The 144,179-nt window shown below is 49.1% G+C and overlaps 1 protein-coding gene across 1 annotated transcript; it reads right to left on the bottom strand.

The window, feature by feature from the left end:
• Nucleotides 1-38,233: 38,233 nt before the first annotated feature.
• Nucleotides 38,234-124,235, bottom strand: BMP7 (bone morphogenetic protein 7). The gene is made up of 7 exons (XM_061126948.1): nucleotides 123,797-124,235; nucleotides 89,885-90,077; nucleotides 65,878-66,026; nucleotides 48,840-49,037; nucleotides 43,888-43,964; nucleotides 41,940-42,050; nucleotides 38,234-40,211 (listed from the first exon to the last, which is right to left on the bottom strand). The coding sequence occupies exons 1-7, from the start codon at nucleotides 124,212-124,214 to the stop codon at nucleotides 40,062-40,064; spliced, it is 1,296 nt and encodes a 431-aa protein (XP_060982931.1). The 5' UTR covers nucleotides 124,215-124,235; the 3' UTR covers nucleotides 38,234-40,061.
• Between the last annotated feature and the right edge of the window lie 19,944 nt (nucleotides 124,236-144,179).

The following is a 144,179-nucleotide window of genomic DNA, read 5'->3' as shown; positions in this document are numbered from 1 at the left end:
CTCCCCTCCTTGCTCCCTGGAGCCCCATTCCAAGGGAGTCAGGAATTCACTTTTGGTCTGTCAGGCCAGGAGCTCCCCATTCACTCCGGGTGCTTCTGTCAGTGGTGGAGCCTACTTTTCTGGAGGCCCCCATGGGCTGCCGTGTTGTAGGTGTGAGCACACGGGTTGCCGGTCACCATCTCTGCAGGCCAGTATCTGCTTATCTCACAGGACCCTAGTTGCCTCAGAATAAGAAACAAGAGGCTACATCATACCTAAAGGCCCTCTCAGTGCAGAACTGGGAACAATCCTAAGAAAAGAACTGCTTTTTTTCTGAGATTCAGAGATAATTCCAGTGCCTATCACCTGTCCAGGAATCCTGCTTCCCAGCAAAGGTGCCTGTAATTTCAGCCTCTAAAAAATGTCTCCTGGTAAGCAGGAGACAAAAACAGTGACTGAGAAACACCTGAAACAGTGACTACAACAAAGAGCTAAAATGTTCACTACCAGACCATCCCGTATGTCTACCAACTGGAAGATGATTCTCTCAGAACTTGTTTCTGAAATGATTGTTTCCCATGTACTACAGAGGTCTACTGAAAGCTACCTTAAAACAGCAACAGCGTCTCCTTTCAAAGGGATGCTGGAATGTGGCTGGCATTTGGGAGATTTTTTTGGTTTGTTTTTAGTTTTTGTTGTGTTGTTTGTTTGGGGTTTTGTGGTGCTGTGTAGCTCACGAGAGATAGAAAAATGGGGTACATTAAAAGCTTAACAGACACTGCAGAAGAATCTCTTGCAAACTCGTCATCCCAGGCTTTCTTTGTTGTTGTTGCTTGTTTTGTTTGTTTCTTAAAGAGGCATAGAATGGGGTGGACTTTAGGGTTCAGTATGCCTGGACTTCAATACAGATATTCTGTACACATCAGGGATTTTACAAGAGGACTAAATGGCCTGACACATAGTATTTGCTCAATAAACGGTAGGATTTTTTTTTTTTAAAAATCATCTTTGTGGTGAGAGTAAGATTTACCGATGTGGAAGTGTTTCTGCTTCTGCTGCACCCTGACATCTCCAAATTAATTCAAAATGATGTATTTGCCAGATGTTTGGGAATGAAAATTTGAAGAATGGGGCAAGCGAAGGGACCAAAACCTGGGACCAAAGTGGCTATCACCTACCCAGAAAAGCCATCAATCCAAATAATGAAGAGCCACAAAAAAGGAGGAATGGGGAGATGTAAGCGTTTGACACAGATGGTAAAGAATTCATCTGCATTGCGGAGACCTGGGTTCGATCCCTGGGTTGGGAAGATACCCTGGAGGAGGAAATGGCAAACCACTCCAGTATTCTTGCCTGGAGAATTCCCATGGACAGAGGAGCCTGGCGGGCTACAGCCCATGGGGTTGCAAAGAGTCAGACACGACTGAGCAACTAATCAGAGCCAGGGTTTGACATGTTCTGGAAGCAGGTGAGAGGCTCCAGAGCAGTAGAAGGGGCCGGGAGGTTGGGAGGGAAGAAGTGAGAATCTGAGAAATGAGGCTGTGGGTTGTAACCTGGACCCTTTTTTACGTTCTTTTTTAGATGCCGATGAATATCAGTTCCTTTTTAATAACTTTTGGTCCCTGGACTGTGCTTCTTCCTATGAGACTTTGTTCTGAGACGGGGCCATCGGGGGCGCCCAGCTGTTAGGGCTATAATGCTGAGTCCTTTTAGCGTACAGAGGTCACTCCAGATGATGGGTCTGTTTCAGGATATTCTTGGAAGTGAGAAAGGGAGAAAACAGTTTTAAGCGCTGTTTTACAGACTGAGAAGCTTGTTCAGGATTCCAGATGACTCTAGGGTCCTGGTTACAGGAGTTCCCACATAGAAATGGGCTTCTCATATCCCTCTCCTAAGGGGTCACCACTGTGAGTTGGCCACAGACTCCTCCTCTTTTAAAGCCGCCTTTTTTTCAACTCCCTGAAATGATCTGGTTGCTTGGTTGTCACCAACAGTTCTGTGTGTCCCTGATGGGCATAGCTGTCTCAGGCAGAGGGACACCAGGATCCTGGTGGCCAGGCCACCAACGGCCTCTGCTGAGATCATTGTCTAGGCCTGTAGGGAATATCATTGTGTGCCACTGAGAGTCTCCTCTTAGGGCTGTTGAGGTGCTGATGACTGATCATTCTTAGCTGAGCCCCTCTCCAGGAACTGCTTTCAGCCCCTGACAAACACAACCCCCAAGGTCAGGCCCCTTCTTCGGTCGCCTGCATCCAATGACTGGCCGAAGACAAAGAGTAAATGTCCAGACCCATTGTCCATGTCCGTGGCCATTCTACAGGACATCCAACTCCAGAGCTCCCTGGGAGGTCAGTGGGGACTTTGTTGTGACTGCATCACAACCCAACATCTCCCAGATACGTGTTCATCCCCAAAACTCTCCCAGCAAACCTCCCACACAGGGATGCTGTTTCAGGGTCTGCTCCTAGGATCCTGATCTGTAACCATCCTTACTCCAGCTTTTGACCTGTGGTGTTGAAGACTCTTGAGAGTCCCTTGGACTGCAAGGACATCAAACAAGTCAATCTTAAAGGAAATCAACCCTGAATATTCATTGGAAGGACTGATGCTGAAGCTCTAATACTTTGGCTACCTGATGCTAAGAGCCGACTTATTAGAAAAGACCCTGATTCTGGGAAAGATTGATGGCAGGAGGAGAAGGGGACAACAGAGGATGAGAGGGTTGGATGGCATCACCAGCTCAACGGACGTGAGTTTGAGCAAGCTCTGGGAGATGGTGAAGGACAGGGAAGCCTGATGTTGCAAAGAGTCAGACATGACTGAGCGACTGAACAACAACCAGCTACCAAGATGGGGTGGGTTCTAGGGTTGTCAGATTTAGTAAATAAAAATGCAGGAATCCCAGTTAAAAGTGAATTTTAGATCAACAGTGAATAATGTTTTAGTACAAATATGTCTCATGTGACTTAGCAGCTGAACAACAACAACGACATGTGACATTTGGAACATATTCATACTGTAACATTATTTGTTGTTGATCTAAAGTTCAAATCTGAGAATTCTTTATTTTATCTGGCAAACCTAGTAGGATCATGAAGTATAGAATATGGGGTCTAGGTCTAAATGGGTCAGGGACTATGGCACATTCAGAGCAATACACACTCGTATCCGGCATGCAGATCAGCTTGGGTTTCTCTTGTGAAAGATGTAGCACCTGCATGTGACCCTATTTTTCCTTGAAAGAATAATGCGAATAGTAACTACCATATATTGAATACTAACTTTGTCCTAGACCATGTACTAAGCTTTTAAAGCTGTTCACACAACTCTTAACCCATTTAATCTCCACAATAAGCTTTTGAGGTAAATGTATCCATGAGGGCCAAATCCAATATAAGTGAGAGAAAATTCAAACTACCAGTGGTTTCGAGAAAATTTAAAAATTCAGAAGTAAGCAAGGCTAAGCTGGGATTGGTAGACTCCTCACTCCTTCCTTCTTGTTCTACCATGTGTGACCTCCATTGCTAAGGTCACCCTGATGGTCCAGGATGGCTGCTGGTGATCCAGCCATTACATAAAATTCCAGCCAACAAGGAGGAGGAAGCAACAAAGAAGGGCACACTCCCTCCCTAAGCACACTTTCTGGAAGTTGCACAACATATCAGTTTATGTCCCTTTTAGCCTAATTCAGTCATGTGACTTTGGTGTAAGAAAAGCTGCAATAGATAGTGTTTATTCCAGCTGGTTGTAGGACCAGGTAATAATTAGGGTTTTTCTTGCTAAGTGAGAAGGGGAGAAGCATAGTGAGAGATAATTAGCAGATTTTGTGAAAAATAGATACTATTATTATCCTCATTTTTGGATGAAATTGAGGCTCAGGTAGATTAAGTAACTTACCCAAGGTCACTCAGCTGACAGCCTTCCCCTAGCACCTCTGCCTGTAATAAACCACAATTATGTAATTTGACTTAATTAACTTCTTAAATGCCAATTATGTAAGTAGGATTTGATGATTGTCAGATCCTGTTTTTTAAAAATATAACATTCAAACAAATCAGACGTTCAAATATCAGCACTTCATAAAACACTCTGACGATTACAGCAAATGCAGAAAAACTTGGGCAAAAAATGTTTACATGACACACAGGTAGAGATGAAAGAGAAAAGACCAGTTTTCAGAGATCAGTAGTCCTGCTGGGGAAGAGAAGCCCATCCCATGTCCCAGGAGTCCATTTAACTGGGATCATCAAAAGGAAGAGGTGAGGGACTTCCTTGGTGGTCCAGTGGTTGAAAATTCTTCCAATGCAGGTAGTACAGGTTCCATCCTGGAGAGCGAAGATCCCACATGGCTCATGGCCAAAAAAAAAAAAAAGAAACATAAAACAGAAGCAATATTGTAACAAATTCAATAAAGACTTTTAAAATGGTCTACATTAAAAAAAAAAAAATCTCAAAAAAAAAAAAAAAAACCACAGAGAAATGAATGTATAAAGAGGTAAAGTGGCTGTGAGGGAGGAGAGGGAAGGTTTGAAATAAGTGAGAACACAAATATGAGCCCATGGATGTGAATGAATATTCAGTGGGCTCTGTGGGTTTAAGAAATACAGCTGAACAATACCCTGTGATGTCTGTGAACTCCTGGAACCCAGCAAAATGGCCTTGGGAATGAGAAAATTCTCCAAGAGAAATATTATTTGTATTCCACAGTTCTAAAGTGAATAGCCCTTTTCCTACTCCAAAGCAAAGGAAGGGAAAATTGAAACATGTTAATTGAGAAACTGGGCTACAAGAGGTTGTGGGGATGGGCTGCCTCCCAGGTAAAGATGCCTGGGGCTTTCTTTAGGTGGGTCTAGAGGCTGAGTCACTGTAACCGTTGGAAGAAACATTCTGAGATTTCACAGTTTGGTTCCACTCTATCCTGCTAAGATTATATTGTCCACATAATCAGAGATTCATAGAATGCAAAAAATAAAATAGAGCTTCAAGGCTGTCTAGGCTTCCGAATTCAGCTGGGTCTCATCTTGGGGCTGACCCTTTCAATGGCAGTGGCTTCCTGGAGTGCTGCAATGAGCAAGTGTTTGAGCTGAACTGAATTAAATGAGAGGGAGTGCTCTGCTGTGATTGATTGGTTATGTCTCTGGTGGGCACAGAATGGTCCGGGGGAAGCCTGAGTGCTGTGTTTTCTGACTCTGAACCTAGGGAAGCCCTTTATTTTATAGAGGATGTAAATGAGGCTCTTTGAGGGAAAGCAAATTGCTCTGAGCCTTTTGGTAGCTGAACTTCTCTGGAGGCTCAGACAGTAAAGTGTCTGTCTACAATGCGGGAGACCCGTGTTCGATCCCAGGGTTGGGAAGATCCCCTGGAGAAGGAAATGGCAACCAACTCCAGTACTATTGCCTGGAAAATCCCATGGAGGGAGGAGCCTGGGAGGCTACAGTCCATGGGGTCACAAAGAGTCGGACATGACTGAGCGACTTCACTTTCTTTCTTTTGGTAGCTGAGTAGGAATAGGTGGTTATTTCCCCTGAATTTTAGTCCTATCTCCTTTTACCATTAGCATCAGGTGTTGGCAACTGGAATTTTCTACAGAGCAACTCCTAGTGGACATCCTCATTCCACTCAGAGAAGAATCTCTGGGGCTTCCCTGGTGGCTCAGGGGTCAAGAATCTGCCTGCCAATGCAGGAGACAATGGATTTGATCCCTGGTCAGGGAAGATCCCACGTGCCTTGGAGCAATGAAGCTCATGCACCACAACTACTGAGCCTGTGCTCTAGAGCCTGAGAACTGCAACTACTAAAGCCTGGGTGCTCTAGAGCCCGTGCTCTGCAAAAAGAGAAGCCACGGCAACAAGAAGCCCATTCACAGCAATTAGAAAGCAGCTCCCACTCACCACAATGAGAGGAAAGCCCGCATAGCAACAAAGACCCAATACAGCCAAAAATCAATCAATCAATAAAACTATCTAAAGTGGAAAGGAAGTTTATTTCACTTTTCTTTGATTCGTGTTCAGGTCTGAGCATGGCATAATAGAAGATGAAGATGTTCAATACTGGTAGTCAACTTTATACCCCAGGGCAATAGTAAGAGTAATCCCTGTGTGTGTGATGCTGTAACAAATAATCCCCGGTCCTCAGTGGCTTAACTTAGGGTAGTAGGCTGAATGAAGGCCCCTCAAAGATCACCGTGTCCTAATTCCTAGAACCTGTGAGTAATAATACACAGCAAAAGGAATCTTACAGATGTGATTAAGGACCTTGAGATGGATTAGCCTGGATCATCTGGGTGGGTCCAAGTTTCCTTATAAGAGGGAGGCATGTGGATCAGAGTCAAGAGGATGTGACTCAGAAAGAAATGAGAGGGACGTGAAGATGCTACATCCCTGGTTTTGCAGGTGAAGGCAAAAGTCACAAACACAGGCATCTCTAGAAGCTGGAAAGACAGCAGATTCTTCTTTAGAGCCTCCAGGAGGCAATCAACACCATGATATTCAAACCTATGATCCCCAGGACTAGAAAATCATACATTTGTGCTGTCTGGGGCCCTTGCGTTTTGGGTAGTTCACAATAGCAGCCACTGGAAATATACACACAGGAAAAGTCTACTTCTTGCTCATCTCGCAATCCAAGTCGTGATCAGGCCTTTCCTACTGTGGGCTTCCATGATCTCCCGGGGCTCCAGCCAGCCATGCACCATCCAAGAGAGAGGGTGCAGGCAGGCATCCTATGGGAGGTCTAGGCTTCCCATATTCTTTATTTTACTTATTCATTTATTGTGATGTGGACCACTTTTAGGCTTTGGGCTTCCCGGGTAGCTCAGCTGGTAAAGAATCCACCTGCAATGCAGGAGACCCCAGTTCGATTCCTGGGTCTGGAGGTTCCCCTGGAGAAGGGGTAGGCTGCCCACTGCAGTAGTGTTGGGATTCCCTGGTGGCTCAGATGGTAAAGAATCTGCCTGCAGTGTGGGAGACTTGGGTTTGATCCCTGGGTTGGGAAGATCCCCTGGAGAAGGGAATGACTACCCACTCCAGTATTCTTGCCTGGAGAATTCCATGGACAGAGGAGCCTGGTGGGCTGCAGTCCATGAGATCACAAAGAGTTGGACACGACTGAGCGACTAAGCACAGCACACAGCACATTTTTGGTCTTTATTGAATTTGTTAAAATATTGCTTCTGTGTTATGTTTTGGTATTTTGGCTCTAGGCATATGGGATCTTAGCTCCCCAAACAGGGATGAAGTCTTAACCACTGGTTGTTGTTATTGTTCAGTTGCTAAGTCCTGTCTGGTTCTTTGTAGGCCATGGACTGCATCACACCAGGCTTCCCTGTCCCTCACTGTCTCCTGGAGTTTGCTCAGATTCATGTCCATTAAGTCTGTGATGCTGTCTAACCATCTCACCCTCTGCTGCTCCCTTCTCCTTTTGCCTTCAATCTTTCCCAAGCATCAGACTCTTTTTCAGTGAGTTGGCTGTTTTAATCAGGTGGCTGATTGGAGCTTCAGCTTCAGCACCAGTCCTTCCAATGAATATTCAGGGTTGATTTCTTTTAGGATTGATTGGTTTGATCTCCTTGCAGTCACAGGGATTCTCAAGAGTCTTCTCCAGCAGCCCAGTTCAAAGGCATCAATTCTTTGGTGCTCAGACTTCTTTACAGTCCACTGGACTGCCAGGAAAGTCCCTAGGTTTCCCATTTTCATGGGTTCCTCACCCGTAGTTCAAGACTTCCCATCACCTGTCTTTTGCCCACTGGTTGGCCTCATGTCATTTTTCTTTCCGCCCAAAATCTCACAGCCTTACTGGTCTTCTCGGTCCTCAGATATGCCGAATGCACCCAGCGCCTGAAGGGTTGTGGTTTCCCCAGCTCCTCGAAGGAAGCTTCCTTCCCCAACTGACCATCCCCCTCCTGGTTACTCCTTCTCTCAATGCTCTATTTACCTGCTGCATGGCCCTTAGTACCCTGTAGAGTTTCCTTCTTTACCTGTTTGCTTATTTTGTTTGTTCTCTCTCTCATTTTCTGGGGAGTCACCACTGTGATTCAGAGCTTGTCTCTGCTTCACTCTGAGCCCCCAGCTTGCCAGAGGTTAGCACACAGCAGATACTCCATCAGTAATAGTCTGTGGGACTTCCCTGGTGGTTCAGTGGCTAAAACTCCATGCCTTCAATGAAGGGGGCCTGGATTCAAATCCTGATCAGGAAACTAGATCCCACATGCTGCAACTAAGACCTATTGTGAACAAACAAATAAAATATTTAAGAAAACCATAGTCTGTGGATTGAATGAATATAAGTGCCAGCAGAACACCTTCTACCCTGGACTTGGAATGCCCAGGACCGCCAGTGAATCTGACATCACAGAAGTTCAAGACTAGTGGAAGGAAGGCAGGCTCAGTCTGCTAGGCGCCCATTAGTAACAAGAGCTCATGCAGATGAACTTCTGGGGAGCTCAGTCTACTAATCCTCTGGAGCAATACAGGGAGCCAGCTCCTCCGAGCTATACAGAGGGGTGGAAAGAGGGAGGGCAGGAAGAGAGAGGGACAACCAGACCAAGACTTTGCACAGGAAGGTTCAAGATGGAGCACATACAGAATGTATTTTTGCATACATCCTGTATGTAAAAGAGAGTCAGCTTCATCACCCCCAACTTCTCCCATACCCCCCATCCCTGGGTCAAAGGCCTCTTGATTCTACTGCCAAGAACAATGCTCCTGCTGGCCTGTGACTCCAAAGGTGTCTGCACTTCCCTCAAACACTCTTTTGCTCATCCCCCAAGGGTCACAGTTCTTATAAGACCTGAGTTTTATGGGGTGAGTTTTATGGTGTCCATTTTACTCCCACCAGAAAAAAAAAATGCATGATGTTGTGCTTTGGGAAATCTACTTAAGCTTCTTGTAGACATGCCACCCCCATGCCTGGAGCTCCTGTAGCCCCATGAGTGTTCAGCTGCCACTTCCTGCCAGAGCAGAGGTATCCACTCCCACCTGCAGGAGCTTCGCTGCTTCTCATCCGGATTCAGTCGGGAGCCAGAAGAAGTGGGGCAGGGTGTGTGTGCCCGCACCCTCAACCACATGCATGGGGTTGGGTAGGGAGAAAACATTGCTTTTTGAACCGATGAGTAATTTTCAGAAACCTGTAAGGCATGGCCCTCCAAAATGCTATTATTTCAAATCTTTTTATCACAGAGAGAAAATGGAGTCAGTCAAATGTTAAGTGGCATGGGATTGCAGACTTTCTGAGGCCGTACTCTGCAGTCATGAAAATGATGTTAACTATATTCATTTACCTGGAAGGTCATCTGTTTTCTGTCCAAAAAGAGGTGATGGAGGGATGAATGGTGACTATGGCAACTGCTGCCATGGCCTCACCCACATGTTCCTGGCCGTCACGCCTCCTGAGCACGTGACCCCAAAGGTCCTGATACAGCACCTGCAGGTATTGCTCAGATGTGCCGGGTGACCCCTGGGAGCGATTCTCAGGCAATGATGGACGGGGACAGGTGAGTAAGGAACTGGTCTTTCTCTCCAGATAACCCTAAGGCATGTCTAACACTGTCACCTGGGGTGGGGGCCCCAGCAGGATGGACCCACATGCACCCACCTCAGGACCCTGCTCACTTCTGTCTCCCAGCTAACCTGTGCTGGGATAAACTCCCAAGTGAGTCACTTGCTGGGCCAGGCCAAGCAGCTGGAGAAAGTAGGGTTTGCAGTTGAAAGTTGTGGGGTCCCCTGGCATAGGGACAGAGAGGGGTACATGCCTGTCTGCTGAGGCACACCTGTCAGAAGGCAGGGCCTTGCCCCAGGGGGATTCGGCTCAGCTGGGATGGAGACCCCGCCAACACTGCCTGACTCAGGGCTCAAGTAGAGTCTGGGGAACTGGAGGCTGGCACCTGGCCCCAACCTGAGAGTCAGACTGGCGGTGTGTGGTGGGCCCAGGAATGAGCACAACACCGTCATCCCAGGCGGTTCTGAGTTAGGGGGGTGGAGATCACATCCTATAAAACGCTGGGCCATAGAGTAGACAGAACCACTGGACTGAGGTCACTCACTAGAGAATGTGCTCTGTGTCCTCCTCATGGAGGCCAAGGGTCACTTCTGGACCGTCCGCTTGGCCGCCCTGGATGTGGGATGGAGAAACGCCATTTGTGTATTTTCTCTATTGTTCCCCAAACAAATTCACACCAGTTGAATGATGACAACAACATCAGTTCCTGCTGACAAGCTGCTGTTTTTTGGCAGGTCAGGTGTCAGGCAGGCGTTGGTCCTCCACTCAGGTCTCAAAGGCCGAAATCCAGGTGTTGGCTGGGCGGGGCTGAGCGTTGTCCTGGAGGCTCCGGGGGAGAATCTGTTTCCGGCTCATCAGGTTGTTGCCTGGATTCAGCTCCTGGTAGCCGTCAGGCTGCAGTCCCCACTCCCGCATGGCTGACAGTAGGGGGCAGGGCTTTGCTCCTCAAGGCTGCCCACGTTCCTTCTCGTGCTTTGTATGTGGCCCCTCCAGCGGCAGTGGGTCAAGTTCCTCTCCTGTTTCAGATCTTTGGTTTCCCACCTGCCACACTTCTGACTCTGGCCAGGGAAAGTTCTTTGCTTTTAAGGGCTCATGGGATTAGAGTGAGCCTCCCAGAGAAGCCAGCATAATCCTTTTGTCTTAACATTCATAACCTTAATCAGGTCTGCAAAGTGCACTTGTCATGCAGCACACCACCCTCACAGGTTCTGGGGCATTGGCATCTCTGGGGCATTGGCATCCACAAACAAATGCTGATATAATTGTATCAGCAAACATCCACAAACAAATATCACAAACAAATGCTGATACAATTCCTGGTCTCCTGTCTCATCTCAAATGGCTCTTTACTCACAGACTTTGTAACTGAAAACCTGAGACAAAGGGCCTCAGGGGACAGGGGTGTCAGGGCTACATGGAACTGAGAGCAAAGGTGAAATTTCCTGATAAGAGCAAGGTGTGTGGGAAAAGAGCTTGCCTTATTCTCCTGCTCAGAATGCCATCATGCCAGGATGCTTGACTTGGAAGCTCAGCAGCCATTTTGCCACCATGAGACAGTACCAAGCATGGGGACTGCAGGCCAGATGGAGGCCAGGCTGAGGCCATTGCTGAAGAAAAGGCATCAAACCAATCTTGGAAGCTTCTACCTCCACACAATTGGTGGGGTTACGAAATCTCTTATTTAAGCTACATTGAGGTGTGTTCTATTCCTTGCTGATAAAAACATTTCTAACAGATATGGGTGACGGTTGCAATCATTTGGATTATTGTTCAGCATTCATCACTCCTCTCTCCTGCACTCTATGGACAGAGTATCCCTCCTGACTTGGTTGACCATGGACCTGGCCATGTCATTTGCTTGGGCCAGTGAACATGTGTGGATGTGATACAAGCAGTGGCCTTCAAAGTGTGTGCAGGCTTTGACTAGCACGTGTGCCCCAGTGACCCACCTGGAGAAGACTAACCTCAGGATCGGCTGCTCCCCCTTTAGTCTGAGCCTCAGAGCAAATGCACAAGGAGTTGAGTGAGCCCAGTCTGAGATCTGCAACCTGGCCCAGCAGACCCTCAGACTGAAGCGGACCCCAACAGAGCCCAGCCAAGGTCAGCTGAGCTATATTCCACCCATCTTTGTGCTGAAAGTCACTGAGTTTAGGGATTGTGTGTTACACAGCATTGTTGCATCAATAGCTAACACAAAGAGGGCTGTGCCCGCCCCTTCCCTATGACTCCCAATATTAGGTAGAGGTGAGTAATAGAACCTCCTGTTACTTTGAGGATCTGAGAACACAGGAAAACCTATGCCAATCATTTGTAGAAGAGGATTCGGGGAACAGCCTGTTCCTGGCATCCTGAGACACACAAGGGGAAGCTGCCTCAGCAACCTCTCTCTGGTGTGTGTGGGAGCTTCACAGAGTTCCTTTAGCTTCAAACCCCACAGCATCCAAAGAAAGCTTGCTGTGCGCCCTCAGGCTGCTCTGCCGATGTGGCCCAGGGACCCAGGACCCTGGAGAGGCTTTGCTCTCAAGATGCAGACTGCACAGGTATGGCCCTTGAGGGCTGAGCCCAGGGCGGAGGGGAAGGGGGCAGGCTCAGCAAGTGCCCAGGACAACCAGGATCAGATTCTACTCACTCACTTGGGGCTAGATGGGCCCCCTCAGCTCTGCTCCAGGGAACGGAGGAGCCCAAGCCCCTCAAGTTAGGTTTCTGCTCCCTGGAACAGGGAGCTTGAAAGAGAAACTAACTTCAACCAGAGTTACCATCCTTGCACACCACAGACAGTAGACTCAAATTCACATTCACTATAGACAGAAAGGGGCTCCAAAATCACTGTAGATGGTGATTGCAGCCATGAAATTAAAAGACACTTGCTCCTTGGGAGAAAAGCTGTAACAACCTAGACAGCATATTAAAAAGCAGAGACATTACTTTGCCAACAAAGGTCCGTCTAGTCAAAGCTATGGTTTTTCCAGTAGTCATGTATGGATGTGAGAGTTGGACTATAAAGAAAGCTGAGCACCGAAGAATTGATGCTTTTGAGCTGTGGTGTTGGAGATGGCTCTTGAGAGTCCCTTAGACTGCAAGAAGATCCAACCAGTCAATCCTAAAGGCAATCAACCCTGAATATTAATTGGAAGGACCGATGCTAAAGCTGAAACTCCAATAGTTTGGCCACCTGATGCAGAGAATTGACTCATTAGAAAAGATCCTGATGCTGGGAAAGATTGAAGACAGGAGAAGGGGATTACAGAGGATGAGATGGTTGGATGGCATCACCAACTCAATGGACATGAGTTTGAGCAAGCTCTGGGAGTTGGTGATAGACAGGGAAGCCTGGTGTGCTGCAGTCCATGGGGTTGCAAAGAGTTAGACGCTACTGAGCGACTGAAATGAACTGACTGATAGAGAATTTACTTAGTCCCTGGGTGAAGTGGTCAGCTTGCTTCAATTTGTGCATCTCAGTTCCTGTTGGGCTAAACCAGGCTTGGCAAACTAGGGCTTGTGGGCCAACTCCACTTCACCACCCGCTTTTGTAAATGAAGTTTTATTGGAATAGCCTTACCCATTTGTTTACATATTTTCCAGGGCTGCAAAAGCAGGTTGAGTAAAGGCAAGATGGTCTGGCCTGCAAAGCTGGAAATGCTTATTATCTGGTACTTTGCAGAAAAAGCTTGTCCACCCCTGAACCAAACTGTCCCTGACTGTCTTGCCAGCTCCAAATTCTAAATCCTCACCAACTGAACTTTGCTTCCATTAAAGTAATTCAACAGTGCACACAGCATTAACAGGAATAAAACTGGCTTTATGAAAGGAAACCAAACCCTTGAGTGGGCCAGGGAGCTATTTCCCACATACCACAAAATTCTGCAGACTTCCCCCTCCAATTAGCCAACGGGATGTGTCAGGGGCCTGCCTGGATCGCACGGCAGTGGGACCCCACTCCTATCCAAGAAAAATGACTTTTCCTCTTACAGTTCACAACCCCTCCCGTCCAGCACTTCTTTGATCCTCCCTCGGCCCCGGGTTCTGCAGGAGAGGCCAAAAGAAGAGGAGAAGTCTCTTTCTTGAGTTCTACATGGAAGGCTGCTCTGGCCAGACCCCACCCAGCGCTGCAGAGGCCAGCAGAAATCCGATGTTTGTGTCTATTAATCACAGGCAGAATCTGCAACTCGAGCCCGTGTACCAGAAATGAATGGAAAAAGTGCAACCTGACCACAAAAGTATTATTTTATAAATAAGGCCCTTCAGTAGTGGTTAATTGGACACACGTTTTGCAAGATTTGGGGAACGTTAAAACTATCATACTCACATTGACAGGCTGGGTTCATGTTACAGCGGTGGCCATTTTCTGGGCCCTGGCAGGCCCCAGGTTGCAAATTCCAGCTCCAAGACTTATTTTCCCTGAAGGATGTCATTTCTCCACCCCCACTGTTAAGCAAAAAAAAAAAAAAATCAAGATGGACTGAGTGTATGTTTAATAGTTCTGTAAATCACTCAACATCCTTGAATCTCATCAAAATTCTGCCAGAAATGATTTTCACGAAAGCAGATGGCCTGATTCGGAAACTCATTTGGTATGCTTTATTTTCCACCAGATTTCGATGAGTTCCTACTGTGTGTCAGCCCACGCCATGCACTGGGAGTAACTGAGGGAGTTGTGTCTAATACCTGGATCTACAGCCAAGAGAAAGAGAAAACTGCAGGGGTGGGAAATAGGAGAGAATGTCCAGGAATACAGAAAACCAGCTGCGAAGATCACGAGATGCAGGTCAGGCCCCTGTTTGTTCTGGGGTCATTTAAAATTCACAAAATTCTCATGGAGACAGAAGATCAAATCCAAGACAAGTTCTGAGTACTGTCTCCCACTTTCCTCATGCTCTGTGGCTGATGAGGGAATAGCGCAGGGACTTGGGCACACCAGAGGGACAGTTAGAAGGTAGGATGACAGGTTGAGTGGCCAGAAACTTCATACATTTTATTGTTGACTCCTCAAAGTGACTCCAAAAGGCAAGATCAATTATTTTACCCAGTCGTCAGATGAGCAAACCTAGTCTCCTGAGTTTCTCAGTGCTGCCATCAAAATGTTCCTGGGTGTAGAAGAAAATTGGAGAAGAAAATGGCAACCCACTCCAGTACTCTTGTCTGGAAAATTCCATGGATGGAGGAGCCTGGTAGGCTACAGTCCATGGGGTTGCAAAGAGTCGGACACAACTGAGCAACTTCACTAGTTCACTGGTAGAAGAAAAGAGCACGTAAGCTGGGGACTTGGAAGGTCTTCTCATATCCACCTGCTGCAAAAGCAAAATTTCTTTGAAGTCTGAGGTTTTTTTACAAAATAATTTTATTTATTTATTTTTAGCTGTGCTGGGTCTTCGTTGCTCTGCTCAGACTTTTTCTAATTGCAGTGGGTGAGGGCTGCTCTCTAGCTGTGATGCGAGGGTTTCTCTTGTTGCAGAGCATAGGCTCTAGGGCATGCGGGCTTCAGTAGTTGTTGTACATGAGTTCAGTAGTTATAGTTCCTGGGCTCTAGAGCACAGTAGTTGTGCTCAGTTAGTTGTAGTACACAGGCTTAAGTGCTCCTTGGCATGTGGGATCTTCCAGGGCCAGGAATCGAACCCACTGTCTCCTGCATTGGCAGGCAGATTCTTTACCACTGAGCCACCAGGGAAGCTCTGAAGTCTGATTTTTAGTGACTTGTTTTTTTATATTCTTCTCTAACATTTCTCAGTCTGTTTTTGCATAAAAACAATGTTTTTAATGGTCTATTGGTAATTCCAGAAATTTCCCCTGAAGCAAAATTTTAATAAAATTAACTTTCCCAGAGGACGTGCCTCATTTCTTCAGTGGCCTTTCCAAATCCTTCACCGCTGCCTTTATCTGGAGAGCAAACATGCTCCCACCTAAGAAGCTTTTTTAGAGAGCAGGACTTGTAAACCGATGGCCACTGGCCCTCTGGTTTTGTTTGGCTTGTGTGGTAGTTTTAAGTTTTCACACACATATACATGTACATGCAGATTTCCAGGGGCTCTTGAAAAATAGTCCTTATGTGTCTCTGAGCAGTGGCAGCCCCTTCGGGCTGGGCTTGGGTTCTGCAGTTTACCCCAGTCCCCACCACTCCCTAGTGTCTTATACCCAGACAATGTCACTGACTTATATACTCGTTTGGACTCTGGAGACATTGGATACGGGTTCTTCTCTTGGAACTATTGGCATTTGGGGTTCAAAGAGCTAAAAAGCTACTGGGTCCTCCTTGGAAGGAAGAAAGAAAAGTCTATCACAAAAGAGCCCCGTAGGGCCATGCCAGGCAACATGGAGGGAGGAAAATAGCCTCCGTGATGCTCAAAGAAGCCGTTTTATTTTCCACTCTACCTCTGATGCTGCTTGGGGTGATGGATTAGAGAAGTTCGTTTCCTTTGGTTGGGGAAAAAAAAAAAAACAGAATGCAAAAGAAAAAGCCAGTGTTCAATAAAACATGGAGGCATGACGCAACAGTGCTTGGAACCCGTGGAGTGGAGCTGTTAATTGCTTCCTTCCCAGGGACGGGATGCTGGTTCTCCCCCTCTTGTGGACTGGGATGTGTTTGTCAAAGAAAGTATCAGCCTCCCATAACTCTCTGAAATGATACAATACATCACTTGAAAGTAAGCTAGGATCAACACGTTGTTAACCGTTTGATCTCGCAAGTCAGAATTAATGATAGGTATTTTGCACAAAGAGAATAAAATGAATGTTAAAAGCCTATTTACGTTAAGTAAAGACATTCCTGCTGCATCAGAGTTGAGTTGGAGGCGATTTCCTGCGGCACAGCTGTTCCACGTTTGTTAGTCTGCGGGTGGGTGGCAGCAACCAGTAATCAGAGACAGACTCAGGGTGCGGGAGCTGTCTGATGAGGGGACAGGAATCTTCCAGTAGAAGATCCCAGGGACCGCCTGGAAAAGGGGGGCCCCCAGTCAATGCAGAGCAAACTCCTTCAGAGCTTTGGGAAGAGTCGGGGATCAGTTTCTTCATCTGCAAAATGGACTTCATTCCTTCATTCTGAAAATACTCAGAGAGCCTGTGCTGGGCATGCAGGTTCCAGTGGGGAACAGAACCAGGTTCCTACCTTTATGGATCTTACATTCTGAGCAAGTCTATTTTAACAGATAGAGAAGCAAGAAGATTTAGATATAATAATAATTTTAAAGCTGCTAGGGGCAGGAGGGATAAATTGGGAGACTGGGATTGACATATATGCACTTTTGTGTTTTAGTCGCTCAGTCGTGTCTGACTCTTTGCAACCCCATGGACTGTAGCCCTCCAGGCTCCTCTGTCCATAGAATTTCACAGGCAAGAATACTGGAATGGATTGCGATTTCCTTCTCCAGAGGATCTTCCTGACCCAGGGATTGAACCCATGTCTCCTGTATTGACAGGCAGACTCTGTACCAATAAGCAACCAGGAAAGCCCATATATAAAACAGATAACTAGTAAGAACCTATTGTACAAAAGGAACTCGACTCAATACTCTGTAATGACCTATATGAGAATAGAATCTAAAAGAGAGTGGAGATATATCTATATCTATATCTATATCTATATAGATATAGATATATATGTTTATGTGTAACTAATTCATTTTGCTGTACTGCAGAAACTAACACAATATAAATCGACCATACTCCAATAAAAATTAATTTTTAAAAACCCTCTATGTCATGATGATGCTAGTAAGAGAACAAACGGAATGAGATATGCCCTAAAAGGATCAAGACTGGTGGTCAGGGAGGTCATTCTGAGGAGGTGATGCTGGAGTTGAGCCCTGAATGCATGTAGGTGGAGTAGCCAGGCAAACACTCAGGGGCAGAATGTTCCATCCGCGACTGAAGCCCATGCAAAGGTCCTGAGGCAGGACAGGGCTTGGGGATGTTCGAGCTACAGCAAGATGCTGGAAGGTGCTGGAAGCAAGGAAGGGAACAGAGTGGAGGGAGAAGATGTGCAGAAACAGGGACCGTAATGTGGAAGGCTCTGGACTCCAAGAGCCTGGCTTGCTGTGTGTGGTGTGGTGGAGGCTCCGCTAGAAGAATTTCAATGGGAGCATAATGAGGTTTGATTTTCATTTTAAAAAGTTCTCTGACTCTGGTTGGAGACAGTGGGGGCAGTGGAATCAGGGGAGCAGGTTCAGGCCATTGGCAGGGACGCTCCACACAACTATTGTTTTGTTTTGTTTTTGCAACAGCATTCCTTGCTTCTGGGGAGTTAGAGGTTAGGATTTAGAAAATGTTTAGAAAAATCCCATAGCATGGGGGCGAAGGGGCACACAGGAGAGGCTCAGTACACACAGAGTTGACTTTCTGCACAAGCAAGCCTGCTTCTTGAGTTCCTTTCTCCCTCTGACCAAGACAGGCCTTGCATGGAGACCCTTTAATTTCTCGGATTCATCAATTTGCTGTGACTGTCCAAATGAGAGGTTTTCTGGAGAAGATCAGGGACCATCAGAGAGGGCTTCAAAGCTGACTCAGCTCCCCTGCGTGGAGTGAGTTTCTTGTCCACCAGACAGCTCCTGGGGTGCGAAGTCTGGGGAAGGGCAGTCACCGAGGTCCCAGACAGACACCCCATCAGAGACTCACCCCCTAGTGGGAGCAAGGAACCAAGCAGAAAAGAAAGCAACTAGTCTCATTTCAAAAGTTCCAAGTTAGTTTTTTCATCAAATATTGGTTTGAATTAAGTTCTATCTTCCATTCAAAATAAGCTCTTCATATTGCGAAGAATTTTCACCTGTTCAAGTTTATTTCCATGTTTCACAAATGCTGTTCTGAACACCCCAGCTGGTGAGATGGTTTTAGGTAGAACTTTAAGATTTTTTGTGTTGACTTTTAACTGTATTGGAGAAAATATAACAAGCATATCAATAACGTGACTTAGAATTGCTGTGTGTGTGTTAAGTCACTTCAGTTGTGTCCAAATCTTTGCGACCATATGGACTGTAGCCCATGAGGCTCCTCTGTCCATGGGATTCTTCAGGCAAGAATACTGGAGTGGATTGCCATCCCCTCCTCCAGGGGATCTTCCTAACCCAGGGATCAAAACTGAGTCTCCTGCATTGGCAGGCAGGTTCTTTACCACTAGTGCAACCTGAGAAGCCCTGGAATTGCTTAAATCAAGGCTAAAGTGGGTATTTAAGTGGGAAAAAGAAAGCAGGGCTACAGTTTATTTATATAAAATGCCAAATAATCATTTGGTTATTTTATGGGTACAGGTAAAAATGATGGAGTGACTAAGTCTGGAGAACTCTTGCTCAGCAGATGGCTGCAAATCTAGAAAACACACTTGACATGTGCTATTGTCTCCAGATGACTGGTGAGAAAATACGGGGAGGGCAGTAATAAATACATATCTCAAGTCACATATCCGATTACATGTCAGGGACCAGATGCTAGATTTTTTTTTTAACCCTTGGTTCAAGGGTTAAGCCTCTACCGGGCTAAGAAGTCACCTATTATAACATGTGATTTTTGCAAATTCACCTCGATATAGCATTTCTCAAGGCTTCTCTAGAAGCAGAGAAAAACATGATAAAATGTGATAAATATCACTTCATTCTTATTTTGCCTTCAATAGCAGTGACTCTCAACCAAGGGTGACTTAGGGGACGTGGCAATGTCTGGAGACATTTCGGGGTCACAAATGGGGGTGAGGGTGCAGTGGGTGGAGGCCAGCAGTGATGTTTACCATCCTGCCAGGCCCAACTCAGCCCCCACGACAAGGAAGGAGTCACTCCAAATGTCAGTCATGTTCAGGCTGAGAAACCCTCTAGGTCCTAATGAGGACCCATCATACTTATTTCATGAAATCAAATCTTAGGCTTAAGGACTAGAAATTCATCTCTCTATTGCATTACTAAAGATTACCCAGAAATTAACATTTTGTTGGCCAAAACGAGGGGACTGTTTTCTCATGAATAGCTCTCATATTAGTCTCATACGACTAATAAGAGCAAATGTTTACAGAGTCTTCATATCATACCAGACATGGGCCTGAGGACTTTGCATGTAATCCTCACCACCATCCAATCAGGTAGGGATAGAAGAGGACTCTGAGGCAAGAGAGGTCAAGCCACTTGTCTGAGGCTCCATAGCCTCTGCCTCAAAGGCAGGATTTGACCTCAGTCATTCTGGTTCCCAAAGTGGCTTGACTATGCTGTTGTTCAAAACAGTATTGAATGTATAGCCTAGCGTGTCAGAGTATTTTCTATGGGACACACTTTAAAAATGTTCCATCATTAGATGGGGGGAAGTGCCACACGGAAGACTTCTGTTTCTCCCGGGTTGGTCTTCATGAAGAAGGATGCACCGCTGTTCCAAGTTATTCCCTTCTATTACAGTTGCTGTTGTTCAGTCCTTAAGTTGTGTACAACTTATTGTGACCCCTTGGACTGCAGCTCACCAGGCTTCCCTGTCCTTCACCATCTCCCGGAGCTTGCTCAAACTCATATTCGTTGATTTGGTGATGCCATCCAATCATCTTGTCTTCTGTCGCCCACTTCTCCTCCTGCCTTCAATCTTTCCCAGCATCAGGGTGTTGCCCTGCAATTGCCCTGCATGGCCTTCATTCCTTTGGGTCCTCAGGTGCCATGTAAACTGAATGGGAGTGGTTCATGGAGAGGGCTTTTGTTCAGCTTCCCAGATCCAGGACAGATCATCAGCTTGCTTGAGTGGGATGGATGGTGAGAATAGAAGATTCTGGAACTGTGCAAGTCTTATCATTTCCTTCCAGGAAGCTAAGTTCAGCTAGTTCTGGTTCTATGCCAGGCACTATGCAAATGCTTCCTAGCTGCTATTTCATCCCAGTCCCAGCTCTTTGGAGGTAAATATTGTTCATTTTGGGTTTTTATTGGGTAGACTTCACTTAACAAAATTCAGAGCTTTAACCATTTTAAAGCATGCAGTTCAGTGGCTTTTCATGCATTCACAGTTTTGTGCAGCCATCACCACTGTCTAAGGCCAGACATCATCTCTCCAAAAAGAGACCTCATACTCATAAAGAAGTCATTCCTTATTCCCCATCCCCCAGTCTTGACAACCACTAGTCTGCTTTCTGCCTGTGTGGATTTGCCCATTTCGGACAATTTCTATAAATGGAGTCATACAATATGTAACTTTTTGTGTCTAGGTTCTTTCAATTGGCGTCTTGGCTCCAAGATTCATCCATGTTGTAGCAGGTGTCAATGCTTCCCTCATTTTCATCACTGAATAATATTCCATTGTATGGATATGGCATATTTTGTTCATCCATTCATCAGTTGATGAATGTTTGGGTAGTTTCCCCTTTTTGGCTATTGTGAATAATGCTGCTATGAATACTCAAGTACAAGTTTTTGTTTGAACACCTGCTTACAATTCTCTTGGGTATGAAATTTAGGAGTGAAACTTCTGGGTCATGTGCTAATACTATGCTAGATAAAGTCTTAAGCCCACTTGACAAATGGAAAATCTCATGGTGTAAACTTGCCCAAGATCACACAGTAGTAAGCGTTAAGGTTGGGATTTGAAAGCAGGCCATGGGGCCATAACCACTGGGCTCCCCTGCCTGTCATAAAGGAGGTTTGGGAAAAATTGCACACAGATCAAATGAGACAAATGCTCATTTATTTCTGTTAACTTTTATATCCTTTTGGTTTAATTTCATTTCATTATAAAAGTAATCTTTGCTCTTTCTGGCATGCCAAATGATTTTTAAAAGCAAGTATATTTTTTAAAAAGTCCACACGATTAATGGTCCACATGCTTTAACCCTTCAAGGTTATTTTTAACATAAGTAAATGCAATGATGGCATGATACCCTAACAGAGTGGCACTCAGCTTTAATCAATTTAACCCTGGGAGGGAAGGTTAAGCCTCGGTGGCCCTGGGCTGTGCCGTCCCAGGAACCTGAGTGATGGGGACCCTGTGGGCCTCAACTGAGCTATCCCAGGAAGCTGAGGACTGATGGACAGTGACCCTGAACCAATAGCATCAGTGAGCAGATTAGTGCAGCACCGTCTGACTTGTTTATTCTCAGATAAAACACTATCTTCTCTCACATTTTTTTTTTTTTTCTTTTCTTCTCCCAAATGCCTATTTGGAAACTGCTGGAGAATGTCCTCTCCCAAAAAATGAGGTAGAGGACATTTGAATCAAATGAATACATACAGGGGGTCCAAGATTCAGAAGATTCAACACAAGATGGAATCAGAAAGAATCCTGAAGACACAGGGGACCCAGGCCAAGAGAACCCATCTTGTTAGAGAAGTCTTCAGGAGTGATTTCTTCAAGAAGACAAGCTTAACGAAACACCCAATGTCTGAAGATCTTGAAAAGAGACTTAAATAAATAAGTGTTTGGATTCGAATTACTATGACGTATATAGAAAATTCAACCAACATAAAACACCGAAAAATCATTTCACTCCAGGAAAAACAGGATACACTGGAAAAGACAAAGTAATCGTAATATACTACATGGTTTACCTTTGAATGGACAGCACACCGTTGTTTAGTCGATAAGTCGTGTCTGACTCTTTACAATCCCACGGACTATAGCCTACCAAGCTGCTCTGTCTGTGGGATTTTTCCAGGCAAGAATGCTGGAGTGGGTTGCCATTTCCTTCTCCATCCTTTACATTTTTTTTTTCATTTATTTTTATTAGTTGAAGGCTAATTACTTTACAATATTGTAGTGGTTTTTGCCGTACATTGACATGAATCAGCCATGGATTTACATGTGTTCCCCATCCCAATCCCCCCTCCTGCCTCCCTTTCCCTTCACATTTTTTTAGATGAGGAAACTGAGGCTCAGACAGGTGGGCTAACTTGGTGTAGGGAATTGGCTGGTCTGGGAGCCAGTCCAGCTCTTTCTGACTGTAAAGCCAGAGAGGTTTATTTATTATTTACTCTCTGCCTTTATATTCATCATTGCACTTGATTCATAACAAACCTGTGAGTAGGTACTTTCATCATTCATGGTCAGGGAGCTAAGATCTCACATGCCTCATGGCAAATATATACGTATATATATATAAAGCAGAAGTAGTCTTGTAACAAATTGAATAAGGACTAAAAAATGGTCCACATCAAAACAAAACAAAAAAATCTAAAACCACAACAAAAAAGGAGGTCACACATCAGTACAGATACCCCTGTTTATTTTAAATCTGTATGCAACACTATGGTTTTTGAGTGCTGACTCTATGCTGAGTGCTAACAGAATATACTGTTTAGCTTTTAATCTTTCGAGCACCCCTGAGAGGAGAATACTACCCATGAGCAGATTTAGATGCAAAATTGAAGACTTAGAGTTCTGTCACCAGCTATGGCCACACAGCCCTGAGAGTAGGAACTGGATTAAAACCCAGGCACCCAGACCCAGAAGGCACTCACATGGAGGCGCTCCCTGATCGATGGCCACAGAGCTCTAACTCCTCCACCACAGCCTGTGGCTGGTGGCTGGGGTCTGTGGGTGCACGGCGTGGCCCCGCATTATCCGTAGAGACTCATGCCCTGCACCAGCACACCACTTCCACTTTTAAATGTTTTTCAAAATATTTAGCAACATACAACCTGAGTGTGGTGCTGCCTGTCCCACTGGGTAAATGCTGTCCCTTTAGACACTGGGCTGGGGGCGGTGAAGGAGGGTCCAGGGCAACAAGAGGCACATTCAAATGGCTCTTTGCCGACTTGCAACTTTTGGCTGCAGCCACAGTGAACACCAGCTCTGTTCTTCTCCCTCAAGACCATGTGGGTACCAGGATTTCCCGTGTCTCCCCAGGTGCTGCCTGCAAGCCCTGATTCCCCAACCTCTTCAAATGCAGAGCCCCAGGCAGGAGGACAGAATCTCGAAGATGCTGGAATTGTGAACAGCTTTGGAGAAGTGGCCAAGGGGGTATGGGTTGGGATGGGAGTAGGGGGTAGGCTCTGATGCCTGGCCCTCCATGTGCAGGGCAGATGCAGGACGGGAAACAGGAACCACATCAAAGTGGTGGGAGCCCAGGCCAGAGTGGGTGGGGGCTGAGGAAGTGTACAGCATGCTGATAAAAACCTAAGCCCCACAGAGGCACCTCCATCTGCAGGCATGGAGCCTGGACCAGAGGCGTGGGCAGCAGTGATGTTGGCAGGTCCAGGAGGGCACTAAGAACTCAGGCTTGTTGGTCAGGGGGTCACCATTGCCAGTAAAGGAGCCCAAGGGAGCATGCCCTGCAGAGGTTAGGATCCCAGGCTGTGGATCCAGAGGGCCTGGGCGCAAACCATAGCTCAACCAGTTGCTAGGATTGTGGTGATGATTGCAAAACTCTGTGAATATACTCAAAATATTGACTTGTGTGCTTTAAGTGGGTGAGTTGTATGGATGTTATATTTAAAAGCATTAGTCACTCAGTTGTGTCCGACTCTTTGTGACCCCATGGACTGTAGCCCATCATGCTCCTCTGTCCATGGGATTCTCCAGGCAAGAATGCTGGAGTGGTTTGCCATTTTCTACTCCAGGAAATATTTAATTATACTTAAAAGGTGCTTTTTAAATTCCAAAGTGCTGGACAGTGGCTGTTATGTTGGTGATCACAGCACAGCGCTCACATACTCACATTCACATGCACATGCACACACGCAGTCCTGGCTGCCTGAGTGCCGGACCTGCGCCACTCCCCTGCTGGATTCTCCCTATTTATTCTTCATCTTTAGGAAAACACACCTGCTGCCAAGTCCCTCCAGGGAGAAGCCCTGAATAAATACACCAACTCTAGGAGGAATCCTTCCTGCTGCAGACTTCATTCTGTGATCTGCAGCAGAAACTGGTCATCAGGAGTCTGGTGGGACACGTGATATGGACCCTCCAAACTCTCCCCAGGGCAGGGACAGCTTTCTGACCTTATCAGGAGGTGAACAGCTTTCTTGCCTTGGTTCAGGCTACAGATGACAGCAGGCTGAGGAGACTGGTGCCCAGATATGGGGCTCCCCAGAGAAGTCAACATTCAATTGTGTTGTGGTGACTTAGTTGGGGGCATCTCTTCTCTTCCTCTCTCTTTCTCCCTCTTACCCCTCTCTCTTCCCCCAGTTTTTGTGTGTGTCCATCTCTGACCCTCTGATTCTCTTCCTATCTTTCCCCATTTCTCCTCTCATCAGCATGTTTGTAGCTGCTTTCATAGCTACAAGATGGCCATTGTACCTCCAGACATCACACTCACATTTCAGGCAGGAAGGAAAGGCAAAAGGAACAATAAGCAATGCCTCAAAATATTTTCCAGCTGTTTATGACAGAGACACAAATCAATAAATATTCAAAGGCTCCTTCTTTTACCTAAGCACCCCAGAACCACCACCACTAAAGAAGATTTTTAAATTTTGCTTGCTCAACATTTTCTTTCTTCTTTTCTGCTCTGTAAAGTGCTCAGCCTGTTCCTGGGCTTCTGTGAAATAGAAATGGGAAAATAGATAGAAGCAGAGGAACTGGCAAAGCAGGAGGCTCAAGGTGGTGGAGAGGGAGGGACTGACCCAGCTTGGGAAGTCTTGGCAGTTGTGACAGTTCTGGCACTTAAGCCCTGTGGGCTTCCACCAAACCTGCACTTGCCCCACCCACAACCGGCATTTTAGCTCATTCATTCACTCGTTCTTTCTCTCAATCCCCCATTGATCCCTCCCTCACGTCAACAAGAACTAAGGAGTTCGTTCCTCAGATGGTGATGTGATGACCTTGGACTTGTAAGCACCCCCCCCCCCCAACTCCGCCTAGGAAACCGTCAGCTCTTTTGGTTCCTTTGAGACTGGGAGTCCAGCATGCTGTCTGTTAGACAAATGAAGGAATGCAGGGATGTGCCACAATGCTTCTCTGGGAAGGACCCTGGGTGGAAAAAAAACAAAAAAAGCTCAAATAATCAGAAATTTTCTCCATGACCCCTTGACGTTGGAATCTTGCTGTGATACTCTGGTCTGGTTCTCCTCTGTGGTCAGGACCCAGGAAGCCTGATTGGAGTACCTTATAGCACCTGTGCTGTTACAAAGTCTGGAGCATCACCTTGGCGGATGGAGGCAGGTAGACAAGCTTCCATACTGGCCAGCCTCTTCCCTCCCACAGGACCTGCTGGGCAAGTCCTTGCTTGGTCCTCATTTGTTACTGGGTGTCGACGTGTCAGTGCTGGGGGAAGCAGGATCTGGCTAATGGGCAGGCTGATCAGCTGAATTCCAATTACCTGTGGTCTCACTTGGCTGAAGGTTGGCTAAGGACCTGCTCTTTCCTGTACCTCCCGTCTCAAGTGGTGGCAATCTACACTGGGGTGGGGATAATTTCCACCTTGAGTCAGGCAGGTCCTTGAAGAATGATAAGCCTGATAACTGTAATAACAGCAATAATAACACCAGTCATCGTGTACTTATGATGTTCCATACTCCAATGTGCTAAGCACATGATATTTATTTTTCTTTTTAATTTTCTAACCAGCGCTATGAGGTAGATGCTAATAATTATATCCATTTTGCAGATAAGGAAACTGAGGCTCAGGGAAGCCAGATAACACAGCCAATACATGGGTGGCGGTGGCACTCAATCGGAGGGGTATCCACCGCCAAGGCACACGTTTTGGTCCATGCTCCCCACCAGTCACCCTTCTGCCTGCCCTCTACCTATTGCCTTGTGTTGCACTTTCCTCGCTCTTCATGGAAGTTAACTTACTCTAAAGTGTGAGTGACTGCTAAGCTCAACTCATCATACAAATATTCACTTTTTAATTTTAAATGCTAGTTTATCCAAATGCATGTGTAGTTGGTGGAGTAGAGTGTGCATACGTGTGTGGTCAGTCACTTTGGTCATGTCAGACTCCCTATGACCCTGTAGCCTGCCAGGCTCCTCTGTCCATGGAACTCTCCAGGCAAGAATACTGCAGTAGGTTGCCATGCCCCTCTCCAGAGGATCTTCCCCATCCAGGGATTGAACCTGTATCTCCTGCATCTCCTGCATGGCAGATGGATTCTTTATCGCTGAGGCACTAGGGAAGCCACTTACAGAGTAGCAGTGACCAAACAAAAAGACACCTTCCCTGTGTCCGCGCCCAGGGATGAGACTGGGGTGCAGAGGAAGACCTGCTGACTCCCCTTCCGTCTACACAGGCTGTTGCTCTAGAGACAGTGAGAACACCACTTCCAGCTCTGCTAGGTTGTGAGTAAGCCCTTCCAGGCTCTTCCATGGAGACTGTTCATCTCCAGCCCTAATGACCAGCCTGCTCTCTGCATTTCCAAGTCTTGTTTGGACTGGAACAATTTAAAATGCTCTCTCGTAATTACAGAGGTTGTGCAGGCGGGGGCCGAGCCTCCGGGAGGCCACTGGACCTGCACGTCTCCGCCACAGCCAGCAATTTCAGTAATGATAGTCATGCCTGCCGTTTATCTTTGGGGTTTCCAGAAATACAGGGACTTCTCCAGACACTTGTGACTGTCTGTGATGTGAGTGATTCAGTCCGCGTCATCCTCTGAGGCCGTGAGGACCACCGTCTGGCCAAGCCAGAGCACTTTCAGTGGCTGTTCAGGGAACATCAAACTCAGATGAGTTCAGACAATTGACAGGGTGAAGAAGACTTCAAAGCTGCAGCTGGAGAAAGACAGTTTTTCCAGGACTCAGGGATTTCCTGGGATGCAGGACTTCCAGTTTTAAAACCAAGAACGTCCTGGCCAAAGCAGGATGATTTGGTCACCCTATTCCTGGTGAACCCAGGGAACTGAACATATGTTTTTCTTTGCTCCATCCATAAACTGTGCTAAAAAGGTAAAATTAAATTTTAAATAAAGGTGTGACTCAGATGGCAAAGAATCCGCTTGTAATGCAGGAGACCTGGGTTTGATCTCTGGGTTGGGAAGATCCCCTGGAGAAGGGAATGGCAACCCACTCCAGTTTTCTTGCCTGAGAATTCTATGGACAGCGGAACCTTGGCGGGCTACAGCCCACGGGGTCACAAAGAGTCAGACGTGACTGAGTGACTGACACTTGCACACTACTTTTTCATAAATCCAAAGAAGGGCTTCACAGGCTCAGTGGTAAAAAATTTGCCTGCCAATGTAGGGGATGTGAGTTCGATCCCTGGGTTAGGAAGATCCCCTGGAGGAGGAAATGGCAACCCACTCCAGTATTCTTGCCTGGATAATTCTATGGACAGAGGAGGCTGGTGGGCTACAGTCCAAGGGGTCGCAAAGAGTCAGACATGACTGAGTGACTGACACTTTTCATTTTCAATTTCATATATGAGAAGAAAGAGCTAAAAGAGTAAAAAGAAAGAGTAGTTTCTTCTAGAAGGCACTAATGTCCAGATTTAAGGTGCCCACGTCCCCATAACAATAGAATTCAATGTGATGAGTATTCAATTCATCTGTATCCCCACTGCAGGTAAGAGCCAGTGCTGAAGAAGTGGGTAGATCACAGCTGATCTTTATTATAAACCTGGTATTATAGGTTAGCTCTTTATTTACCTAGCTAAATTTAATAAGTAATAGAAGGAGAGTTTTCTATGGGTAAGAAAAGGAAGAAAAGGAATTGATTTTATATACATCTGCAAAACAGGGGGTGGTGGCGGGGTGGTCTGCTTTCAAGCACAGCTGGATTCCGAAGCTCAAGTGACTTCACCAAGGGCTAGGATGGCTATGCAACCCAATTTGGGATGTTTTCAGTTTTAGTCCAGAAGTATCCACACTCCAGAGAAAGCTGTCTGTCTCAGGCACAATGGGACGGTTGGTCACCCCTGCAAGAGGCCAGGCTTTCTGTCTTTCTGCCCTGCCTTCCTTGGGGTCAGCATCTTGCTCAGCTCCCACAAGGCGGCCCCTCAAACATTCGTGTGTCAGCCCATGCCAGGTGTCTGCCGCTGTTAATGTCCCTTCCTTTAAAAAAAAAAAAAACCTCTTACTCCAATTTTATTTTAAATCTTCCTATTTTTCGTGCATTTAAGTTTTCTGTTAAGCTTCCCAGCAAAACTTTTTTGGGAGGCAGTCCATCTATAAATCCTAAATCAATAAATACATCACTCTCTTTCCCGCAGCTGTCCTGGTGGAACCAGTGTTCACGACAGATCCGGCGGGCTTCCCAATGGGATGGGACCCACTGAGCAAAGTGAATGGGATTCTGACCCATTGGTGGGGAGAACGTAGCTTCAGTCACCTGGTAGAATCAGCCAGAGCAGATGATTCACAGATCCCGTGACCCAGCTCTGCTAGTCCACTCCTAGTGGGAGACCCACCAGAGTTAAGAGCGTTCACAGCAGCATTTTCTAATTAAACAGAAACTGGAAACTACCAAATGCCCATCAACAGTAGGATGGATGAACAAATTTGCTGTGGTCACACAATTCAATATTATACAGCAACGAAAATGAAACAAACTACAACTACACACAGCAAGATGGCTGAGTCATAATGTTGAGAAAAAGAGGCCAGTGTGGTGGAACAAGTATTATACTATTTTGTTTGTATAACTTTCCAAAACTGGCAAAACCAACCTATGGAGTGAGCGTTTCAGGCAATGATTACTCTGGGAGGTGGGGTGATGATGTGAAGGGCACCTCTAAGGATCATGATACCATTGCTTGATTGATTTCAGGTGCAGAGACTCACTTTTTGTTCATATTGTGAATATCCTGCATAGCTATCGTACTTCAGTAGAAAACTGAAAATAACTACATGTGCATAATCTTGATCATGTTTCCCTTGTCCAAGGCTTGTGGGGACCAGGCTGATAGTGACCCCCCCATTATCCCGTCTCAACTGAAATGTCACCATCACAGCCCCATGAATTCTCCATGGACCCCGTCACTGTCTCTCTGGGGGTTGCTTTCTCTGGCTGCTGGGTTGTCACTTGCTTACCTGCCTCCATTGGTTGATTGTGTTGTCTCTGCTTTGCCTCCTCGCCTGCAAGCACAGGAGAACAGGAGGCTGTCCATCTTCCTCCTGCTCTGTGCCCTGTTTCCAGAACAATGCCTGGCACAGAGGCCGAGCTGAAGCTCAAGCAGTCCTTGTAAGGAATGGATGTTGAAAGAACTGGTCAGAACTCTGTCCACAGAACAGAGGTATGGAAGTGTGTGCAGTGTTTATATCCAGGGAGAGGAGAGCATGGGCTTGTTTATATCCAGGGAGAGGAGAGCACAAAATTGGTGGGTGATGTTTTACCTTTTCCCATATGCATTTCTTTATTTTCAAATCTCAGCTCAGGAATAATCACTGTTAACCAAAGGAGCATTCTGAGGATGAGTAGTAGGCAGCCAGAGAAAGGCTTAAGGAATGACATTGACGGTGAGCACCCCATAGCCAATGGTAGGGATGGGAGGTTGCAGCTGGGCAAAGGCTGGGAAGAAATGCCACCTAGATGAGTCCTCCCTGCATCCCTGGCACTCACAGGCCCTGTCTGGCTGAGGTTATGTGGGCAGGAGCTGTGGCAGGTCTCTATACACACATGACTGTCTGTGGGTGTCACAGACCAGGCATGGCATAACAGACTCTGATGATGTCATGCTTGCACACGCAGGCCTCCAGCCCACCGGACTATTTATACCCCTGGAATGTCACTGGGCCTCCGGGAAGCAAAGACCCCATCAAGGTCATAGCTGCTGCCCCGTCTCGGCCCTGAGCATCTGAGAAGCCCCACTCAGGGTTATCACCAGGCCCCTCTGAAGATAAGGAGCCTCTGCTTGGCCCCACTAATGGTATTATTTCAGGGACCACTCAGAAGGACAGGCTGGGATGGAGGCCCGGGTCATCTGTCATCCTTGCCTTCATCAACACACAGAACAAGAATGGAACAAAGACCAGTGCTTGTTTGAAGGGCTGGAGAGGCTCCGCCGAGCTGGAAAGTCATTCTCCCCAAAGACACTCGGGAATGGCATTTGCTTAGAGCAACTCTCCAACTCCTCCTGGATGGCCCCACCCCCTACCCACAGGCCAAATGGGTTGCCAGGTGGAGTGGCAAAGCCATTGCTCCCAAACTCAGGGCTGGACAAAAGGCCTAAGATGATTTCTGCAAAAACATCCTGAAGTCGATTGGATCTGGATTCAGTTAGAAGGGTCAGAGCTCAGATATGTAGTTTCTCTGTTGGCTTTAACTATCCAAACCATTTTTATTAAGCATTTCTATAACTTCAATAAATTGGACATGTACACGCAAGCGTCAAGGACAAGGACACGGGCCTCTGAGCAAGTTGTGACAACATCTCACCCCCACCTTCAGCCCCCACTGTCCCTCACTCCCACCCCACACACCAGCACAAGCTTTTCTTGGAAATTATTTAGTCTGTTAGTCAGCTCATGGCATTAAATAATGACATGAGTTTGGAAGAAGATGAATCTGAGGTCAGAGTCATCCTTCTTAATCTCCCCCAGTCCCTTCTTTTCCCAGAGCAGGAAGAGAGGAAGAAACTACAGGGTTGGGGATGAAAATCAGAGGGTCACTTTCAATGCTCCATTAACACATGCTCCTGGGTACTCTTGAGAAAACATCTCATGGATGATCCCAAATTGTCACCAAATGCCAAAGAAGACAATCAGGTGGAGCCGACAGACAGCCCCCAATCTCTTGATCTGAGTGGCAAGGCCCCAGGGGCTAGGGTTAAAGGCCTCGCCTACCAGGAACAGAATCCAAGTCTCCTGATTCCAGGCTTATTAACAACACTAAAGACATTTATTCACCAAACCACATCAAGGAAGCTTTGCTGTGTGTCAAGCCTTGGGTTGGGCATGGGGGACACTGCAGCAACCAAAACACAAAGCCCCTTGTCCTCTAGAGACCAAGATGGACAACAGCCACATAAATAAGGGAAGCATTCAGTTCGTCAGGTGGCGATGAGCTTTACAGAGAGAAGCAAGCAGGAAAAAAGACAGGGAGGGCCAGGGCAGAGACTGCAAGTCACCTGCAGGGATCAGAGGAGGCTAGCAGGCAAGCTGATTTGGGACAATGACCTGAAGGAGCTTAGGCAACAGCCTGCAGCTGTCTGGAAGAACAATTTTCATGGCTGGGTGGTGGGGGGTGGTGGGGAGCGGGCACAGCCAGTGCAAAGGCCCTGAGGCAGGAATGCACACTTGGCATGTGGAGACTGGCAAGTGGGATGGTGCAACTGGAGTGGAGTGTGTGAGGGGAGGGGTGGTTAGCAGGGGTTACAGAAGGCTGATGATACCCCCCAAAGATGGCCAGGCCCCAAGCCCTGGAAGCTGCAAATATATCACCTTATAGAAGGTGTGATATATGTTGGTTTGTATCAACTACTTTCTCTCACAACACTTCTGATACCAAATGTATGAAGGGCTGTGGTGGTTTCTCCCCACATCAACTAGTTCTCCAAAACTCTTGCTGTTCAACCACTGTCGTGTCCAACTCTTTGTGATTGCATGGACTACAGCATGCCAGGCTTCCCTGTCCTTCACTATCTCCCAGAATTTGCTCAAACTCATGTCCATTGAGCCAGTGATGCCATCCAACCATCTCATCCTCTGTTGTCTCCCTCTCCTCCTGCCCTCCATCTTTCCTAGCATCAGTCTTTTCCAGTGAACTGGCTCTTCACATCAGATGACCAAAGTCTTGGAGCTTCAGTTTCAGCATCAGCCCTTCCAATGAATATTCAGGGTTGATTTCCTTTAGGATTGACTGATTTGATCTTCTTACTGTCCAATTGTCTCTCAAGTCTTCTCCAGCACCACAATTCAAAAGCATCAATTCTTCAGTGCTCAGGCTTCTTTATTGTCCAAATCTCTGTATATCAACAATTCAATTCAATTGCAACACTATCTCCCCAGAGAGAGCACAGACCCCAGAGTTTAAAGATTCAGGCACCAGTCAGAAACCCCAGGTTGTCACCTGTACTTCTGACCAACTGGCTATAAATCAGGGATTTTCACAGCCCCCTCTTTGGGTTCACTAATTTGCTGGAATAGTTTTTGCAGGGGTCCCCAATCTCCGGCCCACAGACTGGTACCTCCTGTCAGATCAGCGGCAGCATTAGACTAGAAATATAGTGCACAATAAATGTAATGTGCTTGAATCATCCTGAAACCATCACACACCTCAGTCCGTGGAAAAATTGTCTTCCATGAAGTTGGTCCCTAGTGCCAAAAAATTTTGAGACCGCTGGGCTACAGAACTCAGCAAGGTGCTTTACTTACTACTACCTGTTTGTTATAAAGGATACAGCTCAGGATCAGTCATGTGAAAGATATGCTTGGGACAAGAAGATGGCAGGGAAGGAGCACACAGCTCCCAGGCCTCCTAAATTGCCACCTTCCCAGCACCTCCATGAACTCACTCACCTGGAAGCTCTCCAGCCCCTCCTACAGGTCAGGGGCGGGGCTGAGAGCTCCAACCCCCCAATCGCAGGGTCCTTTCCTCTGCTCAATCTAGCTAACTCATTTGCATAAACTCAGGTAGGGCTGAAAGGAGCCAGTTATGAAAAACCTAAACTTCCTATTCTTCCCATCACTCAGGAAATTCCAAGCCTCTTAGAAGCTGTGTGCCAGGAACCAGAGCGCAAAACCCAAATATTTATCTTTTATCATGTCCTGCCTTGCAAAGGATTGAGGATGTTGAGGTGGGGAGACTTCCTGGGTTGTGTGGGTGAACCCGACGTAACCACAGGGTCCCTGAAAGAGGGAAGGAGGAGGGCTGGAGAGAGTTGTAAAGAGATGCATAGAGGTCCCAGATATCTTTGTTGAACAAAGACAGTGGCAGAGGATGAATCAGACACGGGGCAGTACTCCTAGGTTCTCACTCTGTCCACTGGACATGGGGCCAGCTATGGAAGCTTGGGGACCCAGAGCAACCAAGGGCAACACGGAAGCACTCAGAGCCCTGGGTGGCCACCCAGACCACATGCCCTCCCTGGGGGTAGCTGATACAGTCTTACAGCACTGGCCACTGGTGCTAGGACATGACTATGGCCACACTGCCATGCTTGCAGCCCTGAGGTAGGACCAGCCCCGGGCCTGAATTCCATGGCGGGGCGGGGGGGGGGGGGGGGCTTGAGATCCAGCTCCACTTGGCCACCTCCTCTGCCACCAGAGAGCCATAGCCAAGATGGGGTGGGTCGGAAGGACCCAGCGCCAGGGCAGAAGGCACTGCCCGCCTGGCCCAGGTGCACTTTGCCTCTGTCCAAACAGCTGTCATGACTCCAGAGACTTTGGAGAGCTCTGTGTTTTTCCCCTTCTATTTTTATTTCCTCAAATCTAAGACCAAGAGAGGCTGGTGCCAGAATCCTGGAGGGATATGAGCCAGGAGGACCTGATCCACAGGCAGAGGACACCATGTCTGGAAGAGGTCACTGTGAACATCCTTGAAAAAGATGGATGGCCTCCATCCTGGGGCTCCGAGAAGGCCTGGGTGCTGGGAGATGGCAGGGGAGGTTGCACAAGGGGGAAGACCCTGCAGCTGATTAAATAAGGGAGCTAGACTTTGAGCTGGCGCTGACCCCAGGCCCCTCTGCCCAACACACACTTCCTCTGTGTAATGAGAATTCACCCCTTCTCAAATAAACACTTGTAAGAAGGCAGCCAAGGTCTTCTCCCAGGGGTGGTGATTGGGCCTATTCTCAGCTGCCTCTGTGTGTCACCTTGACCAGGTGCCACTTCCACCTCCAAAGTAAGATAGAGAGGTCTGAGTGTTCACCCCACCTCCAGCCTCTGCATATGAGGAGCAGGAAGAGGCTCACCTGGGGCAGGAAAGATTAAAATGCCACTTTCTCCTGGAAGCCCTCCCGTATTGCTTTACCCAAGCCCCTGCCCCGGTCTTCCTATCATGTCCTCTCTTGCTCTCGGCACATTCTATGACCCTGTCGCCAGGCCCTTTTGCAGCTTTCAAACCTTTACCTTGCTGCCTTCATTGCTGCCTGACTCACTCTGCTCTGGCTTCCTTGCTGTTCCTCCAGCCTGGCAAGCGAGTCCTTCCTCAGGACCTTTGCACATGCCAATTCTTCAGGCAAAAATACTCTACCCCATGGTGACCCCATTGCCTTTCCCTAACCACCCTTTCTGATAGCCTGGCCTCCGACACCACCCTCCCTTCCCTTGTTTATCTTTTTTAGTTGCTGAGTCCTGTCTGACTCTTTGTGACCCTGTGGCCTATAGCCCACCAGGCTCCTCTGTCCATAGGATTTCCCAGGCAAGAATAGTGGAGTGCTTTACCATTTCCTTCTCCAGGGGATCTTCCCAACCCAGGGATCGAACATGCATCTCCTGCATTGCAGGCGGGCTCTTTACCACTGAAGGAAGCCCCTGCTCATTATTACTCACCACTAAATGGGAGGCATAGCAGACACTGTGCTCGGTACTCACGGTACTCTTTGGAGCCTGCAAAAATATTTTAATATTTTTTTTAAGGAGAAGATAAAAACATGATGCAGCCTGGTTTATATTCATCTTGATACTAACACAGTCATAATAGAAAACTTGCGTTATTTTGTTTGGAGGAAGAAGCCCAGGTGGCCGTGCTGTGGGGCCAGACGCTATTGGTTTCCTGTGCCCCGGGAGGACACATGCTTCCCTAAGCAGAGGCTGTGCTAAGCTCCTATAACTCCAGTGTCCGCTGCCCGGTACGCAGAGGACACACAAGGAACTAGTGAGTGAGTGAATGAGCGAATGAAGGCTTCTGGCCAAAGAGGATGCCTGTGCTGCCCTCAGAGACACCTTTGTGCCTGCAAAGGGAACTGTGGTTTGGCCATTTTTGTTTATACTCTGCCCTCCCCGCCACAGCTGACCAGCCTTTCCCCTGTGCTGCATCGGGGTCCAGCATGCCTGGGTGAAGGCTTGTGATGGGGGTGGGGTGGTGGGGAAGCTGGGCTGGGCTCCGACAACCCCCTTCCAGTCATGGGGCAAGGAAGGAGCTGCAAGGCTCGCCCAGCAGCACTCACGGCCTCTGGGGGCACAGTGAGGACCACGGAGGCCGGCCAGGATGCCCAAATTATGCAGCAGGAAAGCAAGTCAAGGTCTCAGGAGAGGGACAGGCAGCTTCATGATGAGTGCTGAATGTTGGTCCCCTCAAAACACACATCCGCATCCTAATCCCTAGGAAGTTGGAATGTGACCTGACTTGGGAGAAAGGTCGTTGCAGACGTAAGTAAGGATCTCAAGGCGAGATCATCCTGGATTATGTGGGTGAATCCTAAACCCAGAGACAAGTGTCCTTCTAAGAGACACACAGAGGAAGGAAGGACATGGAAACACAGAGAAGCCATGTGAAGACAGTGGCAGAGACTGGAGAGGTGCAGCCACAAGCCAAGGATGTCAGTAGCCACCAAAGCTGCCATAAACACAGCAGGTGCCTTCCCTGAAGCATCTGTAGGGAGCACGGCCCTGCTGACACCTGGCTGACACTTACAACCTTTCAGAATGGTGAGGACACATTTCAGAACGGTGAGGACACATTTCAGAACGGTGAGGACACATTTCTATCATCCTTTGTGACAGCAGCCTTGGGAAACTGATACACTCAACTTCTCCAAAAGACATGAACAGAGGGAAGGGCTCAACATGTACATGTGAGAATTTTCTGAGCAGGTGGCCCCACGACCACTGCTAACCCTCCCAGCCTCCCAACAAGGTCCACACATTATCATCACCAGGTAAGGAAGTAGAAATCAGGTCAGGCAAGCTACACCATATAGCAGGTGGGCCCAGCCAGTGGGGGAAGGTTCAACATCACATTCACAGATGAAGTCCCTCAAGCCACTTGGAAGCGGGAAGGAGACCCAAAACCTGAGCTTGTGGTCCAGGAACTGAGCATGCATTCAGGGACAGATGTAGGGAACTGGGGAAGGTCATTTGGGGAGTCAGGGCTGGGGGCCAGGTATCCCCACACTTCACGAACAGATGTAGGAGGCTCTAAGATAAACATAGGGTCAAGCCTAGGTGTTGGGTCCCAAGCCCAGCAATTATTAGCTGGTGATGTTGAGTAAACACCTTCACCTCTTTGTGCCCTCTTGGAATGGCCACTGATAACATCACGCCAAGTGGTGGTAGCCATGGTCCCTGATACAGGTGCTCAGTGAGTGGAACGAGGAGATGAGGCTTCAAGGTGACAATGAGCAAGAGAGGTGGGAACCAGGAGGGAGTAAGGTGCAGGCCAAAGATGATGTCACCTGCGGCGCTTCAGCCAGACACACCAGCCTGTGGGGATCCAACTGGGAGTCTATGGGGAAAGTGAACCAGAGAGGAGCAAAGGCTTGTCCTCTTCCCCCTGAAGTGTGGCTCGCTCAGTCCACCTTTTTTTAAAAAAAATTACTTATTTATTTAATTTTGGCTGCTGAGTCTTTCTTGCTGTGCGGGCTTTCTCCAGTTGCAGCAAGTGAGGGCTACTCTCCAGTTGCAGTGCGAGAGCTTCTCATTGAGGTGGCTTCATTTGCAAAGCAGGGGCTCCAGGGTGCACGGGCTTCAGTAGCTGTGGCCTGAAGTCTCAGCAGTTGCAGTGCCTGGGCTCTAGAGCACAGGCTCAGTAGTTGTGGGGCACGGGCTTAGTTGCCCCATGGCATATGGAATCTTCTCGGACCAGGGATCAAATCGATGTCCTCGGCATGGGCAGGCGGATTCTTAACCACTGGACCATCGGGGAAGCCCTCAGTCCAGCTTCTACTTTCCTACTCTTAATAGAGACGTGGGCACACATCAATAGATAACCTACACTTTTAAAAACAGCAGCTGACGTTCGCACCTTCCTGAGCTAGACAACAGGGAGCAGTGAGGACTGCAGCCACAACTGCGCTTGGGCTCCAGCCAGGAGCCGCCACGCAAGAACGGGGCCTGAGAGAGGCCAGATCTGCCAACTGCTCAGGAGAAGCCCGAATTTGAGATTTTTTTTCACCCCAGCCTTCTGATTTTCAAAAACATGTTGGCAACGAATTCACTTTAAAAAAATGTATAAACACCATGCACGCAGGAGGAATAAGACACGTCTGCAGGCCGCATCTGGCCCTCTGGTGTGCGGCTCTGGTCTCCAGCCTGGAAACAGAACAAAAGCTGGATCACGCATCGGGACAATGACAAGAGGGTTTGGAAACCAGGGGCTGGAACTTGTTAGGAGCGGCTGCTTCATTTGAGGCAACAGGGAAAGAGCAGGCAGCCCGGCCAGGGAATGGGCCCAGATTCTAACATCCATCAGGTGACCTCAGCGTGCACTTCAAAGCGGGAAGGGACCCGAGCGGCTGCTCCACACTGCATGGCTGCGGGCTGCTCCGTGCACAGCGGGCCCCTGGCTGCCTTCGCCAGGCCTGTTGGGGGCCATCCATGGCTCAAGCTGGGAGCCAACAGCAGCCCCCAAACCACTGAAATATTTGCACTGGACAATGCTGGGCTCTGGGGCCTGTGCCGCTTTAAAGTTTTGGGTGTACACTCCCCCTACCCCCATTACTATTTCTTTTTCTTTCTTGTGCCTCTGTTTTATTGGGATGACTAAATCTTTCAACTATGTTAGCAGTAAACACAGCTAATTTACCCCCTGCCTCTTTGAAACAGCTGCTGACAGCTGCACTGTAATTCAATCAAGGATCTTTGTAGTCAAGCCTACCAAATTCGCATTTGTTGTTTGGTTCCATCTCTCCTGCCCGGAGCCCCGCACAGCTGTACCGAATACTGATGAGCGTCCCTTTCTCCCCCAGGCCTGGATGATAAACAGCGTGTTAATGGTGGAGGCCAAGGCAAAGACTTCTCGGCAGACCAAGAGAACTCCAATATCCAGGCGTTGAGAGAAAAAACAACACAGACATACACAGGCCCAAAACCAGAACCAAATGTCTCCTTTTATTGCAAAGTCAAAACCCTTTTTATTTTGTCTATATACAGCATTTTCTCTGAGGACTGCTCTATGCAATGGCTGAAGGTACATCGGTCTGACCATTTAATAAATAGTCTTAAATAAGAAAATAAACAGGTTGGAGGAAAGCAAGCTTGTTGTCCTGAACAAGGGATTGGAGAGGGTCTAAAATGAGCTTCAGATGGACATAAATAATTTCTTTGTTTTGTAACAGCTATTTACAGGTTTCAGTGTACAAATGATGCTAGGGGTGTACGTGGTGTAAAAGCTTGCAGCAAGAGGGAATCACGCCAGATCCCCAGATCTGTCAACAGACAAAACAAAATGTAACAAAAACAGCAACTCTTCCCCATTGACAAGGCAGAGTGAAGGCTGCAGCCCAAGCTACTGAAGAAGAAAAAAGAAAATTAAAACAGGGCCCCGTTTTTCCAGGAACCAACTTAATCAACATGGAGAGACAGTTCTTCACTAGACCAGATCCAAGGGGCTGCAGGCGTCACCTGGATAACCTTGTTCTTTGTTCACAGACAGCCTGGTGGTCTCCAGGGCCCATGGTGCAGCTGGAGGCTGGGGACCTTCTGGCTAAGGTGAGGGAGGCGTGTGCCAAGGGCCACATCAGAAATGGTACCTTCCAGTCAGGACACTCTCAAGACAGCTTCCTCAGCCTTCCATTTGAGATGCGTAACTGCACATCCTGCTCCCAACAGACCTCCCACTGTGTCATCTTTCCCTTGCTTCCAGGGGCTGATTCTTTTGCAGGGTCCTCCCATAGGGGTCTGCGAACGAAACCCAGTGACTACAGAGGCCCTCGTCAGAGCCCAGACTTTAGGATGCTGCTATCAATAAAGGAGTCTGCTTGGGGGATGGATGACCCTCCTGCCCACCCACCCCTGTTAAGAGCTAGTGTGCTTCTTAAAATAGGGCTATGGTGGCCCTAACTTAGGATTGAGCTGCAAGTTTTGTCCTGACTGCTTTTCTCCTCTGACTGCCACCTCTCACTGACTTCCTACTGGGGGGAGAGTCGGAAAACTAAATCCAAGTGTCTGCCAGTGCTTCACACTTATCTTAATTTCTGCCACCAGGCACCCGGCTGAATGATGGAACCTATTTATCCTTCAAGGTCAACACACTCGCAACTCCAAGGAGAAATTTTCCCTCTCCTTCGCTGGCCAAATCTTGGCTTTGGGGTAGTCTACATAAACAGCGGGCCTGGGCAAGCCTCAGAATGAAACTGGAATGGCACAGAAAGGGGGCCTCCATTCTCCCCGCCAGCCACAGCTTCTGTTTATGAAATCAGAGTAAACCAAGAAATGGGGATAAATCGTTTAGGAAAATATATCTGTACCATCCTAACCATTTTCATTCATTCGTTTTATTGTGACATTTATTACAGGGACTTCTGCGTTGGACTTCCTCTCACACAAACAAGAGCGTGCCCACCCCTGGCCACACCCCCTTCCTCCCGCTGCTGGTGGCCGGGCTGAAGGGTGTCGTAATTACCCCTGGGAACGAGTCGGTACACGGCTGAGACTTCACAGCCAGCGATCGGGGCCCAGCAATTTTTCTTGATATATATATTTTTTTCCTGTTAGGTTTTGCCTGCAGCAGCTTGTACGATCTTGTCCGTAGGATGCTGATGAAAAACGGATCAAAAGCCATCTGCCTCTCAAATTCCTTAACACTCCTAACAGCATTATGGTTGGGGAGAGGGAACGGGAAGGCCTCACAAAATGCAGGTGGTCTGCTGGCTCCTCGCCGAGGCAGTGGGAGGTGCTGGACGGTGAGAGACCCAGGATCCAGAAAAACGTGACCCGGAAGCGTGTGACTTCCAGGAAGAGCTAGTGGCAGCCACAAGCCCGGACAACCATGTTTCTGTATTTCTTCAGGATGACGTTGGAGCTGTCATCGAAGTAGAGCACGGAGATGGCATTGAGCTGAGTCGGAGCACAGCAAGGCTTGGGCACCGTTTCCGGGTTGATGAAGTGTACCTGGAACACACCCCGAAACGGCGGTGGTGGTGAGACCTGGAGAGTCACTGCTCCCTGGCCTCCATGTTTCTGTAAGGAACAGGTACTGCTTGGACAGAATCCCCACTGGGGACACTCACTGGGCACTCCCAGTTCTAGGCACTTGATGGCTAACTAACTCAGTTCTGGGGTTATCCTGGACTTACAGATGAGAGAAGCAGAGCATACAGGGTCACACGGCATACAGCTAGGAAGACACTGGGGCCCGGGTCATTCTCCCTCACTAGGCTGTCCTCTTTGACATTCCAGGATGTTCGACAGCATCCCTGGGCTCCACTTCTAGAAGTCAAAGGCACTCCACCCCCACCCCTCAACTGTGACAACTAAAAATGTCTCCGTACGTGCATGCCAAGTCGCTTCAGTCGCCTCTGACTCTTTGCGACCCTTGGACTGTAGCCCACCAGGCTCTTCTGTCCATGGGATTCTCCAGGCATGAATACTGGAGTGGGTTGCCGTGCCCTCCTCCAGGGAATCTTCCTGACCCAAGGATCAAACCCATGTCTCCTGCAGCTCTTGCATTGCAGGTGAATTCTTTACCGCTGAGCCACCGAGGAAGCCAGACATTGTCAAATATCCCCTGGGAGGCAAAACTGCCCCAAGTTGAGAACCCCTGGGCCAGACAAGGGTCGGCCTGCAGGTCAAACCCTGCTCTGCCACATGTGTTTTTATGAATAAAGTTTTGTTGGCACACAGCCACACCCATTCAATACACAGCGTTTGTGGCTGCTTCTGCATTATAACAGCAGAAGTGAATAGCTGCAACAGAAACTTATGACTCTTAAAGTTAAAAATATTTACTATCTGGCTGTTCTCAGAAAAAGATTGCTGGCCTCTGGACCAGGCCTGTCCTGTCCAAGAAAAACAAATGCAAATCACAAGTGTAATTTAAAATGTTCTAGTAGCTACACTCTACAAAATGAAAAAAACAGGTAAAACAAATTTAAATAATATAATTTAACCCTGCATTTCAAAGCTATTATCACTTCAATATATACTTAACATAAGAAGTCATGAATGAGATATTTTACATTTTTTTATACTAAGGCTTCAAAACTCAGTGTGTATTTTATAGCTGCAAAACATCTCAATTGAGATTGCCACATTTAAGTATTCAAGAGCCACATATAAAAGTGGGTACCATATTGGATGGTACGAGTCTAGGCTATATTAGATGATTCTGCCTCAATAAACACCCTTGAATGGCTGAGCCATGAAGTTCAAGGCTAGGAGGCAAAGACCTGAACTCTGGGAGGGGACAAACTCTCAAGCCTGCCTTACCTGTAGGAAGACCAGACGTTGTGGAGCAGGGGATGGCGGAAGCTTACAGAGATGTATACTGACTACCAGGAACAACAGCGACTGAGGCAAGGCCAGGACAACTGCCCTTAGGCACAGTGATGTTTATCCATGATACTTTTAGGAGCCCATGAAACTGTTCTAGCTGCTTTTAAAACTAGGAGAAATAAATGCACTTCCAGGTTGAAGCTCATACACAATGATTATACTTATATGCTGTTAAACATACTTTTTATGGAGGGAGTCTCAAGAAAGCAACAGGGCCCAGGGCTCCAAAACTCATGACGTGTCAGAAACCTGCTGTGGCCCCAGCTTGGAGGGGCATGAGGCCAGATCTGGTGGCCCTGCTACAGCAACGGGCCACAACCCGGACAGCGCGCAGGCTACACTCACCAGCGTCTGCACAATGGCGTGGTTGGTGGCGTTCATGTAGGAATTCAGAGGGAAGGCGCACTCCCCCTCACAGTAGTAGGCAGCATAGCCTTCGGGTGCAATGATCCAGTCCTGCGGGGAGAGATCAGAGAGCCTGATGGGGCGTGGTCAGGTGATGGGCATGGTCAGAACACCCAGAGAGTGGGAACTGCAGGGTCCCACCCTCCAGGATGAAACCCTCCTCCTGTGGGCCAGACTCCGAAGCGCCTAGAGGTCAAAGGCATAGCCCACCTCCTTCTGGGCAGCTGGGGCTCCTGCAGAGGCAGAAGAAACAGGAGGCAGCCTTTCTTGGTCCAGTGCGTTAGCACTCAGTCGCTTCAGACTCTGAGACACTATGGACTGTAGTCCGCCAGGCTCCTCTGTCCATGGGACTCTCCAGACAAGAATACTGGAGTGGGTTTCCATGCCCTCCTCCAGGGGCCTTCCCGACCTGGGGATTGAACCCGCTTCTCCTGCACTGCAGGCAGATTCTTTACCCACTGAGCCAGCTGTGAAGCCTTTATTCCAACAGACAGTAAAAATGAGGGAAAAACCAGGGGGACTGGGCTGAGCCCAGAATGGACACTGGCTCTTCACTGGAAGGTGGCACAGACAGAGGTGACCAGGGGTATCAGTCTTACCCCTGCTGTGTGGTAGCACATGGGCGGTCTGTTAATAAAGCCTTCAGACCTCGCTTCACCCAGCACAGTGCCTGATACACTGTGCAACTCAACAAAGGATGCTCGTGGTCAGGTCAGCACAGAAATCGTGCTGTAACAATAAATACACCCCTCAGGGAGTCAAGTGCACCTGGGGCTCCATTCCACACTAGAATGTGAGCAACCCCTTAGACCATGGATGTTATCCTAAGAGTGAGGACAGAATCCCAGGAGGGCTCCAAGCTGTCTGTGGGCACAAGAGCCCTGAGGGCGCATCTGGGAACACGATTCCCTGGGAAGAATCTGGACCCTCCCACGGAAGTACAAACTCTGTGAGGGGAGAACAACAAAACCAGTGGCCCTGGTGATCTCATGACAACACCCTCTCCAGGGATATTTGGGCTTCATGAAGGTAGGCACCTTGCTATGCCCAAGGCTGCATCTCCAATGCCTAGAAAAGGGCCCAGGAGGTCACAGAAGCTCATCAACAGTTGAGATACTCTTTTTTTCTAGGATTCATCTCTTGCCCTTTGCCCTGCTTCAGCCAAATGGTGCCACAGGGGGTCAGCCATGGACCTAAGACATAATCCCAGCCCTACAATACCTGATTGGTTCAGGGACAAGCACCTGGCCTAAGCAGGGCCAATCAGCCCCTTCCCTGGGAATCTGAATCACAGATGGGGGAAGGAGGGGCAGACAGACACCACAGAGGGTGGGGGCCCGCCCTCCAGGTGGCTGGATTCCAGCCCACGGACTTGGCCATTTCTGAGGGAAGCAGCCAGTGCAGGATGCCAGTGGGTTCACGTGGAGAATGAGGTTCACAGTCCACAGTGTTTGGGTTTCTGGTTCTAGCCTGAGTCTCTAGCAGAAACCAGGTTTTTGCTCCTGGGTTTCATGAGGCATCCCTGCAGCCTCTAGTTAGGACATGAGGCTTCCCAGGTGGCTCAGTGGTAAAGAATCTACCTGTCAATGCAGGAGACACAGGTTCAGTCCCTGGTCGGGAAGATCCCCTGGAGGAGAAAATGGCAACCCACTCCAGTATTCTTGCCTGGGAAATCCCATGGACAGAGGAGCCTGACGGGCTACATTCCATGGGGTTTCAAAAGAGTTGGACACGACTTACGGACTAAACAGCTAGAATCTCAAGAGATGAGAAGCACGGCTCACTGCACATAGGGGACCCAGTCCCAGCGCCATAGTGGGGAGCATGGTGGGAAGCCCATACCAGAGGCTCCTGACACTGGGGCAGATCCAGCCACCCTCCCCCTTACCTGCCAGCCCAGGTCCCGGAAGCTGACGTATAGCTCGTGCTTCTTACATGCCTGCCTCTGGTCGCTGCTGCTGTTTTCTGCAGTGATGGGGAGCAGAGGTGCAGTACCGTGGCGAGGAAGAGGAAACACAGGTATTAACGCTTCCTCAGTCTAAGGCAGTGGCGCCATCCCAAGCAAACTTTGGGAGCTGGACACAAAAGTCGTTCAAGCATCTGTAGCCTCAAAACTCATTTCTACCCCCTGCAAATGGCCTCCATAGGGGAGGTACCAACGCCCCCATCTCTCACACAGTCTTAGTTCGCAGCTATCTCTGGATCCTCCTGTGCACACTGTTTTCTCTGGTTTGGTTGCTGACGTCTGCTTGGATTCCGTGTGGGAATCCATCTCTATCTGCACCCCGTCATACCGGCTGGGAGAGCCTGAATGGGGCAGGGTGGGGGGTTGTGCTGCTTCCGCTCAGCCTCACGCCTTGAGATGCTCAGCCCCATGGAGGGAGGCAGGAGGAGGCACACACAGGGCCTGGGACAAAGCCCCCACCACCGAGAAGACATGAGAGGGCAAAAAGTCAAGTCCCATTGACCTTTCAGAAAAACACAACACTGAGGTTTCTCTGAGGAACGAAAATTATGCACTGGGGTTTTCCAGAAGTATGTAGCATTGGTAGGAATTTGGGGTTTGGAACTGAGCACTTGTAAACATGTAGGAATATCTGTTCCTCTGTCTCTCTCCTGTGTGTGTGTCTCTCTCTGTCTCCCTTTCTCTGTAACACACACACACACTCTGCTGCTTCTGCATAATCTTCCCTGTACCCAGAAGCAAGAGGGATTCATTTTTTTTTCTTAACCACAATCTATCTCTCTTCCATCTAAAACATCCCACGGGCTTTCTATTGGCTTTTTTGAATATTCCTAATTTTACACACATCTTTATATCTAGAGTTGAGAGAAGACATTTTAAATAATGTACAAACCAGTGAGGAAATGACAATTGATTATGACAGAATGGCCTGTAAGTTTCTAGGAGGGAGGGAATCCTGGCCCCTAGGAAACACTCAGAACCAGTAAGATGATCCCAATGAGGGGGGCAGGGAGCACCAGCCTTTGGGTGTCTTGGGCCCTCATTACCTTGCTGCCCAGCATGTCATTCATTCATTCGTTTGTTCATTCACACAAATTGTTACAGAGCATCTACGGGTTTGCAGATACTGGTTTGGGCACTGGAGCTATAAGTGTGAATGAAGCATCGAGGGGGGCAGATGATAATCAAATGAGTAAACACCAATTACGTTCCATCTAGATGAGCATCGAGGAGGAACTAAGGGAGGAGAGGAGGACAGGAAGAATGTGCTGGGGGCTCTGTGCTGTGGGTGCTAACCAAGAGCCTTCAGAGGAAGTGGTGCTTGTGTAAGAACAAAAGGAAGTGAGATGGTGGGCCAGGTAGGAGATTCCAGGATAAAGGTGGAGTGGGACAGAGAGGAGGGTTAGAAGTCAGCAAGAACCAGGACAGGAGTGGTGGAGGGCAGAAGGATGGGAATGAGGAGGCGGTGCAGGCATTGGCGGTTGGCAGCGAGGAGGGGAAAGCTCTGCACTGAGCTCCACCGCTGGGGGTGAGGGAGGTTAGGGAGGATGGAGCAGGAATGGGAGTCCTGGGCCCCTCTTCCTCACCTCAGGACCTAACCTGAGGGCTGAAAGAGAGAGAAAACACAAGCTATGAGGGTAGCAGGGCTGCTGGAGGGCCTGGTGGTCATTCATATACAAACGTCAAGGCCAAGGGACCCATCAGAGGTGAACCCAGCAACCTCCTGGACCATTCACTGTGCCACCTGGAAGGCACAGACACAGCAGAAATCCAGGAAGGCCTCCATTGCTGTGACCACGCCTGTAACCCCGGGCAGCAACCCCGCAAGCCTTCTTCCCCTCCTTCCCTGTAGATAGGCAGAAGGGAGTGGGGAGAGAAGGGAGCGACCTCAGCTGTGATGCCGTGTGAAGGAGCCTGAACAAGACAAAGGTCTGAGCACTTTAGCCTGGGCCAGGGGTGTGGCAAAGAAGCTGTGTGTTGAGGACCAACATTGCTGGCTGTTTGGTGCCCTGAGTAAAGAAGAATCTGAAGGTACATGCAGGCTCACTGGGAAGAAAGTGCCGTAATTGATTAGCAATGTCTGCCACGAGCAGAGGAATGGCAAGTAGGGGCCTCAGTGCCAGTTTCCCCAGCCCTGAGAACAAGGCAATGACATTTAGCTTAATGTTGAAGCCCAAGGCCCCACAGGCCAAGGCCAAGAGCAGCTCCTGAAGCTAGTTGTGGGCATGTCAGTGTGGGCTGGGCCCTGGCTCTGCCCTCAGGGACCCCAGACACCTGGCTCCTTCAGGCTACCCTGGAATGCGGCTGCTCTGGGAGGAAGTGGTCAGAACTCCTATTCACTCTGACCTCTTCTTAACAGAAAGACAAGGAAAAGGAAGCAGAGATGCTCAAGAAGTGGACTCCCAGCTGGCCTGCCCTCCTGCCCTGCCCCACCCACCCCCAGCTGCAGCGGGCAGGCAAGCAGGAGCTGCTTCACCCACCTCCGCAAGCCTCGCCCGAGCAGCTGCCTGGACTCAGCACCCACCCCTACGGGTCATCTGGTGAAGATGCCTAATGACCAGGGAGTTGGGTCCAAATGGGGGTGGGAGAAGGAAATGGAAGGGAAGTGAGGATCCCAGCTTCTCACCCCAAACCACACAGTCTGAAGAGCAGCTGAAGGCCTTTGGGGGGCAAGGCTGGTCGGCAGAACATGTCCAGTCCCTCCAGCACACACAGGGCTCCCATGGGAGACAGGCTTCTACTTGTGTGCCCCTGCGGCAGGATTCTCAGCCCATCACAGGAGGTGTGTGTGTGCTCAGGGGCTCAGTCGTGTCCGACTCTTTGTGATCCCATGGATGCAAGCCCACTATGCTCCTCTGTCCATGGGAATTTTCCAGATAAGAATACTGGAATGGGTTGTCATTTCCTCCTCCAGGGGATCTTCCCGACCCAGGGATCGAACCTGTGTTCCTGCATTGGCAGGCAGATTCCTTACCACTGCACCATCTGGGAAGCCATTATGGGCGGAGGTAAAGCACTTTCAACAGGCACGTGCAGGCAAACACACCCTCCGAGATTCTGGTTTTTTAAGACTGTGGTGGGGCCCAGGCTTTGGTATTTCTTTTTTAAATTAAACTTCCAGGCAGGATTTAAGTGAACTTCAAACAGGACCAGGAAGTTGAAATCTAGAGCAAGAAAGCAGATCCTGGCCAAGGTAGAACTGTCATGTATGGTAGTGAGGGCCCCGTCCTGGGGGCTATGTAAGTGGAGACAATGGCGGTTTGGTAAGGATGTGGTGGGGGAAGCTGGGTGTGCAATTCTAAGACTTCGAGGGCAGTCCCTCCCCTTTCATTACCTTGGTTAGACCATTACACCTGACAGATCTCTGAGACATGTGAGATTTTGCAAGGCTGACATTTGCCAGCACTTCCTGCCTGCCTGACATGGAAAAGCCTCTAACAAGTCTCCCTGCTCTGACCCTCCCCAAGCACCCCACCCTGCTCCCCACCATTCTCAGAGCAGCCAGAATGAGCTGCTTATCAACCCCACCCCACATCACAGCTTGAAACCCTGCAAAGGCCTCCAAATTTGCTTTGGATGAAATTCAAACTCACGATGCGGCTCCCAAGAGGACATTTGACTCTGCTCACTCCCCGGCCGCACCCTCCCTGTCCCAGCCACGTGGCCTGCCCTCCACCGCCTGCCAAAGCTGCCATGAAAACTCCCTCCACTTATGGGTCCCACTGTCTGGAGTGCTGGTCTCCAGCCCACCCAGCCTGACCTTGGGGGCACCAGCTTGCCCCTGAAGAAGTCTCCTCTGAACCATCCCCTAACGGGTCCCTCGTCACCATCTCCTGGCTCCCAGGGCTGTGATCAGTGTGCCTGTGAATGACAGCCCCCTTCTGCCCACCTTGCATGAACTGTGGGCCATAGCTGGGCTTTCGCTATTGAACCCCAACCCCCAAGAACCTGGCATAGAGCATGCTTAAAGTACAAATGAAGAGGTTTTGTTGCTTTTTTAATTTGGGGGATCAGATTCCACTTGAGCAAGCCTAAAAAAGAGTGGATGCACCTGCCAGAAAAGAATTCTTACAAAATCTCTGCGCACAAACTCTGGAACCACACAGACTCACTGGAGTCCATCTGGCAGGGCGCCCTGCTCTTAAAAAACATCACCAATCACAGTAACTATATTTTTGCTTTTCCCTGGAAAGGAAAATGAACAGCAATTTCAAAATTCTGGAAATGACCTTCCAGGTAAGGCAAAAGAAGCTATTGACAATATATGTGGATCTGAGGGTGGGGGCTGCTCTGCCACACCCCCTCACCCTTCTAAACACCCCCACACTCCCTTCCACACTTCCTCCCACCAATCCCAGGCCTTTTCCGGCTCATGATGAACCCAGAGCTGGGAAGGCTCTACAAGAAAATCTTACCACCCATGTTCAGCAAGTGTTAAAGTTTGCCATGGGTTTCAAATGCATTTCACTTGAAGAAATAAAATTAAGGATACAGCAACTCCCCCTCACTTTTTGTCCCTCCCTTCCTCAGGACGATGGGGTGAAGTCTTCCTTCCATGTATGTTTTCATAGTTCTCCTTCATTTATTTGTAGTTCTTGTTTTGTTTGTTAAGAAATTTCACATGATTTGGCATCCTGTGACACTCATGTTCTGCTACTTGCATTTCGAAATGAATTTATGACACAGTTTACACAATGAAGATGGTGAGCTCTGGGCAGGAAGGGATTCTGTGGGTGGTGCTTCCTGCTGCATGGGTTCCAGAACCATCTGTAGAGCACATGCATGGATGTTGAGCCACCCCCGGCTGGGGTCCTGCAGGGGGCTCCCTGTGGGCTCCTTGGGGTCCGTGGAGTAAACCCCCCACCCCGGTGTACCTGCGACATTGGCCACCCGCAGGGCTTCCTGGTTCTTGGGCGTCTTGGAGCGATTCTGGCTGCGCTGCTTGCCTCCTGTGGAGCGGGTGCTGCGGAGGTGGACTTCAGTGGCCTTGAAGAAGGCCACCATGAAGGGCTGCTTGTTCTGGGGCCCCTGCCGCCCGATCAGGCCTGCCAACTTGGGGTTGATGCTCTGCCCTATACGGGAAGCAGTCAAATGCACAGAACAGGTGGTTACTGGGAAGGGCTGAACAGATGTCATGTTAGCCGAACCTCACAATGTCTGTCCATGTACTCGCCACTCCTTCATCACAAGCATGGCCTCAGCTCTGACTCTACACCGGGTTGTCCTAGGAAATTGGAACACAGTGGGAGTCACAGAGAGAACTCCCTGGCCTCTGGGCGTGCACACTGGTGGGGAAGGCAGGCAGGAATCATGCAGGGCAGGGAGCCCGTGGTGATGTGTGCGTGGAGACAAACGGAGCCGGGAGGGGTGTGACACAGTGTGACTCAGCGGCTCCCGACTGAAACCCCCACCTGACGCCCGAGGGAAAAGGGAGGGGGAGGTGGGAAGGCAGTGGAACCTCTGAGTCCTGGTCTGACTCCCCATCCCTCTTCACCTGGGCCCAGCCACATCTGGAATCCACTTCACCAGCAGGAGAGATGGCCTTGGAGGCAGGACATGCTCTGGCCCTGGGCCCACCTTCCTGGGTTCACATCCGGCCTCTGCCATTCGACGCCCAGATGCTCCCAGCCGACCTCTGCCCACCGGAAGTGCTCATTAGATTAGATGCCAGCTCAGAACAGTGGTCCAGGAGATCAGACAAGCAATGTGAGGGCTGAGCCCAGGGGCCCTGTCTCCATCTGAGAGGTCTGGGGAATGCAGCAGAGGCTGTGCACAAGCACCGCCCAGTGGCAAAGGATCCGAAAGAAGCCAGAACAAGAGGAAGAGGGACACCAAGAGAATTGGCAACCCTGGATACTGGGTGAGAAGGTGGGTGAGGCAGTCATGGTGTTCTGTACTCTGCGGATGGGTCCAGTGTAATGGGGGCTAAGAACAGGCTACCAGCTGCAGCAACAATGAGGCCATTGGTCAATACATACTTAACTCATTATTGACCAGAGACGTATTAAAATGTGTTGTTACTCCAATGTTAATTGATCGGAGACATCTCAGTATTCACTTACATAACAAATTGCCAGCCACAAGTGTTAATTTCTGCAGAAGTTCCCCCCTGGTCAATAACTACTACCATGTCCAGTGGTGATAAGTATTCCAAAGGAAGATAAAACAAGAAGACAAAACAGCTCAGAGAGGCTGAAAACTTGCCCAAGGACAAGGAGCTTGGAAGTGAGGGAGTTGAATTTGAAACCAGGGCAGGCTGCTTAACCACGATAGATATGGTCCCTGCAAGTTTGGTGACAGGGGTTGGAGGCCAGCGAAGGCACTGGGCCCAGTCACTCTGGAATCAACTTCCCTTGGAGCTCTCCAGATGGGCCTGATGTCCACAAACCCAGACGCCCAAGGACCAGCTCAGCATCAGGGGCATTTGCGTTAGCTGTATTACAGCAAATGTTCAAAACAGCTCCCCCACCCACCACTACTTCACCTTAGTCCCTCTTAATGCCAGCTTTCCTGCATTCTTTAGCAGGGTTTCCTCGAGTTCACTCATCTATAATTTGAATGATTCTATAAAAGAAACCATTAAAGTCGAGCCCCTAGGAACTGTACACCACCCCCCTCCCCCGGGAAGGCTGTTAGGGCAAAATAAAAATGCCTCCCTGAAAACCTGATGCTGTTTCAGATCCACTAAATGCAGTCACTGCACCTCTGAGGGAGGGTGTCTGGCTCCCTTTGGCCACTGGCAGTCCAGCCAGGTCCAGGGTCCCACAGCCTCAGCTGAGAAGTGGGAAGACAGAGGGAAGGGGGTCTCCAGGTGGCTGAAACCCACATCTGCTGGTGACCAGCCTATGAGGAAGCTGCATGCTGGGGCCTCTATTTCCTCATCTGTGAAACAGGGGCAATGCCAACTGTCTCATCCATGCCCTCTCTCCCCCACCCCATTTCTTGCTACTCAACTCAATTTTTATTTAGGCAGCTGTGCCTTAAACTGACTCCAGCCTGACCTTAGCAGGCGGGGCCTGTATTCTAATACTCAGCAACCAACCCTCCAGCCATAGTCATTGGTTAAAGTGACCCAATTGAGCCAATGAATGGAAGTTTCCAAGTGTAGGGTTCACAGCAACCTTCTCTTTCCCTGGAGAGCATTGAGGGAGGAAGGAGAGCCCAGAAACAGCCACCATCTGGCAACCATAGGTGGACTACATCACCAAAGGGGGCTGAGCTGGTGGAAGGAAGAGCAGAGAGAAAAACAGATTTCTGGTGATATCACTGAGCCACTGGATCAAACCAGTTCTGAAGCTGACCGGATTCTTGCCCCAATTACCCAAATGAATAAACCTCTTTGATTGTTTAGTCTGAGTTGCCATCAAGGGGCTTTTCTTGGCCCCCTTTTTTAGAGGCTTGGGAACTAGGGAACAGGGTAGCAAGTTATCCTGGGCCTGGCAGGCACAGGCACTCAGAGGGTGGGTATGGATTATTCCCCCTCTGTCACCAAATATGAGAAAAGATTAAGGCTTTCAACGTAAAAGCTGTGTCACCACAACAGACATTCAGCTTCAACAAAAAACATGAGTATGGAAAACTACAGTGAAATGTCACTTCGCTCCCACTAAGATGGCTAAAATAAAGGTGGACAAAAAACAAATACTGGTGAGGATGTGGAGAGAGTAGAACCTTCATACGCTGCTGTTGGGGTTATAAAAACGTTGCAGGTATTTTGAAAAACAGTTTGGCAGTTCCTCAAAGAGTTATACACAGAGTTCTCATACGACCCGGCAATTCCACCCCTAAGTATACACCCAAGAGAACTAAAAACATAGGTTCACAAGTGTTCACAGCAGCATTATTCATAACAGCCAGAATGTGGAAACAACCCAAATGTCCATTAGCTAGTGAATGGATAAATAAAATGTGGTTATCCATACAAAGGAATATTATTCTCCATAAAAAAAAAAAAGAAGTACGGATCCATGTTACAGCATGAATGAACTTTGAAAATGTTATGCTATGTGAAAGAAACCAGTCACAAAACATCACATATTGTATGATTTCATTCATACGAAATGTCCAGAATAGGTAAATCCATAGAAACAGAAAGTAAATTTATGGTTTCCGGGAGCCTGGGGAAGGAAGGGCATGGGGTGAGCACTAATGGACAGGAAGTCACTTCTGGGGAAGACCACTAGACAGTCAATGACTATACAAGAAGGTGAATGTGCTAAAAACCACTAGATGGTGAATTCCATGTTATGTGTCATAAGTTAATTTTTTAAAGTACAAAAAAAAAAAAAAAGGACGAGGACTTCCTTGGTGGTCCAGTGGTAAAGAACCCACCTGCCAATGCAGGGGAAATTGGTTTGATCCTTGGTCCGGGAATATTTCACATCCCTCAGAGCAACTAAGCCCACACCACAATTACTGAAGCCACCTCGCTCTATAGCCTGTGCTCTGCAAGAAGAAAAACCACTGCAATGAGAAGCCCCAGCACCAAAACGAACAGTAGCCCCCACTGGCCACAACTAGAAAAAGCCTGCATGCAGCAGGTCAAAAATAAATAATACATAAATTAATTCATTAATTAAAAAAAAATAGGGGTAGGAATGATCCATCCATTGAAAGCTGGGAGACAGATTTTGTTAATAAATAGTATAAGGATGCCTATCACAGTGCCTAGCACTCATAGATTTAATGACCATTTGCTAAATGAACAAATGCCTCCCATGCCAACAGTGGATGGAGCACTCACAGTCCATCCAACCCTCTACATGGCCCCATGGAGCAGATATCATGATGTCACTTTATAAAGAGAAGAAAGGTTACACTATGAAGGCCTTGAAACAGGTCGGTGGTGGAGCCAGGATCTGAACCCCGTTCTGTTGGAGCCAAAGGTCAAGTTCTCAGCTGTGACATCAGTGTGTCCCAGAGCTGCAAACACCCCAGCCTCCATCCTGGGCTGCGCCGTGTGCTAGAGGTCAAGGTTCCCCAACACAGGGTGGAGGCTGACATGAGCTTAGAGGCCCCCTTCACTCAGGGCCACACCTCAAAGAGCCACCCAGAGGTGGGGAAGGAGACAGCTCTCTCCCAGACTCCTCTTCACCTCCCTGGTGTTCCTTGAAACATCAACTATGTGACCCTGGTCACTGGGAAGAATGAGGAATGGACTCTGAACTGGGTCCGTCCCCTGGCTTCCTCTTGGATTGTTGTTCAGTCGCTAAGTCAATGTCCGACTCTTTGTGACCCCATGGTCTGCAGCACGCCAAGCTCCCCTGTCCTTCACTGTCTTTTGGTATTTGCTAAGATTCATGTCCATTGAGTCGGTGATGCTGTCTAACCATCTCATCCTCTGTCGCCCCCTTCTTTTTTTGCTTTCAATCTTTCCCAGCATCAGGGTCTTTTCCAATGAGTTGGCTCTTCACCTCAAGTAGCCAAAGTATTGGAGCTCCAGTATCAGTCCTTCCAATGAGTATTCAGGGTTGATTTCCTTTAGGAGTGACTGTTTTGATCTCTTTCCTGTCTAAGCGACTCTCAAGAGTCTTCTCCAGCACCGTGGTTCGAAAGCATCAATTCTTCAGCACTCAGCCTTCTTTATGGTCCAACTCTCACACTGGTACATGATTACTAGAAAAACCGAACTATATAGATCTTTGTCATCAAAGTGATGTCTCTGCTTTTTAATACGCTGTCTAGGTTTGCCATAGCTTTTCTTCCTGTTAGGGTGGGAGGTGATGAAAACACGACCTAGTGATGTGCTGTCCTTGCTGTTTCACAAAAAAAAGTGGTTTGGGGGCAACGTACTGTGGACATCTTTCCTTGTCAATGAAATGCATGTTGATCTCATCTCTTGTGGCCGCTGAGGGGTATTGCATCTGCAAATCCCTTTGCCTTGTCCTCTTCCGTCCCAGGTTTGAACAAACAACTTGCTTATCCATTTAGTAGTTCAATCAACAATGATTCATGGAGCCCCCACTGTGTGCCAGGCACTGTGCTGGGCTGCTGCTGGGTATAGCGCCGAACAAGGTGGCAGCCGCCATGCGCTGACCAGAGAAGGGGGTGCCCTCAGGGACGAGGGGGGACTGGTCAGTGGTGAATCACATGTCTCAGTGGGGGCTTGGGGTCATGTTCTAGGTGTGACAGCAGCCCCAGAGGATGTGGCAGGGCCAGAGTTCTGTGCTAAGAGGCCCACTGGGGCTGGTGTGTGGGGAGCAGATGGAGTGGGGACAGGGGAAGCCGAGAGGGGGTCCAGAAACAAGCCCCCGCCCACCATGCCCTCCCCTGGACCCCCATAGTGCTCAGGGCGGCCTCTCTGGGCCCTGAATACACATTCTGCTCCTACAAATAATCAGCAACTCAGGTCAGGGATGGTCCCTTGCGCCCACTGTCCCCACACAGGCTAGAGCTCTCAGATGGGACCCAAAGCATGTTTCACCAAAACTCTGGCCCACAGGCAGGAGAGATCAGAGGCAGGACTGGTCACTAGTCCTCGGACTGCCCACCTGTGTAGGCAGCTAGATCCTGACCAGTATGCCACCTGTGGTAGGGTCGTACTTAAGCATGTCGTACTGAGCCCACCCAGCATTCACATGTTGAAACTTTTACCTTTTCACTGCATTTTACAGTGCATGAAAAAACCCTAGTCCAGTTAAAGGGATTTTCCAAAATTCATACCCCAAAGTTTGCTAAGTCTGTAATTCCGTAAGTAGTTTGAGCCTTTCCTTCTAGTCTTTTCTCTTCTTACCCATGCACCTATTTGATAGTTGGGATCATACTTTGGGGAGAAAAAAAGCACATTCACCAAGAAGGTGATTGCACATACAGCTGCCTCCCCACCCAGCACTGGGCATTTGGGCTGATGGTTCTATGGGGCACTGCCGTGGGCATAGTAGGATGTGTTAGCAGCATACTTGGCTGTTCCCAAAATGCATCCCCGACATGTTTGCAGACCTGGCCACGTGTACCCTGGGAGGCAAAATGTCCCAGGTTGAGAGCCAGCAGTTATGTATACTCTCCTGAAAGTAAATCAGGCAACACAGAGACGATGTGATGCTTTGTTAAAGCAGGACAATTGGATGGGGGCCACGGCATGGAGTACCAACCAGCCATCTAAAAAATCCACTCATCTATTTACAAATATCCCTGGCGCCCACATGTCCCAAGCCCAGCACAGCTCTGTGCCCGGGGGTGGAGGGGTGTTCCGACAGGAACAAGACAGGTCTAGGCTCTCATGAGGCCGACAGAAGGAAGGGCTGCCAAGTGACAGGCAGAACATGATACGGTGTGATTCCACAAGGGAGCAAAGAAAGTTAAAGCATATACCAACATATGTGGATATGTACATACATAAAGTTTATTTTTGTTTTAATATCCCCACAAAGGGCAGAGAAAGGTTATATTGGGGGAGAGGACGCGTGGGTTGGCTGGGAGAGGAATTCCTTTTCATTTTATGATGTTACAATATATGGGCTTCACTTAGCACTTGCAAGTATTTGTTTTATTTGTCTCTAAATGTCCAGGGCAAACCACACTGAATAGAGAGCCAAGCCAAACGTATTAGGCAGAGGGATTGAGCTGGGTGACATTCATCTAGGCAAAAGAGACACATCTTATTTTAACATAGGTCTGTATCTTTGGGAAAGCTGAAAAGGATTTATTTTCTAGACAAGTGTTCATGCTCGTGCTCAGTCACACAGTGGGGTCCAACTCTTTGGACCCCAGAAACTGTAGCCTGCCAGGCTCTTCTGCCCATGGGATTTTTCAGGTCATTTCCTCCTCCAGAGGATCTTCCCGACCCAGGGATGAAACCTGTGTTTGCTGCATCGACAGGTGAATTCTTTACTACTGAGCCACCTGGGAAGCCCTAGACAAGAGTTAATAGGTTTAAAAAAAAGAAGAAGAAGAAAAAAAACCTGAAGATTTGCCCAAGGATGGGGTTATCAGATTTTGCAAATAAAAGTACAAGATGCTTAGTTAAATTTGAATTTCAAATAAATGAATAATGTTTGCAATACATGGGACATACTTATGTTATGCAGTGATTTGCTGTTTATCTGAAATTCACATTGAACCAGGCATCTGTGTTTTATCTGTCAAGACATGCTCCTTTAGTCAAGATAGAAAGCCTTTCCCGGCATGTGATGGTGACTGACCCCGCCACAGACTGTAACAACCACAGTGGGAAGGCCTCCCACCCACCCAACAGGTAGGTAACAACTCTGCCAATTGCTGATTTCTTCATCCTTAGAAAAATTCATGGCTTACCTGTCTATGGGGTATTCTGTTTCTACCTTTTGGCTTTTCTTATATTTTTGTTTTCAAATTAATGTATAGGCTCCAATAGTTTGGCCACCTGATGTGAAGAGCCAGCTCATTGGAAAAGACCCTGATGCTGGGAAAGGTTGAGGGCAGGAGGAGAAGGGGGCAACAGAGGATGAGATGGTTGGATGGCATCACTGACTCAATGGACATGAATTTGAACAAATGCCGGGAAATGGTGAAGGACAGGGAAGCCTGATGTGTTAACAGTCCATGGGGTTGCAAAGAGTCTAACGTGACTGAGTGACTGAACAACAAAAATTGACCTTCTTTTGGTAAACAGGTCGGTTTTAATGTGTGTATGGGTTCTTCTCAGCATCACTTCTATCAGGATACAGGGCAGCGCCCACACCCCAAAGAATCCCCTTGTGCTACTTAATCTCAGTGCGTCCAACCAGGGTTGAGTCTGCCCCCTCCAGGGGACACCGGCAGTTTTTACAACTTGGAGCAAAGGATGCTACTGGCCTGGAGTGGGTGGAGGCCAGAGATGCTGCTAAACATCCGACAGCACACAGGACATCTCCACTCCAAAAAACACACAGAAAATGCCAACAGTGCCAAGGAGGAGAAATGCCTGCTATCCTGTCACTCCCTTCCCTGACTCCCAGACTCCAGCAATGACTGACCTGTTTGCATCCCTATAGGTTTGCACTTTCTAGATATTTCATATACAGGCACGCCTAGTTTTCTGTGCCAGCTGATTTCAACCCACGTGTCTCTGAGATGCTCTCATGGTGCCATGAGTTTCACGGTCCATAGTGTGGATGCACGAAGTCTGGTGACGCGGTCAGCAGCTGAAGGACACGTGGGCTGTCTCCGGCGTAGGTGAGCACAAGCGTCATGAGATATTCAAGGACAGGTTTTGTGTAGACCTACATCTTCATTTCTGTGATGTGAAACAGAGGTGCAATCCTTCGTGTTGCCCATTCCCCACACTCTTTGCACACTCTCAGAGTCCATCAGGGCTGGCATCATCCTGCCTGCCATCTGGAGAGGCTGGGGAGACTACAGAGCGGTTCTGCTTCCCTGGCAGGGCTGGGTCCGCTGCTAACACTAACCAGGGGTGGCCAACTAAAGTCCATGGGCCAAATCCAGCCCTCTGCATCTTTTTGCAAATACAGTTTTGCTGGAACAAAGCCTTGCACATCCATGCACACTTTTACCATCTGCTTTAGCGCATATATTTACTGCTACTCTAATGACCAAGTTGAGGAACCTCACAGAGAGTGTCTGACCCACAAAACTAAAACATTTATCATCTGGCACTTTACAGAAAGAGTTTGCTGATCTCTGGACTAACTGACCCAGATCCATGTAATTCTAGACTTGTAAAGAAAACCATAAAATGTCCCCGTGAGATAAGACGCCTTTACTGTCTATTATCTGCCAAGGAAAGGGTTCCTGGAAGAGTGGGTTCTACCCATTGCTGGTTCACAGCAGATTATTGAGCACGTGCCTCGTGCCAGGCGCTGTGCAGAGCCCATTCTGCGTACGGCTCCTCTGGCAGGACTACTGACTACTGTGCTGGGCTGTGCTTAGTCGCTCAGTCGTGTCCGACTCCTTTCAATCCCACGGACTGTAGCCCGCCAGGCTTCTCTGTCCATGGGGATTCTCCAGGCAAGAATACTAGAGTGGGTAGCCATACCAGGGGATCTTCCCAACCCAGGGATTGAACCTGGGTCTCCAGCATTGCAGGCTGATTCTTTCCTGTCTGAGCCAACAGAGAAGCCCACTGACTACTAGCTACTCCATTTACAGATGAAGAAAGCTGACTGGAGGCTACAAACTTGACCGCTGAGCCTCCGCTGAGTGCAAGTGGCTGGAAAAGCAGAAAGGAGAGATTGCCCAGGCATGGACACAGACCACCTCTGGGGCCTCCAAGAGTAGGAGGGATCCATGGAGGCTCGAAGGGGAGGTCCTTACAAGAGGCGGGCCAGGTGGGCAAGGGTGTGGATGTTGGACTCTGGAAAGTGCGTTGAGGACCAGGGATGAGCCAGAGCATTTGGCCATGGCTGGCAGGTCCCAGTGGCCTGAGCAGAAATGGCACAACCAGCCCAGAAGAACCCAGGAGCCGACGAGAAGCACAAGATGGGCCACCCAGGAGAGGATGGGGTGCAGCTCAACGGCAGAGAGAGGGGGCATTTTGGTTTTCTTGTGGCTTCTTTGTTTTCCAGGCCTACAGCTATCGGGTGCCCCTCAGAGTCCCAGAACATAAGAATCCTCCTCCTTCATTGTGCAAAACACATTAATTCCAGCCACTTCTCTTGATGGACCAAGGCCTAGGTGACCAGTGAGAACACAGTTAATGTTTGTGACATCTCCTTGCCCCGATTTCCCAAGGCCACCCCAGCTGCCAGTGCCCACCAGCCCTGGAAGGACCCATCCCAGCCTCCCGGTCATCAAGGCCTCTTCCTCGGCTCTCTCGCTCTGGCTTCTGAACAAACAGGATGTGAAGCAATCGCAAGGGCGAAGGCACCTGGGAGCCAGCTGTGCCTCGGGTGGACTGCTCCCCGACCTCAGCTTGACAGGGCTTAGTCTCCTCAGCCTCCGTGGGCGATCAGCTCACTCCCGGGGCTGTCCCCAGCTGCTGCGGCAGGCGCCACACTTGCACGGCATATGCCCTCAATCCTTTAAGTGCCTCGCAATCCCATTTGATCCCATCTGGGATGATCAAGAATAGGGATATGTACTCTTGCGGCCCTGGAGAGAAGCCCGAGGCCCTCTCTGCACACAGAAGTCCAGCACAAGCCCGAGTCTGCCACCCGAAGGCAGAGGTGGGTGGGTGGGAAAAGAAGGGGCCCTTCTGGTCTTGGAGCTCTGGGAAGGTCAGGAAGCTGGAGGTCCCCTACGAGAGAGTATGAGAGGGGAACTGAGACACTCAGATTATATTCTTGGGTCAGGGAGCCGGGGCTGATGAGTGCTGCCCTCCTGAGCCGTCAGTAATTTCTTAAGCAGACAAGGGAGAGGAGGAGGATCCTGTAAGTAAGGACAAGAGGCTGGAGCCCTTGTCCTGGGAACAAAGGAGTAGGTGCTTCTGTGTCTGCAAAGATGTAAGAGTCTCCAGTCCAAATCAGTATTCACTGCGCCGCTGTTTGGCAATGGGAGACAATATCAGGAATGCCATATGCAGGAACCCCACCGAGCCGTCCTCAGGATGGGAGCAGAAACCTCGTCTTGTTGAAGCTGGAGCAGTGTCTGCGATAGTCCCCTGGCCCATCAGAGCTCCACACAGATGTTTGTTGAGTGAATAAATATGTTTTCAATGTGGGCCAAAAAGCCCTTGATTGTAGGAAGCTGGTTCTGACCACCAGGTGCTGGGGCTCAGAGGGTTCATCGTCACTCCCCAGGTTGGCATGCAGGTCCTAGGCTGACCATCGGGCCCCGTGGCCAGGCCCACGGTACTTTTAGGGACCCAGGAAAACATTCTAATGTCTCTTAAAATCAGAACACAAAACATGGAGTTTTTAGGGCTGGAGACAATGTTTTCGTTTTTAATACAGCTAGGATTACATTCATTATTATACCCAGATGGTTATAAACCTAATTTTTAATATTTTTGAATGGAGGGAGGACCCCTGGCCATTTCAGTGACACTGGCTCCTCTAGTTAGTCCTGTGGGAAACCCACTGTCTTCTGGGTCCTTTTTCAAACTCTTCTCAGGAAAGGGGATTTGGAGAGAACAGACAGGCAGAAACCAAGACGCTTTAGGGTCCCAGGCTCTGTCCGGATGGCCAGCTGTGCACCCAGCAGGAGCTTGTTAATAACACACTGCCCACAGGTGTGGCCTCTGGTGACGTCATTCTGCAGACAGCGTGCTGGCCCAGGGCTCAGCATTTTACACGAATTCACTCTTTTCTTCCTCCCAGTCATAATCATGCCCGAGGAACAAGGGGACATGGCATCAGGAGGTTGGACTAAACTCCCAAGATCACATGAGGCCACCCCCTGGAGCACCAGGCTCCTGGGCCCTGGAGTCAATGCAGGAGCTGCAGGCCTGACCCCCTTCTGCTCCTGCGTGAGACCCCGTGGTCCAGGCAGGCAGTGAGGGTTCAGCTCTCAGCAGCACCGCCTGGACAGCCCCCTTGCCAGCTGGCAGGCCCTCCACTCTAGTGCCAGGGTTCCCTCTGCTCAGGGGGCCTCTTCCCCCGTCTCCCACCACCCCTGGGGGGGTGGGAGGGGGTGCCCAGCCTGTGTGGCTGGGGCAGGGGAGGGGCTTCCTGTCCTTGTCTGTGCAAGGAGGGACAGCAGACACCAGCCCTCCTTCCCGCAGCATCCCATCCTCGGAGACGAGATGAGGCTCCCCACTTGGTTCCTGATGAGCCCCAGGTGCCCAGAGGGGTTTATGGGCTTCTCCCGCAAGGGCATGCTGGCTGGCAGAGGCCCCAGCTGTGCACACTCTCCGACAGGAGGGCCGCAGCTGGAGGAAGAGGAAACAGATACATGCTTCCTGGGTGGTCTCAGGCGGCATTTACAGACCCAGGCTCACCTCACCTCGCACCAAATATCAGGAAAGGAGGTCTGTAACCCCTGTACTTCACAAGGATGAAAGTGAGCTCATTGTAAGACACTGCAAGCCTAGCTCAGGGCCCCGTCCTCTCTCCTCCCAGATGGGGCGCTGGGAGCTGGGCCTGGTTGCCATGGCCCTGGAACTCGTCCTCCCCAGGTGCTGTCCAACGCAGCGATCCTCACTGAGTTCATGTTACAGCTAGCAGGTGGTCCCAGGGCAGGGGCCAGGCTGTCTCCACAGGCCACACAGGGCTGGCACACAGTATTTGCCCACTAATCTGCCCATCACGTGGACCCCAGCATCCACGGACTCCCCAGCAGGCCCTGCTGGTCTTTCACCTGTGTGGGCATCCAACATGAAAAGGTTTGAACTCATGTTTAGACGTGGCCAGCCTGAGCACCATCTTATAAACAGTGTACCCCAAAACACGGGGCATGACTTCACCAGAATCTTATCACTGGGCCAGATCCCAAGTTACTGAGGAGCTTGTAAGAAAAGGCAGATTCCTGGGCCCATCTTCGGGGACTCGCCGTCAGAGGGTCTGGGGGGTGGAGCCTGGGAATCTGTATGTTCAATATGCCTGCCACCCTGGGGATTCTGATGCAGAAGGAACCCCGTGGAGGAAAAGTTTCCCAGCCAGGAGCCTGTGGTCTCAGAAATGCTGGGCTCTCTCACTTCTTATCTCATCCCCCCTTCAAAGAATCAAAAACTCACATGTCCAGCTGGCCACTGAATACTCTGCCCCTCCCAGATGGTGTGGGTGGGTGGGCCTTCCTTGACTCGGGCAACTGGACCAAATTTGAGGCTGTGCTGCCTCAGCATGCACAGCACCGGGACAAGTCAGGTCCCAGGGCGGCAGCATCCATGCCCGGCCCCAGGGCCCCATTAGGAGGGGAGGAGGGGAGGCAGCAAGTCAGGGGCCTGGCATCGGACCCTTACCCTAACTCTAGGCATCATCTTGTGGCCACTAGGCTATACTCCTCCTGCATGGAGGCAGCTGATGGAATATGGAGACTCAACACCCCTCAGGGGCCTCAATTCCCTCACCTGTCCCATGGAGATGCTAATAATAGCATCTACCCAACTGGGAATGGTGAGGATTATAGGAGACAATGGCAGAAAGCACTTACTTTGTGCTTAGCAGCTACCACATGTTAAGCAATTAAGCTTTTCACTCGCATGAGCTCATCTAATCCTTCACAACCACCCTGAGAGGTGGAAGCTGTTATTAACCCCATTTTCCAGATGAGGGACATTAAGTGACTCACCCTGGGTCATGTGGCTAGAAACAGCAGAGCTGGGACTCAAACCCGGGGAGTTTAGCCAGCTCCTGAGCCCAGGCTCTAACCATCAGGCCGTGATACCTCAATAAATGCCGAGCCTCGGCAAAAGGTGGGGGACAAAGACCCTGGGTGTGGGGGAGAAAGGGGTTGGCAGGCTTGATACTGGGTTGAGTGTCACTTAAGAGAAAAACCAAACCTAAGCTATCCCGAGCCAGAAGGGTAGGCAGGACAGAGGAGCACCAGACCCACTGAGGTCAAGTTAGCAGGTCAAACCCATATCTATAAGTTCAGGGAAAAGGTCACTCTGAAGAGAGCAATCAAGTCTCCCTCAGCCTCATGGGTGCCCCATCCCCAATATGTTCCACAGGGACTTTTAAGGACAAAGAAGAGCTGAATGAACCTATTGCCAAATAAGTTTGGAATTCATCTATGCTATTGACCCCATCAAGAGACTCACAATGGACATCGGCAAAATAAAGGCTCTGAGAAGTCCTGCAGTGAAACCTGCTTAGTTCATCCAGCCTAGCCTTTCTTGCACGTAACTGATCATGATTCTTCACAGAACACAGTTTGAGAAATTCTGGTCGGGGCAAACTCCTTCTGTAAACAGCATTTCTGAAAATAATATTTTCAGCTTTCTGAGCCATAGTGTCCCTGTCACAACTACTCAAATCTGTTGTTACAGCATAAAAGCAGGTTCAGGTGATGCATAAACCAGTTAGTGTACCTGTGGAATACTAAAACTTTATTTATGGACACCAAAATGTAAATCTCATATAATCTTAGGTGTCACAAAATAGTCTTCTTTTTAAAATTTTTCTCAGCCATTTAAAAATTTGAGAACTATTCTTAGCTCACAGGCACCCCAGAACAGGCTGGAGGCTGAATTTGGTCCACCGTGCATAATTTGCCAATCAGGTATAGAACAATAGGAAACTACAGTACCTTCTAGGACCCCACTAAAAAATGTTAGGGGCACAGAAAGTGGAAGGTTTGGTGGGGGAGGGAAGCTTGGGGGAAACTGTCAGTAGGAAGACTAGACTGGAGCGAAGACAAGTGTGGCCCTAAACTCCGTGACTGTTCCCGTATAGCACGTGACCATAGATAATTCTGGAGAAAAAATTACAAAATGTATCTACGCTGCCTAAATCTACTTGGCAAAACCCAGCATTAACCACAGTACAAAGAAAAACTAAAAACTGGAACAATATTTACAGCTCAGATCACAAAAATGTCCCTAAAATGTAAAGCAGAAAATGCTCAACACCCTCTGCAAGCAATGGACAGAGGAGATGGACATGGAAGAAACGGCAAATTTAGAGGAAGGGCTCAGCCTCGCATAGAGGAGAGAAAAGCAAAGCAAAACTATGAGATCCCATGTGTCATCTATCGGATGTTGCACACATCTTAGCCAAGACAGATAAGTTTGAGAGCTGGTGAAGAATACGCCTGCAGTGCGGGAGAAGCATGTTTGATCTCTGGGTTGGGAAGATCCCCTGGAGGAGGATATACCACACCAGTATTCTTGCCTGGAAAATTCCAAGGGCAGAGGAGCCTGGCAGGCTACAGTCCACGGGGCCACACAGAGTTGGATATGACTGAATGACTGAGCATCTTCGTTCCAACAAACACAGGGCACCAGTGCCCTCGTGCAAATGGAATGACCTCTCAGGAGGGCAAATTGACAATACTGATCAAAACTACAGGCAAACAATGTCACGTTTAGGAACTGTTCCTGGAGTTACACTCACTCAAGGGTCCAAGGACATATGCACTGCAGCCCTGTTTGTAAGAGTGCAAGACGGGAAACTCTAGACATTCATCACGGGGGGACTAGATGAGTCACTTTTGGTGGTAGTAAGAACTTCTAGGGCCTGTGTATTACAAGCTGAGTCCTCTTCTCAGCCCTCACTACTCAAAGCACAGTCTGGGGACTAGCAGCCTCTACATCGCTTGGGCGGGGGGGGGGGTTGCATTTGGACCACAGCCTTCTCTTTGCCCCAGACCTGCTGAATCAGAATCTGCATTTTCACAGGAAGCCCAGGGGATTCCTATGTACCTTAGGACATGATTTTTAAAACTCTTCTGTATTAACTCACTCAACCTCAGAACAACCCAGTGGCCCAGGCCCTTTCATTACCTGAGTGTTGGAGATGAGGAACGGAGGCTCTGGGACATTAGGGAAATTGTCCACAGTCACACAGTGAGAGAGCAGTAGGGCTACATTCACTCCACGTGCACACAAACACACAACAGCCTTTAAAGAACAGGAAGCTCTTTAATGGTGGAAAAAGACCAGCCTCCGAGATACACTGTCAGGTGAAAAAAGCGAGGTGAAGGACACTGTATAGACTATGCCAGTATTTGGGGGGGAGGGGTGGGGAGGAAAAAGCAGACTCTATACATTTAATGGCTTAGATACCCAGAAGGCATCCTTGAAAAGAAGTGAAAGTAGCTCAGTCGTGTCCAACTCCTTGCAACCCCTTGGACTATACAGTCCATGGAAATCTCCAGGCCAGAATACTGGAGTGGGTAGCCTTTCCCTTCTCCAGGTGATCTTCCCAACCCAGGGATCGAACCCAGGTCTCCCGCATTGCAGCTGAGTCACATGGGAAGTACCCAATAACTCAGACATAGCTGCTTCTGGGAGGCGGAACACAGCAATTGGAGGAAGGACGTCAGAGGGAAACTATTCAGTGTTGCACACATCTGGAACTTAAACTTTGAGCCTGGAACATGCATTGTTAATACCTGTACTAAAATATGGGCTTCCCTAGTGTCTCAGACGGTAAAGAATCCTCCTGCAATGCTGAAGACCCAGGTTCGATCCCTGGGTCGGGAAGATCGCCTAGAGAAGGGCATGGCAACCCACTCTAGTATTCTCGCCTGGAGAATCCCATGGACAGAGGAGCCTGATGGGCTATAGTCCATGGGGGGTCACAAAAGAGTCGGACACAACTGAGTAACTAACACAACATAACACACTGAAATATACATTTTTTAAAACTGGTGTAAGGAAGACGTCACACATCCTAAAACCACCCCCACTTCATAAGAAATAGACTTTGCAGAAGGAGAAATTGGCACAGCCGGACCCTACTGTTCCACTTGCCTCCCTGTCTATCCTTCTCAGAAAACACGGCCATGGCATGTGGGAGAGGTGCTGGGGGAAGGTAAACAGTAGGTTCTCCAAGTATTCAGGATTCGGCACTACATTCAGTCTCTTGGAAGGGGGTTCAGGCCTCACACCAGTGCAGTGTCCTTCACTGGGGTGATTTTGCCCTGCAGGGGACATCTGACAATGTCTGGAGACATTTTTCATGTCACAAGTGGGAGAGGCTACTGGCTTCTAGTGGGGAGAGGCCAGGGATACCATGAAACATCCTACACAGCCCAGGACATCCCAGGATGTCCTGTATCCTGAGTTTGAGGGGCCTGCATCAGCACGGCTCAGATGTTGCATGTGCGAGCATCACCAGGGGCTCAGCTGAAGTGCAGGTTCAGATAGGGCAGGCCTGGGATGGACCAGAGAGTGCGTTTCTAATGGCGGGGGCGGGGGGGGGGGCAACCTGTGCTGCTCTGGAGCCACACTTGGAGCAATGAGGCCTTACCCAACCCAGCTTTGGCCAACAGTATAAATGCCATATGAAAAAGGGGTAGGGACTGCTTTTATTTGGATTAGAAGGCTGGACAGGAAGTGCTGATGAGGGAGGGAGCAGAGGAAACTTGGTCCTAATAGACATGAGTTGAGATCCCCCCGGGATCTACAATTGTGGGCTGCATCAGCATGAGCTGGGGTGCTGGCCAGGGACTTACCGTCCAGAGTCTCTACCGACAACTGCAGGCCCAGGTTGTGCCGCGGGTTGACTACCCAGTGGTTGCTGGTGGCCGTGATGTCAAAAACGAGCCAGCCCTCCTCTGAGGCCCAGAGGGTGCGGCTGTCGAGCAGGAACAGGTCGGACTCCCTGCAAGAGAGGGGAGAGACGCAGGCTCCAGGTCAGCAGGTCGTGGCTCGGTCACCCCCATCAGCCAGTCAGCCACTGGTGCGTGGGAGGACTTTGTGAGTGGGGGAGCTGGCAGGAGGTCCGCCAGTCTCTCCCCCGACAAAGTGCGTTCATCCGACCAAGATCCAGCCATGGAGACCCCTGATGGGAGACAAAGTGCAGAACGGGGGTAGAGAGACACACAGGAGACAAGCAGCTGCTACGAGACAGACGTGCCCTTCAGATTTGTTGGGGGTGACAGAGGATGAGACGGTTGGATGGCATCACTGACTCAATGGACATGGGTTTGAGCAAGCTCCGGGGGACGGTGAAAGACAGGGAAGCCCGGTGTGCTACAGTCCATGGGATCGCAGACAGTCAGACATGCCTGAGTGAATGAACAACAACGACTATGTTGAGGGGATACCAGTGGGACAGAGCACAGCAAGGCAGGAGTCTCACCATTTCCATGATGCTAGAAGTCTCAGGGGAACAGAAGTTCACCCTTGTTCACTTATTCACCACCTGCCAGGCACTGTCCCAAGGGCTCTACACATGTTATCTCATTCAGTTCTTACAACACTAAATTGTGGGGGTATTACCATCTCTGATGGATCCATGATAAAACCATGACTTGCCCAAGGTCACTTAGCCAGGAAGATGCTAGACTAGGGGCTTCAGCCCTGGCAACTGAGCACCAGTGCAGAGATGCTCCTCATTTCCACACTATATAATTTCTTCATGAGGCCACCAAGCATTAGGAAGTGGACCCCCAGACTAACATCATTAGTAGAGGGAGTACTTTAATTCTCTTCCTCAGACTTGTAGTAGCAAAATGGTTAAAACCACAATTGACCTCGTACAGATGGAGGGAGAATGGATGAAGATGGATGGTGGATTGGATAGATGGAAGATGGATGAAAGGATGGATGATGGTGAGCAATGGATAAATAGAAGAAAGATGGATGGATGGATGAATGCATTTTTACATTCCTAGATAGTAGAATTCTAGTATATAAGATATCATAATGTCCCTTTTGCAACTTTCAATTATAAGAATTCAAAACAAATATTTTGAGTCCTTTGACAGTCAGTTAGTACATCTGAGCCCCTATACTGTACCAGGCAGTGGGTACAGTGATGAACAGCATCCAACCAGTTCCTGCTCCAAGGTATTGACAATCTTTTTCATACTGGGGGGAATCTAATTTTCCTGGGAAATTACATGGCTCAGTTGGTAAAGAATCTGCCTGCAATGGAGGAGACCCAGGTTCAATCCCTGGGTCAGAAAGATCCCTTGAAGAAGGAAATGGCAACCCACTCCAGTATTCTTGCCTGGGAAATGCCATGGACAGAGGAGCCTGGCAGGCTACCATCCACAGGGCTGCAAGGAACCAGACACGACTGAGCAACTAAACCACCACCACCATGCATGTGATTGAGACACGACTTGCGAGCTCATGGACAAGAAGCAGAGCCACAAGACAAGACGGTGCCTTGTCTCTTAGCCAGCCAAACCACAGTCTCTTGTGACTGTAGGACACTCACTGCCTCTGTAATACAGAGAGATCAGAGGAGCAAGGAAGACTTTTTACAGCCACAGAACATTTTGAGGATGCTGTTCAACTTTCACAGCCAAACTGAATTAAGATAAGGAGACAGTCTTCTGTGACCCATTTACTTCTATTTTTTTCCCGGGGGCCCTTTCAGATGTACCTTCAAAACTGACTTGGAGAAGGATGTTCACACAGATTCCAAATGAGAATTTCCACTGTTTTCATCTCCAATTTGCCTTGATGGCTTTCCTAGCTATGGAGAGTTATCAAGACTGTCAACGAACCAGCTCGCTGCTCTCAACAATTAACAGATGAGAGAAGAAACACACTCCGAAACAACCCCCTCACTCACTCAGGCTCCCAGGGCCCCAGCAGGAAACCTCCACACCGCAGCACAGAAGTCATCAACCTGGGTGGCGACTTTGCCAGAAAATTGTTATTTGCAGGAAAATGTGACCAGATATCCGGATAGGCCCTGATGGACAGTAAAACAATGAATAGTAACTCAGGGAACAGATTCAGACCTCTGGAGAGAGAACGCTTTGCCAAACGATACTAAACGTTCTCTTATTACAGCCGGGACACTGAGGGCCAGATGTTACAGGCGAGTGTTGACTCATTGTGAATCAACGTGCATGCGAGCGCAGTCTCCCTCCCCTGAGTCCTGGTTCGCCGTGTGTTCCAGCCTTGCTGGGAAGAGCCAAGCCTTCGTGGAAGGCATTGGGACAGGACAGCCTTGTCGAGGCGGGAGAGTGGGGTGCTCACACAGGCTCCGCTTTGAGACAGAGGGCTCAGTCCCAGGTTGGCCCCATGAACGGCACAAGCAAGAAATCACTCAGCATCCATGTCCAGACAGATGGCTGGGAAAGTGCGAATTTCTCGACACCACCTGGAGCATCTTATTAGAACACAATGGCTCTTCCACCAGGAGGAGGGAACAAGCTCTTTGTGACATGTGTATTCACCACGAACACACCGACCCCCCTGACTCAGCCCAGGTGAGAGCAGAACTTGGACAGTCAGGGTGGGGACCCTGTGTGTGCCAAGTCACCTCAGTCCTGTCCAACACTTTGCAACCCCGTGGACAGTGGCCCATCAGGCTCCTCTGTCCATGGAAGTCTCCAGGCAAGAATACTGGAGAGGGTTGCCATGCCCTTTTCCAGGAGATCTTCCCAACCCAAGGGCTGAGCTCATGTCTTTAACAGCTCCTCAACTGGAAGGCAGATTCTTTGCCACTAATGCCACCTGGACTTCAGGGAACCTAAATGCTCTCTCTCCCCTTTGTCACTGCTGAGAATCTAGGTGCGTTCTGTGCACCAGCTCCCTGATCTCCAACAATCAGGTTATTGTTCCCATTTTATACCCGAGTAGAGTGAGGTTTAGTGAGGGGAGGCCAAAAGTCAACATTGATAAACCTTATAAGTGAGAGAACCAGGACACAGTGCTGGAAGCGTGACCTGAGGACTTGGGCACTTAAGCCTCGTCACCTCCTTAACTCACCCTCTCACCAAGGGGCAAGAGATCAGGAGGTTGTTCAGTTCTGCACGATGCATGTTATTGTCACAACATTGTGGGGAGCAGAGAAAATATTACAGAAGGGGCGTGGGATGAAGTCCAGGCAGCAGGGAATGCAGGAAGCAAGTAGGGCAAGCCAGCTGATTGCAGAGACTCAGTTTCTTCCTCTGTAAAATGGCCAGAATGCCCTCTCCTGCAGCAGGTGAGGGAGCTGAGGGAAGACTACTCTAAGGACAAACTCCCAAGGCTCTTGGAGCATTGCTATAGTTACTCCAAGTCATGCCAGTGTTGGTGCACAGTCCCTGCTAGACAGCAAGAAATTCTAGGATGGGGACTTTATCCTGGTCCCAGTCCTTACGTGATTTCCTAAGATCCCCAGAACAATAGACCACATATCCACTCAAACAACGTTCACCTTTGACACCAACATTCATCAAAGTGTATCAGGATGTTCACAGTCGTGCATTGTCTGCAAACATGCCATCAACAATTCCTCCTCTCCCTCCCCATGTGCAGCGCTCTCGTAAACTGGGAAGTCTGCTCACACCTCTCACATCTGCAGTGACCATCTGACTCGCTGTGGACCAGTGGGAAGGAGGCCCTGCCACGTCCAGGGCAAGAACGCAACAGGCTTCTCGGATCTGCTCTGCTGCCCACTGGACTGGCAACCCTGACTCCTCTACTGGGGAGAGAGAAGGCACAGAAGGGGAACAGGGCAGAGGCTGTGGAGCGGGAGGGTCTACGAAGGGAGAAAGAAAGAAACCAAACCAGCCCTCACGGGAGCTGCATCTAGGGTGTTCCGGCCCCAGCCAAGCTCCCAGCTTCACTGGGGACTGCAACAGACACTACCAAGAGTAGAAAAACTGCCCGGCTGAGCCCTGCCCAAATTCCTGAGCAATTAAACGATTGTTGTTCTAGCCACTGCGTTGTGGGTGGCTTGTTCACCACAGAGATAGAACCCAAACAACAGTCACACTGTTCAGAACAGAAAAACGGACAACCAACCATCTACTGAGAGGGACAGACGTGTGAAAACAGAGAGCACATCCCAGCGCTTCACAGCTCCATCAAAGGATGTACTCGTTGACAAGGGGGAGATGAGGTATTAAGTAAGAAGGTGTCATAAACAGGATGTGTAATTTGCAAATTTCTGGGAAAATATAATATGCTAACATTGGTTAAGAAAAAAAGAAATAGAAAATTCGAGTCAAGTTACTCAATATGTATTAGTGAATTGAAATAGGAGTAAAACACCTTCTCCAATCCACACCCAGATGGTTTGATATATATTTTTACCAAGTTCACCAAATTATTAAGAGAAAATTGCTTCATATTCAAACTGGTCAAGAAAACCCAAGAGGCAAATTGAGAAGGCGTATTGTAAAGCTAGCATGATTCCAAAGATGGAGGAGGCCAATTTGAACAAACATTTCTTTAAAGATACACAAATGTTTTGAACTTTGTGGAAGAATGTGAGGGTGGGATATTTCAAAAGAACAGCATGTATACTATCTATGGTGAAACAGATCACCAGCCCAGGTGGGATGCACGAGACAAGTGCTCCGGCCTGGTGCACTGGGAAGACCCAGAGGAATCGGGTGGAGAGGGAGGTGGGAGGGGGGATCGGGATTGGGAATACATGTAAATCCATGGCTGATTCATATCAATGTATGACAAAACCCACTGGAAAAAAAAAAATAATAATAATAAAAAAATAAAATAAAAAAAAAATAAAAAAATAAAGATACACAAATGGGCAGTAAAGACACAAACAGAGGGTCAACATCATTAGCCACTGCTGTTTGCTGTTTAGTCGCTAAGTCCTATCCAGCTCTTTGCAACCCCATGGGCTGTAGCCCTCCAGGTTCCTCTGTCCAAGAATTCTCCAGGCAAGACACTGGAGTGGGTTGCCATTTCCTACTCCAGGGAATCTTCCTGACCCAGGGATCGAACTAGCGTCACCTGTGTCTCCTGCATTGGCAGGTGAATTTTTTACTACTGAACCACCGGGAAAGCCCCTTAAACAGCACAACTCTGAATATACTAAAAACTAATGAATAATACGTTTTACAAGGTTGACTGGATGACGGTATGTGAATTATATCTCAGTGAAGCCATATTTTAAAAAGTGAATAAAGCCAAGCTAAGTTCAAAATATAGAGCACAGTGTCATGATGCTAACAACTTTTTCTAAGCTGACACACCTATATGTAGGGAACCTAGACACAAATTCTCGGGAGCTGCAGCAACAGTTCCTTCTGAAGGGTGTTTCTCTCCTCTACACACACATCAACATTGGCTCAAGTCAGCAAGCACCATCTGTTTCTGAAAGAAGTGAGACAGTACGAGTTTGCATATTTCCATGTTTTACTGGGTCAGTGGAGCAAACCCCGGCACGGTGGCTGGCCTGGCTTCACCTCCTCTTTTGGGTGGGGACAGTTCTGCCCACTCCTCCAGGCTCACAGAGGCAGCCAGGCTGGGGAACAAACTTAACCTTCCAATGAAAGAAACATCGGGAGACCCCAAAAGCAGACTTCTCCCTTCCCGAAACCCAGGCTCCCCCAAATCCTTGCTCTGTGTGAGGCACAAACCACCAGTGATCCCAATTCTGTGGTGGGGAGGGGTGTCAATATTTAACCACTGGCCTGGGGACAGCATGGACTTCCCTGATGGCTCAGATGGCAAAGAGTCTGCTTGTCATAAAGGAGATCTGAGTTCGATTCCTGGGTCAGGAAGATCCCCTGGAGAAGAGAATGGCAATCCACTCCAGTTTTCTTGCCTGGAGAATTCCATGGACAGAGGAGCCTGGCGGGCTATGGTCCTTGGGGTCATAAAGAGTCTGAAACGACTGCGTACCTAACACCTTCACTTTTCACTGGGGTCAGAGTACTGCTGGGGCTTGCAGGCTCCCCCTCCCAGGGACACCCAGGAGAGAGCTGAAATCTAACCCACAGGGGGAAGCAGGAGGAAGCCCATGCCATCACCTGACCCAGTTTCCAGCATCTCAACCCACCTCCCTCTGGAAAGTCCTACCATGACGGAAAAGTGGGTATTTTAAAATCTCCAGCGTGGGAAGGTGGAAAGTCCTTTTCTTTCTGCTCCTTCCCGGCTTTTTTTTTTCTGCCCTGTGGTTCCTTAGAGACTATTTAGAGACTGTGATCTCAAGGAGGGCCTTCGCCCACGACCCATTTCTGGAGCAGTAGAGCCCCACGCAGGATGCAAGATGCCAACCGCTCCGACCAGGGCCTCGGAGAAATCATTAACACTTTGCACACACTTAGCTCCTGGGAACACAAGCCTGAAACTGGCTGGATGGGAAGCCTGAGGATTCCTCTGGCCCCTGGGCTCTGTAGGCTGGAGCACGAACTATGGTCCAGGGGCTGTGAGTACATCCCACCTGAGGACAAGTAAACCCTGAGGAAGGACCCTCAGGGTAAGCAAGACAAAGGAAAGCATCAGATTCGAGGGATAAGGCTGTCCAGGGAGGTCATTCCTTGAAAACTGTCTCCTGAGGGAGGCCAGAAGGGTGAGCAGGGCTGATGTAGCCCAGGGCAGGAAGTGTGTTCCAACAGAGGGAACAGAATGTGCAAAATCTCCTGAGAGAGGCAACCGTGGAGGGGGTGCGGGAGCTTGGTAAGCACAGGGGTGGGCGGTGGCACGAACCTGCAGGGCGGCCTCTGGCCACAGGAAGGTTCCGATGCTGGGAGAGCTGGGCGGCTGGCAAGAGTTTTAAGCAGGGAATGGAAACAATTGGCTTTGGGTAGACTCTCCCTAAGGCTTCCGAGGTGGCTCAGTGGTAAAGAATCTACCTGCCAATGCAGGAAACTCAGGTTTGATCCCTGGGTTGGGAAGATCCCCACTCCAGTATTCTTGTCTGGAGAACCCCATGGACAGAGGAGCCTGGCGGGCTACAGTCCATGGGGTTCACAAAGAGTCAGACACGGCCAAGCAACTAAGCACAGAACATAGACTCTCCCTCAGCCCTCCTCTGATCCTCATCCTCACCCTCACCCTCTGGCTCTTTGGGAAACTGCAGGGCTGGACATTTTACTTTTAAAACCTTGCGTGTTGTAAATGGTTTCTGGGCCTCGAGAACACTCCTCAGAAGGCAGTGAGCGATGGAGAGGCCAGAGCTTTCCCAGACTAACTCGATGTCATGGAGGGGCAGCAGGCCATGGCGCTGCTAAGGATGAGTCAGGCTGGGAAGGCAGCGGCCCCGCCACCATGCACCTGGAGTCAGCCCAGCCGGCAAACACCAGCCCTGCAGGGAAGCGGGGAAGGAGATCAAAGGAGCCCACAGAGGAAGTGGGGCGTGGCTGCCCTGAGGCTCTCGGTCCTGGGAGTGCCCCTCCAGGCAGGGGAGGACCCAGCCCAGATCCCAGCACCCCACTGGGCTTCAGGGAATGCCCCATCTTTCTTCCAAGTCACCCAGACAGTCCCTGGTGACCCCAGGACCGGAAGATGAAGTCAGGGAGGTCCAAGGCTTTTTTTAAACTTTTTTTTTTCTTAAGGCTGCGCCTATCCAGGAAGCCTAAAATTAAGTCATTTGGGGAGAAAGGTGGAAAAATACACACACTAAAGCACAATATCCTCCCGCAGCCAGAGCACGAGTCACCAGCCCACAGCTTCCCCACCCCAGGACTGTCTGTCTGTCTGTCTGTCTCCCTCCTCTTTTCCCTTCCCCATCCACCTAACCAGAGCATTCACAGGAGGGTCAAGAACACTCTTTCCCAGAGCCCAAGAGGCCTATGTTATCAAAGTCAGGATGCAGATCAGCAGCCATTAAGGTCTGGGTCTCCGTTGCCCCATTTGCAAGAGGAAGGGTTTGCAGTTTGCCAAGCTCTCAGAAACTGTCTCCCACAAATAAAGTATCGAGAGAGGAAAATGAACAGGTTGAAGACCACAAAGTTCTGTATTCAAATAAGACCAGAAAGCACCAAAAGAAAGCACCAGAAAGCACTAAGAGATTTCACGATGCACATCAGCTCTTTAAAGGCTCTGAGAGATCCCTGACTATAAACAAACTATATATACTTCTTGGGACTATAAAGAAAGCTGAGCGCTGAAGAATTGATGTTTTTGAACTGTGGTGTTGGAGGGGACTCTTGAGAGTCTCTTGGACTGCAAGGAGATCAAACCAGTCAATCCTAAAGGAAACCAGTCCTGAATATTCATTGGAAGGACTGATGCTGAAGCTGAAACTCCAATACTTTGGCCACCTGATGGGAAGAACTGAGTCACCGGAAAAGACCCTGATGCTGGAAAGACTGAAGGCAGGAGAATGGGACGACAGAGGATGAGATGGTTGGATGGTATCATCAACTCAATGAACATGAGTTTGAGCAAGCTCTGGGAATTGGTGATGAACAGGGAAGCCTGGTGTGCTGCAGTCCATGGGGTGGCAAAGAGTTGGACATGACTGAGCGACTGAACTGAGAGATCCTGCTGCAAAGCACTGTCTCCTCTCGCCATGGAGAGTGCTTGCAGAGGCTCTGAACTTACGTACACATGCAGATCATGGGGGCCTGTGGTGGAGAGCAATGAGGATTGGAACTAACAATGGGATATAGCTACCAGCTGGAGAAAATAGCCAGGAGATCTAAGTGGAGCTCAAGATTCTCCCCAGGGTAGATCATACTCTGAGGAGGTCAGGGATGTAGGAATCTGGCGTAAGGCTTTGGGTCCTAGGAAAGTTGAAATCAAATCACCACAGAGTGACCCTGGGAAGGCTCTTTTGTTTGTAAAGTGGGGATAATGATGAGGACTATTCTAAGGATGCATTAACTGAGATAGTATAGTTGAGGTGCCTGCACAGAGCTGAAGGCTCAAGGCTCTAGGGTACAGCAGAGCTCACTCACAACCACACTGTTCTGCCCCTTTAAGAGGCGGTAGACTTAGAACAGGCCTGGCATGGAAACGGCCCATTGAACCCCACAATACCTAAGAGGCAAGTCCTGTTGGCCCCTTTCACAGGCAGGAGAGTGAGGCTCAGGGGAGCTTACGGAGCTCCTGGGCTGGAGGGAGAGCAGCCACCTAGAGGAACCTCAGCATCCTCTTTCCACCCTTCTGGTCCCTCCCTGCTTCCATCCCCAGTAGCCTTGCTGGGCCTTCAGAACCTCCATTCTGAACAGATCACCACCCTGCCCTAAGCCCTTTATTAGCTCTTAGAATAAAAAAGCCGAATTCCCCACTGTGTTTCATGAAAAAGGAGAGGATGTTCCTAAACTGGGAAACACTGGGGAGAGAAAGGAGGTACTGTTAACTCCAGGTGGGCACAGGGGGGCATTTTGTCACCCTTCCTATAGGCTCTGGGGGGGGTCTGGTCCCCGTCCCTGTCCAACTCCTGCTCCCACCCCAGTGTTCTTCTGTCTGCCCCCCAGGGCTCCAGCCACCCCAGCCTCCTTTCAAGCTTTCATCTGGGCCAGACTCCACCCACTCCAGGCCATGGTTCATGCTGTTCCCACTGCCTGGAACACTGTTCCCTGTCCTTTTTCCCCTGTCACACCTGAACACCCTGCAACCCCCCAGGGAGGCTCCTGCCTGATGGGCGCATCCTCATCCGGTCTCACATCCTCTCCTTTCCAGCACTCAGGTTGGAGCTGAAATGTGCTCGTATGGTTCTCAGGTTTTCCTCTCACCCCAACACACTGTAAGCTCCTCAGCGGCAGGAACCAGTCCTGCTTTGCTCACCTCTGTTGGAGCCCCAGGATCTAGCAACCAACACAGCACACAGTAGGTCTCAAAGAACTTTGAATGAATGTGCTGCTAATCGGAGTTTCTTTTCAGGCAAGGAGGGTTTCTGGTGTCACTTTCTGTAGTTTTATGTTACTAAAAAAAAAAAGGAAGAGTGAATGTTGTTTCTAATGATTTGAGTGCCTCTGGGCTTCTCTTGTGGGAAATCAGTAAAGAATCTGCCTGCAGTGAAGGAGACACGGGCTTGATTCCTGGGTCGGGAAGATCCCCTGAAGGAGGAAACGGCAACTCACTCTAGTATTATTGTGCCGGAAATTCCATGGACAGAGAAGCCTGGTAGGCTACAGTCCATGGGGTCGCAAAGGGTCGGACACGACTGAGCAACTGAGCATGCACCCACACAGGTGCCTCCAGAGACTCCAGAGACCCACCATCCACTCCACACCCACTGGGAGTCCTATTCCAGCTCATGGGCACCAGGCTGCCTGGTCACACAGGCTGGTCCGTGCCCGGGCACCTCCATGGCCCCCACCTTGCACGGGGCCTGCCTGGGTAGTTGCCCACCCCAGGTGGAAGCTGCCTGGCCGCCTAGGCTTCACCTCCTCCACGTCTGTGCCCTCAGCCCTTGGTCAAGGTCAGTTCCTTGATCCGCATGTTGTCAGGAGAAACCCAGAGGACACAGACAGGCAGGGGACCTCGACTAGGAAGAAAGTCAACCTCCAGTTTACTTTGGGACCCAACTCTTGTTCCTGCTTATTTAAGATTCCAGGGTTTGGGCCACAGAATTCCCAGAAAACTGGTGGTCTGGAATTCTGTTCACCCTGGGTATGATCCCTAAAGAAACCAAACACTGAGAAGTGAGCTATGCTGGGGATTTCAGAACTCGGAGGTGAGACATGAAGGCCCCTGGGTGCTCCCAGAACAACCAGGCCTTGTGGGGCATGTCGTGGAGCTCTGAGACGGGAAATCCCACGCGCCAGGCAGCTGCCTGCGTCTGGCATCCCGGGGGTGGGCGGGCGAGACGACTCATCTTTCTAGACTTTCCCCGGTTGCTCCATTTCCTCCAGCCTCCAGCTCCAGCCCGAAATAGCACAAGGTAAATTCAGCCTCCTTCACGCACACACTCAAGGAATAAACAAACACACTCATATTGGGTCATCTTTCCTACCTTTTTTTTTTTTTCCAAAAAAAAAAAAGAACCACAGGCTGTTTTAAGATTCCAAACCCAGACGCAAAAAAGTTAAGAGAAGCTGGGAAAAAGGAAATGAACTCAGCGATGGAGTTTGCAGACAGAGCAAGTGTTGTGAGGACCGCAGTCCAGGTTTTCAAAAACAAAGACCAGATCCGAATAGCGCGATGCAGAGGAGGGAGGGGTGCTGAGACTTCGGCTCCTCAAAGCAGAGAGGTGACAGGGAGTGGACAGGCTGAGGACACCCCCACTGTATCAGATATCACACGTGCCTTATGCCATTGCACCCCTGCCAGCCTTACCAGGTGGGCACACTTGTCCTCTGTTATATTTTGTCCCTCCCCTAGGAGAAGATAAATGGTAAAGCGTCTGCCCACAATGCGGGAGAACTGGGTTCGATCCCTGGGTTGGGAAGATCCCCTGCAGAAGGAAATGGCAACCCACTCCAGTATGCTTGTCTGGAAAACCCCATGGACAGAAGAGCCTGGTAGGCTATAATCCATGGGGTCACAAAGAGTCAGACACGACTGAGCGACTGAGCGACTTCACTTTCTTTCTTTCAGGAGAAGATCCTGAGTCAAAGGCTTGAATGCAAGTGGTTTGTCTGAGAAGTGACCCCAGGAACCACCAGGAAGGGGGTGGAAGTGTGGCAGGGATGGAAAGAGGTCAAAATATGGAGCTGTGGGCATCTGGGGCTCACACCCGCCAGGCCCCCCGGATGCTGTCTGAACACAGCTCTGCATGCTACTTCCTGGGGCATGAGGAGGCTACAGTCAATATCCACTTGCCCTTGCCCACCTGTGACAGAAGGATGCTCCAGGGGCTTGACTCCACAGTGGGTTGCATGCATCCTGGGGTCAGAGAAAGCCCTGGGGCAGGAGAGGGCAGTGCCGAGCAGAAGCATCTAGACTGCGGCTCCAGCCAGCCGTCACAGGGAGGAAGGATGGAGGCCTTGTCCCAGGTCACAGCTGGCGAGGTCAACACAGCAGGAGTGCCCATCCTGGGCAGCCAGGGACTCTGTCCCCGTGATGATCTGTAGCGACACCTGTGGGCGTGGGGCCTTGGAGAGAAGACCCAGGGATGAAGGAGAAACCTCTTATAGGAATCAAGACTACGGACCTCATGGATTCTTCTCCTAGTAAGGAGGAGGGATGTGCCCCGACTCCTGCACATGTAAACATCTCTCAGTCATATCCGACTTTTTGTGACCCCATGGACTATACAGTCCATGAAATTCTTCAGGCCAGAATACTGCAGTGGGTAGCCTTTCCCTTCTCCAGGGGATCTTTCCAACCCAGGGATTGAACCCAGGTCTCCCTCACTGCAGACAGGTTCTTTACCAGCTGAGCCACAAGGGGAAGCCCAAGAATACTGGAGTGGGTAGCCTATCCCTTCTCCAGGGGCTCTTCCCAACCCAGGAATTGAATCGGGGTCTCCTGCATTGCAGGCAGATTCTTTACCAACTGGCATGTGAGGGAAGCCCGCCCTACATGTGTAATGCTGGGAGACGTTCTCCAAGGGCTCTGCTGGAAGATGCTCTCCAAGGAGACACCCCATTCTTCTTCCTTCAACAAGAACTGGCTTCTCTGGGAGCTGCTCCTTTGAACCCTTATCCCACCTGAAAACCTGACTCACAAACCACCCCACACCCCCATTCCCCCAGCCTGTGGACCCAACCCTGGAGCCAAAGACTGAGCCCAAATCCCTTACCCACAGCATCAAGGGGAAATGAGACATCTGCTTTTGGACCCAAGTGTCATCTTTAAAAAGTCCCTAACTAGGCTCTGAGGGAAGAGCCCCCAAAATTTAAAATCCTACTCCCTTAAAGGCTCTCATCATCTCATCATCTTGCGTTTTCACTCAAGAAGAGGAACCACAGGATGTGTGTCAGGCACCAGGGGTGCAATGGTCAAAGGCCCCAGAGGCCACAGGCTGAGGACCTGGCGATCTTGACCACCTGTGTGCAGGTTTGGAGGATATGGGTGTCAAGTTGGATTTTGAAAGAGGTAAGGTTGAGACAGACAAGCAACAGTAGCAAGGATTATGATTAAATGCTCTGTCTAAAGCTGGTTGATTGTCAAGGTCACCAGGAAAAAGCAAGGTATAAGAAACCCACAGGCAAGAGGTGCCTAAGGAGACATGATGACCAAATGTCACGTGATGTCCTAGAGCAGAAGAAGGACGCTGAGTAAAAGCCAAGAAAATCTGGGTCAGTTATTGACCTCAGTTCATAATAATAATGCATCAACATTGGTTCCTTAAATATAGCAAATGTACCAAACTCATGTAGGTGGTTGGGCTTCCCAGGTGGCACAATGGTAAAGAATCCATCTGCCAGTGCAGGAGAGGCAAGAGATGCAGGTTCAGTCCCTGGATGGGGAAGATCCCCTGAAGGAGGACATGGCAACCCACTCCAGTATTCTTGACTGGGAAATTCAGGACAAAGGAGCCTGTCAGGCTACAGTCCCCCGGGGTCACAAAGAGTCGGACATGACTGAAGCAACTTGTCACACATGCATATGCGTGGAAGATCTTAGCTCCCCGACCAGGGATTGAACCATACCCCCTGCAGTGGAGGGCGAAGTCTTAACCACTGGATCACCAGGGAAGATCCGCTCCTCCAATTGCCTCCAAATGCCCAAAGCCCTGGGCACTATAGACGGAAAAGAAGAAAATGGTGCTGTTGCGGGCTGGCAGTTGGAAGACAAAGGAGGAGCCAATGTTTGGAAGTACTCTGATCATCTACCCAAGTGCCAACTTCCACCCTGAACTTGAAATAACCAAGGGCTTCCTTAGTCACGGTGACTCCTTTAAAACATCCCTTTCCTGGTGAGCCTGCATTTCCCATCCTTGCTGAGTTCACATCTGAGCAGGCACTTTTCTTCCCAGCTACAGATGACCGCTCATGACCAAATTGAAAAATATTAATTCTCTCTGTCTCCTGCCAAAAAGGCTAAAGCAATTACAGGCCCTGATATGAAACACAGATGTTAATACATTTGGAAAAACAGACTCCTATAGACGAGCAGAGGTCCAAGTATGAAGTGCTTTTGGAATTAAAGCACCGGGATCAAGTTATACAGCCAGCCCCCAATACTGAAGCCCATTCTTCCAAAATTCATTCCAGCATAGGGAACCCGGGGCCAGAGCACACAGGCTGACATGTCCCCTACTTGCAAACAAGAACCAACACACCCTTGGGTACCCACTGGCACACAAACTCAAAATAATATAATTATAATCATCACAGGGAAACTTCCCTGGGATCGAAAAGTATTATAATTATGGGCAATTTTCACTTTTTGGAAATTGGGCTCAGATGCTGAAGAAAGATTGCAAGAGAGGTGTTCTCAGGTTTCAGTTCTGGAAGAGAGAACGCACTGGAAGGTTTGCGAGGATGGATGAGCCCAAGGCTGGAGGCTCGGGAAGTGAGAGAGGGACGCCAGCAGGTACCTGTTTCACATAGCCTTGTGCCAGCCCCTGCGCCTGGTGCTAAGACTCCTTGTGAAAAAGGTTGCTACCATTAGTCCATTCAGGAAGCCCACGGCTAGGAGGCTAGATCCCTCTAGCTCCATTCATGCTTATGTGTCCTGCTGTACGCCAGGTTCCAAGCACAAAAGATGGAACAGTGAGCAAAGCACACCAGATGCCTGTCCTCATGGAGAGTTCGTACCTGGCTCTGCTCTCAGGCCACCACGATGGTCTCCATACTCCCACTCAGATCTTGACTGAGGCCCAGTGAGGCTCATGGGGGCTCATGAGTCACCCAAGTCCATGCGAATCCCAAGCCCCTGGTCTTCACTGACTGTCCAGACAGCATCTCTGAGACAAACAGGGCAGCTCTTTTGTCTTCTCGGCCTCAGTTTCCTTGTGCAGAAAATGTTTCCCTCCTATTACCCAATTCCTAGGATTGCCATGAAGAGAAAGGGATGTGTGTATCCACCAGCCAAGCAGGAAAACCAGATATGATCAGGGACAGATACAAACGTCCTTTCCTTAATCCCTAACCTACTTCTGTGCCTCAGTTTCCTTGCCTGCAAAATGGGGTGAATGGTGGTACCTCCCTCGAGGGCTTGGGATTGGAGGACAGTGACAGCACACTGAGAGCTCTGAGCAATCATCTTTGTCATTGTCACCGTCGGGCAAAGACAGACAACTCTTCCCTCAGTTCCGAGAGGTGTTAGCCAAACTGGAGCGTGCAGATTACATCGCGAATTCAGAAGACATTGGCCAAACGAACAAGATGTAAAGAAGCAGCCCTTTCTATGAGGTGGGTCTGCAAAGGGCTGCCTCATGGGACACTTGATCACCTTGACCTTCGCATTCATTAAGCATTCAATCCATGCAGTGACAGGAACAGGGCAGAGAAGCAACTACTTATAAAGTTTCCTCAGCATCTCTATCTGTAATCTCCTCTCCCAGAAAGGTGTCTCAGCTGCCACCTGCTCACTCTGGGGAATCCCACACCAGCAAAGCATCGTCCTGGGAAAGGAGGCAGAGCAGGAGTCTCTACCCACACTGAACAGATGACAGGATTCCTACAAGGTCCCTCAGATCTTCAAAGAAGCTGGAAAGAACAGGGAACAAGTCCACTCTGGGGATACTCAGACTTGTTACATCATAATTCTGGGGAGGGTGGGGGGGGTGGAGGACGTCGGGGGGAGGAGGTGGACCTAGCACGTGAAATTTTACTTGATGCCTGGTTTTGAATTCCACATTTAGTGTGTGGCCCGGGAAGGTCATCTGACCTCTCTGTGCCCCAGTGACCCCATCCACAAAATGGGAGAATAAGATGTCTTGAGGATGTCGTGAGGACTTAAGAGAGGGTGCGGGCAACTTGGAAGCACTCGACGCAAAGAATTTGCCACCACTGACTTGTGTCTTCCCCTGTGAAGCCAGTTTGGGGATGAGTTACAAAAGGAAATGGAAGACACAAAGGTTTTAAAAGGCATCAAGGTCCACATTTGCCCTAGCCCACATGACAGAGGGCCAACAGGCAAGTGGTCCTGGGCTGCAGAGCAAGGCAGGCCAACTGCGATTGACCAGCACAACTTCAGCTGGACCCAGCTTGGTGTCCACTCAGCAGGGGGACCGCTGGATGCAGGTTTTTTCTAGCACAATCCCTTTAGGCACGTGAGTAGACTCCGAGGGCCCCTGGGTCCTGCTGAAGCTGCTCTGTGCAGGGATTTGGAGGGGGGCCTGGAGAAAGGCGGCCAGGAGTGCCTGGGTGCCCTGGACCAGGCCACTGTCCCCTGACTTTCTAGGACATTCCAGCCATGCTTGGATAGCCAGTGCTCCCTCTTTGCCCTCTGGGGAGCTGAACCAGCAACTCCCAAGAAAATAGCTCAAAACCAGAGCTCACGCCCTGGGGCGGAGGTGCTGTGGTGCGAGGTGAGAGCCAGGAGATGCAGAACCAGGCACGTAGGCCCTCTGTGGGAGCAAGAAAACTTCAGGAGCTCCTGGAAGCCTCTACAACCAGTGCCCGACAGGACCTCTCCACTCAGCCTGCCCCTGCCCCTGTGCCACTGAGCTGTCAATCAGGGCCTGGGCCACACTCGCGCTCAGTCCTATGGGAGGGAGACAGTCTTCTCTGAGAGACCAAGCCAAGAGTACGAGTCTGGAGGCCTGGAGTCTCTCCCGCTTGCTCTCCTGGGCATGTGTGACAGCCCATAGAAGAGGGAGAAGAGAGAGCTCAGACAACTGTTCTCAGCTTGGGCTACCCAGTGAACCACCTGGGAATTTAAAAAATCCTGACGCCCAGCTGCACCCCAAACCCCACTGTAGCCAGAGTCAGGTTACGGCTATTGCTATTGTGCATACTCAGTACACGACTGAGTATGCACATACTTTGCGACCCCCATGAACAGGGCTCCTCTCTCCAAGCAATTTTCCAGGCAAAAATACTGGAGTGAGTTGCCATTTCCTCCTCCAGGGGATCTGCCTGACCCAGGGATCGAACCTGCGTCTCCTGCATCGGTAGGCGGATTCTTTACCACTGCCGCCTGGGAGGCCTGGTTATGCAGGTGATTCTAATGAACAGCCAAGGGTCAGGACCACAGCCGGGAACTTGGAGTCACCCTGTTTGAGCCTCTTTCCTCCAGGGTGCTGCTGTGACCAAGAACGCGAGCCCTGGAATCCAAGAGACCTGAGGCTGAGTCCCAGGTCTGCCCTGTTGGAGCTGTGGGGTCTCAGGTAAATAACCTCCCCTCTCTAAGCCAGTCGCTATACCTGGGAAATGGGGATATCAAGTCTCTGCGGGGTCATCTCCAAGGTCCTCAATGAAGGTGAAGTGCCCTGCAATGCGACCGTGTCCCTCTGTCCACTGCTCACAGTGACTGAAGTCAGATAAGAAGCAGTCTCCTTACCAAGTCCTGACAGGACAGACTTGGGAAGGGTCTGATGACCCAGCGCCCTGGGGCTGCCCTGGGGCATGGAGACTGCAGTTTTCCCCCCACCCCACCCCCCCAAACAGTGGGACGTCCTCTCCCCCAGCAGTTCCTCTCCCAGTTCTGTGCATCGCTTCCCCTGGGAGCTTGTCAGACACACAGAAGCTCAGGCCGCACCCCAGCCATCTGACTTGGAACCTGCATTTTCACTGTGTCCCTCTGAGGTCACCCTCCTGGCAGCCAAAGTCCCTGAGACACACCGAGGGACATTTTTTATCCAGCTGCCAGTTTCATCTTGACTTTGGCAGTGACGGAGTCCCCATGAGGGGATTCTGCTGGCCGGCTGCCCCCATGGTGTCTCACTGACCAGCTGCATCTCCTACAGGTGGGGCAGCGCTGCGGGGACAAAGTGTGGACCCACAAGGAGAGGGGAGGGGAGGGGATGGGGAAGGCTGGAAAACGTCCAAGTTCCACAAATGAAACCCGTGAGCTTTCGGGACCAACACCTTCACCCTGAGTTGGAACCAAAGCTAGAGCCAAAAGGGAGAGAAGTGGGACCAGCTCCTGAAAGCCGAGCCCCACTGCCCAGCCCCTGGTCCAGGGTTCAGAAAAGGAGGGCAAGACTCTAATCCCTTAGCACCTCCCGCCACACCTCTTCCCCAGCAAGGCCACTGAAGCCAAGGCCACCTTCCCCAGACCTGCTTCTCTGCCCCCACTCCCCCTACAGCAGGCCAAGGGCGGCCCCAACACGCTTCTCCAGCTGCAAGCTGAGCCCGAGGGCCATGGAAGGCCTCCAGCTCGGCTCATTATCGGAATTTAATCTGGATTCCAAGAGATCAAGAGGACTCTGTGGAAAGTGGCTGCCACAGGGGGAGAGATGCTGAGGCCGACCCAAAGCCGGCTAATCCCCAGCACCCCGAGGGCTTTCCTGGAGCTCAGGCAGAGCCTCGCCAGATGTCCCAGCTCCAAGCTCCGCGCAGCTGGGCGGTCTGTGTCAGGGAGGCCACGACTCCCTTAGCCGAGGGAGCAGGCAGCTACACGGTGAGGCGGCGGGCGGCGGGAACAGGGCTTCTCTCAGGGTCAGATCAGTCAAAGGCCTTCAGCTTGAAGAGGATGCACGATCCAGGTTGGGGAAAAGCAAACGAGGGCTCCACCTCCAAGCAAGCTCCAGCCTTCATCCCCATCAGATACTGCAGAGTTAAGGGATTTAGCATAGAGGGAAAAGCAGTCCCATCCCCAAAACCCGGAGTCCTTCGCTTTCCTAAGCAGGTCTCTGCATTCCCGGCAATGCAGGTGATGACAGTAGTGATGACGGTGGTGAGGATGGCAGTGGTGATGACGATGGTGATGGTGGTGAGGATTATGAAGGTGGTGAGGATGGTGATGGTGGCGATGGTGGTGATGATGGTAGTGGTGATGGTGAAGATGATGAGGGTGGTGATGGTGGTGATGGTGGTGAGGATGGTAGTGGTGATGGTGGTGAGGATTATGAAGGTGGTGATGGTGGTGAGGATGGTAGTGGTGCTGATGGTGAAGATGATGAAGGTGGTGAGGATGGTGATGGTGGTGAAGGTGGTGAGGGTGGTAGTGGCGATGGTGGTGAGGATGGTGACAGTGATGGTGATGCTTCTAATATCTGTTAAACCTTCACTGAGCACTTACTATGTTCAGAGTAAATTTGTCAGCTCCCTTTATCCTCACCACAACCCTGGGAGGTAGGTTCAGTTATCATCCCCACTGTACAGAGGAGGAAGCTGAGCCTCTGAGGGGTTACTACTTCCCAAGGCCACGCTGATACAGAGTGTCAGGATTCGAATCTATACTCTGGTTGTTGTTTTTAGTTTTTGTTTGTTTGTTTGGCCACGCCTTGCAGCATGCAGGATCTTAGTTCCCCAATCAGGGCTGGAACCCATGCTGCCTGCAGTGGAAGCACAGTCTTAACCAGGGAAGTCCCAAATCTATACTTTAAAGAGCTGGGCTTTCCCACCTGGGGAATTAGGTCATAGAATTGTTTTGATTCTGGATTCAAAAACAAAACCCACTCAGAAAAAAAATCAATAATTTTTTTTGAAAACAATTTTTAACCTTTTATCTTTTGGAGAATGAGGGCCTTGCTTCTTTCTTTCAAGTACTGTGGATAAGAAGTTTGGAAGTCCAAAGCAAGCAGCCCCTCCTGCCCACTGGCTGCCTCTTTCCACTCCATGCTCTACATTATACTTTGTATCTGCTGCATCATCCTATGTTGCCTCCTCTGTTTGAATGTCACCTCCTTGAGGGGCAGGGACTGGGGTCCGGTCACATCCACCAGTGCCCAACACATAGCAGGTGCTCAAACACTTGCTGACAGGGAACTCGGTCTCCCAGCAAAGCCCAAAGGCCTCTGAGGCAGGAACCCAGCGCTGGGCTGAGCATCCCCAGAGATGGCCTATGGCTAAGATGCTCATCAAGATGACCTGCCACGCTGGCCACAGAGTCACTGACAGCTGTCCTGCCCATTCCTTTTCCAACCACAGGAACTCAGGCCTTCTCTCTTTCCTGGGCCTCTGGATTAACCCCACAGATCTCAGGCAGGGGTGAGGAGGTGGCCACTTCAAACTACGATAGAACCAGGTGCCCACGAAGACAGCAGGTTGACACAGGCAGAAAGACGAGGAGCTGCCAGCAACCACTGTGGAAGCCAAAGGCTTGTGTTTCATCTAAGCGAGGACCTGGTGGCCCGCCCCACCCTGGCATCATTGCCTCCCTTCTGTCCTTCCAACAACCCACGCTTGCTTGTCTCCACCTCAGGACAGTGGCCCCTACAGTTCCCTAAGACACCCTTCCCTCACCCCATTTCAGATCCTTCTGGTCATTCAAACATCCCCAGCTCAACAAGCGGTCTAGGAACACCAATCGTCTTATCAGGCCAGTGGGTCTACTTATTTGCTAACTTGTTGACTGCCCATCTTCTTCACCCCATTACGGATGGAACTGTATCTCCTACAAACATACACATCAGTCCTACCGCGGGGACCTCTGATTGGGACCTTCTTTGGAATTAGGGTCTTTATGAATGTAATTAGGTAAGTAATGAAGCCATGCTGAAGCAGGGCAGCCCCTCAGCCAAGATGACTGGTCTCTTTATCAGAGAGGGAGAGGCACACAGAGGGCACGCAGAGCCATGTGACAACAGAGGCAAGACCAGAGCAGCGCGGCTGAGAGCCAGGGACGCAGTCAATGGCCAGCCTCTTCCAGAAGCTGGAAGAGGAAGGAAGGATCCATTCCTGCAGATGTTAGGGGGAGCACGGCCCTGCTGCCACCCAGAGTTCAGACTTCCGGCCCCCAGCTCTGTGAGAGAGCACATTTCTATTGTTCCCAGCCACCCCATGTGTGGCGCTTTGTGAGGGCATTTAAAAATGCCCGACGGGGACTTCCCTGGTGGTCCAGTGGGTAAGACTTTGCCTTCCAACGCAGAGGGTGACAGTTCAGTCCCTGCTCTGGGACTTAAGATCTCACATGACTCATGGCCCAAACAAAACAAAACATAAAACAGAAGCAATATTGTAACAAGTTCAATAAAGACTTAAAAAAAAAAAATACCACCATCCACATTAAAAAAAAAAAAAAAATCGAAAATAAAAAATTGCCCAGCTTTGAGACAAGGTAGGTCCCTGCCCCCATGAGCTGGGCTGGTTTATCCCAGTGGTTTAATAGCGGTGGTTGAATAAGCGAGTGGGTGGGCTCCCATGGATCTCTCCAGATGCAGTGGTCTCTGTGTCCTGCAGGGGAAGCTCGTGCCCACCCTCCCTGTCTCACCATCACTGAGTCTCTGCTGCTCTTCCCAGCACGTGGACCAGAGGGAGCAAGCACCGCAGGTGCTTGGGGTGCTAGTTGGGGTGCTCCTCACGTCAGGGGCAGTGCCTGAGGACGCTCCAGTCCTGAAACAAGCTCCACCCACATCAGCAGCATCCCAGCTGACCCCAACGACCCGGCCAGGGAGGGGGAGCACATTCCTGCCTGTAGATCTTGGAGGAAGAGCCACCCAGGCGACACCAATCAACCCTTTCAGTCCTGCTCAGCCAAACCCAGTTGGGGCAGCCACATTCCTGAGGTTAAACCTCTTGATGGAGGTTTCTGAGGCAGGTTTGGGGAGCCTGCCAGAAAGCCCAGAGCATGAGCTGGGCTCGAGGTTTGCACAAATGGACTGATAGAATGTCACTAACCAATAGCCTCTGGGTACCTGCCTTGCCCCAGTACATCAGCCTTCATCAAAAAAAAAAAAAAGGTCAAACATATGCTCTTGTTCAAGAGCCCCAGAGGCTTTGTGAGAGTACAGAGCAAACATATGTCACCCTTGGGGAATGAACTCAATGCTTCTTGTTGTAATTGGGTCTGGGAGCTGGGGTCCGGCCTGCCAGGGTTAACTGGGGCCTCTGAGGGCCTTCAGCAAGGTTTGGAGGTGACTGCCAAGGCTGTCTCTGCCTGCCCAGAACCACACCCACATTCCCTCCCTGCTGGAAGGGTCTGTCATCCTCTCCAGCAGGGAGGCAGTACAGGAAAGTGCAGACAAGCGGGGATAAAATGCAGATATAGTCCACACTGAGATGCCATTTGCCACCCATCAAACAGACTGACAAAGATCAGAACGGTTTGATAAGACCATGTTCAGGAGTCCACAGGGCCACAGGCTTCCTCTGTGTGGCTTGTGGGAGTATAAACTGACATAACCTCCAAAGAGAACAGTTCAGCCAAATCTATCAGAGTTACTGACATGTGGGCCCTCGACCCCACAATTCTGTTTCTAGAACTGTATCTGACTGACAGGCAAGTGTCGGCCACACAGGCCACGCTGTTTATAATTCATAAAAATTGAGAGCTCAGCATGTGCGCACAGGCAATTGGCTAAATACCTTCTAGCACAACCTGCACGATGGGAGATGCATGGTGATGATAAGAACAAGGATACCCCTGGGTAGTGGTGTGGAAGTATTGACAAGTTTCACGGTCAAGATCATCAAGGTTTAGTGATAGATGTAGGTGCAGGAGACACTACATGATGAGATACCATTTGTAAAAATATTTAAATGCACAAATATACTTGCTGATTTGAAAGAACTCAAGAAACTGGGGTCAGAGACAGTTAACTAAGGCAAAACACTGGAAACACTCAAGAAAAACTTGGCTTTCTAGTATTTAAGATGACCCCCCAAGTGAGAGTGCTTGCCAAGTCAAATGTGCTAACAGGTTCCCTTTCCCACTGAAGAGGCCAGGACAGTCCAGCAGAAGGGAGGCACCCACACTGTCTTCCTTCCATTAGTTATGATGAGTGGTAGGGAGGGAGAGGTCTGACATCCCAAGATGTCCAAACACTCAGCCACTGGGTAGCACAACCTAGGTCGCGTCCACCTCCGGACTTCAGAATGTCCCTGTTAGGGGAATGTTCCAGCTCATTCGCTTAGCCTTCTCACCCCTTGGAGGACTTTGAAACAAAACTAAAAGGTCTCAAGAAATTAAAGTCTTTCAACAGAAGCTTCCGGTTCCTGACCTCAAGATTCTTGGAAGGCTAAGAGTTCTCTGCCTGTTTATTTTTCATTTGTGGATTTTTATCCCCTAAACATTTCATTACAAACAGCCACTTTCATTGGTGGCCTTACATCACGTGTTGGGTTTCAGTGATGCGTGGGAGATAGGCAGACTGTCAAAAATGCTTCTTCCTCTTCTTCATCCCCCTAAAGACACACTGACCCAGACGATCCATAAATATCCGTAGGGGGCCACACAACCCCAGGCTCCCCTGGCTGTCCCTATTCCTAATGCAACCTGCTGATGGTGATAGTTTTAAGAAATGGCGACATACACCATTGTTGTTGTTTAGTCACTAAGTCGTGTCTGATTCTTTGTAATCCCGTAGACTGTAGCCCGCCAGGCTCCTCTGTCCATGGGATTTCCCAAGCAAGAACACTGGAGTGGGTTGCCATTTCCTTCTCCAGGGGATCTTCCTGACCCACAGACTGAACCCATGTCTCCTGCATTGGCAGGTGGATTCTTTACCACTGAGCTACCAGGGATGCCCAACCTACACCATACACTTTCTCTAAAAAAGACACATAGCCTGGCATGTGGTTGGTGCTCCCCCAGTCAATCCTAAAGGAAATCAATCCTGAATATTCATTGGAAGAACTGATGCTGAAGCTCTAATACTTTGGCCACCTGATGTGAAGAGTTGACTCATTAGAAAAGACCTTGATGCTGGGAGAGATCAAGGGCAGGAGGAGAAGGGGGCAAGAGAGGACAAGATGGTTGGATGGCATCACCAACTCAACGGATATGAGTTTGAGCAATCTCCAGGAGATAGTAAAGGACAGAGAAGCCTGATGTGCTGCAGGCCATGGAGTCGCAAAGAGTCAGACACAATTGAGCGACTGAACAACAGCAAGAATAACATGGGAAGTAGCCACGACAGCCCGTGCCTCCTCTCAGGAGGAGCTCAGGACCCCGCCCAGGCCCCGGGATGGTACCCACCTGCCCAAGTGCTCTTGCAACACCTGGTAGACACTGATCCGGAATGTCTCATTGTGGAAGTGTTCCCGGATGTAGTCCTTGTAAATCCGGAACTCAGCTGCAGTCACGGCCTCCCCTTCTGGGATCTTGGAGAGATCAAACCGGAACTCCCGGTGGTGGTAGCGCGGGTGGAAGAACTCTTTGTCATGTTCCACTGGGAAGGGAAGGAAACACACATGGGCACCAAGAGCTCATTAGTGACTGGGTTTCACTCTTCAGCTCAGAGTCCAAGCATCATGCCTATGCTTGATAGAGACCTGCCCATAACCGGCAACCCCCAGTGATGACTGCCTGTTCCAGGCCAGGCCAAGCTGAGAATGGGGGTGTGGACCCCCAGTTTTCAAATGAAGACAGCTGAAGAACCCAGAAGTACAATAATATATGTTTGCCCATCGTGTGCTCTGTGATGGGTCTCACACTGAGCACTCTTGGCCATCACATGATAGAACATGGAGGCAGGATTTAGCCCCATTTTACAGATGAGGAAACTGAGGCTCAAGGAGGCCAGGTAACTTGCCCAAGGTCACAAGTTAGGTGAGTAGCTGAACTCTGAAACCCACACTCTTAACCTTTATACTCCCAGGAGCCAGGTGGCCTGAGTCCAAATATTAGTTGTGCCTATTGAGATCTTAGCCAAGTTACTTGACCACTGTGTGTACCCCTTCCTCCAGGGTTAACACTGGCCTTTTCTCATAGGGAAGATCACAGGAGGCGGCATTTAGGACAGAGCCAGGCAAATGGAAAATAACTGCATTTGTCGTAGTTACAGAGCCTCTCAAATGAGCTTTGAGAGAAACAATCACCATAAAAGAAATAAAATGTGCATGCAAGTATTTACATGGTTCAGTTAGGATAGTGTTATTTGAAAAAAATTACAATAGATCAAATGGAAAAGAAATGTTTAAATAAGCATGATATTAACACAGGTACAATCACTAAAATCACAGGCAGTGAAGTAAGGAAACATAGACATACAACCACAAATACAGTTTGCTGCAGCAGGTGTATATACTTTTTTAATGTTCAAAACAAAACGTATTTTAACTGCTAAGACAGTTAAGATACCAGGGTTATAAGCCTTCTTTTTTAAAAAGATAAATGAATAAATTGTCCAACTAAACTTCTTTAGGATCCTTGGGATGACTTTCTAAGAGAATTTCTTTCATCAATTATTTTAAGATAATGAGAGGCATGAACCATGACATTATTCTATTCTTCCTGAAACCCACAGAATCTGGTGATTTATCAAAGTCAGAATAGTCATTTCTTAAAAGAAGAGCAGTGACTAATTCAAAGTTCAAACCAAATCCCAAATCTTATCTTCTCAAGCTTACCATTTTATATAGAAACCACTCCACAGTGTGAAATCTACACAATATCAACCTCAGGGATCAAGACAGTTTAACAGTCACCACTAAACTGTTAGGGCGGGAGAAACTGTTAGGGAGAAAATTGTACTTTTAGGGAAAAAATTGTGTCTTCACACTCTGTTGTTAAATCACTGTAGTTGATGACCCAAGACTTGAGTTAAAATAAATGTCCAGAGTTGATATGTCCCTGAGTCCATTGAGAAAAGCTACCTAAGGAAACCCAGAACCTAGGAATCCAGTTTTTTTTTTCTCCCACAGCCCCTTTTATTCCAAAACACCACTGACTCAGAGAGCTCACACAAGTGAACATAGAACTTTCACCTTCAAAAGATTAAAAGGATCCAAATCCCTGAGACCAAAAGATAAATCCAAAAAAAGTGGATTATGGAAAAACCATCCTGACAGTAACCAGCCTCATGATGGTCCCCAAAGCCAATTAATTATACTGTCCTTTGATAAAAGCCTGAAATAATTACCCCAAAATTGGCCCTGGGAGGGGGAATTCTGAGCTGGCTGGTGTCAATAAAGGGTAGAAGAAAAGGAGGCCCCTCAGCTGGGTGTCTCCTCTCTCGATCCTCTGCCATGTCAGCCAAGACCTCTGCCCCACATTCAGGTCAAGCCTGATCCCCAGGGATCACTCAGGAGTGTCTTGCTTCCTTTCAGCATCTGGAGTTCCTCCTCTCAGCATCTGGGGTGCCTCATCTCAGCATCTGGGGTGCCTCCTCTCAGCATCTGGGGTTCCTTCTCTCAGCATCTGGGGTGCTTCCTCTCAGCATCTGAGGTGCCTCATCTCAGCATCTGGGGTGCCTCCTCTCAGTATCTGGGGTTCCTTCTCTCAGCATCTGGGGTGCTTCCTCTCAGCATCTGGGGTGCCTCCTCTCAGCATCTGGGGTACCACCTCTTAGCATCTGGGGTTTCTCCTCCCATTTACAGTCACACAAAACATACAAGTGTGCCCCTCGCTAAATTAGTGTCCTCTTCACAAGTGGATTATGATAACCAAATGCAGCTCATGTTGCTGACTTGCAGAGGGCAGCAAACATTTACAAGGTACCTAAGTGGAAGTATTCAGAATAGAACAATACTTAACACGCTAAAAATTAGGGGTATACTCACCCTGATATACACATACTATGGGCTTCCCTGTTGGCTCTAAAGAATCCATCTGCAATGTGGGAGACCTGGGTTTGATCCCTGGATCGAGAAGATCCCCTGGAGGAGGGCATGGCAACCCACTCCAGTATTCTTGCCTGGAGAATCCCATGGACAGAGGAGCCTGGCGGGCTACAATCCATGGGGTCACAAAAAGTCAGACACAACTGAGTGACCAAGCACACCAATACATCATCAATACATAAGCACACCAATACAATATGCATCGTCAATACATAATAATACACAAAGATAAACAGATACCATGCATCCCATACTATGGGGCTTCCCTCATAGCTCAGTTGGTAAAGAATCCGCCTGCAATGCAGGAGACCCTGGTTCAATCCCTGGGTCAGGAAGATCCACTGAAGAAGGGATAGGATGTGTAGACATCCTTATACACATGAGAAAAAAATATAGAAGATACAGTATTTCTCCTGCTCCCTAGAGGATCATTTCATGCCAGGACACAGCTCGCTGTGATGTCACCGGAAGGTGCCACATCCACACCATCTCTTTCTCTTGGAGAGCCTCATCATGGCTCTTCCAATCAAGCCACATGCTCCCAAGGGAGCCGCCATCTTGTCCCATGACCCCCTTCTCCAGAGTTGGGGGATGGGAGAGAACGAGCCCTTCACTGGGCCAAACACAGGATTTCTTTTATTTACTGGTACCTGGGGGGAAAGAATCCTGTTTGTTTTCTCTGCCTTGAACTCTAAGGATGCAATGTCCTGGGCAGACACTCATCAACACTGCCCCACAGAGAAAGCTGGTTTGTGAGAAAGAAGATTCTGGACGGGGAGGACAGAGCTCAGAATTGAGGGGGATGCCTTCCAGGTTCAATCCCCTGGCCTGGTGGTCCCCACGCTTCCTGGAGTTCAGGGTTTCAGTCCTTCTAATTTGTGAGCCCATGAAGATCCTTCCAACAGGACCCTTGTAAATTAATTAGAGTCAGGTGGCTGTCCTTTGCAACCAAGGCAGTTCTGAGCAAAACAACCAAGCCCAATTATATATAATATAGCTTTAGTCACTCAGTCATGTCCGACTCTTTGTGACCCCATGGACTGGAGCTCCCCAGACTCCTCTGTCCATGGAATTCTCCAGGCAAGAATACTGGAGTGGGTTGCCATTTTCTCCTCCAGGGGATCTTCCCGACCCAGGGATCCAGCCAGGGTCTCCTGCATTGCAGGCAGATTCTTTACCATCTGAGCCACCCACAAAACCTGCCCAATTATATACACAGCTGGAAATGGATGGTCAAGAAACATGTCCAAGTAATAGTGGGGGTGTCCAGGTGGCCATCCACTGTGAAAGCTGCTTTCTTCAGACGTGGATAATGTACAAGCACAAGCTGACCCCCTGACCAGCTCTGGGGCCAGGGGCAGTAACTGTCTCGATCCTGAACCTCCACTGTCCCGCACAGCCTGACGCCTAGTAGGGCTCCATTCGTCTACTGGATTCAATATATTGATCTTCGTGTAATTCCCTGCTAGTCTTAGTCAACAATTTTTTTTTTAATTTTTTTTTTATTATTATTATTTTTTTTTTCCAGTGGGTTTTGTCATACATTGATATGAATCAGCCATGGATTTACATGTATTCCCAATCCCGATCCCCCCACCCACCTCCCTCTCCACCCGATTCCTCTGGGTCTTCCCAGTGCACCAGGCCGGAGCACTTGTCTCGTGCATCCCACCTGGGCTGGTGATCTGTTTCACCATAGATAGTATACATGCTGTTCTTTTGAAATATCCCACCCTCACCTTCTCCCACAAAGTTCAAAAGTCTGTTCTGTATTTCTGTGTCTCTTTTTCTGTTCTGCATATAGGGTTATCGTTATCACCTTTCTAAATTCCATATACATGTATCAGTATGCTGTAATGTTCTTTATCTTTCTGGCTTACTTCACTCTGTATAATGGGCTCCAGCTTCATCCATCTCATTAGGACTGGTTCAAATGAATTCTTTTTAATGGCTGAGTAATATTCCATGGTGTATATGTACCACAGCTTCCTTATCCATTCATCTGCTGATGGGCATCTAGGTTGCTTCCATGTCCTGGCTATTATAAACAGTGCTGCGATGAACATTGGGGTGCACGTGTCTCTTTCAGATCTGGTTTCCTCAGTGTGTATGCCCAGAAGTGGGATTGCTGGGTCATATGGCAGTTCTATTTCCAGTTTTTTAAGAAATCTCCACACTGTTTTCCATAGCGGCTGTACTAGTTTGCATTCCCACCAACAGTGTAAGAGGGTTCCCTTTTCTCCACACCCTCTCCAGCATTTATTGCTTGTAGACTTTTGGATAGCAGCCATCCTGACTGGCGTGTAATGGTACCTCATTGTGGTTTTGATTTGCATTTCTCTAATAATGAGTGATGTTAGTCAACAATTTTTAAAAGTAGCATACACATAGTAAAGCACACAGGCCCTAAGTGTACATGAAATTCTGTGAATTTTCTCAATGCAAATGCGCCCAGAGCACAACACAGCACATTTACGACCGACTAGCACCAAAGACACCCCCGCAGGGCCCCTCCCTAATACCAGACCCTCATTTGTCCCCAAAGGTGACCGCCATGCAAACACCCGACAGCACAGACTCACTTTGCCCACTTGGGGTTTCCCCACCTGCATCTGCGTCCTTCGATCAATCGTGTGTGACCCCACCTGCTTTGTGGCTGCGTGGAGCAGCAAGTCACTCATTCAGCTGCTGTACTGGATGTCACTGTATGGACAGGCCACAGCTGACTTTTCTATAGGCATCTGGGTAGTTTACACTTTGGGACCATTACAATTGGAGCCAGGATGAATCTTCTTGCTTTTTGGTGAACACAGTTCTATGGGGTAAACACCTTGAAGCAGGACGGGGAATGCACAGAAATCAAAGATTGGTCAAAGGTAAGCATTTTGAAGAAAGGGGCATGGAGAAGGGCCGCCGAGTGCTAGCCTGGAGTGCCTGGTGGCCGGTAATGCCGGCAGTGGATGTAACCGGGAGGAAGAACCCCACAGGTGAAGCAGGAAGGAAGAAAACGCCTGGGGAGGCAGACAGGTTAAACTCGAGGTGACCTGCAGGAAATCCAAGTGGGAAAGTTGACTGGAGGTTTGAGAGTCCAGTTGGGGACTACTGAATTGCTTTTATGGATCACATTTTGTGGGAGAAAGGCACACACAAGAGAAAAATGTAGTGGCCTCAGACCACTTATTGCATGAGAGATGGAGAACACAGCTATGGGAAGAACTCAGTCCAGAGAAAGAAGCAGGACTAGAGATAGGCAAGATAAGATGACCAGCCTGTGGCCAGACTCAGATAACAGGGGCAGGGTGACCATTCACAGGATTTGGTCATCAGCTGCTCAGAGACCCCAGGCAATGGTCATGGTCAAGACAGCCATGCGGAAAAGGCAAAAAGACTGTGGCCAGCTGCACATAAGAGACATTTACATCATGGAGCGGGGTTGGAGGGTGTGGGTACAGTCCGCCCATACAAGGCTGCCTCCATTCCCTCCTTGAGCAGCTCTCCCCGCCAGGGCTAGGAAGACTTGATAAACAGTAGTAATCAAGTTAATGGCCCAGCTGCTCCTTCCAAAAACTTTATGGTTTTTAGAAAAAGCTTAGTTAACTTTCCGGACTATGCGATCCTCTCACTGTTCCCTAAGATGCCACTCATCTATGAGAGGGGACCCAGAACGATACAAGCAAAGGGATACTTTCCAAGTAAAAACTGCAAGTCCAGCATCAGAAGTCTGTTCCTCGCGCAGGAGCTCAGTCTGGACCACAGAGCTCCAGTTATGGGCCAGGGGCAGACCCTTGAACACCTTTCAAAAGGCTCTGAGAGCCAGCAGAACCAAAGTCCACAATATAACCAGAAACTAGAGCTGAGTTTTCAAAGACCCCTGACGGCTTAGGATCCCCTGGCCCAGTATCCCTACCCCCGAACCCGATTTCACTCTGATGCTTTCAACCCCATCTCCTTCCTGTCCTAGGGGGATGTGATCCATTCCAAAGACTCTGGCACACGCCAGCTTCACTGGAGCTGATGTTACCATGGCTGCTGTCACCAGGGATTTACGGCCCTGCAGCTTCAAGGATGTGAAATTTGATGATGGCTCTTCATTCATTCCAAGATGTACATGGCAAGATTAAGGAGCTTGAAAAAGCCACCAGAGGCATACCATAAATCGGGAGCTCTAGAGGAGTGAACAGGCATAGCAACGAACATTACAGGAGAATGCTCTCTTAATAACATGAGCACTGATACACTCTGCTGCTCTTACACAAGAAGAGAGGAGAGGGTACTAAACACAGTGAAAAGCAATATCGCGTAAAAGTCTAAAATGATAAACACTGCCACAAAAATATTTTGATGATGTCTCCTCGCCGCCCCCCCCCCCCACTGTAGTCATTCTACAAGAATTTCTTGACTGCCCAATATGAGGGAGAGAGCCCTGATGACCTGCTAGAGGATAGAAACTGATAAAAGCTCACTTGGATTGTAACTCTGACACCCACCCAAACCCCACGCTAGGTAAGAGCCATCATTTTTAAATTTTTATTTTTAATCATGGTAAAAATGCAGGGCTTCCCCCGTGGCTCAGCAGTAAAGAATCCATCTGCAACACAGGAGATATAGGAGACATTGGTTCAATCCCTGGGTCAGGAAGATCCCCCCAGAGAAGGAAACAGCAACCCACTCCAGTATTCTTGCCTGAGGAATCCCATGGACGGAGCAGCCTAGTGGGCTACAGTCTACGGGTCGCAGAGTAGGACACAACTCAGTGATTGAGCACTCTTGCAGGCACCAACAACACACAAGGGTTCTAATGTTTCCACATTCTCTCACCAACACTTATTTTCTGACGACCTGTTTTGATAGTAGCTGTCTTAATGATGGGAGGTAGATGGTCACCAGTACAAAAGCCCTCCCACTGGCCTGAATGCAACATCACATGTCACACATACACATTTCCTCAAATTCTTATAAACTCCCTGCCCAGAAGTAAGCACATGCATCGTGTCCATTTTACAGATGAGGACGCTGAGGCTCAGAGTGGTAACGTTGCTTGCCTATGGCCACACAGCTGGTCTGAATACTTCCCCACTCAGCCACACTCTCTCCCTCATGCCAGGAACCACTGCCACCCTCTTAGCCGTGGAGACGATAAAAAAAAAAAAAAAAGACACCCCTGGGACTCCCCTGGCAGTCCAGTGGTTAAGAATCCGAGCTTCTTGCAGGGGGTACAAGTTTGATCTTTGGTTGGGAAACAGATCCTTCATGCTGCACAGTTTGACTAAAAAATTCAAGTTAAGAAAAAAGACCTCCCTGAAGTATACTTCAAGCTCTCAACACACATGACATGATCACAACAGTAATCTCCTTAAAAGCTAAATTCAGAGTGAAGACTGCATCCTGCTCAGGTTCCTCTTTGTAAATCTCGCTCATGCCAGAGTCACCCCAAGGGAGGCTGACAGCTTGAAGGTAGGGTAGCCGTCTCCCCATCATCCCTCCCCAGCCCCCCAAATCAGGGGGTGGGCCCCGCCTGGCAGAGGGCACACAAGCAGCATTGTCTCCCCTGAACCGCCTCTTCAACTCTCGAACTTTCCACCAAATGCTTTGGCTGCCAATAGGACCACCTGGAGCCCCAGCGCCGGGCGCTCCGAGAGGGTCTTCAGAGACACTGCCTCCTTGTTAGATGCCGGGGGCTGCATCCCAGGACGGGGGGCACCGAGGCGAGCCCACTGGCGGCCAGGCTTTTTGTCATAAGCGTGGCAGCCGCACAGATGTGGGGTGGGGGTGGGGCAGGGAATTACTGTACCGCAAGATTAAACACTCCGGTGTCAACATGTGTGCACTGTTGCTCGAACAATGTTATCATTGTGAATTGAATGGACCAAAGGGTTTAGGGGATGGGGTGGAGAGAAGGAGAAAAGATGGGTTTAATTATCTCTAGGGCTGAAGCCAGTTGTTTGCCTGAAAAGCCCCAGACGCTGGTAGAGCTGCAGAGAAAAAAGGGCTATAAGCTTCCATCGACCTTTCCACTGTAAACTAAGGCAGACACCCTTCCCCCATGAGTACCCCATCTCCCCAGGGGAGAACCCACCCTCAGGGATCTCTAGGTCTCCACTCCCTCTCCATCCTTGCCTAATTGAAGATGAAGGGAAAGAATGGAAACTAGTTACTATTTCGACTAAACTAGTGATTCTCAGCCTGGGGCAATTTTGTCCTACCCTTACCCTCCCCGAGGGCTATTGGGTAATGAATGCCTGCATTCTTCCCCCCATTCATCCCCTGTAACAATTTAGGGAGTGTGTGCTACTGGCAGCTGAAGGTAGTGGCCAGGGATATTGCTAAACATCCTCTGAACTACAGGGGATGGTCCAGCCCCAACTGCCAACCAGACGGAGTTGAGAGTCCCGGAGCTAACAGACACACAAGCCTCATGAAATCTTGGTTTCAGTCCCAACTGGGCTCTCATCTGTCTAGGTGGAACCTCAGGCTCAGTGGGTCTCAGTTCTTCCCTCTGTAACAAAGGAAAGGATTTAATTGTTCTGAAGTTCCCTTTCACTTCTGTTGTGTGTAAGTGTGTGTCAGTTACTCAGTCTTGTCCCACTCTTTGCAACCCCATGGACTGTAGCCCACCAGGCTCCTCTGTCCATGGAGTTCTCCAGGCAAGAATACTGGAGTGGGTTGCCATTCCCTTCTCCAGGGGATCTTCCCAACCAGGGGACTGAACCCAGGTCTCCCACATTGCACGCAGTCTTTACCCTCTGAGCCACCAGGAAAATCTTCACTTCTATTAGGTTGTACCATAAAGAGTTGGGAAATTTCTATCGATTTTGACCTATATGTGGTTCAACCTAAACTTGAATTCTACACCTTCACTGTTCAGTATGGTAGCCACTAATGACATGTATATACTGGGCACTTGCAATGTGGCTGGTGTGGCAGTGTTTACATTTCTTTCAGAGTAATTGGTTTAAATTGAAACAGCCCTGTGTGCCCAGGGGCACCCATACTGGACAGCAGATACAGAAAAGTTCAATCATGGTGGAACTTTCAATTGGATAGCATGGCTCTGTGGCATCAATGAGCTGGCTTCTGATAGCAGCATGACAATATAGAGCTTATCACTAATAAGGGTCAAATACATGTTCTCAGAGATACACCACAGGTTGCTCCTCAGAAAGTTCCCAGGGTGAGAGATTGCATGGAAGTAGGGAGAACTTGGGCTTCCCCCATGGCTCAGCAGTAAAGAATCCGCCTGCAATGCAGAAGATGCAAGAGACAAGGGTTCCATTATTGGGTCAGGAAGATTCCCCTGGAGAAGGGCATGGCAACCCACTTCAACATTTTTGCCTGGAGAATCCCATGGACAGTGGAGCCTGGAGGGCTACAGTCCATAGACTCGCAAAGAGTCAAATATGACTGAGGCAACTTAGCACACATGCACGAGTGAACTTAATTCCACAGCTGTGGGAGAGGCCTGGAGTGGACACAGATGGGTCCCAGGATCTCAGTTCTGTCTGAAAAACAGGCATGATGACCCATACCCCAGTCACAGGGCCACCTGGGAGCTTGTCACTTGGTGAGTGACTTCAGGCTGGATCATCATCAGACCCACCAAGTTCAGGGCACAGGGCAGGGGCACGGGGGCAGGGACACAGCACCAAGATCCCCTCCCCTCCACTGAGCGAGCCATTCACCCTCCCTGAACACCTCCTCCCCTCCCATCCTGTTCATTTCCCTCCTAGGAATTCATGCTCTGCGTTTGTGATTGATTGGCCTGTTGACCTGTTTATTAACTGTCTTCTAGCTTTTAATTCCTAGAGTAAGACCTGGGAGAAGGCACAGGGCACACGAGGCTTGAACGTGGAGCCAGGATGGGGTTTGAATCCAGGCTCTGTCACCCATGGGGCACTTGGGCAAGTTACTCTTCATCCGTCAAATGTGAGGATGAGGAGAGGAACCCTGACTTCACTAGGTTGGCATAGGATTAAAACAGACCACGGATCCTCAAGCTTCAGTGTGTTCCAGAAACACCGGGGAGCTTGTTAAAACACAGACTGCTGGACTGACTCCCAGTCTTTTGAACATGGGAGATCTGGGGTGGGGCCCAAGAACCTGCATTTCTAACAGGCTCTCAGGGGGTGCCGGTCCAAGGAACCCACTTTGAGAACCTCTAGAATAGAGATCGCCTGAGGAGTCCTCGGAGCATAGGAAAGTCTTGAACGATGTTAACTGTGACTATCTTGTTGTTCTCCGCTGTTCCAACCACCACACTCACTTGTCTGACACTTGGCAAGTTCTCAAGTATCTTAGTGAACAAGTTTTTTAAAAAAAAAAAATTTATTTGCTGTGCTGGATCTTAGTTGCAGCACACAAGATCTTTGATCTTTAGTTGTAGCATGTGGGTTCCAGTTTCCTGACCAGGGATTAAACCCGGGTCCCCTGTATTGGGAGCATAGAGTCTTAGCCACTGGACCACCAGGGAAGTCCTCTTAGTGAACAATCTTTGGAAATTTTCCCCTTGGGCTCCCTTGCGTGCATGCATCCTCAGTCGCTCAGTCATGTTTGACTCTGCAATGCCAGGGACTGTAGCCTGCCAGGCTCCTCTGTCTATGCGATTTCCCAGACAAGAATAGTGGAGTGGGTTGCTATTTCCTTCTCCAGGGGATCTTTCCCACCCAGGGATTGAACCCGTGTCTCCTGCGTCTCCTGCACTGGCAGGCAGACTCTTTACCACTAAGCCACCAGGGAAGCTGGGCTCCCTTAGGAGGGCAGAAAAGCCCCTCGTGGCCTTGCTCAGCTGGAGAAGCAGCAGAGAACTGGGGCTGAGATGGGGCCTGACAGCTTGGGTTCAGACTTGGGTTCTGCCAGCAGTGACTTGGGACCTGAGAACCCATCTCCAGGAGGCTTAGCTTCCCCTTCAATAAGATGGGGACACAAAGAGGCCCCCAGTTATGGGGCCGTGGTGAGAATGCAAGGAGACAGAGGCCAGCAATCACGGGACACGGCAGGGACACACGCCAGACTAGAGCAGGCCCCAGGAGCGGCTGGGGCGGGAGAGGAACCACGGGAGCCCGCGCCCCCCTCCCCCAGGACAGGAGGGTGCCTGCCCAGACCTTCCCCCAAAGCAGCCAGAGACTCCTGGGTCAGCTGGGCAGGCACAGCTGGTTTAAGGTATTTTAGAGGCAAATCAAATCAAATGAGAATTTATAATCCTTCCTGAGGTCTGGGTTCCATCAACCTAAACTCATTAGGCCTGAGCAGTGCAGGTGCAGCTAAGGAAGAGACTGTTGTGCGTTTCCTTTATGCTGGGCTCCCATCTCCCTTTCAAAATAAGAGTCTTCTCTAAAACCCCACATACTTGGAGCAAAACTCTCAGTATCGAGGCATCGGCTTCCATTTCTGCAAGTAGGACAATCAAGAGACGTGCAGAAGCCAGTCCAGGGGACCAGCAGGCGGAGTCTGGCAGGAACCAGCAAACCAAAACCCTCATTCAGAGGACTTCCCTGGTGGTCCAGTGGTTAAGACTTCACCTTCCCGTGTAGGGGTTATGGGTTCGATCCCTGGTCAGGGAGCTAAGTTCCCACATGCCTCATGGCCAGAAAACCAAAACATAAAAAACAGAAACAATATTGTAACAAATTCAATAACGACTTTAAAAATGGTTCACATTTTTTAAAATCTTAAAAAAAAAAAAAGACCATTCATTTCATGCTCACATTTTAACAAACTAAACTTGCCTTCCCAAGCTGAACTATCAAAACATCCTGAAAACTGTATTGCTGTCCCTTGAAACTATTTCTGGTAAGTGAGGGAGAATCAGAGATCAAACCAAACAATGGTTCTGAAATTACAGTGTGAGTCCTCTGTTGAATGTAACTGCAAACAGATTTCCAATGTGAGTGTCCAGTTTACAGGAATCAGGTCTGAATAGGGGTTATCTTTCCAACTCATTGGGAATGATTAATAGGATTTAAGAAGTATGACAGGGTTTCCCTGGTGGCTCAGAGAGTAAAGAATCTGCCTGCAATGCAGGAGATCTGGGTTTGATCCCTGGGTCAGGAAGATCCCCTGGAGAAGGGAATGGCAACCCACTCCAGTCCCACGGACACAGGAGCCTGACGGGCTACAGTCTATGGGATCACAAAAAGTCAGACAAGACTGACTACTGTGCAATCAAATGGATAAAGATTTAAAACAGGCAAAACTAGTCTATGGCACTAGAGCATAGGACAGCAGCTGCCCATGAGTGAGGGTGCCACAGGGCTTCTGGCAGCTAGTCACGTTCTGTTTCTTGCATCTGGGCATTGGTACTCAGAAACCGGAGTATCTGAAAGTGTCTCATTTTGTGAAAATTCCTAACTCTTCTAGATTTGTGCACTTCTGTACACATGTTTGGAGAAGGCAATGGCACCCCACTCCACTACTTTTGCCTGGAAAATCCCATGGACAGAGGAGCCTGGTAGGCTGCAGTCCATGGGGTCGCAAAGAGTCGGACATGATTGAGCGACTTCACTTTCACTTTTCACTTTCATGCATTGGAGAAGGCAATGGCGACCCACTCCAGTACTCTTGCCTGGAGAATCCCAGGGACCGCGGAGCCTGGTGGGCTGCCGTCTATGGGGTCGCACAGGGTCGGACACGACTGAAGCGACTTAGCAGCAGCAGCAGCAGTACACATGTTACACTTCAATAAAATTTTGTTAATAATATGTATCAGCTGGCTATATCCATCTCCAGTTCTACTCAAGAAATATTTGTCACTGTAGTTCCCCTAATTTAAGACGTGTGATTAATTTCATACCAACTCTTTGGGGAAAAGATACTAACATGTTTATCAATTTTTTTTTTATTTGGCTGTGCCAAGTCTTAGTTGCAGCTCAGGATCTTTAGTTGTGGCATTTGAACTCTTAGTTGCAGCATGTGGAATCTTAGTTTCCTGACCAGGCATTGAATCTAGGCTCCGTGCATTGGAAGCATGGAGTCTCAGCCACTGGACCACCAGGGAACACCCCACCTTCATCAATTTTAAGACTTCTTGGTTTCAGAAGCATCAATAATCAAAGAAATGGAAGATTTTACCAAAGCAAATAATTGGGAAATGCTTGTGTGGCATCCTACTGCCCTAATCTGTGACCCTACAACAGCAAAGCTGTTTATTCACTTGTTCTAAACCCATCCTCGAAGCCTGAGGTGCAGCTCAGGATCAAGATTAAGTAACTGGACTCCCAAATTCAAATACACTTTCTGGGCCAGCTGATGCTTCTCTGTGCTCAGTTTTCTAGTCTCCAAAATAGGGGGGATAGTCATAGCCCCCACCTGAAATGGCTCTTATGGGAATTAAATAAGCAATATAGGCCAAGAGGATAAAGGGTGCTTAGCACCGTTGACAAATGTTAGCTACTAAGATTATTATTAATTTTATGACTAAGCAATAATTGGATAGTATACACGCCTCCAACTCCCCAATCCGGCCACAAAGGGCCAAAGGCTAATTCTCAGAAACTTTATTTATGTAGCATGGTCTACCTTCTAGACCCGACTGATTCATGAGTGAACATGTAATTCAAGCTGTCTAAGAGTCCCTAACCAGGAATTTTAGTTGGGTGCAGTAGCTCAATTGAGTCCTCAGGAACTCAAGTTTCTTCTATCTTTTTGCCCTGCCATTGTCTGCATGTTGATGTCCTTAGGCTTGTTGCCTAAGGGCCACAAGATGGCTGCCATGGCTCCAAACATCCCATCTTTACAGGACCACATTCAAGGTAAGAAAAGGAAAATAAGGATAGAGTGTTCTCTTTGTTTATCTGTCACTCACCAGAAGCAACATATTTTTCAAAACCACCTCCCACCCCTTTCTACTCCCAGCAGATTTCCTCTTATATCTCATTGGTTAGACCAGCATCTCATGGCCATTCCAACCCACTAGGGAAGCTGGTAAGGCAAATATGTGGCTAGCCAGAGAGCCATAAATACAAGTTGGTGTGGGTGGCATCTTTCTCCCAGTAGACAGGGTACCAGAGGAATACAGTGAGGCAGAGAGGTCACAGGGAAGCTATTCAGTGCAGAGATGATGGACATAGAGTGAATAACCCCTGGACTCTCTAAGAACCTGTTGCTGTTACGTCCTTTCCAAAGTCTTATTGTTCAGTCACTAAGTCTGACTCTTTGGAACCCCATGGACTGCAGCACACCAGGCTTCCCTGTCTTTCACTGTCTCCTGGAGCTTGCTCAATCTCATGTTCATTGCCTCGGTGATGTTATCCAGCCATCTCATTCTCTGTCTCCCCCTTCTCCTCCTGCCCTCAATCTTTTCCAGCATCAAGGTCTTTTCTAGTGAGTCAGCTCTTTGCATCAGATGGTCAAAGTATTGGAGCTTCACCTTCAGCATCATTCATCTCAAGTCTTAGGCACGCATCGATTTTCCTTTTACTCTCCTTAAACTAGTTTGAAGATATATTTTTTGTCTGCAACCAAAGAATTCTGTTACATATAATGTTATTCACAGCAAACACACACTGCCCAGAAACAATTTCTGAAAATATCTCTACATCCTTTCCCCCTGATCGTCTCTTCCAACCAGAGGTCTCTCATTTCCATCTCTCTTGGAAACAAGCAGAAGTAACCCATGTGCCCAGAACCCACTTACTGGAAATAGTTCTTACAGGCTTTCAGGATACAAACAGGGTTTCGACCAGGATGGGCAGGCCTTGGGTCCAAGCAGCTCTCCACCCTCGGCTCATAAACAATGACACAGACAGATTCTTAAAATGTCTTAAGTATCTTGATCTGCTCATCCTCTTCCCAGAGGGAGATAGAAGCCTCCTATCCCACAAGCAGAACTCAGCCCAAACCCTACCTGGCCTCTGCTTCCTTCCAGGGGACAATGATGCTGACCATCTCAGATCACTTTCAAGACCTTTGTTACTAGTCTAAGGAGATGGTGATAAAGTAGTTTTTATTTTTAGCAAACAACCAGCTCCTGGCCAGAATCCCACAGAGTCTTCAAAGTCAGGGAGAGAGGTGCACCTACTTACAGGTTTGAGTTTAAAGAGAAACTGGTCTCTCCAAAGGCTACAGAGGGTCTGGTTGAATTAATGCCAACATGCAACCCACTTTCTGCATATATTCACTGTGGCACAGTATATGGAGACTTTGCAACCAGTTTGTTAAATATGGAAGCAATATATTGAGTGTGTGCTCAGTCGTGTCTGACTCTTTGTGACCCTATGGACTATAGCCTGCCAGGTTCCTCTGTCCGTGGAATTTTTGAGGCAAGAATACTGGAGTGGTTGCCATTTCTTTCTCCAGGGGATCTTCCTGACCCAGGGATTGAATCCCTATCTCTTGAGTCTCCTGCATTGGCAGGCAGATTTCTGACCGCTGTGCCACTTGGGAAGCAACCAGTTTAGGGTTCCAATTTTTCTGTGCCTAGGGCAGAGTTGAGTCAAATCATGTGCAAATAACCTGTGTAAATCCAACTATACACCACATAGAAAAAACAAAGAGGGAGAGATAAACAACTTAGATCATTAATATTTGAATGTGGTTACCCAGTGAACACTTCCAACACACTTTCCCTCTTACTGTGTGGGTCAGAAGCCAGTGTCATACCTTTCCATCCTTCCTTGCAGCAAGATCAGGCGTTGTGAACCAGTTTGTGCCAGGGGACTTACAGAGGCGTCTTCTAGGGAAAGCCAGGAGACAGGCAAGCAAGGAGGGCTCTTTGGGCCCTCCCCCTTTCTCTTGCCTTGCATGTGGGAGTAGATGAAGATGTGATGTCTGGGGCTGCAGCAGCCATCTTGTAACTATGAGGTAATAGCCATAAGGTATCTGAGGATGGTGAAGGCAAGGAGGAAAGTTCAAGGATTCCTGGATGATATCACTGAGCTGCTACCCCAAACTTGGAATCATGTCACTGAAGACTTGTTGTTAGGGGAGATATTGATATGCTTTTAAAGTGGAAGCCACTGTCAGGCAGATGTATGGTGACTTAGAACAAGTCCTAAAGGAGACATCATTCCTGTCCACAGAAGCAAGGAGTAGCCTTTGGGAGGCATATATCTTGCAGTACTTCCTATTCATGAAAGTGGTGCTAGTGGTGCTAGTGTTTACTACACTAAAGCTACTGTGTCATCTCATGTGCCATGGAAGAAGCACAATCTATCCCAATGCATGATCTATCCCAATGCTGGAAGAAAACCCAGCAGTAGGGACTTAACATACAGAGTGTGTCCATCTCCAAAGTGGCATCTTCCTAAGGAATTCCAAGGGTAATTTTCATTCTGCCCATTTTCTATCTGACCCACTACCTTCAGCCTAGCCCCTACAAAAGGGCAAATGCAGCATCACACTTTCAAAATGTTTAGGCCTTGACAAAATCTATAATGGGAGATGAATAAATAATATAAATAAAGTTTTTCAAATGTGAAACTACTTAGGTGAATGTACTCAGTTGCTCAGTCCTGTCCAACTCTTTGGGATCCCATGGATTGAAGCCCACCAGGCTCTTAAGTCCATGGGATTTTTCAAGCAAGAATACTGGAATGGGTTGCCATTTCCTCCTCTAGGGGATCTTCCCGACCTAGGGATTGAACCCACATCTCTTGCACTGGCAGGCGGATTCTTTATCACAGAGCGACCAGGGAAGCCCACTTAGGAAAATGCAGAGTCTTCAATGTAAGGACTAAGTTGGACCTGGAGAGGAACTGACAGGCATCCACAATGAGGACCAATCGGGACATCAGGCCATCACAGAAAGACCATGAAGACACTCTGCAGCCAGTCTGGGCTCCAAAGGCAGTCCCAGGACCAGCCCCCATTTACTGAGAGATCGTTGCCTTCATCCCATTTAATCCCTGCTGCCCTGGGCCCTAAGCCACCCGCGTAAGAGAGAAACTACTATGAACTAAATTGGCGTGCATGTATGCATGTTCAGTTGTGTCTGACTCTTTTCGATCCCATGGACTATAGCCTGCCAGGGCTCCTCTGTCCATGGAATCTTCCAGGCAAGAATCCTGGAGTGGGTTGCTGTTTCCTCCTCCAGGGGATCTTCCCAACCCAGGGATTGAACCCGGGTCTCCTGTGTCTCCTGCATTGGCAGCAAGATTCTTTACCACTAGCACCATATGGGAAGCCCTAGGCCCCCCCTAAATTCATATGTGGAACCCCAACCTTCAACAAAAGAGTATTAGGAGGTGGGGTCTTTGGGCCATGATGAGGTTTAGCTGAGGTCATGAAGGGCTGGGAAGAAAGGCCAGTGACAGCATCGCTACCAGCCGCTAATGTTACACATGGGGCCCCTGCTGCCCTGTGGGCACCATGCTCAGCTCTCTTCCCATATCCTCACAACAGCCCGTATAGAAAAAGGAAGAGGCCTGAGCTCTCTCTCCATCTTGGGAGGACATAGCCAGAGGGCAGCCATCTACAAGCCAGAGACAGAACAGAACCCAGCCAAGCAGGCACCCTGATCTTGGACCTCCAAACCTGTGAGAAATAAGTATGTGATGCTTCGGCTCCCCAGGCAGTGCTGTTCTGTTCTGGGAGCCCAAGGCAACTAAGACAGAAGCTGGGGCCCGGAGCACCTGAGTGCTTCAGTCACTCGCATGAGGTCACACACCTTTACCTGGGACTCCAAGCCAGGCAGGCCTGCTGTCCCCAAAGCTGGGCAAGTAACTTGTCACCCCCAAGCCTCAATTTCCTCACACATAAGAATAAATGTGGAAATCGTGCTATTTGATGAGTGACCGGTATATGGGTAGGTCCTCACTTCAGGTGGAGAAATGTCAATCACCTCAAAAAATGAGGTGAGACAAGGAAATGCTGGGCTTCCCAGGTGGAGCTAGCGGGAAGAACTCACCTGCCAATGTAGGAGGCATAAGAGATGCGGGTTTGATCACTGGGTCAGGAAGATCCCCTGTAGGAGAGCATGGCAACCCACTCCAGTATTCCTGCCTGGAGAATTCCATGGACAAAGGAGCCTGGCGGGCTACAGTCCATGGGGTCGCAAAGAGTCAAACACAACTAAAGCAACTTAGCACACACACAGGAAATGCCACTAAGTCCGACATAGAGTTCAGAAAAAAAGGTATAATTTTACCATAAAAGCCTTATTATTCATTTTTTAAAATAGGCCTGTCCATAGTCGTGTTTGTGTCCTAAGCTGGAGGGCTTACCAAAAGCTAATCCTGACCATCGGGTGTTTCCTTCAAACTCCGCATCAATAAACACAGATTACCATCAGCAATAGGCAACTTTCTAGTATAACAGGATCCGTAATAAGAAGGCCAGATTCCTGGTTTGCCTCATGCTCAGTCAACAGAGACCAGCTTTGCACTTCACAGGGCATCCAGGCAAGGGAGGACCACCTGACCCCGGATCCCACAGCGCTTAGCAGGTGGGATACGTGTCTATGCAGCTCCCACCCCTAGAAGAAGGCGGCGGTGCATCCCACCGCCCCACATGCCAGGCAGAGGAGCAGGAGGACCTGCACAGGCCGGCCAGCTCCAGAGCGGTCCGAGTTTTGGCCGGGCAAGTAACAGCATCGCTACCAGCTGCTAATGTTACATATGGGGCACCTGCTGCCCTGTGGGCACTGTGCTCAGCTCTCCACCGCCCCCACCCCTGCACCTTGGAGGGGACAGATCCTCCGAGCAGCCCGGGAGGCAGGTGCCAACATGAAACCAGAGGAGGAAATGGGGACCTAGAGTCTAATAACCTGCCCAAGGTCACAGAGCTAACCAGTAGCAGAGGTGGGATTTAACTTGTGTCCGACCCCAGAGCTAGTCTTAGCTACCACCTGAGATGTTTTAGGAGATTAAAAAAAAAAAAAGAGGACGGGGAGGGGGCTGCTGGAATGAAGCAAATTTAGGAAAAGCTGTGCAGTCTACTTGATCTCCTTGATGGGAATTCATGATGCCCGCCCCACACGAGGGGCTTCCCAGGTGGCACCATTAGTAAAGAACCTGCCTGCCAACACAGGAGATGTAAGAGACAAGGGTTCAATTCCTTGGTCAGGAAGATCCCCCTGGAGGAGGGCATGGCAACACACTCCAGTATTCTTGCCTGGAGAATCCCATGGACAGCGGAGCCTGGCAGGCTACAGTTCATAGGGTTGCAAAGAGCTGGACACAACTGAAGAGACTTAGCATGTATGCATGCACGCCCCACATGAGAGATGCCAGAAAGTGTTCAAAGGAGCGATCTGTTTAACTAAGAGTTTGTTCAAACTCGGAGGAGCCCCTCCAACATCCTGGAAGAGAAAGGGTATCTGTGCGTCACTGGATGTCACAGAAAACAAAGGAGGCAGATAAAACTCAGGGTTTTTCCTTTTTTACTAGTTACCTTTCCCCAGGAAGAGGGTTATTGATGTTCTAAAGCAGGAGTCAGTAAACTTCTATAACGGGCCAGGTAAAAAATATTCTAAGCTTTGGAGACTGTGCCGTCTCTGTAGCAACCACTCAATTCGGTGGATGGAGTATGAAAACAGCCACAGACAAGATGCAAACAAAACGAGTCCCAATTAAGCTTTATAGATACTGGAGCCTGAATTTCATCTCATTTCCACATCATGGAATATTCTTCTTTTACCACTCTTTTTTAAAAAAATGAGCAAGTCATTTTTGCTCACAGGCTGCACAAAAATTAGCGGGTCTCCCCACTTTATTTACTGCAGCTCTGAGCTGCCTTGAGAAATAGAAACTGCAGCTTCTGTGCTCCCGGCACCCCTTTGCCCCTGGCAAGTTACCTGCTGGAGGGAAACAGGGTAAGAGAGAGAGTAATGAATAGTGAAAGTCGCTCAGTCATGTCTGACTCTTTGCGACCCCATGGACTGTAGTCTGCCATGCTCCTCTGTCCATGGGATTATCCAGGCAAGAATACTGGTGTGGGTTGCCATGCCCACCTGCAAGGGATCTTCCCAACCCAGGGATCGAACCCAGGTCTCCGGTACTGGTAAGCCAGATGGTAAGGCAGATTCCTTACCCATCTGAGCCACCAGGGAAGCCGCAAGAGAGAGAGTTTTGCCCTATTTCCTCCGGAGCAAAGTTGGGGAAAGGAAACAAAGAGAGACCAGTTTTAAGTGTGTGTTCAATCATTTTTTAGTATCATTGGGCAGAAGGTGCTGTAAAAATATTTTGGCTCCCGGGAGACTTTCAAGATCTGACCTCTTTTCGTCTCCAGGGTGTTTCAAATCCAGGCAGAGCTGGGATCCCAGAACATGGCTCACATTCTGATTGCAATCTGTCTTCCTTTCAACTGGAAAATGATCCATCAGTCCTGCCCTAACTCATCGCCACGGGCAGATAGGTTTGAAGCAAAAGTTCCCAAGCCAATTTCCAAGTTTGAGGAAAGGTACGCTAAACCAGGGCTTCCCTGGTTGCTTCAGTGGTAAATAATACGTCTGCCAATGCAGGAGACACAGGTTCGATCCCTGGGTCAGGAAGATCTCCTGGAGGAGGAAATGGCAACCCACTCCAGTATTCTTGCCTGGGAAATCCCAAGGACAGAGGAGCCTGGTGGGCTACAGTCCAGAGGGTCACAAAAGAGCCGGACACGACTTAGCGACTAAACCAACGACATCAAGCCTAAACCAGTGGTTCTCAATCGGGGGCCATTCCCCGCAGGGCGCCTCTGAAAGATGTTTGGAAACGTGCTGGTTGTCACAACTTTTGGCAGCTTGCGTGTAGGGCTCAGCGATGCTTCTCAATATTCTACTACAGCACACAGGACGCCCTCCCCCCAACAAAGAAGAGTGAGCGGAAAACGCCAGCAGTGCCGAGGCTGGAAACTCGGCTCTAAAGCTACCTGAAAAGGCCGCTTTCAAGTTCCTAGGGTGTTTGAGGCACATGAGACCCAGAGATTTCTGGATCCCCTCTCCCCATCCCCCCACCAGTATATTAAGACAATTAAGAGCTCTGGGGTAAGTAGGTATAAGGCAAGTAGCTTCATTTATTGTTTCCTCCTAAAGGAAATGACCAACCAGTGCCTCCACCCTATAAACATTTACTAGCCCTGGAAGGTTCTGAGGCCCCTACTGCCATTTTTAAGGGCTTCTCCCTCGTCAAATGTTAGGTCAAGTCAGTGAGAAAAAGGAAGCTGAGAAGGGGAAGATGTGGGGGGAGGGCAGGGGGTTGGGGGGGGCGCATTTCACAAAGTTCAGGACCAAGAAGAGCGTTGAAAGACCTGATATGCCCCACCCTCCCACCCCCTTTCTTGCTTATAAACAGAGGACTGCTTTACACAAGGCATCTCTCGAAGGGAGGCAGAGAGAGTTTTAGAGGTCTCAGGACACTGCCACGTGAGGCTTTCATTTGCTGGCTGAGGCCCCGTCGGGTTAATGGTTCTGTGGATTGATGAGTTGTTGGTCTTCGGGGCGTGATATCCTGAGCACACTCTAAGACAGCTCCCTGGGTCCACACCACCAAGAGCCACCTCAGGGCTGAGCTTCCAGCGAGGACTCTTCTGTATCCAGTGGGAGAGGTTTCTGGTTCACTGGGGCTTGGAGAAATGTAATCACAGAGAAGAATGCAGAGGGTGGTGGTGGTTTAGTCACTAAGTTGTGTCTGACTCTTTGCGAAACCATGGGTTGTAGCCCGCCAAGTTCCTCTGTTCATGGAATTCTCCAGGTGAGAATACTGGAGTGGGTTGCCGGTATCCCCTTCTCCAGGGGATTTTCCTGATCCATGGATCAAACCCATGTCTCCTGTATTGCAGGCAGATTCTTTACCATCTGAACCACCAAGGAAGCCCTGAATGCAGAGGAAAACATAACTAATATCTAGGTACCCACAACTAAAACTTGCTGTTCAGTCACTAAGCCGTCTCCAACTCTTTGCAACCCCATGGACTGCAGCACACCAGGCTTCCCTGTCCTTCCCCGAAATTCCACTTTCTCCCAGAGTTTGCTCAAACTCATGTCCACTGAGTCTGTGATGCCATCCAACCATCTCATCCTCTGTTGCCCCCTTCTTCTCCTGCCTTCAAACAACCAAGAATTAGCAGGAGTCAATATCATGGTTGCTTCCTTTTTTCCCCTGTAAACTTCTTGTTTTAGAAAAACTTTAGACTTATAAAAAAGTTGCAAAGATAGTATAAAGTTCTCGTGCATACTCAATCAGCTTCCCTCAAGATTCACATCTTCCATAACTGTGGGACACTTGTCAAACCTAAGAATTTAACATGGATGGATTACTATTAACTAGACTCCCAATTTTTTTCAGATTGCATCAGTTTTTCCATTATTGTCCTTGTTCTGTTCCAAGATCCAATCCAGAATACCACACTGCACTTCCTGATGGTTTCTTATTATTAAAACACTTTTTTTAAAAAAATTGCTTCTAAAAATTATTTATTTACTTATTTCTGGCCACATTGGGTCTTTGTGGCTGGGCACAGTCTTTCTCTAGTTGTGGAGAGCAGGGGCTACTCTCTAGCTGAGGTTTATGGACTTCTCATAGTGTCAGCTTCTCCTGTTGCAGAGCACAGGTGCTACAGTGTGAAGGCAGAGTTGTGGCTTGTGGGCCCAATAGTTGTGGCACGTGGGCCCTAGAGTACTGGCTCAGTAGTTGTGGGGCACGGGCTTAGTTGCCCCGCAGCATGTAGAATCTTCACAGACCAGGGATTGAACCTGTGTCCCCTGTCCCCTGCATTGGCTACCACTGGACACCAGGGAAATCCAATATTACTTTTCTTTTTTTGGTAGGGGGAGTCCAGTCTTATTACTAACATAAAGGAAACAACCAAAACAGTTGAAGTTTATTTAAAATTTCTCCCCAATCCCATCCCTTTCCTGTCTCCCTAAAGGCGGCTGGTGTGAGTTCTGTGGCTGTGTTTCCATGTTACCATATATGCATTTGCCCAACAACTATAGACAGTATTATCCAGTGATCTTGTGTGTGTCCATTGTGACACCATGAGGAATGCTTACACCCTAAACATCCTCCTATACAACTGGCCTTCTCTCTCTTGACACTCTGTTTTGAGTCTAAGTTGATACATAAAAAAAGGAGTTCTTGCATTTCCCTTCTGTTTCATTACACATGTGTAAATAAATTTATCACAAATTTATTTCTCCAAACTGCCGCTCACGGACATTTAGACTGATGGTGATTTAATGCTATTACAATCAATATGCAATATTTATTTCCATACATGTGGTAAAAACTACCTCCTCCTTTCCATACAGTGTCTTGAGGTATTGCTATTAAAATATCGGTCCCTAGCTGCCTCTGGAATTTTCCCATCAATGGGGGGTGGAGTACACATAGGAACCCCAGTACATAGGCACTCAGGGCCCTTGACCCTGTCAATAATTCTTAATGCACAGAGACGGAACAGAGGGGAGTTTCCACAGCAGGGTGGAGAATGAAGGGGAAGGTGCGAGTTGCTTATCTTTATCTTCCTCTTCAGAGCACAGAACCACAAAGTCAAGGTCAAGGGCTGGGAGGCTGTTCTGGTGGTCTCATCACCACTGCCCTTGTGCTCCATCACCGCCCTTCACACACCTCCACTGGGCCCCCGGAGGAAAGCGTGAATGGGTTTACATTCAGCAAGAGCTGGATTCAAAGGCCAACCTCACCACTTACGAGCTCTGTAAATTCGGGGCCCTTTAGCCTCTTCCTCCTTAAAAATGGGATTGATACGACTTGCTATGCAGAACCAGAGAGAGTGGAACCTGATAAGGGAGGCTGTTATAAATCCATTAGCGCTACAGAAAGATCTCAACCCTCCCACGTTATCACTATGATTTATTTCAGCGATGCATTTAGATAATGAAGGAGTCTCTGAAATTTAGTTTCTAGATTCAGCTTTGCAAGACCCTGTCTGGAGACCCTGCCTGGACAAGGAGGTGCCTCTGAAGGAAAAGCCGAACTTCATGACAAGGCAGTCACCTGCACAGCCCGGACAAATACCAGCCAGGAGGGCAAGAACCTCTTGAGCCAAGACGAGAGTCAGGCTCCTTGATTCTCTGGCTAGTGAACCCAAGGGCAGCTGAAGCGTGCTTTTGCTGAAAGACAGGTCCTAAAGAGGCGAGTCATTTTACAAGAGAAGGGAGAGAAGTGGTTATTCTTGTCCAACCACGTGAATACTTCAGTGATCAGGACGCTTCCAGAAACACTGTTCTCCAAAACAGGGTGCAAGGATTTAGGGAAGGTAAGAGGGATCCAGTGGGACACGGGGCGGGAAATAGCATAATCTCAACTAAGTTTCAAGAACTGAGGGACGTCAGGGAAGATATGGATTCAAAAAATCTCTGCATAACTGGTGGATGAGATTGAAAAATACAGACCTTGTTTCAGTAAGGCAGCCAACATTTTACCTGCTCCGGTCCCATAATTTCATCTGGTGAGAGCACCTTCGCTTACAACAGTGTGCTCATCATGAGTGCCATTTCCCAGTTCTCTCTTTCCAAGCTTGGGGTGGGACTGTCATCTCCTGCCACTTTGGGTCAGGTCTGGCCATGTGACAGGCTCTGACCAATGAAATGTAGGCAGAAGCACCCATGTTGCTTCCATCTGGAATGATGAAAAGCCCATGGACAAGCCATGCTGTCTTTTCCTTTGGTACTGTAACTGGTGACATTCAAGAGGGTGGCATTCAAGAGGGTGGTAGCTCTATCAGCCTGGAGTCCTGAGCATCCTCCCTCCCGGCTGATGTGCAGAGCACCCTGCCAACCCACAACACACCCATAACAAGAGAACCAACAAGGCTCTGTGGTTTCATGCTACCAAGATTCGTGGGGTTCTTTGTGAACTCTTGATGCTGACTAGACAAAGGATCAAAATAATCAAAATTTAGGACCAGACCTTTAGCTCGCTGCCCCCAAACTGCTGAACTGTGAGTTTTGAAAGACCAAACTCCATCACATTGAAAATTTTAATTGGTAGCAAAAATTACATTTGTCTTGCTAATGAATTAAACTTGCAATCTTTGCACTAATTACTAATGATGCATTAGTTAAAATGTGTATTAGTGAACATCAGAATTTTGTATTTCTTTATCTTTAGTGCCTTGTACTTAGATTTCTCTTTTAGTTTATAAAGTACTCCTAAAACAGGAGTAATTATATGATTTATTTCTACTTTGGGTGTGTACTCAAAGGTCTGTTAGTAGGGATTCAGTATTAAAAAACACTCAGGGGGACTTTCCTGCTGGTCCAGTGACTAAGACTCTGTACTTGCATTGCAGGGGGCCTGGGTTTGATCCCTGGTCAGGGAATTAGATCCCACATGCTGCACTAAGAACCAGCGCAGCCAAATAAATAAATATTAAAACACACACACACACACTCAGTAGACACTGCCTTAGAACAGCTCTACATCTTTCATGCACACAAACTGCCGATGTCTGAACACTTTCTGCGCCATGAGAATTCTGCAGGGCAAGGCAAGAGCAGGCTAGGAAGAATGCCTGAGAAAACAGTCAAGAGGAGAGTCCTTTATCGAAGGCCAGAACACAAGTCATTGAAACCACAGATAACCCGCCTGCCTTTGAGTGTGTGGTTAAACTACTGGGCAGACAAGCACAGGGACCATTCTAGGTGGACGGCCATGCCAAGCGCTTGGGTTCTTTTTTTTTTCCAAACTACGTGAAAGCAGGAGAGAGGCTGGCATTACAAGATGGTACAGGCCTAACTTCAATATTTAAAAACATGCAAGTCCGCAATTTTGGAAACACTGCAAGTTTTTATTCACAGCCAAATTTAATTAAGCCAGACAACAGAAGATTGAAACTTGAAAGTTACTCTGGGGAGATAAAGAAGTGAAAGAATAACATGTGACCTCAAAGATGTGGGAAACCTTAATACTCGCTAAGTCAAGAGTTTTCAAATGGTGTGGAAAGAGCTGAAGAGAATTTATGGGAAAACTTGGGTGAGAAAGCCCACCCTGCATCTCAGGCCCTGGAGACCTCTGCCGTCCACTGATCTCCAGAGGCTTCCAAACACACTGAATCCACTTGGGGATTTGTTATCCCAACCCTAGGTGGGGGAATGGGGTGGGGGCAGCCTTGCACCTGCTCCCATAAAAAGTGGGGAAGTTGCACCGGTCTGTTAATGAATGCTTTCGGCTTGTCACTCCCTCGAAGGAAAAGACAATTTGTACTTTGACCACTTTCCAGGAAGGGATGGGAAGAAATATGTCAGTAATGTGAGTTTTTGAAATAAAAAAGTTTTTATTTTGGAATAATTTTCGATTTACAGGAATGTTGCGAGGACAGTACAGACAGTTCCTGTGCAGCCCTCAATCAAGTTTCAGGTGCCCTAGGAGGAAAATTTTTAAATAGCCATCAATGCTAAAATCTAGAGCAAGTCAGCATTAGGCTGTGTGTGTGTGCTCAGTCAGTCGTGTCTGGCTCTTTGTGACCTCATAGACTATAGCCCGCCAGGTTCCTCTGTCCATGGGATTTCATAGGCAAGAATACTGGAGTGAGTTGTCATTTCCTTCTCCAGGGGATCTTTCCAATCCAGGGATCAAACCAGGGTCTCCTGCACTGGCAGGAGCCATCTGGGAAGCCCCAGCATTAGACTCTACCTATCCTCAGATAAGTTTGGTGTGCTCCAATTTCACTGATCTCTAAAGAAGAAAATGAATGTGTGAGGGGTATATAGGTACACAAAGATGTACATCTTTAGGGCCATTTTCCTCATATCTCTAAAACAACATGGGTGGCTTAATCTTGGTATTTTAAGATCAAGTACTTAAAAACTGAAATTTGGACTATTATACCAACTTGGATGTTGAGCTGGCCACCAAAACAGAAACAAGGTTCACCATTGTGCACCTACTGTGTACCAGACTCTACCCACACGAGATTTGATTTTGTCTTTATGAGGGTCTGTGGAGGAGATGCCTATCCAGCTTTCTAAAATGAAGAAACAAACTCAGAGACATTAAGTAACTCGCTCAAGGTCACACAGCTAAAATGCAACCATAGTGGAAACAGACACAGGGGTTTAAGCTGTGTCTAAAGAGAATCAGTGTGGATGCCGTGCTGTTCTCTCTCGCCAAGTCACACCCTCTGCTGTCACCGGGAACTTCCGCTACACGGCAGTGAAGCCCCCCAACCCCCCACTCCATATATCATCCAGAATTAGCTGCAAAGTGTCAGGAAACTTGGCCAGGCAGCCCCAAGCATCAGTGAGGGCTGGAAGCCTTCACCGTGAAGCCCTTTATAGAAAGCCGCAGTTGGCAGCCCCTGCTCCTGCATGGGAACAAATTAACATTGGCATTCCAAACACAGGAAAGGAAGGAAATTGGAAACACAGTTTATACTTGGCCAGCTCTTTGAAATACTGTACCATGCTACCGACATCAATTAATGAAAAGCAGGGTTGTGCTGAGAGGCTCTGGTTTGCAAATGCATTAACACACGTTAAACATGTTTGTACAGGAACCAGATTATAAGCACCCTGGCTCCAAAACAATAAAGCAATTACCCTAAAACTGGTGCTCTCAGAGTTGTCATTAATTCAATCCACTCCACTCGGATCAGCTAAGGCTTTTCTCGGCTCCCAGCAATGCCTCCCGACACAAATGTTGAAAGGACAGCATCACACATGCTACTCTGAGTTCCACATAAGTAAGTGTCAAGCTTCATGCACTGCTAATATCCCCCCAAATCATAAACACTCCACTTTGGAGAAGGGGGGGGGAACACACAGAGGCAGCCCTGGTATTCATCTACATTGCCATTTCACGTCGGGTTTGGGCAACTTTTCCCCACAGAAGGTTAACTGGGAAGTATCTGTTCCACATTAAGAAATATCGAGTCACATTTTTTGTCAAATACTATTTGTCAAATGCCATTTGCTGCAAAACCCAGAATTCAACTGTAGCTGAACACACAACTAATACCGAACGGTTCACATAATAGCTGTGGTTGTACATGGGATCATTTGCAGCGAAAGCACCCCCCTTCCTCTATAAACTGTTTCAGGAATTGGAAAGAAAAGCCTCTGAAGCTCTGGAATAAATAAAGTACTGTGCCTTGAGCTGCCCGGTACAAAGGACCCAGCAGGCTGGGAGAACAGACTCAAAACAACCAGGAAGGCAGTGGCCGCTCCGCTTCACAGTTCTGTAAGTATGTTTAAGAGAAAAGATTTTAGATGACGGGGGCAGGGGTGAATCGCGGCACGTCTGGCTTGCGGAGTCAGCCTTGGCTAGTTTCTTGAAAGACTCGCACCTTCACACACTGCGCTTGCGGGTCCAGGCACCTGCGAGCACATCCTGGAGCCAAGGCAGCAAACATCCCTGATGTGGCCGGTCCCACACCCAGGTGACATCGCCGCTCGCCTCCACGCTGTTCTGGTATCCTTCACATCGTCGGAGCAATTTGGGTGTGCAAAGCTAAATGCATTCTCCTTTGCACCACAAATTAACAGTTTCTATGTAAATATTGGTATTTCCTCACCCCAGGAAGGCGAGAGGAGGCAAAATGACACCGGCGCATTTGATTGAAACTAATTAAAAGCAGAGGGTCAAGCAATTCAATATATTGATTTTACCAGTGGGACTTAAATCTTCTATAATAAGTGTACACAGCTGCAGTGTTCTCCCACCGCCATGTTTTAAAGGCTAATCCTCACATTCCTTCTGACAATAACATGACAGGTCCCACACATCCCTGCCTGTGCCCTAACCCCGGTGACACTGCCAGAGCAAATTAAAGCGAAGCACTCCAGCATCCCCCACCACAAACCAGCCATGCCGACAGCCCCCAGCAAGGTCTGAAGAGGTGGTCACCAAAAATGAACGGGGGTCAGCCACCTGGTCCAAAGGGCTCTCCATTCAAAATCTCCAGCTGGTTAAAATGGACGGGCAGGCTGGGGAAGGGTGGAGACGGGGAGAGTGTTAGGACACTCTGATTCTCGCAATGGGCCAAATATGACCTTACCCAATGGAGGGGGGGATGATATTAAAGCGATAGGGGTGATCAATCAACTTAGAGGAGGCTCTCCCTGGAATGAAGTCATCACTCTCTCTGAGTTCAGCGGACATGTGATATTCGCTCACATCGCAGGCACGCCGGTGGTCAAGGGATCGCGGACCAGCTGTGTTTATCTCGGCAGAGGCTTGACAGGCAGCGACGCGATGGAAGGCCCCGACCCAGAGCTCACAGGAGCTGCATCTCAGAAGCTGTTTCCTCTCTCTGTGCACGCAGAGAACCCCCGTCTGCTTCTCCAGGTCTCCTCTCTCAGCCCCTCCTAGGGCCACCCCGCAACCGAGTGACAACTCTGGAATCAACCACTCTGGAATCAAAACCACAAACAGCCACGCGAGCTGGCATCCAGGGCTTGGCCTTAACCTGCTCTGATTCCAGAAGGGAACTACAAAGACGATCCAAAAAGTTCAAATCTGGGTCACATATATCCTTTGGAGGAGGGTGGGGGAGAAGATCTTTGATTTATATAAGCAGGAAAATGAGGTTTAAAAGAAGTGATGTTGAAAGGGTTACTGAAAACACAGCTGTTGGTGCGCTCCTATAGCGAAGGCACTGTGCAGAAAAGAGAGAAAGAAAGAGAGAAGGAGGGAAGGCTGGGTGACATCTATATTAACCTCTGGCTGCTCACCAGTGAGGGCCGGCGCTTGAGCGCTGGAATGCGGGACAGCCCTTTCCAAATTTTAACACAAGCCAGGTTACAGCTGCGAGTGCCTGCAGCCCGTGCTCCCTCGGCAAGCACTCCCTGAAGGAAATTTTTAAACTGTAACTGAATCTTTTTCTAATACTCTACAGTGGTAGGGCCTGTTCTGAAGGGGCAAAAGGAGAGATCTTAATGCCAAACACTTGTCAACAAAAAGGATCGCCAGATGGTATAAAATAAAAGTAAAATGGAACGGCCTTCTCCCTGTGCCTCAGCTACATTAACAAAAGCCACTTCTACACCCTGAGCCCAATAAGGACAGGTTTCCAACTTCCTTTTTTTTTTTTTTTTCCAACCTTAACTTCGAAGATGAAACAAATTTGTTTCCTTCATAACCTGGACCAGAGACAGACGTGTACCGCACACCCCCAGTGCCAGGGGTTTCTTTAGAAGATTGCAGAAAGAGCTGCTGAATTTCTCCAAAGAAAGAGGGGGGGGGGGGTGCAGCTATAGCCGGATTCGGTTTGCAGAACTCACATTGCCTGGGGACAATTTAAGAGAGGGTAGCCTGTTTTGAATTCCAAAATTAAGTCTACACAGAGGAGTTGGGGGCTTGTTAATCCAAACCAGTTTACAAATCTCGCCATTGAACTTAAGAGGCCCAGGCTGGGAAGATGCGAGTCTCCGTCTGGCAGCTCAGCTAGCGTTACACGGGCTTTATTGTACAGGCTGGTCTTTGTCACAAGGTGCGGTCTGAGGTCCTCATTCTCAGCACCTGGTTTTGTCATAAATCCTCCTCTAGTTCCCTCTCTAGTTTAGATCCTACTCCAGCCTGGCAAAAAGCTTGAATTCTGAGGAGAATGACTTGCAGGAACAAAAACCAGTCTGGCTGCAGACGGAGGGAAGAAGAAATGCACCAGGTCTGCAAAAGCCTTCAGAATTCAGGCTGAAGTCCCCCAAGCACTGCAGGACAGCAGGGGTATGCAGTAAGGGAGAAGAGGGTGGTGGAAGGAGGAGGGGGCTTTGGGGCAAGGATCGGGTGGTGGAGAAGGTCAGTCTGCCTTCAAGGTCTCTGTCGACAATCCCCAATGGACCGCTTGGATCCCCTGCATGATAACAAGAGGTAGCTGCATATGAACAAATGACATTTTCTCACTTTTAGGTAAAGTGTGAGATTAAACACACTCCTTTAGAAAACTTTGTATGTTACAGGTCAATATGAACTTCAATCCAAGGAAAAACCGTGTGTTTTCTCTCAGCTTCCAAGCAGGTCTCCTACATGCCTCCCGCCAACCCCACTGCTACCCCAGCCCCTCCTGAGCAAAATCTCGGAACCCCCACAGAACAGAAGGAATCGGAGGTTTGTTCTCATGCTGCTACGGAGCAGAAATTAAAGGGCAACCATAGAAACATCTACAGGAAGCGTCTTGCCCAACTGCGGTCCAGGTCTTCATCCAACTAATTACCTCGAGTTTTAGGGGCCGAGAAAGAAAGAAAACAAGGTCAGGGCACTCTGTTAAAAGCCACTCTGCCATCTAATTTGGAGTGATGTTCCAGAAAGCAAGACCTGAGAAAGTCAGGACTGTCCCACAAAGCCCAAAGCCAGCCCGACTGATTAAGAGGCTCAGACAAGCCAGTCTTTGTCCTTTCAAGATGAAAGAAATGTGGCTAACGGGTTGAAAGGTGTGTGTACAGCCAGAGAAGGAAAACCACCCAGCTGTGGCCTTCCCAAACAAGTTCCAGCTTGCTCCCCACCGCCATGGGGGAGCAAACAGCCCTGCCCCAAGTTTCCCAGAGGTGCCCAGTTGGCAACCTGGTCCTTTTCTGGCATGGGGGGAGCCCGGGTCTGCCCAGGCTGCTGATCCGTAAGTAGTAGGGTCCTTTCTAAAGCACTGGGTTTGCAGAGCCCTCCACAGAAGCCGGGGCTTACAAATACCTTTCGAATGACCTCAGCCAGGCTCTGAAGGCCACCATCGGGACCTGCTGCCTTCACCAAGAGTCGCCGGTACCCAACAGAACAGAAAAGATACCATAAATCCCCAGCCAGAGAAAGGACCCTGGTTAACCCCTGGCTTCAGGATGGCTACAGAGCTCTGCTTTAACTGATGTATTTATATGTACATATTTGGGATTTTTCTTTAGTTTCTGGTATAGGTCACAAATACACATTGAGGGGGGCAAAAAAATCACACAGACAGAAGTACAGACAATGAAAAAATCTGGCCTTAACTCCCAATCCCTAAGGCCCCAACCCAGTTCTGCCCTGCCGCACCCCCCCACTGGCAGCCCCCCAGCCCGCCCCCCAGTGAAATCTATTTCCAGTTCAGGGTGTCTTTCCCAGTGGGAAAGGATGATATACCGCAGGTATGTAACCTCACTGATCTGCACCTTGCTTTTTTCCACCTCATACATCTTGGAGATTGTTCTAAATCAGGACATATGGGGTTGCCTCATTCTAACAAGCTGCCTAGTATAATTTAAACTTTCTTGAAGTCATTTTGGCATCTAAACCTCCCACCCCTTGCTCTCGTTGAAACTCGTTTCACTATTTGATTTGGGGCTATTATTAAGGACAGACAATGGCGTCCCGGGAACTCCAGGGACCTTATCTAGTGCGAGAAGCGCTAAGGTTGATCCGCGCTTCCCGCCGCCCTCCATCCATGCCCCGGGTGCCCCGCGAGGGGCTTTAGGACCATTATTTCCCTGTTGACACAGCGCCGGTGGGCGTGAGTTTGCTGTCTTGACTTCGTACGTATTTTCGCAGCAAGTTACACATGTAGAATGAAAGCGGCTCAGGAAACAGCGCTATCGGGGCGTGTTATCTCAGAAACCAAATATTTGATCATCAGCCCTACACCGCGCAGTCGGGGGTTAGTTTGAGCAAGCCTGGTGACTGTGCGTGCACAGATGGAAGGGGAGCACCGCGCCCCCCTCCCCACTCCCGCAGCGCCAGCCTCGGATCCCCGGGGCCGTCGGGGCTCTGGTCAGAAGCCGGGTCCCCTAGCCTACCCCGGCGGCGTCTGCTGGGAGATCCCTCGCCACCCATTAGCCGAAAGCCATGGTTTGCGCGCCACACGTGATAAACGCTGAAAATGGATTCTGCCGGTCCGGGACCTATCATTAAATATTTAAAATGGAAAGGTCGCAATGGCCACGTTTCTTCCCCCAGCTCCAGCTAGGAGAGCTGAGAGCGAGGAGGGAGCCCAGCGGTCAGGAAAGGGGCCCCCGAGGCGCCCGGGGCGCGCTGCACGCTATGGCGGGCGCACCGGGAGGAGACAGGTAGGGCTAGCCAGGGCCGGGATGGGAGGCAACGCCCGCGATGCCAGGGCCGGGCAGAGCAGAGAGGGGCTCAGAAAGGGCGGGAAGGCAGCTTCTCGGGGCAGGGCCCTTTAAATCCAGGTAGCGCGGGCCGAGCCGGCCGGGCACGGCTCACATGACCGAGCCCCGCGCTTTGAACTGAGCCGCGGCCCGCCCGGCGCCTCCTGCCCCAGAGGTGCGGCCACCGATTTAACCCAGAGAGGGCTTCAGACCGGTCCTTACTCCCCCCAAACTCCCACAGGCCAGATGAGCACGGCTCGCCCTACCTGCGGCGCGCGCGGCTAGGGGTTCACTAAGGCAGGGGGGTGGGAGACCCTTGGCCAAGCGCTGCAGTTTCGCTAACGACCAAGAGTGGAGAGATGGGCGTGCTGGATTAAGAAGCAGCCCCCTCCCTGTCCCAAAGCGACTCCTGACCCAGACGCGCACCCCCTCCCTCCCGCCTCCACTCACCGAGGTTGACGAAGCTCATGACCATGTCGGCGTCGGTGAGGAAGTGGCTATCTTGCAGGCTGGCCAGAGGGGGGCCCTGGGTACTGAAGACGGCCTTGTAGGGGTAGGAGAAGCCCTGGCCGTCGGGCCCGCCGCCCTCCTCCACCGCCATGGCATTGTACAGGTCCAGCATGAACATGGGCGCCGAGTTGTGCTTGCCCTGGAGGTGGGGGCGCGGGCGATGGGGCAAGCCCAAGATGGAGAGGATCTCGCGCTGCATCTCTCGGCGCTCCTGACTGCGGAGGCGCCGGTGGATAAAGCTCGAGTGCACCTCGTTGTCCAGGCTGAAGTCGGCCAGGGCGGAGCGCAGAAGGAACAGCGGCGCCCAGAGCGCCACGAAACTGTGCGGCGCCGCGGCGCGCAGCGAGCGCATGTGCATCGCGCCGGCTCTACGCGCGACCCGGGCTCCGGGCACCCGGCACCGGGGCCCCGCGCCGCCCCAGGTGGCAGACGGGGGCAGGCGGCCGTCCACGCCGCTCGGTCACTTGCTGCAGACGGGTCCCGCTGCGCCCGCGCCGGACATGGCCCCTCCCCGACCCGCTGCGCTCTGCCTGGACCCCCGCCCCCGGCTCGGCGCTGGCCCCGGGGCCCCTCGCCCCGCACTCGCCCGGGCGCACCGCGGGGCTGGAAAGCCGGCTCAAGCGAGCAAGAGAGCGAGCGAGGAGGCGGGCGCGGGTGGGAGGAGCAGCCAGCAAACCCAGGAGCCGGGAGAGCGAGTGCCGGGGAGGCGGCGAGGCGGCTGGCGAGCGGGCGCTCCTTCCTCTGCCTCCTCTCGCTCTTGAGCGGCAGGGACCCACCCTCTTCCGAACTCCGGTGCTCAGAGCGGGGGCCTCAGGTCGCTCGCCCAGCCCCGCGCGCCCTTGATCGCAGAGAGGCCGCCTCAGGAGCCTTAGAGTGGTACGCGCTGGGGCCTGGGAGGAGGAGGAGGAGGGGGAGGAGGACGGGCTTCCAAGGGCCCCTCCCGCGCCCGCGGCCTCCCACCTGCCCTCGGCCCCGCCCTCCCCCCAGCGGCGCCCAATGGGTTCATTCATTCCTTCCAGTGCGCTCTACAAATATTTACTGAGTGCGCGCTGGGTGCCCAGCGCCCGGCCGGACGCCGCGGGGATGCGGAGAGAGGAATCCGAGCTGGCCCTGCCTTCTCCGGACTCGCGGTCCGGGCAGGGTAGGAGGCCTGAGCGGGACCCGTGGGATTCGCGCTGCGGTGGAACAAGCTAGAGGAGATCGGAGGAAGCTCGGGGATGAGGAAGACTTCCCGGAGGAGGTGGCACCTGAGCCCTTCTCCCCTCTTGCCCCTTCCATTTACTCCAGACACGCTGATCCTTCCCTGAACTTGTTGCCAGTTTGCCTTTGTACTTGCCAGCCTTTCTGCCTGAACCCTCTTCCTTACTTGTCTCTGTCCCCACCCCAGCCATCCGGCCAGCCCTCCACCTCCAGGTGCCACTCAGGTGCCACTTCCTCCCAGACCGACGCAGATAAGGTTCCTTCCCCTCTTGATCCCCACACACCTGTTTTCTTTAACTCCTCCTCCCTCCCCTGTCTGGAATGACTGTTTGAGTTATTTGTCCTGTTTTTATTGTCCTGTCTCCCCACTAGCCAGGGAGCTCCCCGGGGGCCCAGGCCCGTGCTCTCTCAGATGCCCTTGAACCCAGGGCCTGGAAGCCACTGTTGCTACACAGTCATGATTGTTGAGTGGTTGAAATTTTGTGGGCTAGAGAATTCCTCCCCACTTCTTTTTTTTTTTTTTCCTCCCCACTTCTGAGACTAGCTGGCCTGGCCTTCTGGCCTTGCATGCAGTTCACCTCTGAGCCATAAACCTTGTCACACACTCCTGGCCTTCTTTCTTCCTTCCCCTCATTCATTCATCCCACAGATGACACTCAGTTGCCCACTTGGGGCCCAGCTCACACTGAGCGTGGCTCACTGGCACCCCACACGACTCAGAACTGTGGTGGGACCTTGAGTGAACTACTGCTCTTTGGAGCCTCAGTTTCTTCACCTGTAAAACCAGGAGCAAAATCACTCTTGACCCAGAATGGCAGCACCATGGGTCAAGTTCAATCTCACCTCCGTCCTTTCCTGCCCCAAGGAGTGTGTCAGTCGCTGAGTCGTGTCGGAATCTTTGTGACCCCATGGATTGTAGCCCACCAGGCTTCTCTGTCCATGGGATTCTCCAGGCAAGAATACTGGAGTGGGTAGCCATTCCCTTCTCCAGGGGATCTTCCCAATCCAGGGATCGAACCTGGGTCTCCCGCACTGCAGTCAGGTTCTTTACCGTCTGAGCGACCAGGGCAAACCCACAAATCAGTGGTTCCCAGATGATGGGCTAGGTGAAGGGTGACCATAGGGAGTCTGGGATGAAAGGTAAAGGGCTGAGTCTGGGGACAATGGTTTCCTTTGAGAGGAGGGGTCTAGCTAAGCCTCACTTTAGGGAGGCAGAAAGCTACAGGGCTGATCAAAAGGAACCTGATCTTCTGAGTTTTCTGAAGGAGAAGTGGTTCTGCCATGCAGCCCTCTTCGGGGGCTTTTGGACAAGATGGCAGCGTGAGGGGCCACATGGGTGGAGGTAGGCAAGGCAGAGGCCAAGTAAGGAGAAGAGAAACACAAGATTACAGGTCCTAGCCATTCAAGTGGCATCCTGGCCTTGTTACACAGGCCCCAGGCTGCGAGATGGAATAGGTCCCGGGCCCCCTGGCCCAGGGCTGTGCCTCTGCCCACCTGTCAGTAAGGTGCTGTGAAAACCCCCTCCACCTGCATTCGTCCATCAACTTGTTTTTTCCAACAAAGGTTTGTTGAGTACTTCCTGAGGGTCAGGCAGGGTGGGCTTCATGGGCATGTGACCTGGTAGGAAGGTCTCACACATGGCTTAAAGCTCTCCCGTTGCCATATTGCAGCTGTTCATGATCTATGAACAAAGGGGCCCTGATTTCATTTCACACTGGGCCCTGTGAGTTATGAGGCCCATCCCGGTGCCAGCACAGTGCTGGGCTCGAGGGGACAGGATAGAGCAAGCTCACACGGTGGCCTCCACCACGAAGCTGGCTTCCAGGTCAGGGGAGACAAAGCAGGAACATTGCATGTGGTTTGGGGGTGGGAGGGGAAGCAGTGCTCGGCCATGGATTCTCTCAGGCAGGACACAGCACACTCCCACAGGGCATGTGGGAGGGTCCAGGGGGAGTGCCCCAGATGGGCACCGTGGAGGGTGAGAAACAACACAGGGACCAGCCGATACCGTTGGAGTAGCACTGGCTGGTCTAGCGTCTACTTGGAGCATATGCGGCCCAGCTCACAGTGGCCTGTGATAAGTGGCATGAGTGAACACGCAGGGAGAGGTGGAGGGAGGTGGGAAGGGGATCTGCCGGGGGAGATGCCTTTGACCTGAGTCCTGGAAAGATGAGAAAGGGACGGCTTTCCCAGGGAGAAGGAGCAGGAAGCGCAGCACAGGCCCTGCAGAGAGAGGAGCGGTCACCAGGCTCTGTCTCTCCAGGGCTGCCTGTCCCCCCTGCTTAACCTGGGGCTGGCCTTCCAGGGACAAAGCCACTGCAGCGGCTGTGCCACCTCCAGCGCCAGCTGAGATAAAAGAAGTTGTTTTCTTCCAAAAGCTGAAATACTACTCCTTTGCAGCAGCTCTCTCTGCTTTTAAATCTGCTGACAATTCTTTTGGGGGTGGGGGATTTTAATAAGCAAGTGAGGCTGGGGGTGGGGACCCCAGGTATTGGTGCCAAAAGTCTAAATCTGAAAACAACTGATTGGTCAGCATCTACCTGGTCCCCCAGGGGAAGGCCCTGAGGCCCTAAAGCAAGGCAAATAGATGGGGGAAAAGTGGAAGCAGTGACAGATTTTACTTTCTTGAACTCCAAAATCTCTGCAGACGGTGACTGCAGCCATGAAATTAAAAGACGCTTGCCCCTTGAAAGCTATGACAAACCTAGACAGCACATTAAAAAGCAGAGACATCACTGTGTCGACAAAAGTCCATCTAGTCAAGGCTATGGTTTTTCCAGTAGTCATGTGCGGATGTGAGAGTTCGACCATAAAAAAAGGCTGAGCACCGAAGAATTGGTGCTTTTGAACTGTGGTGCTGGAGAAGACTCTTGAGAGTCTTCTGGACTGCAAGGAGATCAAACAAGTCAATCCTAAAGGAAATCAACCCTGAATGTTCATTGGAAGAACTGATGCTGAAGCCAAAGCTCCGTTTCTTTGGCCACCTGATGCAAAGGGCCGACTTAATGGAAAAGACCATGATGCTGGGAAAGACTGAAGGCAGAAGGAGAAGAGGGAGGCAGAGATGGTTAGATAGCATCACCCATTCAATGGACATCAACCTGAGCAAACTCCAGGAGATAGTGAAGGACAGGGAATCCTAGTGTGCTGCAGTCCATGGGGTTGCAAAGAATCAGACACGACTTAGCTTCTGAACAACAACAGCGACAATCCCACTGAGCCTGGCACACAGCTAGAGCTCAGTAAGTACCTGTTGAATGAATAGCAGTAGGCATCGCCATTACCTAAAGGGCATGGTGGACCGAGGGCTGAGTGTGCAGGCACCAGAATTAGACATCTCGCAGAGCCCTCACCCTGCCCGTGCTCTGGATGCCATCTTTTCTCATCCAAGACAGAGACAATATGCTTTCCATACCTGAGGCCCAGAAAAGACCAGATTTCCTCTGAATCCCCCCCCCACCCCCCGCCCAAATGTCTCCTATTTAGCCGTCTATTTCCAGTGATCCATGCTGAGAAGTGGCTCTTTATCTTTCCTGCTTCCTCCCTTAAAGGAGTCCTTAAGACTATACCAGGCCCCCAGTGAATGCCTGCTGGATTGCTCAATGAATGAATGAATGCACGCCACACAAACAAGAATATCTGACCAGGAGCACATGAGATGCCAGTTTGAAAGCCGAAGCCACCAGCAAAGGCTTCAGGATTGTTTGGAGAAAGTCTTGGGTAGGAGAGCTGGCAGTCTGGTTTCACACCTCCACCCTGCCACTTGCAGCCCCATACCAGGGATTTGCCATCTCTGTGCCTTAGTCCCCTCATCTGTATAAGGGGGAAGGACTAAGACTGCCTGTGTTCTAGGGTTGCTGAGAGGATTCGGAAGTTAATTCAATTCATGTAGCTGACTTCATAAGGTGGCTGGGGCACAGAGAAAGCATTTGATAGATGTTAGTTACCATCTGGATGAAAAGGAAACTATGTTAACAGGAAAGGCTCCTAAGCTTAAAAATAACAACACAACTTTTCAGGAGGGTCTGCTTTTTGGCCAAGCACTGAAAGCAAATGTATCCTGACTAGGAGCAGATCCAGAGCAGGGGTGAGGACGAGCAGAGAGAACAGGGCAGAAGGGGAGAGCGGAGCAGAGATGAAAGGGTAATCCAGAGATGAAAGGGTAATCCGTGCATTCCGATCTTCTCATTGTCCCCCAGCTGCTTCCCCCATGCCATCCAGGGCCCAGGAACTTCCCTGGGGCCTATCTCATTTCCCCAGCAGACAGCCCCCAGCCACCCACCCCCAGCTGAGGTTCCCCCAAGCCGGGGCACCCAGCGCGGGACTCCTGGACCCGTAACCTGATCTCCCCGGTCTGCTCCACATGGGATGAAAGATGGCCTGGAAATCTGAGGGGTGTTATTGTGTCTGGCCGGCCTCGGCTGAGTGTCCACACACTCACTCGCTGGCCCCCCGGCTCTGGGTAAGAAGTTTTCATTTCATACATCATCAGTCACATCTTGCAGAAGCGATTTTGACCAAGTCAGCATATGTCTCGAAAGCAATAAAAAGAAGAAAAGAATCCCGCTGACACACACATTCAGTGGGAGGTCGGGACCTCATCCTCAAGGGCAGGACTCTGTTACCATCTGCCCTGGAGGAAGCACAGCAGGTCTGGGGGCTCCCTGGGGCCCCAGAACAGCCAAGGAAACCTGGGGCCGCCCCCTCTGTCCACCCACCTGGCCAAGGCCTGGTGACCTGGGCCTCAGAGCCCAGTAGGGAATAGGGGGCCAAAGCCTCCTCATGCATAGACTTTAAAATCCTTGTGTGCAAAGAGATCTACATTAGAGAGGAAATGATTTTAGCACACCTATAATTCGATGTTGCTTTCCATACACAGCTCTCATTGCGTTGGAGATATAGACACATGCCTGCTCACGCTGGGACTTTCTCTGCACAATTTTTTAAACAGAGAAGTAAGATACTAAACAGTTTTTATCAGTCTTAAATACATGTGGCAGTAGCCACCGCTCCAAATGGAAAACATGAACATCAGATAGATACACATACACACACCTCTCCAGAAAAAGCTGATGCCCAAGGTGAGATTTCCAGGGTCTCCCGAACAACTAATGGCAAGATGTGATTTTATCACTAGCTTGGCTGTGATTTCTTCCTTGATTGGGAGGCGGTCTGAGTGGGTTTTGAGAACTAACTGGTCTCAGTTCAGCTTTAGAGGGAGCCCTTTCTCCCTCCCAGACTTGACTAACAGCTCTAACTAGTCCAGAGCTTTCTATTCCACTGGGCACCTGCTAAGCCCTGCACTGCCTTAGCCCATGTCACCCTCTGACCCAGAGGGGTTCTGTTCTACTTCTTAGACCATAGGAAGGAGACCGGGACTCTGAGAGCGCCTTGCCCAAAGTCACTCAGCTCACTCAAAACCACATCCATCTACACAGCCCACGTTCCTCACCTTCTAGTTGTTTAGTGGTCTGGAAGGAGATCTTTTCTCCTCTGCTTGATTCTAAAGCGACATTTCTCCATCGCCACTATGCCCACATCCCTGGGGAGCTGTCAAAACGCAGATTCCCACACAGCTGGTCCCACTGGGGCCTGAGATTCTGCACTTTCACCCAGTACTCAGGGGGGTGCGATGCTGCTGGTTCAAGGACCCTGAATGTCTGACCTTACAACTAGCTTTCCCCTTAATTCCACTAAAGGGGATCATGAACATAGACATGATGACAGCTAGTAAGGAACCCCAGGCCCAGATACAACAGGGGAGGGATGGGGACCAGGGTGAACTATGGGTGATGCCTTCTGGGAATTTGATTCCAATGTTATCAGGTAGTTCTAATTTTCAAGAGAAGCTGGAAATTCGGGTTTGCATGTGACCACTCTCGATGAGCATCTGTTGGCAAAGACTTCCATTTGTTTTTGAACCGTGAGACCAAAGAAAACCCCATCTACCAGTCAGATTCGGAAACACTGCTTGCCTCTGGCCTTATAAAAGGCTCTGCTGGTTTGGGAGGACTAACCCATCCTTCTCCTAACCCCAAGCCAAAGGAGCACCATGGCTAGGGCATTTCTAAGCAGATTCCTTTAATTCACTGTTCCAGGAACAGAGGCAGAAAAGATACGACCTGCCACTTCCTGACCCCCAGGCAGAGTTCAGCTCCCTCTCCAACTGCTTTTCTGATAAATTCACCCTCCCTCTCACCCTGGGTCAGAAATCACCTAGAAACTTCAAAATTCAGAATTCTTTCTTTAGAAGCAAGAATATTGGTCTTTTCTTCTAAGCATCGCCCTCCTTCAAGCTCTATCTGAACTCTTTCGTAGGTTTGGGAATTTCCCATCTTGGGAAGCAGACCCTGCCCTCCATTTCCTCCACCCCCAAATAGGAGCTGACATCCCAAGATGCACTGTCCCAGCCTGCTTTGCAGCCAGAGCATTGGCATGTGACCAAGTCTCAGCCAATCAGAGGCATCCACCCCAGAACTATTATTCTGCAGAGCAATTTGGGGCCATGTTCCCAGCTGCAGAGCCCCCAAGCCCTCAAGGTTCTCCGGCCTTCCTGGGAGTTCTGCAGCCTCCCGAGATCCTCTGATGAACACGTTTTCTGCACCAGTTAGCCCCAGATGGTTTCTGTTGCCCACAGCTGTGAACCCTGCAGGATATAGCATCAGGGAGCTGAAAGGGGCCATAGCTATCACGTGATCTAAAGTTTACAGACCTCTTTTTTTTTTTTTTTTCAGCAGCTGAAAATTTTGGTCAAGAATCTTTCCACAGATGGCCAACACAGAAAATTAGAAGCATAGCTTCTCTGATTCAATAGAGCAAGAAAGCAGGTAGGGTTGCTACACTTAGCAAATAAAAATATAGGATGCCCAGTTAAATTTGAATTCCAGATACACAAAGAATAATTTTTAGTATGTTGTTGCTGTTCAGTCACTAAGTTGTGTCTGACTCTTTGGGACACCATGGACTGCAGCACTCTAGGCTTCCCTGTACTTCACTATCTCCTGGAGTTTGCTCAAACTCATGTCCATTGAGTCAGTGATGCCGTTCAACCATCTCATCCTCTGTTTCCCCCTTCTTCTCCTGCCCTAAATCTTTCCCAGCATCAGGGTCTTTTCCAATGAGTCAACTCTTAGAATTAGGCAGCCACAGTATTAGAACTTCAGCATCAATCCTTCAATATCCAATGAACATTCAGAGTTGATTTCCTTTAGGATTGACTGATTTGATCTCCTTGCAACCCAAGGGACTCTCAAGAGTCTTCTCTAGCAACACAACTTGAAAGCATCAGCTTTTAGTATAAGTATGTCCTATGTGTTACTTGGGATATATTTATGCTGAAAGGTTCTTTGTTTATTGAAAAAGATATTTGATGATTTAAACCATTGTGTACTGAGTTTCTAGTCAGTTACAACCCAGAGACAAACTGTGGAGCCCGATGTTGTATCATGAGTCAGGGTAGAGCTTGCATTCCCATTCAGGCTTCTGGCTCCCAGAGTCCCAGGAGATCTTCACTGCTCTGCACCGTGCTTCTCTTCATCTCTGCTTCTTCCTTCTCTTCCCTTTCTCCCTGTGTTTCTGACCTTTTTTTTTTTTTTTTAAAGAAAAATTATTCTTTCTTCTACTTTGGGTTTTATCTTTATTGCCTTCCCCTCTCTCCTGCAGGCATACACTCACTCTAAGTAGGTTAGCCCTGACTCATGTAAAAAGGTAAGTTGGAAAGATGAACAGATCTGAGCTCATCTTTTGCATGATGGGAAGACTAACGAGAGTTAACATTAATGACACTGCTGCCTGGTGTTGAGCACATTACAGATTATCTTTTGTTTTTTGGCTGTGTCATTCAGCATGTGGGATCTTAGTTCCCTGAATGGTGGGATTGAACCTGTATCTCCTGCAGTGAATGCCAAGTCTTAACCACTGGACCACCAGGGAAGTCCTATTACAAATTATCTTGAATCTTCTAGTAACCCTGAAATCAGATGCTGTGTCTCCCATGTCACAGATGAAGACATGGAGACACAGACATCAAAAAACTTGGTCAAGACCAGTTGGCTAATGAAGGCCAAAGCCAGCATTCAAATCCTGACTCCCTTATTCCCTCCAGCCACACCTCTGCATTAAATCCAGCTCACAACTTTTATTTCCATAGCTTACACGATGACTGACTGCTGAGTAAGGCTGCCAGATTCAGCAAATAAAAATATAGGCCACTTAGTTAGATTTGAATTTCAGATATGCATGATTAATTTTAAAATATTGTGGCCCAAATGGTGTGGGACATATCCTAAAACTTAGTCATTGTGTGTCTGAAATTCAAATTCAGTTTAACTGAGCATCCCATATTTTATATTTGGCAATTCTACACTAAGGGGCTCTTCTGAGTAAAGCAAGAAGCATCAGTTGTGTCCTAGGTTCTGCCTTGTGGTAAAAAGTGCACCTCAGGACTTTTGCACTTGTTGCACCATCTGCCTGGAAGGCTCATCTGCCAATATGCTCACGACTGCCCCCTTCACCTTTAATCCTCTGCTCAAATGTCATTTAACCATTGAAGCCTTCCTCACCCACCCTACCAGAAATCACAGTGTCTCCACACTCCTGTCTTCCTACCTTCCTCTCCATGTTTTTTCTCTACAATACTTGCATGCGTTTGTACTCAGTCGTGTCTGACTCTTTGTGACCCCATGGATTGTAGCCCACCAGGCTCCTCTGTCCATGGGATTTCCCAGGCAAGAATACTGGAGTGGGTTGCCATTTCCTTCTCCAGGGGATCTTCCTGATACAGGAATTGACCCCTCACCTTTTGCATCTCCTGCATTGGCAGGTGGATTCTTTACAATTGTGCCACCTGGGAAGCCCTCCACAATACTTACTACCCCCTGAAATATTATGCAGTTACATGTTTAATGTTTCCCATCCTGCACAGATTTGGGGCTGATTTGTTCACTAGAGCCCAGAAGAGTGTGTCATGTACAGGTGATGCTCATGCATACTTGTTGAGTAAATGAATCCATTCCCTGAGCGCAAGCCTTGGTTTCTGTCTGGACACTGCCTGACTCAATCAGGAGCTGGCACCCTGTCCCCAAGGCAACATCCCTAATGTCACCTTTTAGTCCAGCATCATGGGTGAGCAAACAACCTCCACGATGTGCAGATTAGAAAAGCCATGTATTCAAGTATTCAAGTGTGGTTTCCCTTTCTCATCCAAGGGCTTATGCCCCAGAAAACTGAGTCCTGGGAATACAAACCCTAAAAGTCAACTTTTCCCATTAAAAAAAAAAATGTTTTTAATTAAAATTTAATTTTTTTTAATTAAAAAAAATGTTTAACTTTTTTTTTTTTTACCCAGTATTCAGAGTTTGTGCAAGCTGCCTGCCCCCAGGAGCACTGTAGACAACAATGTAAAGCACTTCCGTGTCAGATGGAAGGAAAACACTTACATACATTCTTATCAACAATAAGCTAAATAGTCTGGGTTTCCAGGCACATTACCTGCATGCCCACATCTAATCATCAAAGCTCTTTCGAAATCAGTATTTCGAAACCAGCCCTTTTTACACATGAGGAAACTGAGGTTGAGAGAGAGTAAGCAATTTTCCCAGAAAGCAATGGAATCAAATATGAACTCAGAGAGCCTGATATCAGGCTCAGAGCCCATGTTCTTATCTGTAAAACAAATGTAATAACAGTTCCTCCTGGCTGGGATGTTGTGTGAAGTATCTGCATGGGCCTCAGTGCCCACCACAAGCAACTTTGCCCCTTTTCCAATCAGAGATGATTACGCTAGAGGTGGCCACCTAAGGGCCACCATTCCAGGCTGGTCAGAGTTGATCAATGGCATGGCTTAGAGCAAGACTTATCAGACCAGAGCAAGGTTTATCAGATTCACTTTCTTTCGTATTCAAAGTAGAAAATTCCTGAAAAATGAGGCTTATCATGAGAAAACGGTAGTGAGTCCAGGCCAGGAGATAGAAAGTGAAGAGAGCATAGCTATGATGGGCTGTGGGCAAGCCGGCATTACAAAGCTCAAGGCCACGGTGTCCAGAGGCACAGGCTGTACACTGCATTCCCTTGGATCCCCAACCCCATCCTTCTCTGAGAGAGCTGACCTCTAGTCTTATGCAGTGCACACCCTGAGTGACTGTCTCTGGCAGCCCTGGGATTTTATTTATTCATGATTCGTTCACATTTATGTACCGGGCAGTCTCTATACAAGCCCTCCAGTAGCAGCAGTGGAAAAACATTTAAAATTTCTTATATTCTGGTTGGAGGAGACAGACAAGAAATAAGAGTGAGTGACAAGTTCCAAAGAGGAAAATAGAAGCAAGAGAGAGCTCAGAGCAACAGAGGGGGTGAGGGGGAGGCCTCTCTGGAAAGGAGATGTCTGAGAACAAGCCAGGCACATGACAACAGGGAATAGGTGGTCCTGGTGGAGGAAACAGCAAGTGCAAAAGCCCCAAAGTGAGACTCGAGAGCATCCTGGCTGCTTGACTCCAGAAGTCATTTCTAACTCCACATTTTCCTGGGGTGTGATGGTTCCCTGTGCCCAGATCCCCAGATACTAGTGTCTTTAAGATCCCCACGTATTCCTTGGGTTGGATTAAGCGGGTGCCTAGTTCTTAGAGCTGAAAGAACTCAGCCCGAATCAGCCTGGGTCCCTGTCCCCAAGCAGAGTTCAGACACTGTGTTGCTGGGTACTCATTCATCTCTCCTGGTCTGAAGCTTACCATCCTCATCAGCCAGACTCATCCCCAGCTGCCTGTAAAGCCCGTGTTCCCAGTACACTATCTGCAGCTGGAAAACCAGGAAACATGGTGTTCCCAGACATCAAAGAGGTTACAAAGATTGCAGTCACCCCAGAGCCAGACCTTTTCCTGCAGCTGCTGTTTAGATACTGAATCTGACATTTTTTCTCCAGGGCTCTAATGAAGGGTAGAAGCTACCAATGTCCCCAGCTGCCACTCCCACACACACCATAATCTAGGGCTCCCATGTCCCTCCACATCTCTGGCACTGTGGCCCTGCTTTTGGTTTTATGGGGTAATATTCTTTGATACCCAAATGCCTTGTGGGAATTTGCTGGGGCTGGGAGGTGGGAACCTGAGAAACAAAAGGATGATTTACAGTCGTTCAAAAGCATCATTCTAACCAGAAAATTTAATTTACAGACTTCCGGTTCTTTCATTTCCATTTTTGAAAGAGAAAAAAGAAAATCAATTGAGCCACACTGAGTCCCTCTTGCTTAGAGGTTAGTTCAAGGCATCTGCATCTTCAGAAAGCCTTCTTGGCATTAAGCAATAAACAGGCCAAGCAGATAAAACCACCCTGTGTTTAAAAAGCTGGTCTGTCTCCGAGGCAGAATTTTTATAGATAAAACAACGGAATGTGACTCAGAGAAGTCATCTTGTAAAAATGGTCCCACGTCGACACAGAGCTCCTCACTCAGGAAGTGAACCCTATAAGAGACAGGAAGGTTTGGGGGGATTTAGATAATTCTCAACTTTTGGCTTCAAAAGGCTACCTTAAAGCCCTGTGTCGCCTAGATGCATTTTTATGTTGCAAATATTTCCTCCACACCTCTGCTGTCTCATCACTTGAAATGCCCTCTCTCTCTCTCTCGGATCATCAAAATGACCTGATGGGTCCTGCAGAAAAAGGAATGTCTAGTAAGGAAGGTTTAAGAAATGATGAGTTCAGGAAGCATCAGCAGGCTTCTTCACTGCTGGTCCTTCACTGCTGGCTCCTCAGTCTTTAATTAGAGTGCACGGTTTCCCTGAGCTGTGACAGCAAGTCAGGGGGCTGTCGGGAGCCAGTGCTACGAGTGCAAATCCAAGTGGTGCCACTAAAAGGGAGCTCCGTCCAGGCCCTGCTGGGCCAGGGGCTCACGGTGCTTTCTTCTCTGTGCCTTTGTCTCTCTCGCTCTTCTGCTTTAGCATCTGTCTAAATGTCCATTATTTCCTACCACAGACAGGCTTCATTTGCATGGCAGGAGGTCTCAGCCATGGATGCCTCCAGTGCTGGCTGGTGATCCTGGGTAGGGTTGGGGTGGGGGTAGCATCTCACTCCCAGGAGAGGATGTCCAGGTCTTGGTCATCTTGTGGATCAGGAAATGGTCACCTGACTGCCCCTGGGTCAGGGTAGGGGTCAGGATAGGGGACCGTATGCTTACTAGATTTCAAAAGGTACTGCATAGGGACCTCCCTGGCGGTCCACTGGTTAAGACTCCGTGCTTCCACTACAGAGGGCTCAGGTTCCATCTCTGGTCAGGGAACTAAGATCCCACATGCCCACATGTGGCCAAAAAAGAAGAAGAAGAAGGGTTAGGGTTTGGATTAGAAGGTGATGTAAGTTGGGATGTGTTTGGCTGCAGGGAAACTCTGGTTGGTGTCTTAAATAATATGATCTTAAACATCATACTATTCAAACACTTGAATACTATCAGCTATTTGAAATCCTAAAAGATGATGCTATGAAATTGCTGCACTCAATATGCCAGCAAATTTGGAAAACTCAGCAGTGGCCACAGGACTGGAAAAGGTCAGTTTTCATTCCTATCCCAAAGAAAGGCAATGCCAAAGAATGCTCAAACTACTGCACAATTGCACTCATTTCACATGCTATTAAAGTAATGCTCAAAATTCTTCAAGCCAGGCTTCAACAATATGTGAACAGTGAACTTCCAGATGTTCAAGCTGATTTTAGAAAAGGCAGAAGAACCAGAGATCAAATTGCCAACATCTCTGTATCATTGAAAAAGCAAGAGTTCCAGAAAAACATCTATTTCCGTTTTATTGACTATGCCAAAGCCTTTGACTGTGTGGTTAACCACAAACTGTGGAAAATTCTTGAAGAGAATGGAATACCAGACCACCTGACCTGCCTCTTGAGAAATCTGTATGCAGATCAGAAAGCAACAGTTAGAACTGGACATGGAACAACAGACTGGTTCCAAATAGGAAAAGGAGTACATCAAGGCTGTATATTGTCACCCTGCTTATTTAACTTATATGCAGAGTACATCGTGAGAAACGCTGGGCTAGATGAAGCGCAAGCTGGAATCAAGATTGCCAGGAGAAATATCAATAACCTCAGATATGCAGATAACACCACCCTTATGGCAGAAAGCGAAGAGGAACTAAAGAGTCTCTTGATGAAAGTGAAAGAAGAGAGTGAAAAAGTTGGCTTAAAACTCAACATTCAGAAAACTAACATCATGGCATCCAGTCCCATCACTTCGTGGCAAATAGATGGGGAAACAGTGGAAACAGTGACAGACTTTATTTTGAGGGGCTCCAAAATCACTGCAGATGGTATTTGCAGCCATGAGATTAAAAGACACTTACTCCTTGGAAGAAAAGTTATGACCAACCTAGACAGCATATTAAAAAGCAGAGACATTACTTTGTCAACAAAGGTCTGTCTAGTCAAAGCTATGGTTTTTCCAGTAGTCATGTATGGATGTGAGAGTTGGACTATAAAGGAAGCTGAGTGCCGAAGAATTGATGCTTTTGAACTGTGGTGCTGGAGAAGACGCTTGAGAGTCCATTGGACTGCAAGGAGATCCAATCAGTGCATCCTAAAGGAAATCAGTGCTGAATATTCATTGGAAAAACTGATGCTGAAGCCGAAACTCCAATACTTTGGCCACCAGATGGGAAGAACTGACTCATTTGAAAAGACCCTGATGCTGGGAAAGATTGAAGACAGGAGGAGAAAGGGATGACAGAGGATGAGATGGTTGGATGGCATCACTGACTCAATGGACATGAGTTTGAGTAAACTCCATGAGTTGGTGATGGACAGGGAGGCCTGGCGTGCTGCATTCCATGGGGTCGCAAAGAGTCGAACATGACTGAGCGAATGAACTGAATTGAAACATCGTACTATTGTGTGTGCACATCTGCATGCTCAGTCATGTCTGACTCTTTGCAACCCCTTGAACTGTAGCCCACCAGCCTCCTCTGTCCATGGGATTTCACAGTTGAGAATACCGGAGTGGGTTGCCATTCTTTTCTCCAGGGAATCTTCCCAGACCAGGGATTAAACCCCCACCTCCTGCATTGGCAGGAGGATTCTTTACCACTGAGCCATCTGAGAAGATCATACTATTACATGATCTCAAATATCAACAGATAAAAAGGTAAATGATTTTAGAATTGGCTCAGAAATTCAACAGAGTCACCAAAGACTCAGGCTGTCTCCATTTCCCTTCTCTGCCTTCCTCACTGGGTTGGCTTTTCTTTCTCTGTTTTGCTAACTTAAGGTCACAAAGGGCTGCTACAGCTCCAAGTACTATGCCCTCACTCAACCTGCTCCAAAGATAGAAGGGAGTGGGCATGGAAACCACTCTCTGCCTCTCTATCTTTTTATTGTGGATGAATATTTTCCCAGAAGTCCCTAGTGAACTTCCCTTTTATCCCATTGGTCAGAGCAGGTCACATCACCATGCCTCACTGCAAGGGAGACTGGGAAACTAAGTACCATGTTTATCTCCTCTGTTGTTGTAAGAAGCAGGTAGAGAAGGCCTGCCGGATGGACAAACAACAGTGATGCCATGGGAGTGTATTAGTCAGGGTTCTCCAAAGACAGAGTGCCAATATTTATTGAGATTTATTACAGGGATTGTCTCATGAGATGAGGTGGTACAGTGGTAAAGAATTCATCTGCCAATGTAGGAGTCACAGGAGATGAGGGTTTGATCTCTGAGTTAGGAAGATCCCCTGGAGAAGGAAATGGCAACCCACTCCAGTATTCTTGCCCAGGAAAGTACATGGACACAGAAGCCTGGTGGGTTGTAGTCCATGGGGTTGCAAAGAGTCAGAGATGACTGAACAACGAAGGACACACACACACACAGTGCAGGTCAAAAAGTCCCACAGCCTACCCTCTATAAGCTAGGGAAACAGAAACACTGGGGGGTGTACTTCAGTCTGAGTCTGAAGGTCTGAGAACCAGGAGTGCAAATGTCCAAGAGAGCCAACATTTTCCCCCGAGTTGAGTCCCAAACAGTAAGACTTGTTCCTTTGGCTCTTTTTGTTCAGATCTACTCATGAGCTGGAAGGAACATGGTTCTGAGCTGCATCAAGCCCCCCACAGCAAGAAAAGCTCACAGCCCCATGAGCTGCCCATCTAAGAAACACCCAGACGAGGAGTCTTGAGGTCAAACAAGATGAGCTTCTGAACCTAGCATCCCTAGAAATTTCATTTTTTCCAATACAGAAAAAAATAGAATTAAAAACTAGTTTTGTTGTTATTCAGCCTCCAAGTCATGTCCGACTCTCTGTGAGTCAATGGACTGCAGCACACCAGACTTCCTTATCCTACTCTATCTCCCAGAGTTTGCTCAGCTTCATGTCCATTTACTCGATGATGCCATCCAACCATCTCATCCTCCATCATCCTCGTCTCCTCCACCTTAAATCTTTCCCAGTATTAGGGTCTTTCCTGATGAGTTGGCTCTTTGCATCAGGTAGCCCAAGTATTGGAGTTTCAGCATCAGTCTTTCCAGTGAGTTGTTGTGTCCAACGCTCTGCCACCCCATGGCCTGCCGCATGCCAGATTTCCCTTTCCTTCACTATCTTCCTGAGTTTGCTCAAACTCATGTCCATTGAGTTGGTAATGCCATCCAACCCTTTCTCCTCTAGCCCTCAATCTTTCCCAGCATCAGGGTCTTTTTAGAAAACCAAAAATTTTAAAATAACCTCTTTCAGGTGGTCTGCTACAAAGGATAGGTGGCACTGAGCTCTTCTCCTGTCCCAGAAAGCTGGCCACAAAAATGCCCATCCCCCACGACACACAAGCAGTTCCATTTTGGGGCAATTCTCTCCATTTCTTGAAGGTTCTGGAGGCTTACCACAATTGCCCCTACCTGTTTGAATCTTCTTGGCAGCAGAAAATCACTGACCACAGAGCTTCCAGGGCAGGCATTTAAAATCCACCCAAAGACACTCTGTTTCACATGCTTCTGCCTCCGTGTACTTTTTTTCACAGTTGGGTTCCACACCGTTCCTTGCAGACAGGACTGGCATCCAAGCCAGGAATTCTTTCAAAGCACTCTGTATGCATGAATCTGATCACCTTGAGCTTGGGCAGGAAAAGGAACACTCCAGTTACCAGAGGCTTGGGAAGGCTTTTAATAGGAAACATTTGTGCCAAATAAAAAGGCTTCTCCTCGTGTTTTGCTTTCATTGTAAATTATCTGCTCCAAGGATCCATCCTGAAGTCCCTGTGGAGGGCGGACTCCCAGGCATGGCTGAGTCCAGATTTGTGGCTTCGTGCAGATAGATTTTCAGCTGTTGCGTCCAAACTGCAACCAGGGGACAATACGAACAGAACTGCTTTTGTTCTGATTAAACTGTTTTTAATGGTCCCTTCTCAGCCAGGCCTCAGTGGAAGTCTCAACAAGGCCACTCATTGAGCCGTCCTTGAAAGAGCCAAGTGGGGCAGAGCACGCGGGACCCGGCGGGAGGGGCTGGCGGCCCTTTACTCAGCCCTGGTGGTCCTGCCGCAGAGGAGGACTGGGCTGTTTTATTTGTCTAAAATGGAAAAGGGAAGGGGGCTGGTGTGAGGGGGACTGTCCCACAAATTTCCATAATTAGTGCCATACTCAAACACACACACACACGCACACACACGCACGCACACACACACAAACACACACAGTAACATCAAATATCATCCCAGACGGACAACTGCTACAACTGCGTGCATGCTCCATCATGTCCAACTCTTTGTGATCCCATGGACTGTAGCCCACTGTGCTCTGCTGTCCATGGGATTTTCCAGTCTAGAATACTGGAGTGGGTAGTCATTTCCTTTTCCAGGGGATCTTCCCAACTCAGGGATCAAACTCTCATCTCCTGTGTCTCCTGCCCTGCAGGTGGATGCTTAACCACTGAGCCACTGGGGAAACCCCTCCCAGAGGGACGGGGTCCCCAAAAGCTGAAAACCCAGGATTTGGTAGAGCCAGTGCAGTAACCGGGACATGTGTTCCCCTGGCCGAAGACCTCGGACTGCGTCGGAGAGCCACATTCTAACCACTGTGTTTTCATCTGGAGGTCTTGGAAGTCCCTTTGGTTCCTGCAGGATCCAGACACAGTAGCTGCTCACAGGGCACTGCCTGCTCAACACCCCTGTTAAAACCCAGGGTCCATGGAGGGTCTCCCAGGTGGACCTAAAGGATGCTGTCTCCGGAAGTAACAAGGACCAGAGAGACAAGAAACAAAAGCTGTGATTTCTCCTTTGGAGGAAGTTTCCCCTTTTTTAATTGTACATGTGCAAGTGATATTTTAAATGTGCTTATTTGTTCTTTTCTAAAGAACACATGTTGGTTTCCCCCACATCAGTGAAGTCCAGATGAGTTGTTCTCAGCCAGGGGTGAAGATTCTGTATCTGGGGATGTTGTTAGTTATTCACAACTGCAGGGGGCGCTACTGACATCTGGTGGGTGAAGATCATGGGTGTTGCTCACTCTCCCATGGGGCATGGAACGGCCCCACAGCAGAGAAGCGTCTGATCCAAATGTCCACTGTACCAAGACTGAGGAACCCTGGGCTAGAATAAAGTGACCCCGACTCACGGCCAAGACTGGAAGGGCCCAGAGCCTCGCTTAGTTAAGAGTTAGGAAAGATGGAATTGCTTTCTGACGGGTGGGGGCACAATTCCTCCCTCCCAAATGTGTCAGAACAGCAAGAGAGGGGGACTGCTGCTCTTTGAAGCAAGGGCTTTGGGGTTAGCCTTTATTTGGCACTAAATCATCTTAAATTGCATGGGGAAATGGAATACAATTCAAGTTATATTACTAATCAATCTTTCAGTGGAATAAATCACGTGGGATGATATTCTATTAAATCTGTAAGTAATTAAAGGTCACGGTGGACTTTGTGGGAGAAACTCTGGACTTTCATCAACCTTCGCTCATGCTTACTCCCGCCCCAGAAAACACACCTGCTTCTATCACAGGGGACTGTCAGGAGGTAAACCGCGCTTCTTATGTGACATATTGATTTATTAATCACGTCCCTTTTTCTCCAAGAAGTAATGGGAAGGGGCTGATAGCAGAGAACTTTGAACAGAGAAGAGGGAGGAGCTTAGGGTCACCTGCCCACCCCCCACCCCACACTGGCCCCGAAACTTTGGGTTTTCTCATCTATAAAAAAGGAATAAAAATAATCCCTTTCTCCTAGGGTTCTTACCAAGACTAAAATGAGATCAGGGATTTAAGGGGCTTAGCATATTCCCCAGCCCTGGGAAGAGTTCAGAAGATGCTAGCTATCTTTCTGGTCTGGTTTTGTCCTTCTACAGATCCAGCAAAGTCTGGAGTAATGAGGTCCCCTCTGTATTCCTGGGGCACCCCACTTCTCTACATCCACTTAATTATATTGGCCCCGAGGACATGTGTGACTTGGAATCTGCCTTCTCCTCGAGAACGTAAGCTGTATGAGAGCAGACCAGGTCTGGGCACAAGAACACAGTAAGCACTCAGTAAATGCTTGTGAAATGAATGAACGGTGAAGAGAACATCTGAGCAGTATCAAGAGCCTGGACCTCAAGTCTTTTCTCTCCAAGGTACTAGCTGTGGACTTGGAATCTCAAAGACCACAGCCTTCTCTTTCTGTCTTGAATACCGAGTGCATCAGGAGGTGCTGCTCCCTCTACCTTCAAGGTACGTTCTGACTCCACCCACTTCTCCCACCGGCACCTGGACTCCGACCACCATCACCTCTGCCTGGAGAGCCTCCTGCAGGAGCCCAAGTCACACTTCGCAGTTGCTCCACCCTTCTGGCTGCCCTTCTGTATTGCCCTTGCTCCATTCCAGATGTCCCAGCCACCCTGGCCTCCCCCAGTATCAGCACCCAGACCACCCATCAAAAACAGTCTCTTCTACTCTGCAGTTTACACACTAATGGTACTATCCCTGAGCTAGTCACTCTCAAAATTCCTTCTAGTTAAGGTTCTTCAGGAATTGGATGACACTGATCCCACAAGACAACTCCTTTCATGCTATCCCCCTTGTTTTCAAATGTTTCTTGGTTTTTCCCTCCCCTCACAATAGACTAGTTTCCTGGTGGCTAGAGGTCTTGGAGGGATACTCTCTGTGGTGCTCACATAATTTTTCCTTTTATGG

The sequence above is a fragment of the Dama dama genome, chromosome 23 (genome assembly GCF_033118175.1).
Source record: "Dama dama isolate Ldn47 chromosome 23, ASM3311817v1, whole genome shotgun sequence".
NCBI lineage: Eukaryota > Metazoa > Chordata > Mammalia > Artiodactyla > Cervidae > Dama > Dama dama.
Note: the sequence above shows the minus strand (reverse complement) of the source record. Positions and strands in the feature narration are given on the sequence as shown.

Coding starts and splice junctions, on each gene's coding strand:
- BMP7 (XM_061126948.1), bottom strand. CDS start 124,214: ATGCACATGCGCTCGCTGCGCGCCGCGGCGCCGCACAGTTTCGTGGCG. Junction 66,027..89,884: donor TTGCAAGAGCACTTGGGCAG/GTGGGTACCATC, acceptor CCTCTCTTGCAG/GGAGTCCGACCTGTTCCTGC. Junction 42,051..43,887: donor TCCGGGACCTGGGCTGGCAG/GTAAGGGGGAGG, acceptor CTCTCCCCGCAG/GACTGGATCATTGCACCCGA.